General features: G+C 38.4%; 4 protein-coding genes and 1 pseudogene across 14 annotated transcripts; 3 read left to right on the forward strand and 2 right to left on the reverse strand.

Annotated features, from left to right (window-relative positions):
- The first annotated feature begins 8,288 nt into the window (after window positions 1-8,288).
- Window positions 8,289-10,044, forward strand: LOC148674848 (uncharacterized; annotated as a pseudogene).
- Window positions 10,045-16,563: 6,519 nt separating this feature from the next.
- LOC148674849 (thrombomodulin-like) lies at window positions 16,564-19,169 on the reverse strand. The gene has a single exon (XM_088625526.1). It carries the CDS (start codon window positions 18,895-18,897, stop codon window positions 17,506-17,508), a length of 1,392 nt encoding a protein of 463 aa, XP_088481652.1. The 5' UTR covers window positions 18,898-19,169; the 3' UTR covers window positions 16,564-17,505.
- Window positions 19,170-44,904: 25,735 nt separating this feature from the next.
- LOC148674850 (thrombomodulin-like) lies at window positions 44,905-51,187 on the reverse strand. Its single transcript, XM_088625527.1, has one exon. It carries the CDS (start codon window positions 51,046-51,048, stop codon window positions 49,420-49,422), a length of 1,629 nt encoding a protein of 542 aa, XP_088481653.1. The 5' UTR covers window positions 51,049-51,187; the 3' UTR covers window positions 44,905-49,419.
- A 14,260-nt stretch (window positions 51,188-65,447) lies between these two features.
- On the forward strand, window positions 65,448-90,466 carry susd4 (sushi domain containing 4). Of its 10 annotated transcripts, none has more exons than XM_088625528.1 (10): window positions 65,448-65,594; window positions 65,991-66,160; window positions 72,925-73,067; window positions 77,912-78,115; window positions 82,002-82,175; window positions 84,506-84,694; window positions 87,090-87,281; window positions 88,244-88,388; window positions 88,962-89,347; window positions 90,364-90,466. In XM_088625528.1, exons 2-10 carry the CDS (start codon window positions 66,018-66,020, stop codon window positions 90,396-90,398), a joined length of 1,611 nt encoding a protein of 536 aa, XP_088481654.1. In that variant the 5' UTR covers window positions 65,448-65,594; window positions 65,991-66,017; the 3' UTR covers window positions 90,399-90,466. The 10 variants fall into 10 exon arrangements, with proteins under 10 accessions (XP_088481654.1, XP_088481656.1, XP_088481658.1 ...); XM_088625530.1 differs by lacking the exon at window positions 72,925-73,067 and adding an exon at window positions 67,900-67,941 and having other exon boundaries at window positions 65,449-65,594; XM_088625531.1 differs by lacking the exons at window positions 65,448-65,594; window positions 72,925-73,067 and adding exons at window positions 65,608-65,745; window positions 67,900-67,941.
- Window positions 90,467-97,625: 7,159 nt separating this feature from the next.
- On the forward strand, window positions 97,626-119,783 carry LOC148674852 (toll-like receptor 5). Of its 2 annotated transcripts, XM_088625548.1 has the most exons (3): window positions 97,626-98,130; window positions 113,340-114,136; window positions 115,356-115,520. In XM_088625548.1, the coding sequence occupies exons 2-3, from the start codon at window positions 113,347-113,349 to the stop codon at window positions 115,370-115,372; spliced, it is 807 nt and encodes a 268-aa protein (XP_088481674.1). In that variant the 5' UTR covers window positions 97,626-98,130; window positions 113,340-113,346; the 3' UTR covers window positions 115,373-115,520. The 2 variants fall into 2 exon arrangements, with proteins under 2 accessions (XP_088481674.1, XP_088481673.1); XM_088625547.1 differs by having other exon boundaries at window positions 97,799-98,130; window positions 113,340-119,783.
- Window positions 119,784-121,896: the final 2,113 nt, after the last annotated feature.

Genomic DNA, 121,896 nt, shown 5'->3' on the forward strand with positions numbered 1-121,896 from the left:
ATGAGGATTATTGCTGTGCTGCCTCAATCTTAGCAAAACGCCCGCCCGTTTACCCCTCTTCCTACAACCCCGTCTTCTTCCCAGCACAGTTACAGGTGAGACACCACAGTCCACACAGTCGGTAGTAATTATTGTAATTAAAATGTAACTGTGCCAATATTCGATCTTATGTCCATAAGTGTTTGTCTGTCATATCTAACCACTGAGCAAACAGTATGTGCAGTTAGCAGTACGAAAAACAACAAAAAATAAAGAAATAAACAAGGACAAATGGGAGCTCGCAGGACGGCAGCCTTCCCTGTCCGCGCCATCTTACCACTTGTCTCCACCCAGACAATGCAGAATTCTGCCCCACCAAAATACCGGCTCTCCTACTGCTATAGAATTCAGTGTAATCAAGGTTTGTAAAGGGTGATGTCACCTTCTGTTACAGGCTCAATGTGAATCATCCATGTTACAAAAATGGTGACAGCTTCAGTTCTCCGACAAGAGATGGTGCCACTTCATTCTAAAACACTGTATGAAAATATATTACAGGCTTTGTAATTTGTGTAAAACTGTACAGGTTGTGGTGGGTGTGACAAATGTTAGTTTTTGGTGGTTTATAATTCTATTACACTCCCATTGATAAAATGGATTGTTGTCTACAAAGGTGAAAAAATGAACCCATAGCTAAAAAGCACTTGTGCCAATATAACTATATCTTGTATCATAGGATTGTCATCTTCAATTTACAATAGTGTTTAATCCATTCACAGTTTCTGTTATTGATAAAAATAATACAAATGTCTGTCCTCAGATAATCACAGATATTGTAAATATCTGTGAGCAGGAGGAGGAGTACAGAGGGGTGAGCAGGAGGAGGAGTACAGAGGACTGGTCAGCAGCTTTGTGGAGTGGTGTGGGGTAAACCACTTGGAACTGAATGTTACAAAGACAAAGGAACTGGTGGTAGATTTCAGGAGGAAAAAGGTCAAACCTACTCCTGTCTACATCCATGGGAGTGGCGTGGAGATGGTGGACTCGTACAAGTACCTGGGAGTGCACATCGACGATAGACTGGAATGGTCTAAGAACATCGAGGCCATCTATAAGAACGGACAGAGCCGACTTTACTTCTTGAGGAGGCTCAGGTCCTTCAATGTGTGTAGTAAGATGCTACACATGTTTTATCAGTCGGTGGTAGCGAGTGCCATTTTCTACGCAGTGGTGTGCTGGGGCTCTGGGATTAGAGCAGTAGATTCCAAAAGGCTGAACAAGCTCATCAGGAGAGCGAGCTCTGTCATTGGGTCTGACCTGGACCCCTTGGAGGTAGTGGCTGAGAGGAGAATGATGTCCAAACTGGAGGCCATCATGGACAACTTCTCCCATCCCCTCTATGACAGGCTTGCAGGAATGAAGAGCACGTTCAGCAATAGACTGATTCATCCACGGTGCGACAGGGAGCGCTACAGGAGGTCATTCTTGCCGTCTGCCATAAGACTGTACAACGCATCCACCTTGCGTCTTGGCAGAGGCAACAGCGACAGTGACCTGTTTCTGGACTAAACGCATATACACATATACTGCTACATCTGTTCTCTTTCTTTTTCTTTTTCCCGTTTACAACCACTTTTGTGCAATATATGCCAGGGACCTGTGCAATACATTTATATTTATATTTATATCTATGGTTACATCTATATTTATATTCATACGTGTGATACGATTTTCTGTGTACTGTTCTGTTCTAGTTTCCTCTTGTGTTTCCGGACTGTGAGTAACTCTTGTATTGTATTGTATGTATTGTACTATTAGTATATAATTCGTTACACTGTGGCTGTGTTGTGTGTGTTAAGCTGCTGTTGCACTGCAATTTCCCTCACGGGATCAATAAAGTATCTATCTAAATAATCTAACATATTTTCATGTGTGGATATCTGGAAAATGAGTAAAACCAAAAGACCTTCTTAAATAAGTTAGGGCTGTTTTCTTCTGTTGCAGCAGCACCAGCAACTTAATATTAACCTAAGAAAATGTACATGGGCAGCCTTGTATTTAAACACATCTGTAAATTTCTTCTAAAAAGATATCTTAAAAAACTTTTACAACAGACAAATATTGTGAATCTATTTACTTACTTTGACGCAGCAAGTTGTCTAAAAAGAGAGAATCCTCATATGTAAAAAGCCATCACTACAAAATAAATGTATATACTGTTAAATAGACTGTAGATGTTTCACTTACCAATGAAAAAATATTCAAGAAAAAACCCATGAGTATACTACTGAAATCATTGGAAGCCCTTTGACATTAGATAAGTAGACTTAAAATGACTTACCCTTACCCTAACCTTATTCTCAATACTGTTGAGAGGGTCTCTGTGAACTTTGTACATACTTTTTCTGCTGAAGTTGTAGATTTTATGAGGTGGACATACAGAACAGGTTTGAACTGGAATGGAAGAATGCTGGACACAAGGGCTACTATGTAATTTGTAATTCTATACTGCGTTATAAAGGAATGCATGCTACACAACTACAGTAAGTAACCAATTGCCGTAAAATAAGTTATCTTTGGCAAATAGGGAATTAGGAAGATGTGGTAATTCTGGTACGCTGTGAATCTGATAAGCACAGGGAAGCATGATATATAACAGAAAAATATTTAAGAACTGCACTAATTTAATCACATTGAGAAAAATACACCGAGCATCTCTATGTGTTTTATTCCAATGGGAATGAAATAAATATTTCTTTTAACTTTTGAGATGTCTGTCACTCTACAATGCATGTCTGCAGCACACAAGGTTGTTATGTAATATAGTACATATATAGAATTTTTGTTTTTATACAAGAGGCATGCATTTCCTGTTTGGCTACAACTGTTTGAGATCATTGTTTGGGATAATTTATTTTCATACAGAGCCACATCAGAGACAAGCTGAAATGTAAAATGTATTAATAAATCATATAATACAAGGTGATTATAAATAGAACTTACCTACTATTACTACTTACTATTATTATTTATAAAGTAAAAAACAATTTCCAGGCTACACTTTTAATTTACATAAGAACAATGCAAAATCGCAAAAGAAAAACACAGCTCTTTGGAAAATAAACATCACATAAAAGAGATAACCATTCCAATTCTGATACATTACAAGCCTTAACATGCAAGTAATTTACATTAAACAAGAGGTATGCATTTCCTGTTTGGCTACAGCCATGAGATAATTGCTTGGGATCATTTATTTTCAGACAGAGGCACATTAGAGACAGGATGGAATGTAAAATGTATTAATAAATCATATAATACAAGCTGATTGTTTATTAATAGAACTTACTATTATTATGAATAGAGTAAAAAACAAATTCCAGGCTACACTTTTAATTTACATAAGAACAATGCAAAATAGCAAAAAAGAAACACAGCTCTTTGGAACATAAACATCAAATAAAAGTGATAACCATTCTAATTCTGATACATTACAAGCCTTAACATGCAAGTCATATAAGCTATTTGAAATGTTATTTTAAATATTATTTGTACCTTAAAAACTAAGGAAAACTTTTTTGTGTTACCTTGCTTTCACAGTTAACAGTTTTTGCAAATAATTGAACATTTCAACACTTGTTTGTTATCTATGTTATGTCCTGAAAGTTGATCCAGTAGCACTTAAGTCCTTCCCCTGTAGTGGTTTTGATCTGAATAAACTCAAGAAAACTTTTGCAGACCTCTGTTTTCTTTACTTTGGTGGAAATATATCTGATAATACTTGACAGCTGCAGTTTGTGAGATATATGTGGATTACAGTTTATCAACACACTGTAATACCAGGCAGTTTTGCACAATTTTTGTAATTCTCTTTATAACATAACCAGCTTATAGAGTGATCAATTCATTCTGGCTATCTTTGCTGGGATAGTGGACCTTGCCATTGTGCGCAAGACTTAAATGTGTTGCAATAACTGGGTCATATTTGACTAAATGTTTGATCAGCTTTAGAAAATTGCCTTCATACAATGTATTCACACTTCCACAAACCTGTCAACAGGCCACATAGAAAATACAATCCAACATTCTGCAAACCACCACATTCCATTGATTTCGCATTTAGAATATGACGATCAATTGCACTGTTGTTGAGAAGCCTATTTGGAGTGTTTTCCCCTTGCCTAAATTTTGCACGTGGGCAGACGTGCACTCAATCTTGTGTATAACATTTGCCAGTTTATAAAATCTTGTGTAAAGGTATCTCTTTCAGTTCCAAAAGGCTTGCAACAGAAACAAAACCCTGTGTTCCTTCATGTGGAGTAAACAAGTCATGGTCTAGATATATGCTGGGAGCTCATCTTGCGTTCATAATTTGCAGATGTAAAACGACGACTGTCAGTTAATGGAAGTTCAAAAGTGAGCTGCTAAGGTGTCTGTTGCACAATGACAGCTCCTATGCTCTTTGTCATTGGATCTGGCTATAATAAAGGATCAAAATAATTTGCAATGCTTTCTAGTAAGCAAGGGGGATCTGATGAGTTGTCGTTCCATGGATCTTCTTCACCAGTATCTGGTGTACTAGTAGATGGTGATGGCTCAGGAGTCTTCTCTGTTACCTCCTCTGGTTGGGAAGTAACTTTAGCTATAGCTTCATCTTGGGGTGCAGCAGCCTTTGACTGCTCTGGCTATGGGCTAACTTCGCGCGCACTATCATCATCGTCACTAAGATGATTTGCAGGCACCACTATGAGCCATGGTGCATACAGCCATCTTGCATTTGTGGCCTCTTTTGCTGTATTTTCCTGTTTCCATTTATTTTCTTTACAGTCAGTGAAGCCGTACTTTCAGTTTGATTTCTGCATTTTAAGAGGTTAGTAGAAATCATGCAAGCAATGTAATGCAGCTTTGGTCCACAAAGTTTTCAGGAACAACCTTAGGCTATTGTTACAAATAGGTGGTTACGAAACTGTGAAATAATTATTCATAACCCCGACTTGTAAGTGATTTCTATAGCCCAGCGACTGGTATAATTAGAGGCACATGAATTCTTTATTCTATGGCACAGCTTTGTTGAGAGGAGTAATAATCCAGGCACACTTGGCTAAAACAAATATTTATTACAATAAACTACACAAGACACAAAACATACAACACACCAAGTTACATTATATTGTTACAAATGGGTCTGGGCAGATATTTTAAAACAATGACACAACACACAACAAAACATGTTACTTACTGTGATGGGCCTGGTCCCATACACTATAAGTTTGAAGTAATTATAATTCTTACCTTTTTGTGGGTGGTGTGTTCGTTGTTTGTTGGCTGCAGCCATTTCACCTTACTTTAGTTTAACAGTCAAAACCACGTTCAGAGGCAGGGCGGGATTTAAAGCCTGGGAACCAATTACCAGAAGGCCACTGGCTTGTGTCCCATTGTGCCCTTTTGTGGACAGGAGGGGAGCTGGTTGGTGTTTTTATTGAGGTGAATGTGACTGTTTGGTAGTGCTGTGGGTATTTAAAAGAGGATAATGTAATAAAAGGCAGAGAATAAGCTCTGTGAGTCAGTCTTCAGTTGGGGGCTGAAAGAGGAAGGTGGCTCATTTGAGAGTCAGTTGTCTGCTCTCTGTTGTTATTTTTTATTGTTGCTGTTACTATTATTTAAATAAACTGAGGCCTTTCTGGACTTTCTGATGGTGGACTGCTTCATTTTTGGAAAAAGCTTAGAAGTGGTCTCAACAGATTGTACTGTGGGAGGAAGTGCGCGGTCAAACTTACAGTATTAACAGACGAGGCACTTCAGAGGCCTAACATTCTGGTCACCCAGAAAACCCCAGACTGCTACCAAGCACTAAACTCTTAATTTGCAGCCACACAAGAGATGAGCTGCCTTCTAACTAAATAAAAAGTAACCTACAGTTAAATCTCTCTCTCTGCACCCTGGTTGCCACATAATAAATGGGAGCCTATATCTCCATCCATAAAATGCACCCTAATAAGGAAAGATGTTTCTAACTGAGGTACCAGGAAACCTAAGTTCCCTAAAAACACAGAAAAGCAAGCTCTCTCTAACAAGGTTCGAATACTTAGCTCTAGTCAGGTTTGACTTGGATGATCAAGATGCAGGAGCTCTCGCCTGGCACAAGCTTCAAGTCCCAACTCCTCTGGACTGCCCTCTCTTCTCTCTGCTTCTCCCTGCTTTTTCCTCCTGCTTCTCCTGCTCCTCTCTCCCTCTACTCTTAAGGTGAACTTATACTGTGTCTTTCTGCCTTGCTCTTTTGCAATCATTAATCTACAACCTGCCTAGGTATACCAAGATAAACTTTACTATTGTTTCTGCTCACAGGACCCCCAGTCCTCAGCAAACATCCTCTCTCCTTTGAAGTTTGAAGTGTTTACTCTTACCAGTGTCACAAACTATATTTAAAATCTAACACACCTCTCCATCACCTAAAGCTGTAACACTATCAAACTGCCCCTCACCCTTCACAGGCCCTGCACTCAGGTGGCCCACCCCCCATTATTTGTCTGATTTGGCAACACCTCAATGTCTGACCAAAAGGCGTAACAGGGGGTGATCAGATCAGCCCAGTCCATTCTGGAATACAGCTCCCCATCGTTGTGGACATTTTTACAACCCACTGTCTTGGGAAAGTTAGGAGATTTGCCAAGCATAACAATCATCCTGGTTTTCTCACCTTTCTCTCTCCTGCCCCCTGATAACCATTATAGGAGCAGTAAAGCATACTGTATACCTCCAGATTCAGAGACAGACTCTTCCTACAAGCTGGGAAATTACTCACTACTATACCTCTACCACTGACTCACACTGATGTTTTTTTGCACACTGCTTGAGATTAGTTTTATTTAAGTTGAGTGTAATTTAACTGTGTTGTTGTTGCTGCTGTTGCTCTATGTTCACTTTTCGTGTTTCTTTAATGTCATTGTATTGTAAGACTGTACAACTCATCCACTTTGTATTTGGACAGGGGCAACATTGACATTGACCTGTTTTTGGACTAAGCAGTAAGCTCTCTGCTTACATCTGGCTTTTCCTGTCTACAACTGTTTTTTTGTGCAATATATTTATATTTATAATGTGCAATACAACTTTTTGTGTACTGTTCTGGTTTGTTCTCTGTATATTCTGGACTGTGAGCAACTCTTCTTATTGCACTTCTCACTGACTGTACTGACTGTAATGTATGTATTGTATTGTTGTATTATTGTATCATTTCATTACACTGTGCTGTGTTGACTATGCTAAGCTGCTGTTGCACTGCAATTTCCCTCACTGGATCAATAAAGTATATATCTATCTATTGGAGCATACAATCATTATACATGCGAATACAGCCTCTTCATAAGAGCATGCAGTTGCTTGCTAATGTTCGTCTTTTAAGGCTAGACCCGCAACTCTGCTCATTAGATTATGATGTAGGTGACAAACTTAATTTTCCTGTTCACACAAACGCACAGAAGATACTGGTATTAAGTGCAAAATCAACCAACGCCCTCAAACCCGGGCAAACAGAGAAACAAAATTGCAGACATTGTTATCCTCGCACCAGTAATAGAGCGCATGAACTTAACAGATGGGGTTTCTGCAGGTCAAAGTCGCCCAGCATTGTTACGTGATCACCCGAAAAAGAAGGTGCTATATTTCAGGAACTAAAGCAGCTGGGAAGCTCCCTTCAATGGCACAAACGTAGCACTAACGAATGAGACCTGTTTCCCTATGATGTTGTTAGGGAGGTTGAGCGACATCACGACCCCGAAAAAACAAGACTTTATATCTCGGAAACGAAAGCAGCACAAACACTACTTTCAACGGCACAAACCGCCACAAATGCAGTACTAACGAATGAGGTGGGTTCCATAATAATTATTTAATTGCTTACACTTGTATAGCGCTTTTCTGGACACTCCACTCAAAGCGCTTTACAGGTAATGAGGACTCCCCTCCAACACCACCAATGTGCAGCATCCACCTGGATGATGCAACGGCAGCCATAGTGTGCCAGAACGCTCACCACACATTAGCTATTAGTGGGGAGGAGAGCAGAGTAATGAAGCCAATTCATAGACGGTGATTATTAGGAGGCCATGATTGGTAAGGGCCAATGGGACGTTTTGGCAAGGACGCTGGGGTTACACACCTATTTTTTTTTTCAAGAAACACCCTGAGATTTTTAATGACCACAGAGAGTAAGGACCTCGGTTTTACATCTCATTTTTTATTATCCTCGTCTCACCAAGACGCAAGTGTTTCGTGTTTAATTACATGGCCTTCTCAAATGGCCCATACACTGTAAGATATTTGATAATGTAAATTCTTTTTGCAACCTTTACTTAAAGCTGTAAGATGGTGCTTCTCTTACTACTTTTGCAGACTTTTCTTTGGAGGTTAAACAGAGTGGACCTTCAGACAGTGGAAATTGTGTGCACGGGAAGCACCTGCTACACATCACACCTACAAAACACAACGTTTCAAGGTGCCCAAAAGCACTGCAAGGACAACGGGGGCAATTTAGTGACATTGAAGACCAATGAAGAGGCATCGGAGATTCAGTCTGTACTTTTTTGGATTACAGAAGGACATCTGGATCATAACTTCAAAATGTGGATTGGACTAAAATTGGAAAAGGGACATTGTGTTCTTACCGATAAAGTGTTAATAGGCTTCACTTGGATATCCGGAGCGGTGGACTCGCAATATTCTAACTGGCAGCAAGAACCATAAGGCACTTGCACAGAAGAACGCAGAGTAGCTATTCATTACACTCTGCATCCCTCGCAGCCTTATAGATTGGAGTGGATAGATTGATCCTGCAGAGATGGAGCAGGGTATGTGTGCAAGTTTAATTTTAAGGGGATGTGTAAAGTCCTGCGCCTGGCAGGACCCGGCGAAGTGTTATACACAACACCATTCTTCGCCAATTAAATAAGTGAGGATAATGCATTTTTATCTCAGATACCTCATGGGACACTTGCAACTGTGTCATGTAAAGACAGCAGCCATGCTCTTGCCGTTTGTAAAGAAATGAATGGATTTTTTGGATGGACTTCTTATGGTCCATTTTGCGAGTCAGATAAACAGGGCTGTAAGTTCGAAAACGGGGGTTGTGACCATAAATGTACAGACCACGTTAACGGAGGTGTTCGCTGTGAGTGTAAGGAGGGATACAGTCTCGCCGAGGACAAAGTGACTTGCATCCAAATAGATCATTGCCAGCGATCTCCTTGTGAGTTTTGGTGTGAGCAGACGTTTGAAAGTTTCCATTGTATATGTCCAGAAGGATTCCAACTCACTGAGAACCAACGAAACTGCAGCGATATTGACGAATGCTCATCCAATCCCTGCGACCACCTGTGCATAAATTCACAAGGTAGCTTCATCTGCATTTGCAGAGACGGGTTCGAAATGGTGGACGGGAGATGCCAGGACATAAACGAGTGCAATACCTCTCAATGTTCACAGGGGTGCATTAACACGCAAGGATCTTTCAGTTGTTATTGTATTACGGGCTTTCACCTGTCTGAAGACAAACGCAGCTGCAACGATATTGACGAATGCGTTAACAGCCCTTGTGAGGAAAGATGTGTTAATACACAGGGAAGCTATGAGTGTTTTTGTAAGGAACATTACAAAATAGCACCCGATGGCAGCACCTGCATTCTGGACCCAGGTTTATCATCTGAACACATTTTTACCACAGAAAGTACTGAAAAAGCAAAGATAAGTATTACAACTGAAGTGCCGATTACATCCACCACAATGATCAAAGAGTACCCTCATTCTAAAGCCCCCAGGAAACCAGATGAGCAAGACACTGTACTGGCTTCTGTGATGGGGTCAGTTGCTGCAGTATTGTTTTTGATTGCTGTTCCATCGTCTATTGTGCTCTGTCACCGCAAGTGTGATAGAAAAGCAGACAGAAATGATAGCTCGGCTACAGACAAGTATCACTGGATGTCTTTGGGAAAAGATACACCAACGGAAAATCTGCAGCAACACAAAGATGATGCAGATGCAGACATTAAACACAACACAGAGGTTGTTTGACAAAGTTCCACTTGGGCCATTTTATGATTTAAATAAGTTTTTTAAAACTTGGAAAATATCTTATTATGCGATGCATTTTTTGAAAGCCAAATGAAATGATAAATGAATAAAATACGTTTGACTTGTAAATAAGTCTGTGAGTGAGATCCAGTTAAACATTGTATTTATAATTACTTTATTAGCTAATTTTAGCTGGAATGTCGCTGGCATGAAATTTGCGAAAAGAAATGAATGGTGTTACAATTAAGATAATCAGAATATTAATTTAAAACCTCACTGTAGAGTTAAATCATCTGAAAGCTCTTAAAACCTCTGTCCGTTTACTCAAGCCCTCTTTAGTTATGTCAATATACAGTAAAGTAAATTTTAGGGACTAGTGACACTGCGGTTATAACGCTGCTATGTTCCATTACTGCCTGGAGTACTTTCTGTGTGGAGTTTGCACGCTGTCGTCTTGTCTGTGAGATTTTTCTTTGGATAATCCTGTTGACTGCCGCAGGTCAGAGCTATCCTGGTCAGATGATGTGTCGAAGTGTCCTTGTGTGACGGATTAGCGTGCATTCCCATTTTGTGCAGAGTAAGGAGCCAAATCGATTCACCAGGAAATACGGTTTCTGAAATTTGATGGATGTTATTATTAAATCAGTTTTACTAATATAAAATTGCTCATTACAACATGAGATGCAGCTTCTAGCATAAAAACTTTGAGTAAAAATATTACTCCAAACAATACACCTTAACGTGCAAGATAATAGGGTCTTGATCAAAAGACTTGCTTCAAGTTACAAGCGTTTTATAAGTGGTTCGATATAATAAGTACAATAGTTAATGCTATATTTTTAAAGATGCCAGTTTCACCTGACAGGATTAGGCTGATAACTAGGAAATGTAAAACAAATTTAATTCCGGTGTATAATAGGCATGCATGTTTAAAAGCATGATTTCTTCAATCTTCAATGCAGGGTAAATCTTGTCATTTATATTGTAAAAGAGAATAAATCGAATTTAAAAGACTTCCTTCTTTTATTTATTCTCGGGTCCTAATAAGGTGTTTCAGAAGATCCATTCTGGTGCCTGTCTGGTTACTTTTGTCTTAATTTTTGTATTTGCATTACACAGAATACCACCATAAACAATCAGTTTACTGAGGTACAATATGTTTATGTTTTTAAAAATCCTTACTCAAGTGTAATGTTTTTCTTTTCTTTACATACTAGATTCCTAACTTTAAAACTACACAAACATATATTTATGTACTCTATATACTGTATATCTATCCACCTGTTTTCTAACTGCAGGTGATCCGGACCCTATCCTGAGAAGGCGGGATACACTCTGAATAGGACACAGGACACTGACAAAGACATGCACACACTCACACCAGTGTCAATTTTCCTAGAAACCAATTAATCTACCAGAATGTCTTTGGACAGTGGTAGGAACCCAGAACATGCAGAGGAACATTGGAAGAACTCCATACGGACAGCACTCCACTGCTCCATCTGCCATCCCCTGTATACTGTATATCCAGTATACATCAATAAATGTATTCATTCATTTTAAATAACTGCTTAGTCCAAGAATAAGGACAACAGGTATCCAGACCATATGAAAGATCAGTGCAAAGGGATTGACCCAAGAGCAAGGTGAGTGCTTCTGGGATCTCTTACAGCAGTTTCTGCATGGTTTTGTAACAGCTCTGCAGGATTTGGGTTGGAGCAGCCTCTTCCCATCAGACAGTGAGATCCAGGCAGGGAGTGAATTGAAAGCTTTAAAATTCTGTTGTTTCTCAAGTCTTTTAAACTCGTTTGCCAAATCTTTCATGTTTAAAGATCTTCTTTATATTGTTTCTATCACTATAAGGAGCTGTTCCTCCATTGACGTGGCACTCGGGTGCAGGATTGGCACTAGACTGTATGTATCCAGTAGTCGCTGATGGAGCAACTAATGTTGGAGTAATTTGTATGTATTATGGGGTGTATATTACACCCTGAGTGGACGTGAAAGCAGCACTCTGAAAACTGTACAACATTATTAACAACTACGAAACTGCTTAACCTGATGCTGTATCAATTGCTACTGGGGATTTTAATCCGGCAATCCTGAGAAAAATTCTTCCAAAATATTATCAGCATGATTCCTACCTAACTAGGGGTGCGAGTACTCTTGATCACTCCTATACAACTATCAAAGACTCAAGCCGCAGCTTCAAGTTCCTGGGTACCTTCCCGGGTACTAATGATTAAATGTCGTCCCAGGATGGAACTGGAGTTATAAAGAAACAGCACCTTTACTTCCCCAGACATTTTGAAAATAAAACTGACCATCTTCAAATATAAATACTACATTTTTAAAGCTAAAAATACTAAAATATTTCAATGTTTAGAATATTTCAAAACAATACATTATGGTAAACTGACTCAATGAAATTAAGGGTAAAACTAAATTAAGCAGTAGAACAAAATCATAGAAAGAGTTTTGAAAATAGACTTAGATAATAAGATGTACAGGCTTTGTGCTGCACAAGAGAAGACTTGACCATTAAGTTGATGTTGATCTTCACTAGAGCAGGAAGACCTAAGTAAGTAGATCTCAGAATAAGGGACAGATGATACTTATGCGCTGAGCTCTTCAATTATGTCACAAATACTGTAACTCATTCTTCTGGCAGTCATGAGGAGACAAATCCAATCTGATCCTGCCACATCACAGTCTCACCGTTCTTCTCCCATGAGGCTCATTAAGAGTGGTAACCTCACTTCTGTCTTGACACTGTGCCTGTGATTTATTGAGTTTTGCACAGAATTTTCAAATCTCGCTGGGCCCACTGCAGACTTTTCTGCTAGGAGATGGAAATCTTTCTCCTCTCATGATCTGTAGGGTCATTCCTTCCTTTTGTTTGTCTGTTTTATCCTCCACCTTTTCTTGATGAAGAATCTGGATTGCTGCTTTTTTTCTTCTGTTTTCAAAGGGACCCTGTCTTCAGTCTCTCTTTATCTGAATATGAATATCATCTCTCCCATCTTTCTCCCACTAGATCGCGGGGTGTGCCTCCTACCTCCTCCTGGATCTAAATAGTCCAGTCAAGTCTTGTCTCTGTTCTCCGTCTGGGTCTTTTGAGCATTGACATGTTCGGTTTTAAACTTTAACATGCTGTCAAGTTCACAATTGTCATCAAGTGTGATGCATTTCAAGTAAGGTAAAATCCTCAGCATCACAATACTTAATGTTTGCAGTGCTGCAAGAGCACCCACTTCAATACTTTATGACAATAAACCCCCTGGGTTTTGTTTATATAGTTCCAGTCTCTACATCACTATGTCTCTGGGGTCTAGGTGACAGGAGTCCCTAAGGCAAGGAGCCAGAGTAATGGGAAAATCACGTGTTTTCACATAGCAGATGGAAATGGACTAGATCAAAGCCAGAACTGGGTGAGTTCTGGGTTATAGTACAGTTTTTTACTGGACCAGTTCCAATAACAGGGAAAGGCCCTAAAATCACTGGCATCTAAGGCAATGAAGTGGTTCAGTAATGCCAGTTCTGGGGCAGAATCATTATGTAATCATTATATGATTATGTGCTGTGTGGTTTTGTTATGTGCTGTATAGTTTATTAACAATTAACAATTTAAAAAGTTACTCCAGTGATACTCATATTTATAATCAATAATGGACAGAAAGACACATTTAAAATAATTTCTTACTTTATTGAAAAGACATATATTTGTTTATGTTTGTTCTTACTATATTAGTTCCAGATTTATAACATATTGATTACACATTCTAGTACATAGCAGAATTCATTGATAAAATCAATATAAAATGGAATGGATCAATATACTGTACAGTACACTGGAAAAGAAAGTGTGATACCCAGAAAAACAAAAGCATTCACCTTCATATGTAAATCATAAAAAATCATAAAAATAATAGTTGGGGTGTTGAATTCAAATACAAATACACCATTAAGTATCTAAATGAACAGAGACAATTTGCTGCATGAATGTATATTAAACTAAAGTGAAATGTTTACAGAGTTACAATACATTCTTCTAAAATAATGGATATACAGTATCTAGGTTTGATACCAAGCAACTTCTGTCATTTGTGCTGATTACAAAATACAGAGGTTAAACAGACAACTTCTGGAATTAAGTTATTTGAAGCAGGTTGAACATTATATTCAATGCACAACACACCTGCGGTCAACAGAGAAGCTAAGCAACCGCAATAAACTAGAGAAAGCAATTATCAAGTGTAAAAGTTGGCTTTGACCAAATTATTCATTGTATTATTTTTTTTTTCAATAAATGGATCTCTGTCCCTTCACAGTTCAAAGGGACTTACTTCGGTGGTACACAATCCTGGTCCCAGGGAGTCCCAAGGCAATAGGATTTATGAATAACCACTGAATCATCAATGAAAGACTTGGAAAAAAATTATTATGAACAATTACAGTCTATTTCTAATTTAGAGATTAGGTGGAACAAAAATCAGAATACTACAATATACAGCATGTACAGACCAGAGTCTACAATCACTGTAATTGAATACATTAATTGTTTTATTGATTGGGCAATCCATTGCCCAGGACCAGAGTTGGAGACTTCTGTTAGGATTTCTTTTGCATGCAGGAAAAGAAAATCAGAAAAGCACCAAACCTAGTTACACCTATATTTCTACATAACACAACAAAACCAGTGGGTCTTTGGCACAACAGGCCAGTTTGGCAGTTAGTAGCTATGTTACCCAGTATATCATTCAGCTATTTCTTAAAAGAATGCCTTTGAGGATTTTGAATACTTCAGTCAGGTTCCCCCCCTCTTCTCTGTTCAAGAAGAAGAAGGTTCAGTTTTTCTAGGCTGTCAGTTTTGGACATTCCTTTATGCCTGGGAATTAATCTTGTTGCTCTTCAGTGGACCAATTATAGAGCAGCAATATGTTTTTTATATTTACTATACTATACCAAAAAAACTGTCAAACACGACCTGTTTGATTGGGGTAATACCCATTCTTCCACATATTATCCTTGTGTCATGACATGCCAGTGCCAATCCCAGTAGCATAGGGTGCAAGTCCTGTTGTTACAACTGCTATACTGCTATATTGATTCTGAAACTTGGAAAGGTGCTTTCTTGTGATTAAAAAAATATTTTCATTGTAGTGGGGTGAATTGTGTCACAATATTAATATCCACAAGTCACTACTGTAAAATCTTTTTGTTGTTGTTGTTGTTGTTTCCGTTTGCTGTTCCACTGTCTCACTCATGTTTTAGATTTTGATGTAAAGTGATAACATACTGATCGATACACTCTAAGGTTAAGCTATTTGGACTTGAGGTAATTTCGTTTTCCAAAGAGTTGCTAAAAGTAATGATGGATAGATGCGGCACACGATCGCCATCTAGTGGCTATTGTACGTAGACGCGCTGTGGAATACTGACCGTCTTTAATTTTCAGCACAAATGAAACGAGAGATAAGCGACGTTTGATTATAATAGAGATCTCCCGTTTTCGTATACAATTCACCATCCCCTAGAAATTTGTATTCTCCCTCCTACCCCGCCTCGGAATGCGCACAATCCGTTATCTCAGGAAAGTAAGATAACGCATATAAAATAATTTATATGGAACACAAGAACAAAAGATGTACACAGCATTTGTGTGCTGTCTTGAGTTAAATGACTTAAGCTTCCATTCATATGGTGGCTGTAACTTTAATATGAATTCCTATAAAACGCCTTAAATACTCTGAGAAACCAGTATAAACGCACAAAAACGACGGGGTCCTTTTGATCTATATTGTAATGAACAGAGACTCAAATATGCACGCAGGAGCATTCTGTATCATTAAGTATCTTGGAAAGGTTTTTTTTCTGTGGTCTGCGTACGCATTACGGTGGGGGATACAGATTTCCAGGGATACTGAATTGGATACGACTCCGAAATCAGTCCAGGGATCCAGGAGCTGTGAGCAGCTACGCCACCATGCCACCTTGTGAAGGTATGAAAAATACCTTTTAGTAATGCTCTTTTGTATGATTCTATCAGAACGCATACAGACTCCCATTATAATCAAACAAAGAATTTAGGCATTTAGTAAATAACATCACTGTGCTTTTAGCATCCCAGGACACCGCTCATTTGTCGACTAAACGTGATCTGTTCTTTCTGTATTTTAAAAATAATTATTCAGTTCAACTTTGAGTAATTAAACAAGTTAAGATATGATCTGTAATTATTGTTGTCGTTTATCTAATTTGATGCCAATTTATATAAACAGTAAATATCTCATATGGGTTTTGTCCTTTAAACATGAATTCTAGAAAAATATAAATTTCTTTCCTGAAGATACATTGTACTGTTGTATAATCTAGTACTGTACTTCAAACGGTGCACAGTGGTGTGGGCAACAGCAATAAAAATAATGAGCAGGTGTTTAAACGTTTTATTACACAATACTTTTAGTTGTGTTTCGAGTCTAATTTATTTGCAACACTTATTTGTGTTTATTTGGGTGCTCACCCTGCGGTCCATGTGAGTCCTAATGCCCCAGTATAGTGACGGGGATACTATACTGTAAACAGGCACCGTCCTTTGGATGAGATGTAAAACCGAGGTCCTGACTCTCTGTGGTCATTAAAAATCCCAGGGCGTTTCTCGAAAAGAGTAGGGGTGTAACCCCGGCATCCTGGCCAAACTTCCCCATTGGCCCTTACCAATCATGGCCTCCTAATAATCCCCATCTATGAATTGGCTACATTACTCTAATCTCCTCCCCACTGATAGCTGATGTGTGGTGAGCGTTCTGGTGCACTATGGCTGCTGTCGCATCATCCAGGTGGATGCTGCACATTGGTGGTGGTGGAGGGGAGTCCCCATTACCTGTAAAGCGCTTTGACTGGAGCGTCTAGAAAAGCGCTATATAAGTGTAAGCTATTATTATTATTATTATTTTTCATTATATCACAGAGCGGGTCGTGTCCTGGGCTACATGTTCTTAACTCTGATTTCCATGTTAATTGCTCTTATTTATTTGCACTTACTGTATGTAGTTTAATTTGCTGTGCTTTGTCTCGATGACACTTTTGTTAAAGCAAGAACACACCACAGCTGACAAGTGAAGTTCTAAAAACATTTTTTTTTACTCTTTGAAAATTAGGAAAATAGTTTTGTTGTTTCCAGTTTTGACAACCAGGTGGGCCCCTTAACACTCACAATTCCTGAATCCCTTCTTGGTTCGCAGTGTGGAAAAATGCTATGCCTTTTTTTTCCAAAACCGTACTGCAGCTATTTTTAAGCTGTTGGACTTCAACATGAATTAGCAATACAGTTAAAACATCACTAAGCACTCATGAACGGGGGGAAAAGGCATTTGAGAAACCAGTGGGCTGCAGTCCAAACCAATCTCATTTAGTAAAATAACAAAATCATCGTTTTTGTTAACATTGTGTTTTAAGGGTCTACCTGTTTGTTTTGACCTGCAGAAGACTGACCATTTTTTGCTCATTAGTGGTAGTTTCGAAAGAAGACACAGCACGCTTTCTGTGCACACAGTAATTTAAGAATAGGCCTATTAGAATTAAGACGATTGCTGCAGTCGCCGCACCCACAGCGGTTCCCAGAATAATATTGGGGGTGAAGGGTTTGCGATCGCATTCTCTAGTAGGGGAAAAGAATCCCCTCTCACAGTAGCACACATTTAACCCATCAATATGTGTACACTTACTACAGTCGAACTTTTTTTCACATGTATCATGAATAACACAATTTTCTTCTTCTAAAACAAATCCCTTGGGACATGTGGACGCGCTTGGGTCATTAATGTCATGTATTGGTGGGCATGAATTTGTACAAGCCCTGAGGCAGAGTTGTGGCTTTTCAGGGTCTGGAAGGAACCCCGAGGAACAGGAACATTTGTAGCCGTCATTTGTGTCGGAACAGATATGCTCACATGGCGCACTAGAGCAGGACCGTATAACACGTTTAGTAGTACTTTCAGGAATACTTCCAGTAATACTTAAATGAGTCTCTAGGTTGTTCTCAGGTCTAAGATTATACTCACAAACTGAATCTTTGCAGGTGACGTTTTTGCATCTTACTTTATTCTCCTCAAGTTTCATGTATGGTGGGCAGGTGCACTGTGGTTTCCCGTTGCACATCTCGCACTGATGTTCACAGCCACCGTTTTTAATCTCGCAATTCCACGGGCCCTGGATCCAGTCCACAGTGTCGTTGTCCACACAATAGATCTTCATTCCAGAGGGTTCCAGTGTCAGGATGCTTCTTGGAGGGACCAAGATGAGATCACTTCCCTGAAATCCTAAAGGAGTTCTGTACAAAAGAGTTTGGGAATCGACTTGCCCTTTAGTAATATTGCACATTTTACTAAACCTGTACTCGCACAGAAAGCCATCCGCCTGATCTTGACAAGGCCTTTCTTTCCACGTCAGGTCGCCTGAAACGGAGACACACTGCTGAGAGCAAACAGAGTCCGGTTCTTTCGATCTGGTAAAGTTAGTACTTTCATTTCCTGTTGCCCAACCGGGCAAAACTGCGTTTTGAGGGCACCGTTCATCGGAACTTCGCAGCCCAACCCAGAAATGTCCTTTTAAATTAGACAACAAGACCGAGATCGAATAGTTATATTCCTTAGATTGATGCGACAGCGATTGTTCGTAGTGAATCGTGATTGTATTCTGTGCAACATCAAAATTCGCCGAGCTTTGAGTTACGGTGTAACAGACGTTGTCTTTGCACAGGCAGTCTGTCGTGGACTGCGATGGTCTATGTGATATCAGGAGAAAAACAAAAGCTGCTGCAAAGCTCATTGCCATTCTCCGTTTAATCAGCATGAACAATACTAAGAGAAGTGTTTCAGGACGAAGTGGTGGTTCCTAGCTTTATATAAACTATCCAATCCTTGTAAACCATTCAGATTGCTTAAGGGAAGTGAATCGTGTCGTTTCCTATTTTTCTAAAGTCGCACGCCTACAGAAAATTACTTTGTAAACGGACAGTCTAATCTCAAAAGAGATACATGGAGCTGTAATGCAATCATTTTTAAAATAATTTTAAGACTTTGTAATATTTCCTGAAAAGACGTACATTTCTCTTTATTATTAAAGACAAGCATTATTAGGTTCTCATACAAAAGTGTTTTAAAAACGGAAATATTAGTAAATGTAAGATTCCCTATGTTTTTCACTTTCATTGACTGTAGTTTTTCATTATTATCCTCAAAACTGTTACTTTAGTTTATTTAGTAAAGCTCTCTGTAATATCGTTTACTGAATGACAAACAAACAAAAAAAAATGTTATGGACAGCAATTGACAGCAGTATACTCTTATCCAGAATGTCATAATGCTTACGAGCGGTCATGATGCCGTTTTCCATGAGTGTCCCTAGCTAACATCATGAAATGTATTCATACAAAAACTGTTATCACCTCATAGGTAAGCATTATCAAAGGAAGCAATTTTTAATACATTTTTTTCTTGGTTAAGTCCTGGACTTGTACTTCTCACATTTGGTGGTTTAACTGTGTTTGTCTTGCGCCCAATTCATTACCAATTGATTTATCTTTCTTTCCTGATCAATACTCCTCATTGACTCTATGAAAGATGCTGTAAAATCCCATGGATGGTAATACGTTATTCATTCACTCACTGACCTCCTATATTTAAATAATGTTAGGGGACAGATTTTATTATTTTAAAAGAATAACTCTTCTTGTCTAGTTTTATATTTTTTCGACAGTGTTTACTTAAAAAACAACGTTTGCAGATCACAATGCTAAGAAACTATATAGGTATCCTTATTAAGACAGGTTTAATCTCAATATAATAAATATTATGAACCGTTTCCAACTTTAAAAAGTTAATTCCCCAAATCAGTATCTCTGTAACCTGATAGGTAACCAGGTGGTCACGAAAACAGCAGTTCTCCTTTAGTACAATTACAGAGGAAATAAATAACTCAGTTTAATATACTGTAGCGCCCTTGTCCGATGGTGAGGAGAAAGCTCACCTAGGCACTCAAGGTACTGCGAAGCAGGCTGAGAGTTGTAACCGGGGGGAGTTTGGGGGTCAGCACGATGACCAACAGCTGACCCTGCTTATGTAAATAGATTTATGTTAGTTTAAGTATCCTGTGTAGCTTAGTAAATGTGTAGTCTTCTGTTACCACCCTAAACCTGCGTACGTGTTCCGTCGGTCCCCTTATGTGTGTGAAAAATCCTGTGGATGGTGTGGTTTTGAAAGGGAGAATAAAAGCAGTCGCCTGGGAAATAGAGGGCATAGGACAGTATCATAAAAAGCTGTGAAAAACTATATCATGTTAAAGTAAAGAATGGGATTTGCACCGGAGCAAGATAAATTGTTGCTATGTAACTTTTACCGTGTCAAAACGTAATGAAATGTGATCATATATACTGTTTTAAGTATATTACTGCATATTAATGTAAAGCTTTCTATTTTGTGATTCCTTGTATTTAATTGTGAGGAAAAAAATAAAGTTCTTAAATCGGTTTCCTATCTCGTTTCCACTTGTCCCTTTTCCTGCGTGAACCCGTAAGAGCTACAATACATTGAAGTTTCAAGGACTTTGCCCCAGCATTTAAAATCGGTGCCCCAAAATCATTTAATCTTGTTAGGTGTCCTTAATTGAAATACAATAGTTTTGTCCTGGGGTACAATTCCACGATAAAAGAAATTGCCCCTCAAGTTTTCCTCCCCTTGTCATTCATTTGTTTTGTGGCACTGATTTTGAATACCGTTAAAGTTAAGCCCTCAGAACTCTAATAGAGAATACAGCAAAGCAAAAATTGTGCTTTTTGGATAGCTTTTTTGGATACGTGACTATTCCTTTGTCCCGGCATTGTGCCCACGGGAAAAAAAACTATTGTATTAGAATAACACGTACCTGTAAATATCAGGAAAAAGTGAAATGATCTAGGGAAACTTGTTTTAAGTACTGGGGCAAAGGCCACTGGACTTTAATTCCTGTTTGGAACAATGTCATTTTCTTTCCGTGGAATTATGCAGCGGGACAAAAGCTATTCATTTTCTTAATGAACGTACTGTATTTCCTGCCAAGGTATAACGAAAACGGGGGAATACTTTTATAGGATTGGGGAAAGGTTCATAATATTTCTTTTGGGAGAGTACTGATATACTTTGTTTTGGAAACTCTATAGCATTCTAACATAAAAACAGAGTGTTATTTAAGAATAGATTAAAATCCGTTCAGCGTTCCGCCGTTCGGTCCTTCTGTGTTTTACTTTTTTTTTCTCTGCTGTTAGCGCAGATCTACGTTCGGATTTGAATGAACTGTCTGTAACACGTTATGCATTTACTTAAAGTGCATATCATTTCCTTCAACCCTGGTAAATGACTGAAATCAGGACGTGGTGGTTCCTATCTTCATATACTGTAAACTGTCCAATTCTCCTTGTCAACAAGATAGCCAAAGGGAAGTGAACTGTTGTTTCCTATTTTTCAGAAGTGAAAAGATTTATTGTAATTAATTACTTAGCTGGTGAATTACTGTGTCCGATATTTTAAAAACTGAGAGAGGAAAAGCTTTTTTTTTATAATCCATGCTTTAAACATATAGTTTTATTAAAAAGTTTGGGCACCCCTGACCAAATTACGTTTTTTTGATTTTCTAAGTAAAAAAAAAGTCAACACAACCTCTGCAGCGAACAATGACATGTTTCTGCAAATATTAATGCACAGGTACTGTTTATGTGCTAGATTTAACAGGGCACCCTTCCAGTTGATCCACTGGTGTTATTTATTTGTAAGGTCTCAGAACGTAATTGACTCATTAGGCCTTAATCTAAGTCAGGTGATGACAATTCCAGAGCTTCATAAATTCTGACTCTTCGAACCTCTCAGGGTGGTTTGCTTACACTTAACAACCATGGGCTTGGTTGTTGAGTGTAATCCTTCAGATGAGACATAAAACCGAGGTCCTGAATCTCTGTGGTCATTACAAATCCAAGGGTGATTCTCGAAAAGAGCAGGGATGTAACCCCGGCATCCTGGCCAAAGTTTCCATTGGCCTTTACCAGTCATGGCCTCCTAATAATCACCATCTATGAATTGGCTTCATTACTCTGCTCTCCTCCCCACTGATAGCTGATGTGTGGTGAGTGTTCTGGTGCACTGTGGATGCTGCACATTGGTGGTGGTGGTGGAGGGGAGTCCCCATTGCCTGTAAAGCACTTTGAGTGGAGTGTCCAGAAAAGCGCTATATAAGTGTAAGCAATTAATATTATTATTATGGGCTCCTCTAAGCAGCTGACTGAAGATCAGAAAATAAAGATAATTGACTCTTACAAAGCGGGGGAAGGCTATAAAAAGATATCTAAATGCTTCGTGCTTGCAATTTCCACTGTCCGAAATGTCATTAGGAAATAGAAGTTAAGGGGAACTGTTGAACTCAAGACAAGATCTGGAAAACCAAGAAAAATGTCTGATAGAACTGCTTGTAGACTGGTCAGGAATGCAAAGCAAAACCACCATATCACTGCAAAGGACCTGCAGGAAGGTTTCGCTGGCACTGGAGTAGTGGTGCACCAGTCCACTGTGCAGCATTGCTTGCACAAACATGAGCTGCATGGAAGATTCATCAGAAGGAAACCTTACCTGTGCTCTCATCACAAAAGTCAACGTCTGAAGTATGCAACACAACACTTAGATAAGCCAGAGGTGTTTTGGAACCAAGTGTTGTGGTCTGATGAAGCAAAAATTGCCAACTGTTAAGCATGTGGGTGGATCTATTATGCTTTGGGGTTGTGTGGCAGCCAGTGGCACAGCAAATATTGTGTGGGTAGAGGGAAGAATGGATTCTACTATCAACAAACCCTGGAAGCTAATGTCCCATAGTCAGTGAAAAAACTGAAGCTGAAAAGAGGTTAGATATTACAAGAAGACAATGATCCAAAATATACCTCAAAATCAACCATTGCCAGAAGACCTAAGAATATTTCTGAACAAGAAGCGTTCTGCAAGGAAGAGTGGGAAAAAATTCCTAAAGCAAGAATAGAAAGACTGTTAGCTGGCTACAAGAAACGTTTGGAGGCTGTGATTTCTGCCAAAGGGGGTGTTATTAAGTCCTGACTGACTGCACATGCTACATTTACTATTTTGTTTTTTTCAATCTCTTAAATTCAGCAAATAAATAGTAATTGTGCATTAAAATGTTCAGAAATATGTCAAGTTCAAGTTTGTTCGCTGCAGCGGTTGTGTTAACTTCTTTTCACTTAGAAAATCAACAAAACATGTATTTTGGCCAGGGGTGCCCAAACGTTTGCATGGAACTGTATGCCGTTTACTAATCACAGATGCCTCTTAATGAAAAGAAGTCAATAGACACTTAGTGAAGCCACCAGGGGGCGATGAACGATGGTTACAACCAACATTCTGTACTGTATAGTACAGGAGTAGAGAAGCTGCAAGAAACGTTATTAAGTTCAGCGATAAAGTACATATTGTGTATGTACTCAGTAATTCCGTGACAAAGTAATTACTGTAAGCGATCCACACATTATAAAAGTGGCCTAGCCAATAAAATGTACAAAGAACCTTACTATAAGTTGCCCAGAAACAGTGAGAGAAGAAAGTAAAGATTTTTTATCAGTCATAAGCACCAGAGTTTAAGAAACGTTTTAGGAATACATTGTATAAATGGGCTGAAATGGGTTTCTTATGTAACGCTATTACACAAGTTTAAAGGGAATGCAAAAACATGTTGATGCTGTAGTCTACCAGAAATACTGTAGGACATCCTAACAATTCAAGAAAGTGTTAGGTAGGCATCTTTAATCGCACACCTGAAGAAGGCTCCATGGCCAAAACATTGTGTTTTCTTTCTTCTCTTTTCAGCCTGGAAAAAAAATATTACTTGTTCCTTTGCAGCCTACGCATGCTGACACAGCTACCCACCTGAACATCTTTAATCAACTCTGTCTATTTAAAAAAATACTACCAGGTAAATGGATAAGACAAGACTGCAAAGTAGAGCATCAGAGGAAAGAGACAGAAGAGTTCCATTTATGTAATTGTCTACACTATATTATTTAATTTCATTTAATAATTACTAGTTATTCTCTATTCTCATGCGTGATGCTATAGTGTCTTGTTAAAGAGCATAGGTGACCTATTTGGACAAATTAAAGTAAACATGACAGTGAGACCAAGATTATTTTCATTCGCTTTAGCAATATTACTCCTTAAAGTGGAAATTGTTTTATATAAACCGCTGTGCAAATATCTTAACATCTTAGACATAATGAGGAATCGCAATATACTGTAGGTATGTTATGAGCATCACTGGTTTATTGAAAGTTTCCACCTGGTGTTTTCTATTATTCCAACAAAGTAAAACAAGTTGATTGATTTTAATGCAGCTTCATTGGGTAGAGAAAAAAAAACTAGTATGTCCTTTAGAGATATTTTATTCACAATATCTAGAATATTCTAAAACATGATCACAATAAGTATACATCTATGCTTTTTTCTAACCAGTTTAAGGAGTTAAATTGCTAAAGCAAATGAAAAAGATCTCTCACTGTCCTGGTTACTGTAATTTGTTCAAATAGCTCATCTATGTCCCTTAACAAGCCACTTCATCACCCAGCATCATATACAGTATGAAACAGAGATAGGGTCCGGCTTCCCCTGTGACCCTGTATTGAATAAAGTGTAAGTTTTCTAGCCTGACAAGCAACAGAAGCAAGTCAGGATACACACTGGAAGGGACATCATTCAAACACACAAAGACCGTACAAACTCCATGCAAATAGCATCTCAGGAATTGAACACAGGGCTCCAATGCTGCAAGTCAGCAATGCTAATGACTGCACCACCACAACTCCCTGATTAAATTGTCATAAATGTCTCAATTAAAATGAGGATAAACTACTTAAATGTAACACTAAGGCTTAAGATGTATTCTGATTATTAATAAGCAAAATAACAACAGAAAATATCTTCATGTTAATAAGTTTGTGATCCCATAGATTTAATGCAGTAAATGCTGGCACCTTTTTAATCAGCAAGTCAGTGACATTTGAGTGTTTCTTTGCATGAATGGTGCGCTTCAAGTCCTGTCATAACATTTCAATAGGGTTGATGTCCAGACTTGGTCGATCCAAATTGCAAAACGTATTCTTCAGTAATCTTGCTGTAGATCTGCTTGTTTGTTTAGGACCATTGTTTGACTGCATGACCTATCTTCGGCTCAGCTTCAGTTGATGAATGGTTGGCCTGACACTCTCCTTCAGAATTTGCCAATACAATGTTAAACTCATGGTTTTATCGATGATGATAAGCCATCCGGGTCTTGAGACAGCAAAGCAGACTCTGACCATAATGCACCCACCATCATGCTGGATAATGTTAATCTTTTGGAGAGCAGAGTTTGGTTTTTCACCACACAGAACATTTCTCGTTGTGTCCAGAAAGTTCAACCTTTGAATTGTCTGCCCAGAGAACATTGTTCCAATAGTTATGTAGGTTTTCTGCACAATATTTGAGAATGACACATCCTTTCTAAAGAAAATGTTGTTTTTTTGCTGAAATTCTGGATAGTTCCTGGGGAAGTCTCAGCAGGATGAAAAATCCTGGTTAGAATCATTTTAGTGTTGAAGATTTTCTGACAGTGGATGGACAGAGCCCAAAATAATTTTAGAAATTGTTTTATAGCCCTTTCTAGACTGATGACTGAGAGCATCAACTGTTCTTCCACTGAGGTCCTCTGAAATCTTTTTTTGATCATGACATAACACACTTCCTCCAAACTATATGAATGAATACCAAACTCACCAAGTTCCTGACCATTATGACAGGGCTGCCCAAACTCAGTTCTTGTTTATGTGTTACTGAAATATTCAGCCCACCTGGTTCAGTTAATTGTTAACATGTAAAATGTTAGATTTTAATGTACTATATGTGTCCTGAGACATTTATGACCCAGAAATTGTTTGATGGATCTTAATTTAATTTGATAAGGTTCTGTAGTGGTGAGAGGCCACTGGATTAGATATTCATCATTGCGGATTCAATAGAAAAGAGAACAGCAGTAAATCACTAACCATAGGAACTACTGTACATGTCCCAGAAACAGAATGGCACCCAACAGAGCTCAAATATTAAAGTATAACTGCAAAGCAATCCCAACACTTTCAAACTGAAACATAAATAATAATAAATACATTAAAAACATCACTAAAAAAACAACACAGTGAAAATAAGGGTCATAAAAATTGTGATAACGTTAAATTAAGTCAAATTATGACTACTGTTACACTAATTAAAAAAGGGAAATTGTCCCAGCTAGGGTGCACCCTGAATTTGCTTCCAGGGCTAGACTCCATCTCCCCCAACAACCCTGTGTTAGATAGATAGATAGTTTATTGATCCCGTGAGGGAAATTGCAGTTTGTTTTTTTTAATGAAGAGGTTAGAAAATGGGTAAAATGGAAAATGCATATGTCATCGGGTGAAGAGGAAGTAGGCATGAGGGTTATGTTTACTTAACTTAGGAATACAATGACCAGTGTTTTTCTTGGGCACAGTGTTTTTTTTTTTGACTAGACTGTATTTGAGTAGACGCCCACGAAAGACCACGCAGTCAGAGATGTTGTGAGGCTTGTGGAGCTGCTGAGTCAGTGGAGTATATTTTTTTACCTGTTTTTGAGGTAGAAGGCATCGTCATTTAGTACATCATCCTTTTTTTGTGGGAAAGCTGTCAGTATGCGGTTAAGTATAATTGATGTCAGTAATGTTGAAAAGGCAGATCAGTGGTATCCTGCCACTGAAGAATGGACTGTATAAATTAGTCCAATTATAATGCATACTGTAGTAAATGTAAATTATCATCTCGAGAATTTTTATCTGGTAACACGTTAATATTATTTTAAATGTAAAAAAAAGTAAGTGGGGGCAGCATGGTGGTATAGCATTGCTGCCTCGCAGTGTTGGGGCCCTGGGTTCCATATCCCAACCTGGGGTGCTATCAGTGTGGAGTTTGTATGTTCTCCCCTTTTTTCTCATGGGTTTCCTCCAGGTGCTCCAGTTTCCTCCCACATTCCAAAAACAAAACTGCTAGGTTAATTGCCTTCTGGAAAAATTGGCCATGGTGTGTGTGTCTATATTTGTGTGTTGTCCCATATAGGGTGTACCCAGCCTTGTGCCTGTTGCAGGATAGGCCCTCTGACCCTGAATTAGAAGAAGCAGCTAGAAAATAGATGGATGGAAATCTAAGTGGTCTGAAATGCTATTTAATACCACTTGGTGTCACACTAAGGCAACCTTTTTGTATTTTCTGTGGCTCTGAAATTTACTTTAGAGATTAAAGTACAATTGCCCATTTTCCAATAAATCCTCTTCTGTTTCAAGTATCGTGCCTTTATAGATAAAATTTGTATAACACCAGATAAACGCTATCACTCTGTGAGCTCTGTGAGGGTGCAAACAGAGAAATCAGAAAGATTGTGTCTGTTAGAGGTGAAATAGGAAACTATGGGTATGGAGAGGTCTTATATCCTCACAGCTCTGACGTGTTCCCTGAAACGGTCTGCCAGTCTCCTTCCTGTCTCACCAGTATAAATAGTTGGGCATTTTCTGCAACAGATGCAACTACAGACTCATCTCCTTCTAAATCCTCTCTATTCATTTGAATTTTTTTTTTACACTTACCGTCCTATTCTCCCCAATTTTGGACACTCATTCTCACCTGTTCCATGCCCAGTTGCTCACTGCATGTATCTGCTATTTTCCCTCTCTTCCTCACACCTGAAGAAGGCTCCACAGCCGAAACGTGATGTTTCATTTATTTTCCTTTCAGCATGGAATAATCTTGTACTTACACTTTACTCACTCTTTGTTCTGCCTCATGTCTTTCACCTCTTCTGTATGCTCTTCACAGGCTACCTGTCTGTGCTTGCATCTGACTTAAGATGCTTATGCTTAAATGCTGCTCACTCTACATCATCTGTCTGCAAGCTCTCTACTATCCTTACTTACATTACGTTACTTACTTATGTTTTACTTACTATTATACTATATGTCTAATTATTTTTGTTTATACCACCCTACTTTGTTTTATATTAGGCAGGCGGTTTGTCTTTGCCCTCATGGCACAATTGCTAGATGGGTGCGATAAGATATTGACAGTGACTTCACAGCTCAGTGTGTGGAAGATCTCCCTGCCTAGGGTCCTTAGCATAGAAAATTCTCCTCTTCAGACAGGGGGGAATCAAAGTTTAGGTGAGTCCTGGCTTTGTTCATCAGAATCAAACTGAACAAACGACTTCTTAAAATACTAACAATCATAGTCTATAGAGAAGGGTGCTACTTCCATCATCTCTCAACATCCTACTTCTGATTTGAGTATGCTGACACACCCTTCTACACAAACTCACATTCAGCCTTCCGGTGAAGCAAACAACAGCATAATTATCTGCCAAAGGATAAACTGTTGACACACAGGTGGGTTTTTACATATCCAAAGTTCTGAGGCCAGCTACAGTACAGTATGTGTTGGTTCTAGTGGTAACATCTCTTATTTTTCTTGGTAGGGCCAGCTGCCAGAGGAGTTATCTAAGTAGGTAAGCATCCTTCAACTGAGTGGAGAAGCCAAATGTTTGCCTTTCTGAATGAAAACTGCCAAGCGCATGTGACTAGCACTGTTTTTTAATGATAGACAGTGAAAACTATAGCTCCAGAGAGAGACAGAAGAGAAGAAAAGAAGATAGGAGTGGTCGAGTTCCAGTTCTACACAACATGAATTCCACTTGTATTCCTCATTGGCAGTCCAAAACCACTAAAAGGCACTAAGGGAGTTAACATTAGGGAAGAGCACTGTATTTTTCATATTTGTGTACATCTTTATTTTTTCCTTTGTGACAGGCAACGTTTTGCTCATTCTTGTTTTTATTTGGTGCTTTACTATGTATGGACAAGAAGTTTCTTGCTTTTAGTATCAGTTTAGAGTGTGGATGTGCTGCTGGGGAATTATTAATTTTACTGTATATAAAGACCTGTGTCTACTGAGTGTTCTAGGGTTTGTCTACTGTAATTCAACGGGAAAGATTGGATGCAATACAGGACTCATTCTAATTGTACTTCCATTTTCGAACTGCCTTTTCCAAAACGGGGTCGCCCGGCAACTTGTGCCTTCAACATGGATGGGACACCAGTTGATTGCACAGCACAGACGCAGACAAGCACACACTCACATCAGGGTCAATTTTCCTAGAAGCCAGTTAACCTACCACTGTGTTTTTAGACTGTGGGAGATGACTGGAGCACTGGGGGGAAACCCACACAAACATGGGGAGAACATACAAACTTCACACACATAGCACACCAGGGTTTAAACCCAGGGTCCCAGTGCTGCGAGGCAGCAATGCTAACCACTACTCCAGTCTTCGTGTTTGTTATTAAATTAAATGTTTTATTTATATACTTCACAATCACGACATTTGCTCATGGAAAATTAAAGAAGCTACATGACCTTGCTTGATGTTCCCTGACCTGTGTTTTCATTATTTGGCTTGAATCACTAGCATGTCCTCAAGCTGGTGTTAGGACTGAGTTATAGTCCAGCACAATATTGTGTATTGATTGTCTCTCAATATTTTATCATTTTTTATGTGTTCAAAAAACCACACATGAAGACATCGTCTTTAAATATAAAAATATATATTTTTAATTTTTTTAATATAAAAAATAATAACAATGGACTGTCACAAAATAAGGATATGCCTTTGATATAACTATCACACTGTTAATCAAGATAAGATAGCTGTTTAGTTTCATGACAGTCTTACTGACAGTGCCAGATTTTTGTCTTTAGGACAAAATTTAGAATTCTGCCATTCGGACCTGACCACTCTGGCCTGTAAAGAAGGGAATTGGAAATTCCTTTTTTAACTGCATTCCTTAGGGAGGTGTGGGGAATGTCCTGTTGCCCTCAGTCACATAACCACTTGTGAGAAAAGGATCTAAAGGTCAAGTGATAGTTTAAAAACCAGGAAGCAGAGGATTCCAAGTTCTGTCTGATCTGCTTTCTGGAGATGAAGAGCAAAGTATGTTGTGTGATTTCAACAGGGGGAGAAGGAAATGACTGACTGAGGAATAGTAGAATGTACTTGGGAGTGTTTTGAATAAGTCTCTGAGAGAGGCTGAGTTTTCATTTTACTAAGACTGTTTTGGGAGAAGTCTGAGAGCTAGAGACCTTGTTTAGGAAGCCAGTAAGCACCTTAGCTGCTCAATGTGTATAATGAGGAGCTTTACTGAAGTCTAGTTAGGAGCTCAAAGAAGAGCTAGGATTTTGTTTGTTTTATTGGACACTTTTCCAACACTATAAATAGTCAGCCCTGGTTCTTTGCCTTACAGCTGCATTTGTGTCCAATTCTGGAGATCCACCTACTTAAAAGATGACTTGCTCCTGCACTCTATCCTGCTAAAGCCATTAAAAGGGAAATGAAAGCTCAAAAGGGAAATTAAAGAGGCATGGTCAGAGCAAAGCAAGGGTCAGATGCAGGGAACACAGTGTAAAACAGTTCAAAGCAAAGGGCAAATCCAGAAGATACAGTATAGTAGTAATATCAGGCAGAGTCTGAAGCTGAGAAAACAGAGAAATAAAGAGCACCGGGGGTGATTTGAAAGACAAGGTACAAAAACAAGCAGAAGTCAGGATTATAATAAGGCTAGGGAAACATAAACTAAGATTAGAAAGTCTCAGAAACTAAACCTTAAGATACAGCCCTGAGCTCTGTCAGATCCAAGTTTTTATGTTCTGAACCACTTGATATGGGTGTCGTTGTAAATCGTCTCCAGGTGGCCTAAGTATCCTGTCAATCGGTATCTGCAGCACTTGGTGCTGAGAGACAGGTTGAGAGGTGAAATAAACCACTTCTGTGTCAATACTAGCGTGCCCAAGTGCTCATCATGGGGGGTGGGGGCATGACAGTGAGGACCAGAAGGTTCCAGGGGTACGTTCAGTGAAAATACTCATTGTGCAGAGAGGCTTAACATCCAGCTCCCACCAAGACATCATCCTCACTAACCTCCTCATCTGTGGATTGTACAGAGCAGCCCTGTAAAGGATCTTTGTCAGAGTATAGAGTTATGAAAGGTGATTCTCCATCTAGTGAAACAGAACCAGAATGTATTCTAGTGCAGTTCCCTGTCCCACATAGGCTCCCATTTTCTTGTAGCCTATATCCGATGAGTCCTGTCTGAAAATAGCTATTTCTCAACACTGGCAACAGAAATGGCAGATATGTGTCAACAAATAGTCATCAAGGAATAACACACCAAGGCAGATAGAAGAGTGCAGCCCCCTATATCATGAGAAGAGAAACCACTAAAATACAGAAGAGGGTGTAACTTTCAGCAGTTTAGAGGAAGGAAGCTGATGCTTGGAGAGTTGTCAAAAACAGTAGATTGGATCGGGACAGACACAGCCAACAGTTAGCACCCTAAAGTTAACAACTGTTCTCAGTGATCCAGAGATACCAATTCCTTTGGCAAATGACCCCACAGAACAGCATCACCAAATTGATTCCAGCTTCCTGCACAACATTGACAAGTTGGGGAGAAACAGCAACTTCACCAGCAGTTCTGGAGTGTAGACTGCCCTAAGATGGTGCTTCTTCCCTGTGCAAAGCCGTGAAATATTGAGCATTCTTGATCCTTACAGGTGAAGACTGCTTGCTTCTACCATCAGTATAGACCTAGTAAGCCTCTCTTACAACCACCTGTAAGAGATGACGGTGAAAATGAAAAGGTGCCAATCAGTAAAATGGCAGAAAACATTTGCGAAAGACAACAGCAGTATTTATTATTGCACTTGATGACAACATTGATATAAATAACTTGTCATTTTCTGCCACTGTTGGAAGATATTGTGATTCCTGTCAGATCAAATATTAAGCTTGCTGCCTAAGGTCTCTGGCCTCTGGATGGCATAATAAAGAGGATCAGAAATGTAGCAGAAGCGTTTGTGAACAACACTGAAGAAATTGGAAATGACATAAGATGAAAAAATTGACAACATATGATGCAATAATTGGGAAGTAAATGAGATTTGTAAAGTTTCCTGAAGATAAATTCAGCCACCTCTCATGTCACATTTATCATTAATCAAGAAAACTGTGTTCTAAAGTTTTGAATTCAGAGCTTAATATTGGATGAATACGTACTGTATGTCTACTGTATGAATTACCTTGTTGCTTGTCCACTTTGTGTTACAGAGTGACAAAAGTGAGTGCAGGGCAGTGGTTTGGGAGCCATATAGACTTTGAGTATGCATATAATGGTCAGTGTTTTTGTAGTTGGACTTTTTGTCTGTCTGTTTCGTTTCATTCTTTTAATCAAGGTCTTTAAGCTTTCCTGGGACAAACAGCAGGACAGGGTCAAACAACCAAAAAAATGAAATGACACGTTATTTGCCTAGATGCCCATTAATTACCCTATAGTCAGTGATGAGTGACGAGAGGGGTTTAGGAACACAGGGACAGAGACGAAGCACAAGGAACAAAAGAGGAGGGGACAATGCACCATTACACCTGGTCAACTGCATACAGTCAGTTCGTTAATTAGCCCTTCCTTTACCCAATCACGAGAACGCTTATGTCAACCCTGAGCCTTTGCCGGGAAGAGTACTTTATATATAAGCCTCAGCCAAGGGGCTTCATAACCAGAAGGATTTGGAACAGAGGATTTGCACCACAGGACACAGCAGAGGATCCAGAGATGAGGAGGGATTCAACAGAGAGCTGCAGAGAAAGGTTCAGGTATTGTCTTCCTCCCCTACTCTGTCTTTATTGCTGAGAGATAAGGAAGAAGTAGCACAATGGACCATGTTGTTTGGGGCTAGCTGGTCTGGAGAGAAGACTATCGGCAATTGAGGGACTGTGCAGAATTTCATCTCTTTCTTCAGTGTGATGAAAGAAGATGCTAGGATAGGTGACTGACTTGATTCAGAGAACACAGGATTCTCCTTTCTGGGAGTCTGGGTAAGTTGAAAATAATCTGCCTTTCACTCTTGTCTGAGGCTGTGGAGTATCAGCATTTAAAAAGAGTACTTAGCAGTATGTGGGCACTCTACTGTTTCTTAAATTCTCTTCTCTTCTAGAGGTATAAAGAGTCTCTGATTAACACCAATTCAAAAACAGGAATGCATCAGCTTCAGGGCATGTTTACTTCTAGATTATCTCGTCCCTCCATCCGCGGTGGTCCAGGGTATTACTGTTCCTCTCTCTTCTTCAGAACCTTCCTCCTTTAGCACCAGTTTAGGGAATGACCAAACTTTCTGATCTTATTCTTGTTCTGAGGCACATACAGTACATATTCTTCCTCCTGCAAACGAATGGGGTAGACTGTCGATCGTGTTCCCGAGTGGCTTCTTGACATACTCCTTGAAGAGTTATGAGTCTTCTCCAATTATTTTTACGTTCTCCAAACTTCCATGGTGTTTCTTCAGCCACCTGCTCCTTGGTCTCACTCCTGTGCACATCCATCACAAGCACTAACTGAATAATGCCGAGCCAGCTAACAATTTATCTTCATAATAACAAGTACTGTACTTTTATGGAAACCTTGTATATCACCTGCATTTTTCAAGGAATTGCTTTGTGCATTATATGGGTTAGTGAGATTTATTATTTTTCAGTAAACTGACATTGCTGAACACTCAGTCATCTAAAGCAAATATTTTTGGCAAAGGCAGCCAGTCTGTACTCATGAAAATATTTTGTTTTCTGCTCTTTGAAGTTACAGCCAAGCTGCTGATTTAAAACAGCAAGCTAGAAGATTTTGTCAACAGTGCCAGCTGTAATGTGGCATACAGGAAGGAAGCCTTTTACTCTGAAAGGAATGGCAAGAGTTTGAGGTGGGGCTTTGTTTACATGAAAACTTTTTTTACACAGAATTAGGTAAATATATAAATATGATTAAATTCATGTTCTTGTAACAGTAAAAAGAAAATGGAAGAAGGGCACACACATACACGTCATACTCTTCAGTGTGTTCTACTCTATCAGGTGGTGTATAATATATTATGTACAGTTTTTGTTTAACAAATATAAAGTCTTTTAAGTCTAGGTTTTAAGCAAAAATAGGACACTTCATTGAAAATGTTCAGTTTTGTCAGATACAAAAGCAGAGAAATCATTAACTATGGACTTGTTATGGCATTATAATGAGCATCAAAAGAAACACTCTGATTATGTGTGTTACTGGACACAGGTGATGAGGTTATTTGGGCTCTTGAAAAATTCGAGAAATAAACTTGATCAGGACGATGACTTGTCAGCACCTTTGCATTATCAGTGTCAGGGGCTGCTTTAAATCAGCTGTCACTCATCGTCTTGGCTGTTCACAGCCAGATATTTATAACCTGGTAAGATGTTACAGACAAACACAATCAATAACAGGTCATGATCTGGGACACCGGGAGTCATGACAGCTCACCAGGATCAATATAACATAATTCAAGTATGATGGTATGGGCGGGAATGAAATCAAGACATCTACTTGGCAGTGATTGATTTTAACCTGACTGCATGACCTACAGTAATCAAGGCGAGGGTAGCTTGCCTGCTGCCCTTTCTTGTGTGATCATTCTAATGTGACAACACTCCAGCAGGCCAATGCACATTCTCAAGCTGTTCACGTAACAAAGACTCTCTCATGACATGGGAATGTGACAGTTATGCTGTAGTTGACTACTTGCCAGATTTGAGCTCCACAGAACATTTACAGAATGAGCAGAGATGAGCAGGTACCGTATCTAGGACCTGGAAACTGGTGAACAGGCACTTTCTTGTTGAGGATCTGCAAGAGGCAATATGGTTCAAAGCATGCCTAGCAGGTTTTTTTAATACCCAGTATTTATACAGTGCCTTGCAAAAGTATTCAGACCCTTCCAATGATATGCTATTTTGTGAAATTACAAAATGATGTATATACATTTGAAACACTAAATCCTTTTAATAAACTAAAGACTTCTAAGGGTAAGGTAAGTTACAGTTAAGATGAACAAAAGCTAAAGAGAAACAAATGAAATATATATAAATATTCAAACCTGACTATTTAATAATTGGTGGAAGTACCTTTGGCAGTATTTACAGGAACAAGCCATTTTTGGATAAGTCTCTATCAACTTTGCATACCAGCTTTTGCTAATTCTTCATGGCAGATTTGTTCTCAAGTTGCTCTAGATCACTTGTGGCCAGCAGTTTGCAGTTTTCCCCACAGTTTCTCAAGATTTGAGTCAGGATTTTGATTGAGCCACTCAAGGACATCCACTTAAATATTTAAGCCACTCCAGCATTAGCAATATAAACAACTGTATCACAGTGCCACCCTTTATTATATTTAATGTGTTTGATTTCTTTCAAATTCTTTATTCTTAAATATTTTAACATAAAATATTTTCCATAGCCCAACGTTAGACTAATCTAACCGCTAGGCAAAATACAACCAACAGTGTGTCTTTTTATGAAGTTTACAATGAAAGTTTAGGGGGGGTGACACTCATCCCAGCTGTTCTGTTAATCACCCCTGGTGTAATTTCCTAAATAAAAAACTTAAAAACAACATCAATACCCTATGTAAGCATTTTGTCCTTCAAATGATTTTTTTACATCCTTCTCCACTCCATATCCACCTTTATTCACTTATCACTCTGCAGGGGGGTCCCAGCCTCCTTGTCCTGTGGCCAGAGGACTGGTCCTCAGCCAAGTGGGTTGAGCCAACCGTTACTTTTACTCAACACTTTTTCAATACACTTCATTCTTGGGTGTTAAACTTAATTATTGTGGCATACAGGTGTTGTAACAGAAGAAATAAGGTTCTTGATCCCGAGATGAAGTAAAACAGATGAGTTTATTGCATGCAAGGAACAATAAAGCCGAAGTCTTGTTTCCCGCAAGAAACAACAAAACCGAAGTATTGTTCCCCGTACTGTTACAAACTTTTGGGTTATATAGTGTTTTCTTCTCCGTTTCTGACGTCACTCGGTCTGATGGTAAAGAGGGGGGTTCATGGTATTTGGCCAGTTTACGATGTTCTGGGCAAATGGTCAGTTTAACATTACACCCAGGGGGGTTCCTAGCTTGCATCTGCAATCCTTATCAGTTAACCCCCTTTCCTGCCATAAACCCCAGCTTGCGACTTAGAAGTCTAAACCCCCTACAGAAAGGATTAAATTCAAACCCCCGTCTTCACATCTTTCTTCACAGGTAAATTTACACTATTAATATTATAATGGAGTGAATCTAGATGCAATGGGTAAAACCTGGCATGTGTCAGCATTTCCAGCTTTGGAAAGACAGGAAAAAGGGAGACAATAAGACAGCAAGGTAAAGTGGAAGACAAAAGGCTCCTTGAAAGAGAGCTCCTTGATCACCAGATCAAGGAAGATCACCAGATCACCCAGGAAGACCAGATTCGAGCTAGGTAATCGAACCTTGTTAAGACAGCTTGCTGTTCTGTGGTTTTTAGGAAACTCTGATTTCCTGAGTAAGGAATCCCTCAGTTAAAAATAGCCTCTCCTGTTTACTGGGTGGATTATTAGGATAGGGAGATAGGATCCAATTCGTTTTACAGCAACTGGGTTTATATATAGAGAATTTTCTGCAGTTTGTATTTGCTTTGTATTTGTATTTTATTTGCTTATTTCTCCTTTGACCATTGTAGGAGTTACAGTATGTAAGTCAAATACTTTTTCTTTTTCTGGGTGATTAGGATCTTAGGCATCTGGGAAGCCTAATTTAAAAATGAGTAAATAGTGCAGCTTGTGTTCTGTATGTTTATGTTGTGTGTAGTTTATTGTATGTAGCTGTAATTAATAAATATTTAACCCAGTGTTCCTGAATTATTACTCTTGTTAATAATGTTAATGTTAAAGCTGTGCCAGAGAATAAAGAACTCTAACTATACCAACCACATAGGTATATTCTGTGCAAAAATGTTTAGAAGCTGGGGGTTATTATTATTTATTTTAATAATTGATTTATCCTATTTGTTATTTCCTGATAATCTATAGAACAATATTAATGAATCATGGTATGAAATCCTTTTGCATGGTTTTCTTAAGTCATAAATCATTTCTGCCAAACTGAAGTTTACCAAAACTATCGCTCATCTACTGTATGTTTTAGATCTGGAAAATCCTCACATTTCTCATTTACATCAGTGTTGTAAAAGGTAAAGGAAGGTCTTCACTTTTAAAACATAAAAAGTCAAAAGAACATTAAAAGCATATTATATAGAATATAAGATGATGAAGCATAGTTGAAAAAAATAGATAAAAACTAAATTTTTGTTGTGAAAAAACATGACCACACAGCTTTTCAAATGAACATTGCGTTAATTAAAGGTGTGACAAAAGAAACTATGTAGTTGTAGGGCAACCATACAAAAAATGACACGCAGTGTAGCCGACAAATCCACCCCAATAGAGGAGCTCATTGGGGACCCATCTGTGTTTGTTTTTCCCCAATCACACTCACTTTCATTTTTTTTCACACTACACATCCCTCATAGAAAGCTAACACACTTTTTTTTTCACACAAATACACACAATTCATGGACTGGTATGTATTGACCCCTGCTCAGGTCTTTGCCATTGACAGAGGGCCAGCAGCCAGAAAGGCAACCTCCGTCACTCCTTCTGGTCTTCACCCAGGTATTCTGACAGCACAAGATCAGCCCTTCACCCTGCCTGCATCAGGGCTGGGGAATACAGCTGAGTCTCGTGCTGTCCAGATGCACATCTATGCACATGCACATGTAGGCATACACTACCTCCCAGTGATCAGCCCCTGCAGCTCAGCAACCACTGTCCAGTCAGTCACAAACATTAGCATTTTCCCCACACACGTTTCTGTATTTTAGACTCATTCACATTTTTAACTCGAGTATAACTATGCAGGAGAGCCCAAAAGTCTGAAAGTCTGACAACCCATCATTAGGACCTCTACGATCCCACAGATCTCATAAACCATTCTCACAAAGACACAGGTCACAGTGCCTCAGCTTCTGTGGCCAGCAAACATCTGCTGCCCATAAGCTTGCTTTCACCACTCCCTCTCTCGAAGCCCTGGCTCATGATGTGGACTCCATTCTCATCAGATTTCACACCCCTCCACAGCTTTTCCAGCTCAAAGTGCTCCGGCCTTGTCTGGCTGCTTTCTTTACACTTTAGTGATATCTGACTCTGTAGCACATGCAGCCCAGTGTTGCCACTTTCCAGGCAAACGCACTCAGGGAACATCCCTACAGCTGCCAGTGCCTCTCTTGCATGCCCAGCCTGCCTGCATCAATCACAATCAATCCTGCACGGCATGTTTGTGAGAGTTCTCCGCTGACATGCATTGCTTTTTAAGGATAAGTGGTTTTCCATCTCTTTAAATGGACTGAGAGAGCTCCGCAGTCTCTCTGCATCCCGTGAGAACCCATGCAGTCTCTCTAGAGAGAGAGAGATCAGTTAGGCTGTATAAATAGGACAGCCCATAAATGTAGTTTAGCAAGCTATTCTCTACAGCTGTGGCTTCCAAACAGACAGTGGGTCATGGCATCTCACTAAAGTCACTGTGCTGTTTTTATAAAATACCCCTCTGTTTAGAAATATCTGAAAAAACATTTTAGGTAACGTTTATAAGCTGCTCTAATAACCCATCAGGCCCAGGATTATCTAAATCATGTAGCACAAAGCAGGTTGAGAGTACATTCAGAATCCTAAGGAGACAAACCTGAATGTAACAGTAGGGTAAAAACTAAATAAAGTGATAAAGTAGAACAACCGCTTTTAAGAACTGAGTTAGAAAGAATACACCTACATTAGTGCAAAATACATTTTGCTTTGATTTTCAAAATTTGATTAAGATAAACTAATAAGGAATAATTAAAAGAAGTGTAAAAAGTTAGCCAGAACAACTAAACCATAGTTAACCAATGTTTTAGAGAGAAAAGAACACTTTAACACTAAATGGTTCAACCCGCATACCTCACAGATATGAACTCGAGACAAAAAACAAAAGAAAAACAAATCTATTGCTGAACAAGCAATCATAATACACTAGAAATATGATTTATAATGTAAGCAGATTAGGAATTAGCAGAATGATTTGTATACATTTGCTGCTGTTGCAGAGATGAAACATGAAAAGTAGGAGAGGTGTTTTACCTAATGGATAAATGATTTATTCCTTACTTAGAATCAGCTGCCTACAAGCATATTCAGCTCTGCATTCTATTGTATCTAATTTACTAATGAGTTTCTTTTTAATTTAATTAATTTTAATTAACTTTATTATGAACCCAGTAAGACATTTTCATAATTGCCCATGGCAAACGTTAATCACTCTTGTACCGAAAAGGAAGCACTATACAAATACCAATAACCTTTTGTGGTGGGAATACCCACCACTGAATTACAATATTCTGATAACAAAAATACTGTTTATTAAATTATTAAAGTAAACCCCAACTATTGGTAGGCAAAGATGTACTGTACATGCCTACAACATCTACAGTAGGTGGTGTTTAGTTCTGTTCCATTCACAGTTTTACTTGTAGCTCACTTACTCAATTCCATTTCTGAATCCAGTCCGGGATTAAAGTACTTGGGAAGTGCAGGAGTGACAGGCAGGATATGGCAGTGCTACTGCTATTGCAGTTAAGAAGCACATGCACTCCCAGATAATGCCACATCTTGAAGAGCAGGTCATTTTCATAATGTGCCCTAAATTCAATCCCTCTGTGTGCCCTGTCTTGTCATTCTCTCATTGTACTGTACATTGCAATATCTGTCATTTACATATCTGTCGTCAGTTACTTTTCTGTAAATTATTATGCATTATTCTTGAACACTAACTTATCTGCTAGTGTAACACATCAACAAAGATCTAACTGCAATATGTTTTAAAATAACACATATTGAATAAGATGTACAAAATTTTACATCTAGACTATCTGTGATAGTGACATTTTAATTGAGTACTTTTAGTTAAAATGGGCAGGGCCTTTGAACCACAAAGTAGTGATATGAGATTCTATAATGTAGAATATCCTGTTTATAACTTACTGTATGCTGACATTAAATATTCTTAAATTAGGTGATTTTAATAAATGTTTCTTCTTTCCTAGTTCTCCAATGTGAAAAGGTAAAATCTAATAGATGTTGTATCATTCTAAGACTGTCATGATAGTTTAATATTTAAAATTTTTGGACTTATATCTTGGTTTAACTGTGCATGGTTTATCCCTGGATTTTGATTGTGGGTTACTCTGGTTTCACCATGAATTACAGTATAGGACTATATTGCATGACAGGAATAATATGGATAATTTATGAAGACTTTGTTGCAAAAATGACCAGCTTTATCTTTGGCTCCTATTTATCAGTCTAAATCATACAAGTATTTGAAAATGTAAACCTGTTTTTTGAGTATGTCCCTGTTTTTGTCTCTATTTAATATAGTACATTACAAAATAGAGATATCAATCTATTTATAAATGTTAGTGGATATTACACTAATGTTAAGAAGAAAAATAGGGGAACAGTTAAATAAAAGTACCTGAGCAGTAGGTAAAATTTGAGGCAGCTGAGTTTTTTTTTTTATTCTGTAACACAGCTATCTTAATAGGGAAATTAAATCAAAGTTTGAACAAACGTATTTATTAACAATAAAATAAGAAAACTATAAAAACACAATATGTTACAGGACAACACATACAGTACAAACAAATCTATGTGTTTCAGAGATCTACAGTATGTTCCAAAGATCCAGAAACTCTGTAATCTAGCTCTGTAAAATATTAAACATTAATCTTAAAACAGTATGCAACATTTACAGAATGTCAAGACAAATAAGAAATCTGCATCCAAAGAAATAAATACAATTCAGAACTAAATCTCTCTTGGTACAACATGGATGTCCAAACTGAACTGGAATCTCCCGTAGTGTAGTGGTGAGTATCCCTGCCTGTCATGCAGGAGACCAGGGTTCGATTCCCTGACAGGGAGTTACATCAGTTGGGGTGGAGCAGTGGCTCTGTGGCTAAGGATCTGTGCCTATGGCAGGAAGGTTGCTGGTTCAAATACCCCAGCAGGCAGAGGAATCCTACTCCATTGGGCCCCTGAGCAAGGCCCTCAACCTCAATTACTCCAGGGGTGCTGCATAATGGCAGACCCTGTGCTCTGACCCCAGGCTCTCTCCCTATCTGTGTGTCTTGTGGAGAGCAAGCTGGGGTATGTGAAAAGATAACTCCTAATGCAAGAAATGGTAAAGGGTTAATAAAGTGATATTATTATTATTATTATTATTATTATAGAAATGCATCAGTGGGTGAGAACATTTTTAGTCTGAGGAAACATTTTGTATGTAAAACTGGTGGTGAAAAAATCACCATTCAGCAGGCAAATGATTCGCAACACAAGGTCAAAGCTACATCAGAGAGATTTCAAAATAAAAAGGGAAATGTACTTGGATTGACCCAGTCAAAGTCCTGACTTCAATACTATTGAGCATCTAAGGAAAGACTTAAAAACTGCTGTCTACAAGCGACCCCAAGCAAATCGAGAGAGCTGAAACTTATCTGCCAAGTCAAATGGGCAAAAGCTGCACCGGGCTAGTGTGCAAAGTTGTAGAGACTTAACCAAAAAGACTTGTGGCTGTAATTGCTGGCAAAGATGCTTTAACAAAATATTGAGTTCCTGGGTCAGAACACTTGTGCAATCAGCTTCATCATAATCATACTTCGTTTTTTTGTCTCTTTAGTTTTTGCTGACATTTACAGGAAGTTATCTTACTCATCAAGGTCTTGAGTTTGAGTATTTAGATTTTAGATAAAGAAATGACGTTGCATGCAGCACTTAATGATTTCACAAAACGGAACACCACAGGAAAGGTCTAAATACTTTTGTAAGCCACTGCAAATTAGTCAGTTTTGCACCTTGTGCATCCATTTCCCAAACTAACCATTATGATGTCACATTTGGGTGCTGCAGTGGCTCTGTGGCTAAGGATCTGCAGTTGTGGCTGGAAGGCTTGACCCTGCGCTCTGACCCCAAGCTTCTCTCCCTGTCTGGAGAGAAAGTTGGGGTATGTGAAAAGACAAACTCCTAACACAAGAAATTGTCTATGGCCAATATACTTATCTTATCTTACCTTACATTTGGTGGAAAATGTGGCAAAAAGCTGTACCGTCTTGGGAACAACATGCCTTGGCTAACAGAGACGGAACAAGTGAGGGAAACGTTTGTATTTTCATATTGACAAAAATCACCAAAGGTGAAAAAATGCTACTCCTGCCTTTCCCAGCAAAAGGGCAAGAGGAGCTACTAGAGCTCTGTACCAGAAAAAGAGAAGGTGCTGTTGCTCCTCCGAGGCCAAAGCCAAAATATGTGATGGTTTTGGTAACACTGCTGACATGGTTGAACCTTGAAGAATTTAAAATAAAAAATGTGGTATTTATCCTACTATTAACGAGATCCCTGAGAAGACAAAGACATTGCATCATCTCAAGGGATTAAAGTGCACTGTGGACTGACTTGAAACCGAATAGTGAACTCTTATGCGTTACACAACCATGCTGAACTAGAACACTGAAAGGAGATATGGTTCACATTAAGCACAAAGATGAATATGACTCACTCCTACTGGAATTTGAACATTTAAACTCTGGGTCTTGTGTGGTTGTGTTTAGTATTACCTAATAACAGTCTATAGCATGTTACTTGTATGTGTGTGTTTGATACTAACTGTCTTCTCCTGGGTTGTCAGAGTTTTGTAGTGTAGGGTGTCTGACATTTAGTTCCTTAATGTAATATGAATGCTATTATTAATATTACTAATGGTAGTACTAGCTCTGTCTTGGTAACTATCCACCCTCATCATGTAGATTTTCTACATATACATATTTTCTTTTCATATACTGTATATTCTGTGGTGTAATGTACTAAGAAACTCTTTCTTACCATGCCCACTGTATTTTATTTATATTTTATACTGGGTTCAGGTTTAGTTGTAATTATCAGTGGTGATCAATTAGGGCAATAGGAATGTGTCATAAGAAATTGAAAAGGCCCTTTCTCCTACTCTACTCTTCTTTTAAACTTATTTGAAAAAGTCTCTCTGATTTTGTTATTACCCCTCATGTGTAGGAGATTACTAGACCTGAAGATAATACTGCATTTTATGGGTTCCAAATAGACTTGTTCAATAAACTTAGGACTCTCTCCTCTTCCCACTTTGGGACATATTGTTAGTTATTGTAACAACCGCGGGTTTCAGTATGGAATGGAGCAGGCATGGGACTCAGGGAATGTGGTTAAACAACACATTTAATAACTCGAACTGGGGAAAGGTACACACACAGGGACAGGGGTTACAGTGCTGCACCTTCACTAACACACAGACACGAAGGGAAGAGGCTGTCTCCCAGCCTCCGCCCCACTATATACAGTCCCGTAGTCCTGCCCTCAGGCGCTGTTTGCAGCCCACCTTGCGTGTGCATGGCTAAAGCACCCTGCGTTTAGAGAGAGCAGAAGTGGGAAAATCATACAATATGTCTCTTATCCAGTAACTAGAGTTATCCACGCTCTACTGCTATTAATAAAAAGTGGGAGCTGACTGACTTCATGCTTCACTTTGCTTTTAACTGGAATAAAGAATTTAAAAGATCAAGGATCTACCAGTATATATTAGGGGAAAGAAATATTAATGTTTTTGCAGAGCTGTTACCAAATTAAACATTTACTGTATACTTGTTGCAAAGAGCACATTTCTCAAAAACAGTTAATGCCCAAGCTTTTGATTTGATATGACATCTAGGACTATTAAAATCTCCTGGGTGACCTACAGTGAGGGTGACTGATTTAATCAAATCAGTGTACGTAGGCAAAATGTACAGTACAATGTCCATGTTCATAACATTAGCTCTTTGCCAAAGGCTGCATTCTGAATACCACACTCTTTAATACTATACTGTATATATCAACCAGTAGGCAACAGTGCTACAAAACTCTGCTCTGGACAAAACACACCTTAATTGTAACCAGTAGAGCAAGGCTCTTCAGTAGGACCTGGCCACTGGAATAGTATTGTGAAAAACAAAAAGAGAAGAAGCTCTAGTTTAAAATAAACCACTGCACATGGAAACACACAGTAAGCTGTTGCTATCTGGGCCTATTGATGAGATTCCTGGGACCTGGGAGATTCAGCCTAGCTGCGAAACCACCAGCTGAAAGGCATGCAAGGCTAAGAAGAACAGGACTTATCACCTGAACTATCTTCAATAAAGATTCTGAAAAAGCAGGTGGACGAAGTGATTCTGCCCAGCCTCTTGTACAACCATGAAGTCTGGGATTAAGCTATTTAAGCTATTTAAGATAATATTAAGGATCAACTCTCCAAGTGATTGTAGTTTAAAATAAACTGAATAGATGAACAGATATTTATATTACAGGAAGTGCCCTAGATTGTGAAAGCTGTAGTTTATGAGAATACTGTTGCTATGAATTATGGTTACAAATATTGTTTAGGTTTTGTCAAATCACTTGGAAGGCAGAATTTTTTTTACCACTTCTAATTCACCAAAACTTCAAACATGCAAAAGGCAAAAGCAAAAACCATAAGGCAGTTCTCTCACAGGAGTTGGGATTCAGCAAGAGCTAATTAATGCTTACACCCTTGTTAGATTAGAAAGAGAGACATTAGAATTAATTTCATCATGTTGAGGGAAAGAAAGATAGGCAAGGAATTCAATATTGACTTACCTGTACATACTTACTTGCAGAGTTACAAATTACAAAATATAAAAATGGGTCATCACAAGTTTGCTAAAACGTTTAATTTGCATCAAACTGTCAAAGTATCACTGGCATAAACCTTGCCATTAGAATACCACATGCATGATATAATCTTAAAGACTAAGTTAATATTTCAATCTAATAAACATTGAAAGGGCAACAGTTGTTTAATCTAATTGTTAAGTACTGTATACAGTATGTATACATGCGCAGAAAAATAGCTTTGTTCCTTACAAGAAAAAAACAGGGATTGGTCACTAAAAAAATAAAAAAGAACAATCATATAATCTGCTCAATAACAATAGGGTAGGAAGGATGCTAGTTAACAACAATAATAACAGTCTATACAGGAAGGAAATTTATGGCAAGAGAGTGATTCCTTCAGAGAACGGGATTACAAAAAGGGTGATGTTGAAGCATAACTAGATGTTCAAACAGAAAACACACAATACTGACCACTCAGTAACATAGCAGGTATATTGCAACCAATATAAGGAGTTCATAAATATACAATAACGGGCTTTTTAACATACAATTTAACTTCAGGTGTACTAAGAATATCAAGCTGCACAACAGTTAGGGTGGTACTTTGCTGAGGATCATCTACAATCACACATTAAATTACAATAAAAAACATCCACTTTTTCTACACAAGAAAAACAACCGCAACAAAACAGCAATGGCCCACTGACAATCCGTTCCAGGTCATTACTATTAACATTTTATATCATATTTTCTTAACCTTGTTTCAGTTGGGCTAATACTCTGGGTGGTATTATGACTAGTGTATAATAAGACACACTGATAATAAGACATGGCTTTTGGATTCCTGCTCTATGACTTTAAGACTTCCATGTTGCCAATTCCTTTTCTAACTACCTACTATTTAGGCTTCCAAAACCACAGTTGATTAAAGGGATGGTACTGTATATGATAAAACCTCAATATTCACAAAATCACCTATTTGCAGGCTGCACAACAGGAGACAAAATGCAGGCTCCCACTTGCACATCTTCATCTCATGGATCTACTTCACCTGACCTGTGTTCACATCTGTAATAAAGGCACAGCTTGGTTTACAAAGAGTTAACGCTTATGTAGAAGTGCATCATGGCGTCAGCTGGTCACTTTCCGACAGGAAAGCATTAGATGTGAGCTGTGTGCAGGCCTGTTATGAGTCATGCATGTACTGTATATGAATGTTGTGCTGCAAAATAAAAGAAAAAATAAAATACCTCCCTGGTCCCCTAAGTTATCAGAGTCTAAATTCTTGTGTGTCCATCTCAGATCCTGACATGGAGTTCACAACAAACTATTTAAGTGATATACTGTAGCAAAGACCTGGCAGAAGGTTTTGAGGTGAGAAAAGACAAAATCAGAATTTTCTGGCCAAAAGGCAATGTATTATATCGGGCACAAAACCAACACAGCACATTACCCACTCAACACTCTTTCTTACTGTCAAGCATGGTGATGTCAGCATTATGTTTTGGGACTTTTCATGAAAACCTCGTCAAGATGGAGCAAAGTACATTTACATTTCAGTAGGACACTGACCCACAGCACAAGGCAAATGCTACACTGGATTGGCAAGATTTGCAAACTGCTGTCCATCAATCCTCAACTAATAATGCTCACATTATAAAAAATCCATACAAATCATTTGTAATTCAACAAAAATAGAACATTACTGGAAGGGATTGAATGCTTTGTAACCATTGTATTTGTGATATAGCAATGGCAAATATTGTGCTTTCCAACAACAAAATACCATCAAATCTAAAGCCAAAAAGAACCTAGTCTCAAGAATTCAAAAATTAATCAAGAACCATTAGTTTTCTTATTCCCATACCATTGAATATGTAGGTTGGGAAATGATTCATTTGATTTACAGTGATACACTTTGTGGAGAGAACTGTTTTTTATGTAGTTGGTGAAAATAAGCACAAAACATGAATGGGACTGTGGCATTGAGAAACAATGCAGATACCCTTTGCATTTGTAGTGCTAACATCTTGTAGGATACTACACCATGCAAACACCACTGCAATGGCTCCTACATTTTTTAGACTTTTTTAGGATTTTTAAATAATTTGTTTTTTAAGTATGTCCAGGGAAGTGGATAGAAGGTTTCTACATAATTCAGATACAGTTATCCAGTTCTCCAGTAACCAGTTCTCAATGAATCATTGAATGCCTCTATTCTGCAATTTGAGAACTCCTCTTTTAGGATCATTATCTAAATGATTTTGAAAATCTCCTTAACAACCGTATCATAGGTTCTATCCGAATGAATCGTTTACTCTTGCTGCTGGTTTGAAGGACTCTAAAATGTTGGTTAATCCATAAACATATGAAGAATTGTATGGCCATATACCTGTAGATGATTATTAATTTTGTTCTTATTGTTTTTATAACTTTAGTTGTCAAATGGTACAGTAATTCTTTAATTTGTTTGGTTTTGTCATCCTTTTACATTAGCACTGCCTGTTTTGTGTGACTTGTAAAAACGTTTTGCTAAATAATGTTTAAGTCTCTCCATGAGAGGAGATTGTGTGAGGCTGCAAATGAAACACTGTCATCACCACCTTGGCTAAATCATATAATACAGATTGTATGCACTCTAAAGAAAGACTACCGCCATCTTATACTTGACATATGTTTGTTTCAGACAGAGTTTTAATGGGAGATGAACTTCAGCTTACAAAAAACTGAAAAAAAGTTTTTGTGTAACACACAAGTATCAAATGAAATCTTTAAAAATTAAGACATTTCGAGAAAAAAAAAACTTTAAATGCGTTGTTAGAAAAATCAGTGAACTGTGAATTTGTCAGAACAGAATGTTCAATCCAAGAAGTTCAGGTGTTCTCACTGTTCTCAGTAAGAAGTTTTCTCATTCCTTTTGTCAGGGGAGATGGAACTTTGTACATAACACTGACTCACTCCAAAGATAGTGATGTCTTCAGTATATGATTTGTTTCTTCTGCCGTTTCCAGTACTGGGAAATTCCATGACATTAATTGATATGCTTAAAAAAAACTTTCCACAAAAGTGTAAGCTTGTTATCATTTCTAAGAAGGTTTCTCCAATGTACACAGCTCTGTATGCCAGAAGATCATTCATTAATTAAAGTTATTTCTTTGTCTTTCTCTGCAGAGATGCAAGTATCATGTATTTACACATAAAAAAGAGCAGACATTGTCTAACATCAACAGAAAATAACTTCAACTTCTTAACAGCCTTCGATTTTAATAATTTAAACACAGAAGTAAAGCAACTGAGACTACAGGATATGATGTTTAGCAATGGCTTTCTGTAAATGACATTCTATTTACAGTACATGTGTATAAATTGCTGTCTTTCATTTCAGGTTCTTATTTTTCAAATATTGTAATAATTAAGATTTATTTCACATTGCTTCTATGAAAATACTTCAGCTCGGCATAGCCATCTTCATAAAATGATGGTCTATCAAAGACTTATTGCCTAATTTTTTAGTATTATTTTTAAGACAATGGTTGCTTATTTACACTCATTTAGTATTTTAGGGCACAATGAAATAGAGAATACTTCCTATTAACAATCTGTTAAGGATCAGAATTACAATAAACTGGACTTGCCATAAACTTTGTCTGTGTCAATATCCCTTGAGTCATACAGCGCTGATTCACTTAAGCTACCTTTATTTTTCTTTTATTTGTGAAGCTCATCTTTTATTTGATGTCCTACATTTGTGTTTTGATTCTCTTTTGTTTGACACACTCTGAGCTTCTCTTTTGTGTATTAGGTTTTGAAACAAATTGAAACAGGCCAGTTGTTTTCCTTACGTAATTCATTGTTTTAATGAGATTTAAGTTTTTATTGTAATTTGAAAGAAAGCTTTTTCTTTCAAAAATAATTTGAAATGTTTTACTATTGAGTTTTTAAATAATTTAAGTTACGCAAACTTGTGATACCCTGAATCATGCAGTCGCCAATGTCACGAAGCATTCTTTCAGGACCCTGTGCAGACAACACAATCTGGGGAGGAGTGAGGAAAACACGGAGAAAATAGCATGCAAAGGGGCTGGAAGGAAAACAGGGGGCATCTCCATGGTGCGCTGGTGTTTGGGGGAGGTGCGGCCGAGACAAACAGTTCAAAGGAGTCCGAGGCAAATCCATGAGTGTAGCAGTGTAATCCAATAAGAGATAATCCATCCTGACAGACAGAGATAAAAGCCGGAGCGGGATCCAGTGGCGGGACAGGGGAATAAAATGGGGGTCATGGGACCAGACGCTCCCTAATGCCGTGGTGAAGCCTGTGCCGTCGAGTCGCTTCTGGACTCGCGGATAGACAGGCTTCTGGGCGTCCATCTTCCAAAGCTAAGCCCAGATTGGCAGGAACGCCTGGCTTTTGTAGGACAGGGGCAGGAACCGGAGGCAGGTGCAGGGAATCAAGAATAAAACTAGGAAGGGCTGGAGCATCCTTAAGAGGAGGGGTTTAAGAGCGTGACGGCCAAAATGAAGGCAATATTAGGGTAATTAAAATTACTTTTCAAATAAAGCCTGCATCAGTGCTCATTTCAGTACTTTCATGAGGATCTACACGCAGGTCTTTCTTCTTTGGGTTAAAAGCAGGCCCTGCTTTTACATGATTTTTATAGACCCAGTGGAGGAAAAATATCAAAACTAATATAATCACAACAGTACAAATGACAATTCCAAAAAGGACCCCAGGAGTTACTATATATGTGTCATCTGCAGTGTAGTTCGAAGTTGGAGTAACAAAACCACTTACAACTGGAGGAAAGATAGTTGTTGTGGATCCTACTTTTTCTTCTTCAGAAACACACAAAAAATTATTAAGAAGATAAAACCCTTTTTCACAGTAACAGCTGTAACTCCCGAATGTGTTGTTGCAAAAGTGAGAACAGTAGGTGCCAGATTCACATTCGTCAATATCAACACAGTACAAACCATCTTCCCTTTGGTCTAATACAAATCCATCTGGGCACTTACACATCCAGTAAATGTTTGGATCACATACAGCTGGACATTCATATGAGGAGCAATGCAGTTCACACTTAGAAGTATTTTCATTTCTTTGCACGTATCCCTGAAAACAGGAACACTTGTAACTACCCATTACATTTTCACAGTCCTGCTGGCATACATCATTCAAACATTCATCAATGTCTTCGCATTTACCCTTAACATCTTCATACCCATCTGGGCATCTGCACGCAAAACTGCCAGGCATGTTCACACACACCTTCTCATGGTCACAAATTCCTGGAAGTTCGCAGTCATCTATGTCTCTACATCGCTTCCCATCCTCTTCCAGCTTGAATCCATGGTCGCACAGGCATGTATAGCTGTCATTGTGATTCACACAGAGGTGTTCGCAGTCTGAATTGACACAAAGATTCATTTTATTACAGTTCAGTTTATTATCTTTGAGTTCCTCGCCAGGTGGGCAAATACACTCTGGTTTACCATTCTTCATTCTACACTGGTGCTCACAGCCACCGTTTTCAAACTCACAACTCCAAGGTCCCTGAATCCAGTTATTAGTCTCATCAGCCACACATAAGACTTTGAAATCAGAAGGTTTCAGTGTTGCAATGCTTCCAGGAGGAATGGAGGCGAGATCCTCTCCCATAATTCCTAAAGGGGTTTTGTATAAAATAAACTCATCATAGTCTTGTGGCAGAGGGTCACAGGTTTTATTGAAATTGTACTCACACAGAAATCCATCCACTTCATCCTGACAAGACCTTTCCTTCCACTTCAGATCGCTGGAAACTGAGACACACTGCCGAGAGCAGGCTGAGACACTGTCTTCCCAGTTGGTAAAGTCTGTGTTTTCATCTTCTGTTACCCACACGTATCCTCTCAGTTTAGCGGTGTTATCCGTGCATCGCCCTGCAGGACGCTGAAGCCCGATCCAGAAATCTGCTTTTGAATTCTCTATTAACACAGCGAGTACTTCGTTTGATACCGATGATCGGACGGTCATTAAATTTCCTTGCAACTCACATTTGTTCTTGGCTGTCTGAAAAGTGGCGGAATCCTGGTTTATGCTGTAGCAGGCGTTTCCTACACAGACACCACTTTTCGCCGATTTTCCCGTTATTTGTAAAATAAACTGAACCGTAGCAAGAATTCTCATTAAACTCTCCATAATCTACAGTACGCAATAAAAAGGAATACATCTGATAGTAAACTGCTTCCTTCACCAGAGTTTTGGTACAAAACTATACTGCCAGAGGTTGCTGTACAGCTCCTATTAAATGAGCATCTCTTCCCATTGGTTCGAAAAAGGAAGGAAGTTCCTTTTTGGTAGTGCAGCTGTTTCATTACATATTTGTCAATAAGAAAAACATATTCTGGATTCAAGAATTGTAGAGTGATGATCTGTTTTTTGTACCCATGCTAGCATGTAATTCAGTCAAAACGTTTTTTTTTATTCTTGCCTGTTAGCCGTGCTGTAAGCAAAAACTTTCATCCTTAAAGTTTATGAAAATTAGGCGATTTATTATAACTTATTGAAACTTGTGATTTAACACTATAGATGTGCAGAATACCTGCAATGACCTCAGTTCTAAACCGCTATACCTTTTAAACATTTAAACAAAAAACAGCATGATACTTTCAGTCGTTTATCAAGACGTATTAATAACCCTTATATAATGACACGCTTGGTATTTCCAATTGTATCCCATTTAATTAAATTTATATTTTTATAAATGAACAATTTTAAACTTTTATATAAACTATGTTTTTAATTATCTGAGTTTCATTATTTAATAAAAACAGCCATGCCTCTCAGTATGTACTGTACCTTTTGTTTATATATAATAACATTTCTCATTATGTTCGGCATTGCTGCTCACCCTTGCCAGGAACATTGAAGTGAAACTGAACAAACTGTCACTATCTTAAATTGCTTATAATAATTGATGAAGAGTTGTAATTGTACAGAAATCTACATTCAATGTAGAAGGTAATCTATTGGGTGATTTTAACAAAGATTATAATCACCACATTCTGCAGTAGAAAAAGGTAAATAGCATTACTGGAAGTCTTTTTTATTTAACATTGGAACACACATTGATATCTTCAGCTCTTTCACAATTTCTGTAATGTGGCATTTGAAGGGTTAAATATGTTGGTGTTTCACTAAGTAAAACTGTAATTGTTTCTTCAGCTTTCTTCATTATCTTCTACATGAAGTGGTGTTGCTACATGATGTTTTTAAACTTCTATTAACGGGGCCTCCACACGGGGGACATTGGCTAAGGTTAAAAAAGACAGTACATACAATATCAAACTGCCCATTAGAGAAACAATTCCATATTGGTTCTCCAAATATTCACTGAACATACATAAGTAGCACATAAAAATGCAAAGGAGCAGGTAAAGGTCATTGCAATGCTGAAAGATTAAGCAAAGAAACACAAGGTTTCAAATAGCTTCACACCTCTCCACACCAGCAGGTCCACGCCTGCACTTCTCCAAACCTGAAACTTTGTGTTTCTTTTATCTTTCAGCAAAATAAGGTTTAGCTTGAACCCATAAACAGAGTGAAAAACATGTTAGTTAATGTCAAGTCCTAGCAGCTGTGTCTGTTAATATAAAGTAAGCGCTGTCCTGTCTATTGATTCAGTTTTGCTTTCGTCTTGTGTCACTTCTTTCTTTAGTGCCACGCTGGTTTGGTAGTATTACATTTAAGCATTTTCTTCAAATGTACATTAGCTCTCATTCTTTCCTTGATTATAGAATTTTCAAATGTTAGTTAAATACTGTATCTAGAGTTTTAATCTATTTTACTACTTAACAAATGAACACTAGTACTATAATTTATCACACACAATTAAATGTTTCCAAATATTAGTGATAATAGTTGACTAGATCGGAAGTTCATTAATAAATGCTCAATATTAGAATTATTCTTACTGTTTCAATAATTCACATATTGACACACAACAAAGAATTAATGATTTTTCTTTAATTTAATTGTATTTATTATTTCTCAAAGAAAGGTATTAAAGTGTAGAAATGTTTTTTTTTTCATTTTCCATGCTTAGAAACAAGATGAAAGAAGGACATTTGCCACTAAAGGAGAGCAAATGCTAATCAAACACAACACAATTTTATTGGCTACTTTATAGTCTTGTTAATTACTGTTAATGAATTTTAAACATTTTTACACTTGCTCCAGGCAAGAATATTAAATTAATATTTAAATTAAGTAATGTGCTTGGGCTTCTTAATTTCTGTTGAATGAAAAGTGGTTTTAGCTGGAAGCGATGCAGTCAGCATTTTGGATTCAAAACAACAAGTAACAAAAGGTCTTCATTGACTTCTTCCAGAGAATTGCTAGCATCATCTCACCATATTTCAATTTTGCCAATGTCTTTTAAACATCTCCATCACACTGTCTGTAATGCTATACTGCTGTTGGGATCCCATTTCTTCTCTCTTGCTTCCTAAAACACGTTCTGTGTTGCTTTCTTTATAAACTACACTCCCTCCGCCGATTACATTTTCTCATTGACTATTAATACACAACTGTGATTTCACACGCGCTCCTGTGTGGTTCTCCAAACCCTGTGAGACTCTGGCTAATAAAATTATTCTCCTACACAATGTCCACCGGCCCCCCACCCGGATTCCCTCTTCAACACTACACCTCTACAACAACCTACGCTGAAACCCCAAATACCCTGCACCCAAGTGACAAAACCATATTGCCTCCGACTGTGGCTAAGCAGGGGCTCACTTTCTGGCAAGAATTGTAGGAGACTTGTAGGAAACACACACTGGAGGCCAAACTGAAATTCCTAACTTTTTCAAAGTACCATGGACCTCCTCTGTGTTCTCCTCTTTTCTCTCATGGAAGGATGCTAAATGATGCTTAAAAATACAAATTTAGCTTTTTACAGACAATTACATTACTGTTACTAAGTAAAATACAGCTGCACAACCTTCTGTTTTATGCATGCCAGTAAAATCAGAAAGCCAACTGGTATCCATCTCGAGGTCAGGATACTCCTCAACCACGCATTCCTGAGATAATGGGCTCATGTTTGCGTTTTAACTGAGTTACAAAATGCCAAAAACAGTACTGCTCACATGAACTTCATTCATGTGTTAAGATTATAAAGCAATAACAGAACAGTATCCTAATTACATTTCTATTTGAGCAAGAAATAGTGACACTTGCTTCAGTAAGCTTAAGAATTTAATTTTGTTAAAACTGGAAAAGACAGACTTGTACCTCTTTGATAAGAGCATTGAGTACTTATGGCTTGCCCGTACCAACAGGTTGCAATACTGGAAAGAATTCAAGAGCCTCTTTTCTGATTCACGCAGTACACAACAAAAGTGCTTGTAGTTTTCAGGAAGCCAAGGAAAAGTAAATTTAAAACAGTTCTATGAATCATGTTTTTTTCCTTGCCAAGTAGCTGGTATTTTTTTCCAATGAAATCTATTATGTCACATAGCAACACATTCAGTCTTCACTTTAAAACAAGAGTTACAGTACATGACTAAATATGTCATCACCACGTCTGTTAGACAATGCTCAGGATAACGGCGTGTGGTTGGGACTCACTCTGAGACATCCCTACATCCAAACCACATTTAGACAGCTCTAACAATAAGCAACAAACTTATTATGAAGTAACAACTAACAGACATCTTATCTGGAGTGCACAACATGTCCTGCTGCCTTCCCCCAGCCCCTGGGTGTGATCAGCTGAACCCACCTGTGGTTCAGTGTGATAACTGCTACAAGAACCCCCTGTGTCTTTTTACACAGTGAAATAGTTTTTTTTTACATGGTTGAACCTTCAGCAAACCTAAGGCAGACATCCCAGTTCTTCACAATATCGTACATGATAGGAGACATTACTACTATTCCAGCTTCATATCTGTGAAGGCCCTCAAATACAGGCAATTAGTTTAGGTGTGTTTATATAATAAATAATAAAATAAATACTACATCAGACATGGTATGGAGACAAAATTCATAATGTCCGTGATTTACAGAGTATATGGACGAGAAGTCAGCACTCACTACAATCAGTTTAACACTGAGACTTTCAATGATTATTTGTACTCTATAGTGTACGACATGTTTGAAAAATACATCCTCTGATGCACCTGGACACATCATCAGAGATGTGTGATCTGGCATCACTGGGCGTTTCAGGTCTTTCCATGTTAGACACCTCACCCCGGTAACCCATCCAGGCATGATCAAGCCCAGGCTTGTGTCCAGGTGGCTTTGTTACCCACGGATCAAACCTCTTGATCCACAGCCAAGAGGCTCATTCTGCAGCCTCTGTGGTGGTTTTGATGGTTTTGCTCGTCCCTGTTATGCCCAAAGACTGTGGGCTCTACAGAGGGACTGGCCTGCAAATTCTCTGCATCCCACCTTGATATGTTTACATCACACTCTGCAAACATTCAAACAGCACTGTTAACAAGGTCTTTGTGCTGTAAATGGTTTGTGATTTTGTGATTTTCATTGTCACATTCACCTGCCCCCTGTTCTGTCCTTTATTCCAACCCCGTGCTCCGGAAGCTCAGAGCTCTACATTGGAAGACGGACGCCCGGAGACTCGCTTAGCATCAAGTCGATCGGCATCCTGACCTAGCTGAGTTTGGGGCTCAGAGCGCCTGGCCTCGTCATTGATTTTAACCTCCTGTTACTGTTCCGGATCCTGGTCCAGATTTTAACCCTGTCATGTCTTGGATGGATTACCCGGTTTTTGGATTTTGGACTGTGCCCGGATTTCCCATTTTGGACTTCCCTGGACTTGTTTGCCTGCGCTCCCCCCTTGCACCTGATCATTGTCAGTACCACCCCTTGTTCGCCATCCCTTCCTTTCCTAACTGTGTTTTCCCTGTAGCCCCTTTCCAGTCACTTCCAGATTATACCGTCTGCACAGGGTCCGAAACTACGCACTACACGGGAGTCAGGACCGGCTCCCATTACACTTACTTTTATTGGCCTCCTCCATCCCCTCTTCCCATGGCCACTATGATGGTGTAAGGGGACTTAAGCTGCTTCCCTAAATCAGCCTTCGGCTGCCAATCTATCGCAGTTGCCAGGAGACCCTCTGATACTTTAGGCTGTGGCTCCTAACCAGCTCTGACGAATGCAATGGCCAGATTTGCTGGGTACTGACGTTTACTGCTGTTGATATCCCTGCAAATAGTGTCCGCTAAGAACATCAGCACCTGGGGCCTGTGCCATTGATAGCCGCCTTCTCCGTGAGCTTTTGGGCAACAGCTGAGGATGTACATCCCTTATCCTTGACACTAAGGACATGCTGCTGAATCACCTTTGCCCTACAGAATAGGTTAGATGGACTAGGTAGGACATTGTAAACTACCTGGATCATTAATTTAATATGATGTGGCTCTGCTTGACCACAAAATCTTGCAGCCCATTGCATACTCGGATCACAAATCTTGCAGTCCATTGCAAGATACCATCTTGTCCATGATCCTTGCTGATGCATCTCTGCCCTCCTGCTGGTGCACACCTGTTCAACTCCTGCCTACAATTCCTCTTGGACCATATTTTATATTTTGTCTGCCTTGGGCCTTGATGTAACATGTTCTTGGAAAACAGCCCAGACCTGCTCATCCAGAGGCCAAAGCCCCTATCAGCTCGTTGTGTCTCAAGCATGCTTTAGCCTGCTCAAGTGTGTCCTGTGCTATTCACTTCCTCCAGTCCTCACTTCAATGCCTGCCAGGAGACTTTAAGGACACTGGATTCTCTGTACCACAGCACTCTCATGTCCGGGACAACATGAGCTCTTAATTCAGGCTGCTGATGTGGAGCCTCAGCTTGTTCTTGTACCCATACAGAGTGATACTGTAGGCTTTGTGGCTAGCCCAGCTACCTGCAGAGGTACTGGATGATCTTCCTCGCCACTGTCCACTGTACATTATTGGTAAGCCTTGAATTTGCCAGGCAATCCTGACTTATATACTGCAGCCAACCAACCCTTTAGCTTCTGTGCGGTTGCCTGGATGGCTTCTGTGGCTGCCTAGGCTCTTGACAGGCTTCTCCGTAATGGAAGCGATTGATGTATCACCCATGGAGAAGCAGAACTTGTCAATGACCTTGCCCCTCCTCAACACTAGTGACCTTAATTTTGCAAGCCTAAAAATCATCCGAGCCCAACTATTCAACCTCCAGACCTGTGTGCTCCCTGGCACAGTTGAAGTTGTGACAGTCAAGTCATCAATAAAACTCTAATTGGGAGCTGTGGCACCTCAGACTTGCTCAAAGGGCCTCTGCCCTTAAACAGCATGTCCACAGCTAAGGTGAAAAGAATCTCTTAAATGGTACAGCCCGTAATGAATCCCCTCCCTATCTGGAGCCAATCTGTTATTGCCCCAGAGGTAACTTTCAGGCCGGAAACCGTTATAATAGTCCAAGATAAGATTCCTGGTCTTCACTGGGATGTGATGCCACACTAGTGCCTTTTCCGCCAGCTTGTGGGATAATGACCCACATGCATTGGTGAGGTCTAAACACAACACAACCAGGTCTCCCATGCCATCTCGTGCTTCCTTGATCAACTGTGTGAGCATACCTGTGTGCTCCAAGCAACCTGGAAAGGTTCCCAGCCTTCTGTACTGATGTATCAATGTAATCGTTCTTGAGCAACACTGTCAAAGGCGAGGCTACAATGCTAAGAAATATCTTCCCCTCAACACTGAGCAGTGAAATGATCCTGAACTGTTTGAGGCTCATCGATTTCTTTCTAAGAATACAGATACCCTTGGCCATCCTCCGTTGTTGTGCCACTTTGCCTGTTCACCACACAGTGTTGTCCATTTAAGTTAACTCTAAACGTTTTTTTTTTGGTGTTTCACATGCTATAGCTGTGAAGTTGTACAAAAAAAATCAGAAATGTTTCATTTCAGTTGAAATGGGTATTACAGTATGCAAAGTTGATGGATTTTACAGTTAAAAAAAAAAATTGGCCATAGTCTTTCCGTTAAGGTGAGTGGTGAGCTTCCTCTGTATGATACACAGAAATAAAGACTTTTAACTTTATGCTCAGGATGTTAAGCACTCATTCAGCTGTTACTCGAGAAAGAAATGAACAGCTTTTTATGAAGCTTTTTGTTTGAAAAATCATCAGCCAATATTTTTTACACAATCAAAACCACCTCTGCTATTTAAAGTGTCCCCCTAAATTAATTTCTCTTTGTAATATTTAAATGTAAAATGAGATATACATTTTGTACAAAATGTTACTAAGTATCTTAAATTTGCACCTTCTGAGCAGAATTGCTTTACCTGTTTCCTAAATTCATTAACCGAAAAAGACCAGGATATTTTGCTTTAAATTCGCTTCAAGTCTAATTCAAATTTACTTCTGTGAGTAAAATATTTAAGTCGTAGTGAAGTGGTCCCATAACATAACAGAACATAACATACCACATCTTGTGTGTTTATTATGCTACAATTGAACCTAATGAACTACAGTGGTGAGCAAGCAGAATTCGTCTGCATTTACTGTGTACACCTGTAGCATGTTGATGAATAGTTAAAGGACTATGCATACTGAAGACATACTGAAGACTATGCATATGTGCAGTCTATGCATAGATCAGAGTGGCTGATCAACCTGCATTGGAGTAGCAGGGAGTTGGAAGCAGACTTGGACATGCAGAGTGACTGTTTGGGGGTTGAACTGACACTATATGAGCTACAGTATGAACCAAAGCAGCTCACAGAGAACAGAGAATTCTCATTTCTTGTCACCTACTACACCATAGTCTTTATGTAAAAAGTACTGAGTGAACACATCTCCGAGAAAGTAATGTGAAGTGGGACACAACACTGTCCCTGTAAGCGTATGGAATTTCATTCACTTTATCAATCCTGAAAACTGTAGCAGAAATAAAGACATTGTTACTGTAAATTATACACTAGAAACAGGGTGGAAGCTGTCTAGACCCACTGACACAAACCTTACACTGTGCAAAGACGTTTTCAATCTGTTGACATACAGTACACATAACTTAAAACAAACAGGTCACACCTTTATTTGAAATCTTTCACGACCATTTTCCAATTAGAACGCCCGTATAATTAAACTGATGTCAACTACAGTTTCCACTTGTGTTTACAGTCATAATGGAGGCTGATTCATCAACCACACCACCACATGGAATCATGACTGCATTTCACTTTCTTTTCTATAGGCATAAAACTTTCAAACATTTAATTTGTGTGATTTAGAACTGTACCTTTCATGCCATCTGCACGGCTTTACGCATCTGACTGGATGCCTGTTCCATAGTCTTTTCAAGACATCTACAGGAGGTTTCTAACACTCAGCCAAAAACCCAGGGGGGCAAGGCAACCCTTCCTGTGCACACTTGTTCTATATCAAACCCTCCATTCAATTACCCCATGTGAGAACGTGTTTTTAACCATTTACTTCATAATTGCATAATTGTCATCCAGTATTAAAAAATTTAGAGGCTGATTGGTGACCTCTAGTGGCAGGTCATTGGCAACTGCAGTCCAGTCACTTCCTAGGCTGACCTGCCAAGGCTGTGGAACTGTGGAACTTTTTATACCACAACATTCCCTTATCTAATTTTGGGTCAAATAAATATACACTACATATATTAATCATGTATTCCTACATTTGTTAGTGTATGTACAGTGACACCCACTGAAAGTATATTTTTCATGTATGTAGTGTAGTGTGCTCTCTGAAGGCACCAGTTCTGTAGGGTTTGGGCATTTACTGGGACAATTATTAATTGTAGCAGTAAATCACAAAATTGATTCTTTTGATGGCTTTAGAATCCAACCATGCGACATAACTCAAACAACGCACACACACAGGTACTAATACACGAGGATACATTTATTAATACATAGAATATGCATATAAACCTAACAGATCTTATCGAGAGGGTTATCAGAATACAAAAGGTATATATTCAGTCAGTTACAAAGAGTTACATATATCAAGAGGACATACATTCAGTATATCATTCATTTAGACCGTTTCGTAAATTAACTTGGTTATAACTTCTACATTAGATACTCAAAACAAGTACATAACTCTTAGGAATTAAATTGATATCAACTGGTTGGGATAACAATTGAATTCTCGAGCAGTAATGCAGTGAAGTTGAATACTCATCCAATCTCTGGGGATTCAGATCTCCTGCAGGCACAAAGAAACAGTTGCAAGCTGTTGCTGTCCAATCCGCGCTCTCTGGCTCGGTGCCAGGCTGTGCTGTGCGGCCTGCGACGGTGCGCTGCTGATGCTCACTGACCGATCACTGATAGCTAGCTCACTGATTCTGCTAGTTACTGTTGTCTTTAACTAGCAAAGTTTGTGCACAGGAGAAAAGATGACTGTGGGTCCCAGCAAGTCAGGAAGAGGACCGGTTCGTTCCTGATGAAGAGCTAGTTCTGAATAGTGATTCAGCTGTCCACAGTTCCGACCTGTTCACGAGGCCTGCTGCTGGTGTTAACCTCGGGTGGATCCTCTGGTTACTCTCTGGCAACCTCCGCTCTAGACTCTCAGAACAAAGGAAAGTTCTGGCACTTGGACACACTGGCCATTCCGTGGTTGTCCGGGCTGAGTCTCAGGATGGTCAGGAGGCGCGCTGCGAGAATGTCCTGCCCTTGGGAGCCTTCTGGTCCTGGGCCATCCTGCCTTGGAATTCTCCGTTGAATTCCCTTTAGAAAAGTCCACAGAATTCTCCTGAATCCCACTGAATCTCTCAGGCTCTCTGTGTTGCCTGTTTTTACCTGGAGGAACTTCAGCTCGTTGATTGGCTGAAAGTTCCATGGGCATCAGAGTCCCACGTGGGTTACTCGGCCCTACCAGTCCCTGATTGGTTGATCAAGGTGAGATATGAGTCACTTACTCCTGACACTTAGGAATGCAGCCCAGATGTCCATCTGGCAATCCCTAGACAGATAGGCGCCAATGGATGGCCATTGATCATGATAGCCAGGCTTAGCTAAGTGGATCCCCCTTTGGGAGCTGTCCTAGGAAACCTTATCAAAGGAAACCTTAAATCAGCCTGCATGAATAGTTTCTCTGTGGCTGCACCACAGAGATGAACAGAGAGATGAGGCCTAATTTGGGAAAGCTCAGAAACACTTAATTCTGCCTTATTAATAAGCCTCGCCGCTACATGTATAAGCATTAAACAAGTTGTAGACTGTGAAAAAGAAGATTATAGAATACATTCTATATTACTATATGGTAATATATACTACATATTAGAAGTAATAGGTTTATTCCATGCTGAAAAGAGAAGAATGAAAACGTTTCAGCCGTGGAGCCTTCTTCAGATGTGAGAAAGACAGGGCAGTAAGCAAAGGTAATGTAGCGGGAGAACAAAAGCTGAGAGAGAGGAGGAGCGAGGGGTGGGAGCCGGGGACAGAAAGAGAGGCCAATCTGGAGGTACAAGATGCCATCTGGGTGATCCGGAATTGTCCTGAGGGGCCTTGAATGAGTGTGCTGTTAGATATGTACTTGCAGGTGATACAGCAAGCTCTGTTGCAAGGGAAAGTGCCTGGTGTGGATGGTTGCTGAAGGCAGTCAAGGGAGCTGTGAACAAGAAAGTTACGCAAACTAGGTGGTTGGCAATATGAGATGACTGGGCGGTCAGAAAAGAGGGCCCAAATGGAGGGATCATCCTGTAGGATGGAAAAGTTGTGAAAAATGGAAAATGACTACATTTCACCAACTTCTACCTGTCCCTCAAATACACAGTTGAGATATCTTTCACTACTCTTCCGTTTCCAGACATTAACTTCTCCATTAACTACCCATGACTCTCTACTTCAGTCTATTACAAACCCACGGATTCACATGGCTATCTTCTGTATAAGTTCAGCTGGGTAGCTGCGTCAGCATGTGAAGGCTGCAAAGGAACAAGTAATAGGTTTATTCCATGCTGAAAAAAAGAAAACACAACGTTTCGGCCGTTGTACAATGATTATGCAGAGATTACATCGATTTCCAGAACCAAGCCCTCAAAATGTATTCCTTTTTCATCAACAGAGGATACCCTAGCAGTGTTATTGACAGGGCCCTTGCCTGAGCCAAAAACACCCCTCTGACCATTGACTCAATCACGAACTCCCACTGTAACAATCGCATTCCTTTGGTGCTTCCCTTGCACCCCAACACACTTCCTATCCCCAGGACTATTAACGACAACTTTTCCATCCTACAGGATGATCCCTCCGCTGGGGTCCTCTTTTCTGACCACCCCATCATCTCATATTGCAACCACCTAATCTGCGTTACGTTCTTGTTCACAGCTCCCTTGATTGCCCTCAGCAACCATCCACACCAGGCACTTTCCCTTGCAACAGAGCTCGCTGTATCACCTGCAAGTACACATCCAACACCACACTCATTCAAGGCCCCTCAGGACAAATCCAGATCACCCAGATGGCATCTTGTACCTCCAGCAACCCTATTTACTGTATCTCTTGCAGTAAATGCCCAGCCATCTACATTGGAGAAACAGGAAGGAGACCCGGAGACCGCTTCAGAGAACATGTTGGGGCTGTGAAGATTAAAGATCTCTCCAAGCCCATTGTTTCTCATTTCACCTCTGACGGCCATGATCACACTAATCTCTCTGTCTGTGTTCTCAAAGACAGTTTTCCGAACTCGTACATCAGAAAGACTACAGAAAGTAAAATTATCCTGCAGCTAGGATCACACCTTCCCCCTTCTCGTAATGACAGACTACTTTTCTTCTAAATTCTCTCTTTTCATTGTAGGTTTCATTTCACACCTCACTTCACCTATCCTGATTTCGCACCTCCAGATTGGCCTCTCTTTCTGTCCCCGGCTCCCACCCCTTGCTCCTCCTCTCTCTCAGCTTTTGTTCTCCCGCTACTTTACCTTTGCTTACTGCCCTGTCTTACTCACACCTGAAGAAGGTTCCACGGCTGAAACGTTGTGTTTTCTTTCTTCTCTTTTCAGAAGTGAAATAAACCTATTATTAATTCCTGTGTAGCCTATGCATGCTGACCATAACTATACTATATATTATATACTTATTATTATATATAGTAATATACTATATAATATATATACTAATTCTTAAGGAAAGCAAAGTCAAAAAAGTGTGTGTGTTCATTTTAAAGGGCAGTAATAAATTGAGTTTTTCAAGGGGCATAGTTATAACTGTTTCAGGTTTTATGCAAACCTAAGAGCTTAATTTATAATCCCTCCATTTTCTAACCACTTCTTCCAGTTCAAGGTTGCAGGGGAGCTGAAGCAGCAATCCAGCTATCCCAGCAAGCAATAGGCACAAGGTACAGTACACTCTGGATGGGATGCCAGTCCATCATAGGGCACACACAGACACACACACACACTTCAGGGCCTGAACACGCGGAGGAATCCCACACAAACGCAGGGAAAACAGACAAACTCCACACAGATAGCACCCCTGCTCCAGAACTGAGCCCAGGGCCTTAGTGCTGTGAGGCAGCAATTCTTGCCGCTTTGACACAGTGCTACCCTTAATTTATCATGCACTACATAAACTCATAAAAATATATTATATATTATTCATTATTAATATAAACCATCATTATCTAGTGGCTGCAAGCAGGAAAAGTGTATCGTGTATCCTAGAACAATTTATGAACAGATTTAGGCTTACTGAGGCAGGGTGGTTATTAACCTGTTTGCAGTCGTCTCATTGCCGCATGGAAAACAGACAGACCCTGGAGTTACATATCCTATTGAATCACGTACCATGAACTCTGCCTTATGCCTTCCTTTTCCTACCACAACTCCAAAAGATCTGTCACAAGGGTTCCTCACCCCTCAAGGTTAACTGGCTGTGGGATCTTTCCTGATAACACGATGGTATCAGCCAGGTAGAAAGATCAATTGGTGCCCTCCCATCTGCTACAGTGGTCAGCCTGGACCCTGAGGACTGCCTGAAGATTCTGGGTCAGCCTAAAGCAATATTGAATGTGCACGTTCTGCAGGGCACAGTCATCTAACAGGGACAGGCTGATGGATTATTAAAGCTCTACAGCACTTGGTGTGGTGCAAAGGGATCTGACTCCTTTCTATATCCACCTCGGTGGTGTTTGGCTACCTCCAGATCCTCCTGAAGCAAGGCAAGGTAGGCTACTCTCTGGAGGTCCCCTTGATAATGTGATCTCTTCCTGCCACAACAGAGAGGGAGCCAATTGAATCACGTCATCTAACCACCTTGCTTTCGCGTTGCACCAAGAGACCCGCGATCCTAACACAGGTATGTGTTACCGTCATGGTACCTGCAGGTAGTTCTGCAAGCACTGCTGGAAGCTACCTTTGAACCACTCCTGTCTGCAGACATTAAATGTTCAAGCCTTCCTTGAAGCCCTCAGGTCAGCAAGCAGTGGGGAAGAACCGGGTGTTTATGTGGCCAGGAGGCAGGCACAGGTCTGCATAAACATAAAGTCAGAGAGCAAAGGGTGCAGATTAAAACCTCAACCATTAACAACAGGAGTAAAAACAACAATAACTGAAAATTACAGTCCAACCGCAAGAGAGAAGGCCTTAAAGCCATCTATAGTACAAAAAGACCTTCAAATTGACGCAGAAATTCTTATTGACGCAGGTGGACGTGGATCTATCGGTTATTCAATCAGTATGTATCCAGTAAAGATAGTGTACAGTATGTCTTGATCTCAGTCTTGAAGATCTTGAGTATAATAAGCAGTTATATCGCAGTACTGTAGTAGTACTGTAGTAATTTAAACCTAACACCGACCGTCAGACAACTGAAATAGTATTACTTGTCATCTGCTGTTTGTGCTACAATCCAGTCAGTACTCACTACTGCCACAACATTAATTTTGCACAATGCACAGAACAGAAATTATGCCTGCAAATCAAGAGCTAAATAAAAACAATGTACGATACGTAGAAGGCCTGGAGACATTAAACACACAAAGGTTGTTTGCATTGAGCATTCATTTTTTCTTCTTCTCCTTCGTCATCACCACTAACACCACCACCACCACCACCATCATCATCATCACCATAATCCTAAATCGAATTCTTAACTGCAGTATTACAATTTTTTTATTAGTAATAATAGTATAGCGACTATAATGCTAATATATTTTATTATTATATGCATAATCACTATCATTACTTGCTTAACAGAAACGACTTTCAATATATAATAATAATAATTACAATAACCAGAAATACATGCAGGTAGTTCTTTAGCGCAATGTCCTTACACGGTATTGTGAGCAGTCTGTTCGGTAGTCATGAGACATTTTAATTGACTGCCTGACCTTGAGATTTTGTTCTGGTATTACAGATAAAATTAACTGCCGTATATCTACAGTACCTGTCACATTATTGCCGACGGTTTTCAGAGAACATTCAGTTTTTCTGTATCATTCAAAACAGTGAAACACACTTTCCTATCTTAACTGGTAGTTAAAAGGCGCGACACAAGAGCTATGGAATTACTTTCTTATAACAGCGAGATGCGCGTCCCCTGTCCCTGCACTCGTCTCCATCTCGACTGCCGAGCGCGTTCGCGTTATCTGCCGGTAATTTTCATTGGAAATCTGCCGAGCCTGGAACATTACCCCTCCGCATCAGCGGGGTAGGAGGAGAAGGAGGAAGCGATTTTTTTATTCATGTTTAACATTTGCAGGTAAGTAAAGAGAGGCGACGTGTAAAAGCAATGCAAAAAAGCCCTATTATCAGCTTGTGAAATGCGTTAACATTGAAAGAAGCGAGCTCGGTTTAAGTAAAAGTATATTTCAGGACAGGTGTCGGTCTGCTTGTTATCACGGAATGCTACGGTACGTTGTTAAAGAATGCAACAAAAAATCTACAGGCCTTGGGAAGAAAACTATAATATACAGATCCTCTTGTATTTGTTAACCTGCCTAAGCATTGCCTTTTTGCTTACGGTATTTAAACGTGGTATTGACATTTTTTATATGTTATCGCAGCTTAAATACAGTACACGACACACAAACGAGACGTGTAGATGAGATGATTAGACTAATGATTTCTACTACGGCACATTTTCTGTTGTTTTCAGAGCACCGCTATCTGATGATTTGTTCTGATGAAAGATGTATCATCATGTAATGAGATCAAGGTGTGGAGATCCATTAATATACCACTACTATACGTCCCCTCGAAAACTCCTGACGCTGATCTTCTGCTTTCATCTTCAGTTGCACACCTGCTCTTCAGACTTCACAGTAGGTACGCTCTCCGATTGCTTGGCCTACTAATGATCTAATTACTTGTATTTAAATTCATATCAATTTCATTTATGATCAGATTCTCATATTATACTTTTGCCTATATATATGAAGTGATTTAAATGCTAGTACGTTCTTTTTAATCAATTTGCTTATTGTTATTTTAGCGTTTAACGGGGCTGACCTCTATTTAATTATTAATCATAATTTACCCTCATAAAAACATATGAAATAATTTGTATTAGTACTAGTTATATAATCACATATAGAGGTTGAATTTGATTATGGTATTGTGTCATCAAAGTTGATTATGTTTCAGTGAGCTAGGTCAATGAAGATCTAGGTTTCTTTTGCATTCATAACCTGAAAGTATGAAAATGTGTACAACGAGGCATTAACTAGAACAGTCTGAGTGAAGTACTGTAGTGTACAACACCAGCATCCCATCTAGGATTTGTAGTCAGGACCGTTCAATAAGAATACAGAGCCCTGAGTGCTTAAATGATAATATAAATTAAAATAATCTGAAATATAAGGGATATTTGTTTCTGTTCCAATTAGTTGACTACTATTCATCCTCTAAGAGTTGAGTTTTTTAAGATTTTGTTTTGTTCAGTTCATATCCTGATTTGCCTTTCCCCCAGATTTTAATGAGCACCAGTGCTGCTTTAAAATTTTAATAGGAGTTCCTGTGCTTCCTGCACTAGACTACACATACAGTATGCATTAGGTTTGAACATGTGAACCTACAGTATGGCATAATAAGCCTCAACGTGAACTATTAGGAAAGAATATGTAAGAAAATGGTGAAGGAATTATCTTCTTAAAGGATCATTGTTCATTAATAAAATTATGGATTATTTAGATCAATAACATTGATAGTTTTTTTAAAAAACATTGGTTTTCAAATTGTATCAACTCTGGCACTGTTTAAGATTAGAATTACTGTATTAATGGGTAATCATTCAATTCTGTCTGTGTACAGTATGTACTGTACTCTGTACATACAGCAGTAGGCAAAGCAGTAATAAATTGGGTTGAATTGTCTTCTATGTCTTAGTGGAGAGTAAGACTAAGACTAACAGTTAGGCAAAGCAGTGGTCTAATATCACGTTTCGCTCGTCCATCCATTTTTCAACCTAATTCTTCATCTCATACAAGGTCACAGGGGAGCTGAAGCGTATCCCAGCAAGCAACAGGCGCGGGAATGGGTACACCCTGGCTGAAACGCCAGTCTATCGCCGGGAACACAGACACACAAACCCACATATGGGCCAGGCCAGTTTTCCCAGGAACTGGTTAAACTATCAGTATGTTTTTGGACTGTGAGAGGAAACAAGAATGTCCAGAGGAAACCCACATGAATACAGGGAGAACACACAGACTCCACACAGATATCACCCCAGGAATTGATCCTATGGCTCCAGAAATTGGTTCCATGATGTAAATTTAGTGTTTATATGTTGTCTGTGGAGCAGTGGCTACTTTCAATAATTAACGTAATTTATAATAGTCAGCCATTCTTTGTTTACTCTCTGTATTATTACTCCTTACCTTGCATATTGCCACAATCTCTATCTGATCAAAACACAACATTAACAAAAAGGAAATTACTTTTTGGCAGCATGGTGGTATGGCAGTTAATCCTGCAGCTTTATACCTCTTGGGTTCAATTCTAGACTGGTAAACCTTCCATGTGGAGCTTGCATGTTCTCATATGTCCTTATGGGTTTTCTCTAGGTGCTCCAGTTTCCTCAAACCTTCCAACGACAAGCTGGCTAGGTTAGTTGATGTCTTAAAATTGTGTATTTGTATGACCTGCAATAGACAGGCAGCCTGTCAATGGTCTTTACGGGATAGGCTCATGGTCACTGTGACCTTTACCAGGAATAAATGGTTTACAGCATGAATAAGTAGAATTATATTTTAATGTCATTCTTTTTTGTTTCCACTTTAATTTAGACCCAGGATTGTCAAACAAGTTTTTACTATAGCTATTGCCTATATTTTCAAGTTTAAATAATGATTGAAGACTAAGTTTCAGATCCATTTTGTCTTACAAAGAACTGCAATATTAAAATGTTATACTATATATATTATAACTGGATAATTAGATCCAGACTATAAACTTCTGATAGTGCCAAAAACTGATTAACAGATCAAATGACACAGTAGGGGTGTTGCAGTCATAATAGTTTTTTTTTTCTATGCAGGCTAGAGTCAAGGTTACTTTTGAGTAATCAACTAATACTGTAATGACTCAGGAAAAGAAGGCTTAACATTTACTACAGTAAAGTAATTTTATATAAAATGTACAGCTGTTAGAAAACACAGTTTTTCAGGAGTTATGCCCTTGAAAGGATGTGGTCAGAGTCTGGCTTTTATGAAAGGCATTTCTAGACCTTCAAAGTTCAGAAACTCCCACAGTAGTATACACAGTAGGTATTTCCCAAACAAAAACTGTTATTTGCCTGCCAATTATGAAAAGTGTTAAAAGATATTTTGACTTTCATAAAAAAACAGCATTTAGAATATTTTCAGATCATCCTTATTCTCACACAAATCTAGTTTTTGCTACTCATTGCTACTCTTCGTAAGTATGTTTTAATAATCGGTAAATATCTTTAGGGAGGTTGTACTATAGTTTAAGGCAGTAGTTGCAACATGTAGAGTCATTTGGCTTTTATCATTTTAAATCCATATATGTCAAGACCAAAATAACTTGAAATGAGCACCAGCCTTTTCAAAATGTCCCTTTGAATTTATATTCTTTTTAAATGTTGAATTATTTTAGATTATCAACCTATTTTCCTGCATAAATGGTGCCTCTTAAATAAAGTTTTGTTTCAAAAAGCATAGGAGAAAATAGTTTCCCTTTATTTTTCACACAGTTATGGACTAATCTTCTTTTATTCATATTGACAATGGCAATTATCAACAATTAAGTGCAACCTTTTGTGATTAATGCATCGTTTTAACTTAAAGTCTAAAAACATCCATTATATACAGTATGTAGTATTGTATGTGTGTTATATGGACTAAGACACACATACTATATGTATTATGTGTGTCTGGGAAGAAAGTGTGTTGTGATTTCATAAGCAAAAGCAAGAATTTTAACCATGATCAGCAGGAGGCTGGTGAAAATAGGGATCACCGCCCCTTTATTTCCCAAGTCTTTCTTTAAAACTCTTTCTTTTGCTTATGAAAGCAAAACTCTTTGTGTCCAGTCTTGGGTTGTCATCACATATTAGAGATGAGGCTTCATTGCACACAAGACAGGTTGTTTTTAACATATGATATGTCTTTATTTGCTATCTTTAGATAAAGAAATATACATTAATTGGATTTTGAAGAGTGAGAGATTGAAAACCATCAAGAGGAGACAACCATAGGAGGCACATGTTTGCTGTTGATGAGATTGAGTATTACGCAGTGATTTATTGAATGAACTCCAAATTGGCATAGCATCCTGTTTTGAGCTAGAATTGCTTCTTCTTTAAAGGGCACAAAGTACACAGTTTTATGTGTGCTCTGACGTTATGGACATTTTGACTGGCTAGCAGACACAGATCCAAAAGCAGTTATTATAATACTGTTTAGACCCACTTGGACTTGAGTTTCACCGATGCACAGGGAGCTTGTGCAGAGCACCTGACAGACACAAAGTGTGGATAGACAAACAAATGTTATCCCTGGAAGAGACAATAAATCCCTCTTTTTTGCTGCTGATAGTTTGTGTGTGAGCTGTGTGTACATGTGTCGCCATGGAAATATACACAGTGCACAGTGCCTGTGGGTTCCTTACTTCTAAAATGGCTGAAAACATTGCTGACAAATTAAGCCTAGCATCAGAGCATTTTGAAAGGCAGTCTTTGTGGTTCATCACATATAGTAAAGTAATACAGTAGGTAAAAAAAAATTGAGGGATTTTCTTTGTAACCACATTATCTGATGTATCGCAGTAATTTATTTTTAACTTTATCATTTATTTAATTAAACATGTCAGTTGGGAAGTAATTGTATATATACATCAAGGCATTCATGGCAGCAATCTGAGTAAATTACCTTGCTCAAGGTCACAGCCACAGCATTCTATCAAATAATTTGTATACACAAATCAGGTCAGGAGTCGACAGCCTTCACACTGCTGCCAGTAAACGTAGGGTCTTGTGACATGGAGTGGCTAAGCTCACCAGTTCATTTTTTACAAAGTCCGTTGATGGGTGAAGGAGTGCCTAGGTGGGATTTTGGAATTGGTACAACTTTAATTTAATAATCCAACATTTTTCCTGGTCTCCCTGAAAAAAAAGATGACATCAATAAAACCAAATGAAAAGCAAGGGAAGTGAGCATTAGCTTTTACAGAGGCTACCTTTGTAGTGATGCTGCATGAATAAATCATCCTGCCACTCGAAAGCTAGGAGGAGAAATCACTGAAATGCAGATTGCTATTTTCAAGTGTGGAGCACTGTCACGTAGTACTGCCATTGACAGCTGCAATATCAAAGTTTCACCTTCTCCTTCTATTCCGAACTTCAGTCTGAATGGCACTGTGCCAGTTAAAAAATGCAGCCTACTATAGAAAGTTGCTTTTTCAAAATACAAGGGATCAACTTACAGTAAATGATGACAATGATAGTTAATGAAATTGCAAATTGCTATGAATCATTGCTTACAAAACAAGCAGTAATAACATAAAATACATAATGTTCTGTTAACAGTTCCTTTATTCATAATTCATAATTGAGATTCTGTAAGCTTTTCCTTCACAAATAGGATTTACAGCTACAAATATGACAGCTAATTCTCCCGTCTTAGTTACTGTTGTCTGTGTGCTGGGTATGACTAAGTAGTATTGCTTCACATTCCTGATTATGTAACTACAGATACAGTAGTTTACTAATCATGGATTTAGTATTAAATGAAAAGTTCTACATAAATTGCGTTGTGTATTTCCCCATAACTAATTTAGTTATTTTACTTTCCTTTCGGCAAATTATATTTTAAAAAAACAGAAGAAATGTCTTCATATTTTCTAAGTCTATATAAGAAATATTACAATAAAAGGCACTTAAAACAATAACTACTTATTACTTATTACAATAAAAGTTACTTGAAAAGTTATTTGCTTTAAATTTTGATTGTTAAGGACCTTATTTGTTCTTAAGAGTATCCAAGGATTAAATAATTTGTAAGTAGCTGTGACAACATCAAAACACTGGTGAATATGTTAAACATTGTTGTCTTCCTGCATCATCAGCATCATTATCATAACACTAAAAAGAAGAAAATGAAGAAGATTTAACACTTTTCTCTTTTCAGCTATCTCTGTTGCATTTTTAATTCAAGAGTAAAAGAACTGTAAACATTCGCATCCCCTTGTCCCCTTAAAGGTTTGATGCTGCCCTGCTAACTTCACTTTCTCACAAATCCTCTACGCACTGCTTAATTTGTAAATCACAAAGTGCTGAAGCTCATTGTGAGCAGAGAGCAAATGTATGGGTGCATAGCACTCCTGTACAGCAGCAACTTTTAACCTCTACACTTTCAATGCATTTTCAGGCTGCCACTGTCAATAACATTTTAACAAGACAACTAAAATCACACCTGAGGAAGGCTCCACAGCCGAAACATTATGTTTTCTTTCTTCTCTTTTCAGCATGGAATAAACCTTGTTCCTATAATAATATTATGTAATTAGGCCAGTGGTATGGTGGCCGTAGGTTAGCATTGCTGCCTCACAGCACTGGGGCCTTGGGTTCAGTTCCAGACCTGTGGTGCTGTCAACATGAAGTTTGTACATTCTCCCTGTGTTTGTGTGAGTTTCCTTCGGGTGCACTGATTTCCTCCCACAGTCCAAAGACATACTGGTAGGTTAATTGCTTCCTGGGAAAATCGGGCCTGGTGTTTGTGTCTGTCTTCCCTGAGATAGACGGGTGTCTCGTCAAGGGTGTCCATTGCCTTGCGCCCTTTACTTGCCAGGCTAGGCTCCAGCTCCCCCACTCCCCTGAATTGGATGAAGTGGTTAGAAGATCGATGGAGGTAGCTGTCCCATGACCTTTCCCCTTTACCCCAAACCAGACTCATGTCTTCCTCTTCCTCCTCCAATAAAACAGAAGGGAATCTCGATTTTGTCTCATTGTGCTCGTGTCTGTGCAGCGGAGGCTCTCAGTATCTCTCTGCAGTGACTAGCACATCCTCTCTGTACTGTAAATAACAGGGCAATAAACCTCCCTGAGCCTGATTTATCTTCCCCAGCCTGTTTTTCCACCCCACTATTACTAGGAAACACCAGAGCTAGCAACAATATGGTTTTAGAATCTGACTGTATAATCTCCCATATATTGTAGATGTGACAAGGCTCAGTGCTGTGAGCCTGTCACAGAAGTAACATCGCCCTGTTTAAAAACTGTAGAATCCCGAGGCAGAAGACCCGGTCCTTCAGTGCAACTAAGTTTGCTGCTTTCAGTGCTGTGTGACTCTGAACCCATTAGTGATTGAACCATGCCAGGAACAGAACACAGCTGCATCTGTTACAGATATAGCCCATGGGTAACCATGCTAACAAAAATATATTGCTTTATTTTAAGGCTAAAACCCTTATCTTTTACCTTACTTTCATAAAACCATGATTAAAATACATGTCTGGTTTTAAAAAGATTCTAGTGGGTATGTAACAAAAGGTAGTTTTTTTTTGTTATAGCCTCTCCTAACATTAGCCAGATATTAGGAGATATGTATAACATTTTAATACATTCACAGATCAATTTTCTCCTCATTTCTGAGGAAATGTGTTGTTGAATATTGGAGTATGCAACATTGGAATGCGAAATCCATCCCATATCAATCCCATTCAGTTTCCTGGCAATCTACACTGGCAGCTTGTGCGGCGCATCTGCAGATAAGTAAAGCTGCATCCTGTTCTGTTTTCTTTACACTTCTGGTCTGTTTTTGATGTATTCATACATGGTCAGCACCATGTGTTTTGGGGGGGGAATGTGATCGATGAGTCAACTATACAAAAATCTTTAAAAAAGATATTGAAATTGTAAATGAACGTTAAGTTTATTGTATGCCTTAGAGGTCCCAGAGTGCAGACAGTCTCAAATCAAGAGGTGTGGGAGCTGAGCTCCATCACAAATTAAGTGCATCCTTTGGCCTTCTTCTATAAATTCTCAGATCCAGACAGGAAGTATATTCATTTATTGTGGAACAGAAAGGTTGCTGGAACAATAAGAACAATTCTCAAAGGCCTAGTGCTGCAATAAGGTGGATGTCTTAAAAGTTGTTTGTTCTGACAGCTGGAAATTTCACTTCCTTTGAAAGGCACTGTCCATTAGCAAGGGGAAAATTAATGGAGGCAGGTTAGGGAGAGATGGGATGTAGTAACAGAAAACACTGTTTATGACTTCTGTAAGCCTGGAAAGCCATAATATCTGTGGGTACAGACTTTTCACTGAGTATTGGTAGGAAGAGATTTGGCAGAGACTTCTAATTGAGTGTGCATTGTGCATACTGTATATGGAGGCCAACTATTTTCAAAAGGCAGGGAACATCTGGGCCTTCCCAAAGCTTATACAGTGCCTTGCAAAAGTATTCAGAGTCTTCCAATGATGTCTCATTTTGTTGGATTAAGAAAGAATGAAATTAATGACATTTAGAAAGAAAATAACCTTGATTGTTCTGTGCAGTTTCTACTGACATTTCATTTCTTTTACCCATGAAAGTGTTTAGTTAGAGATTCAAGTTTTGATTTAAAATACTCACTGATTTCCTATTCAACAAAATAGGACATCATTGGAGGGGGGTCAAATAATATTTGCAAGGCTCTGTACATGAAAGTGCAGACGTCCTTTGTATCCAGAAAGGAGATACTGTAGGTTCAATCTTATGTGCTTCACTTATGTTTAGATACATCAGTGATCTCTGGCTTTATTCACAAAGGGGATTTAAGTGAGGAGTTTGAACACAAGCCCTCAGACTTCAGCCTTACTTGAGACTTTAGACCAGGGCTGAGCAATCCTGGTCCTGGCAAGCCCAGTTATCTGCAGGTTTTCCAGCTTTCTTTAAAACTGCAGTGAGAAGTGCTGGGAGTGGCTATTAGATTGGTCCCATTATGCCAATAATGAGCTGATTGAGCTTGTTAAAAGTTAAGTTGGAATGAAAAGCTGCACTGGCTATTCAGGACCAGGATTGCCTACCCATGCTTTAGTTCTTAAGTGAGATCTTTCACTACCCTGCTGGAGTCTGCATTTATATTAACCTTTGCCTTTAGATAACTGTCTTAATGCTTAATAAGTTAAGGTGTTTAAGCTTAATGCTTAACCATTTTGGAAAGATTATGTTTTGCAAACAGGATAATATGATGTTTCTAAAGCAGGCTCTGTCTCTTTAAGAAATGAGTCACTGAAGGTAGTAGATGTATTTAATAAATATTCAGCATGAATACCTAGATATTTACATATCAATCTGGAATCTGTTTTACATCTGTTTCTTTCTAACCCTTTCTTCTTTTTTTGCTGTATTTTGTGCCTGTTAATTCACCCAAGTTTTAACAAGTGTGTCAAATTTTTGTTACATTTTGTTAAATAAAAAAAGTAAACAATAGTCATACAATGAACCACGCAGTAGAGTAAGGGATTTTTTTCAAGAGCAAATTTCAAGGGCAAGCTGCTGTGTGTGTCTGAGAGGAGACAGGCAGCCTGATAGTGAGCAGTTCTGAATTTTGTTTCTCTCCCTTTTAATTGGATCCAGAGGACTGTAGAAGCTTCTGTAAATCAGCCTTGCAGCCTGTGCTGCAAGCTGGCACATATTGTGTGGATTGTGACTGTGGAACACATTCTGTAAATCAAATGAGATTAATGAGAAAAATTATATCAGTATTATGAAGATCATGCACGATAATTCCACTTTAAAATACTGTATATATGTTCTTGGCTTTTATTTGCATTCAGTCACATCTTTTGGACCAAGAGGTCCTGCAAGGAAGGCCAGGTATGTTCTGGTTTTTGTGGTCAACAAAATAATTCACCTATTTATTTACTTAGATAGGCATATATGCGATTTGCAGTTCAGGAACATTAGCTTAATTAAAAGTACAGTTACTCAGAAAACACCTTTGAGTTTGGTTAGAACAATTACAATTATATAGTGAACTAAATTATCAGACCAGCTACAGTATGTAACTGAGTTTCAAAGGGGAACTGCAATGCTATTTACAAATTTCGGGATTCGAAAGAGGTAGCATCGATGAGTGAATTTCAAACCACAATAAAAGTAAAATGTACGCTGTAACTTGTAAGTAGGCTTGTGAATATAAGTCTTGTAATCCAATAGAAATATTGCTCTTGATTTTGATTTCAGTTTTGCCAACAAATGCTACTTGCTTGTTATCTCTGTAACCAGATCACATTGGAACATTTCTGCAGATGTAAGGGAGTATTACCTGTATTTATACTCCCTTACATCCCATTACATTATTCATTATGGAGACTAGTGAGCAGGAAGGGTCACAGCACGTTGCAATTCCTGGGAACTGGAAATGCAAGTTTGCAACAGCATGGCAACTTACAGTATTTTCACAAACTTCATGAGTTTTGTGCTTGATTTGTAAAATTCTTCTATCAATTCAATGAATTTCGTTACGAGATTTAATAACAACTCTGAGAAATTGGGACTGCAGTTCCCATTTAAGGTGGAACTGACACCATATGAGACTAGATCCATGTCAGTAGCAACTATGCTTCATCCATACTATTTGGCGTATTCATCAATCTGTCAACTACAGGTGTCAAGTCACAGGATGAAGTAATTATTACATCTAGAACATTGTTTTAGATTCTTCCTACCTTTGTACCCCATAAAGAAGCTGCTTTTCCTTTTTAGTACAGTGCAAACTGAAACTTTAATTACAGTCAGGCTTGCAATGACACAGATATGAAAGATTTATGCTTTCCTCTGCTATAATCTGTTTCCAGCTTGCTACGTTTTGTCACGGTATGGTTTTCTTGCTCAGTTAACTTTTTGTGTTCATCATAAAACTGCAGTTCAACCCTGCAAAATTTAGAAATTGCAAGTTTTAGAAATGTCACCTAAGCTTATAATGCATAAAATGTGTGCTGAATCCATCAGAACTATCTGAATTATTCTGACTGATAGTCATGGTTTTCAGCAGATTATTATCACAATGTAATCTTATATACAGAAAAAACTCAATAATTAAATGCTGATATCAGAGCTCATAAGTGATTTCTTACGTACTGATACATTCATTTATATTGCTGATATCTTTAAACCCAGGCTGAGATTCAAAGCTTTTCTAAACTCGTGAAGGGGAAACATATCTTTTAACATATAATATTACGTTAATATTTCAATTTTGTTATTATTGAGCTTATTAAAAGCTCATCAGGAGCATCAGAATACCTTTAGTTCTTGCATTCTGTATTTAACAGACTGGGTTAGTAAAGTTTGGATTTCGGAGTAGGGTTACATTTCTACTGTAGAAGGTACAGTACACTTCTACTGCTTAACTAGAAACCACATATTGTAACCCTTATGGCAGGTCAGTCTCATAAAAAATATTATATCACATATTGCTGAACAGTAAATTTGAACTGGACTATAAACCAATAGAGTGTAGTCACAATGGAGTGTTAAAGGTTATGTTTAGAAGTATATGAATACATCCCAGCAATGGATCTAGTTTCAAAAAGAAAAAGGTACACTGAAAGTTACACATTAATATGCATTGTATCTCCACCTAGCGGTTACTATTGAGATGGCTGTATTTGTTTATTGAATTTCTTTTAACCTCTAATTTGTGTATTGAGTAAATAGAATGTAATGTGAAATGGTTTACCAGTTTTTTTAACAATAATATATAGATGTTTGGCCAGAGGTTAAATAGAAATGTAATGTAAAAGTAATAGGTTTATTCCATGCTGAAAAGAGAAGAAAGAACACACAACGTTTCAGCCGTGGAGCCTTCTTCAGGTGTGAGAAAGACAGGGCAGTAAGCAAAGTTAATGTAGAGGGAGAACAAAAGCTGGGAGAGAAGAGGAGCGAGAGGCGGGAGCAGGGGACAGAAAGAGAGGCCAATCAGACAGTGGCCAATCTGGTAGTGTGAAATCAGGGTAGGTGAAGAGAGGTGTGAAATGAAACCTACAATGAATAGAGAGAATTGAACCTTTGCTTACTGCCCTGTCTTTCTCACACCTGAAGAAGGCCCCATGGCCGAAACGTTGTGTTTTCTTTTCAGCATCGAATAAACCTATTACTTGTTCCTTTGCAGCCTACGCATGCTGACACAGCTACCCACCTGAACTACTAGAAATAAGAATGTCAGCATAGTACCTGTAAAGTGCTGTATTTTATCTTGCCATGAGTTCTTCCCATTCATTCGTGAAATATTGTGCAGGCAGAGCAACCAAAGTCAAGAAAAAAAAGCCGGTGACTCTAATCTATCCCTTCTTAAAATTCTAAATACTATAAATGCTAATAATATTTTCACCTAGATTTACTACTGTTTGAAATTTAAAAAGCCACAAAGAGAGAGACATCTGAATGCTTCTTTTCTTTATATATCTATGTGGATTTATACTGTATGTGGTTGTTTTGTGTATTGACAGTATGACTGTAATGAGCTGCCTTGTACTGTACATTTCCCTGTCTGACTGGAGTGTTGCCAAGAAAGTTCAGTTTTACACCTCACCTCTTCATTAATAATATACCTATGTTTAATCTGCAGAAAAGCAATTCTGCTCTGACCCCGGCTTCCCTGAACATGGTAACAGAACGCCGAGTTCCGGAGTCTTCTTTGAAAATGCAGTAGCCCATTTCTGCTGCCTGGCAGGGTACAGGCTCAAGGGCCCTTCGAAGACAGTCTGTGTTCGGCTTCACAATGAGTCCATGGGCTGGAAACCAAGTCAAAAACCATTGTGCCTACCAGAAGGTGAGAGAGGGAACATTTCACATGCATTAATACACAGATGGGGATACATTTGTATGCATGGCAGGCAAAAAAAAAACCCCAACAAAGTCTGTGCAACAAAGCAGATAAGCTTTTTGAAAAATATTGTGAGGCAGGAGGAGTAAGTACAAATAAAGCAGATAGTATCGTTATAAAGAAAAGAGGTTAAAATATGAATTAAGTTTAGAAATTTAAAATCCAAAAGCGGGTGGCACTGTGGCAAAGGATCTGTGCCTGTGGCTGGAAGGTTGCTGGTTCAAATCCCACAGCCAGCAGAGGAATCCTACTCCGGAGGGCCCCTGAGCAACGCCCTTAACCCCAACTGTTCCAGGGGCACCGTATAAATGGTTGACCCTGTGCTCTGACCCCAAGCTTCTCTCTCCCCGTCTGTGTGCCTGTGTGTCTCATGGAAAGCAAGCTGGGGAATGTGAAAAGACAAATTCCTAATGCAAGAAATTGTATATGCCTATTAAAGTGATCTTATCTCTCTCTTATCACAGTGCTTAGCATTGCGCTAGGGCCCTGGGTTCAATTCCAGACCTGGGGTGCTATCTATGTTTGTATCTAATTTTCTGTGTTCTTCCCATGTTGACATGGGTTTCCTCCTACAGTCCGAAAACATACTGGTAGGTTAATTGGCTTCTGGGAAAACTGGTCCTGGTGGGATTGTATGTGTTTTTAATTTCTGTCTGCCCTGTGATAGACTGGCATCCCATCCAAAGTGTACCCTGCCTTGCACCCGCTGCTTGCATACAATGCTATAATAGGCTCCGGCACCCCCACAATCCTGAATTGGACGAAGCCGTTAGAAAATGGATGGATGGAAATCAAGAAGCTTCAATTAATTGAATTAGGCTGAAAGATAGTACAAGGGGGAGCTCTACAAAGAGTGTTTCATTGCACCACTAATGTTTTATTTAGCAATAGTGCACAATTCCCTCATTCCTGCACAGTTCAGGGACATCTAGGCACAAGAAAAAAAGTAAGCAGATTCTCCTGTATTTGTTAAGCTAATGATACAAGTAACACATGGTAAATCAGTAATGTGCATTTTGTTACTTTGCATTGGATTGTCAATACAGAGCACATTGATATACAGGGTCACTTGAATGGAAACAAAGAGTACTGTAAGTACAGAAAAAATAACCAATGGTTACATGGAATATTGCATTACTTTTCTGACCACTTTTCAAGAAGGTAGTGGGACAAAACAAAACACTCATTCTCCCAATGTGATCTCCTCGAGAAGCCAATGAATAATAAGCAGTATAATAAATATTTTTCATATTACACTGATTCTACAATGATATTTTCAATGAAGGAGAACATAGGTAAATACTGTATTTGCATTTCTGTTTTCAATGTGCTATCCTGGCCATATGTAAGCTTTTCTGAAGCCCCATGGCAGAATCTGACACCTGCCGTTAGATCTCAGCCTCAATTTCTGAATTTCTTTGTAGAGCCTGATCCCTAGTTCTGACAGGTCTAAAGCCCTAGTACTTGACTCCATCTTGAGGTCTCAAAAGGCCAGATTCTGGCATTTATTTATTTTCCCAATGTATCAGGGATTTCATGTCCCAACATAGAATCACATCTTGAGAAACTGATTGATCTCGATCTCGAGCCTTGAAGTGAACACCTACTACCAGCTCAAGAATTGTGTCAACACAGGACTGCATCCTCTAGGTTTGGATAAGGCTGACAATCTCCAAGGCCACAATATGACCCTCTGCTCTTAACATGGACTATTGTGCCAACACTCATTTGAAGCCTCCATAGACTGGCAACCAAATCCTCAAGATCAACTCAACAGCTGTGGTCTTTACCGTGGGATGATGCTTTCAAGGATTCAGCAAGGAATCTAGCCTAAGTGCTGAAGGCATCCTTGAGGCTTTTCAACCCCTTGGTCTCCAAAGGATTTGATTTTGTTTTCAGTTCCTATGTTTTGACCTTTTGATTATCAGCATGGAAAAGCATCCCTGGGACCTAAAGGCCCAAGAGTGGATCTTTCCAAATTCTTCAGCCTCAACACATCTGCACTCTGTGGCTCCCAAACCTTATGACACTCTCGAGCTCCTGAGAACTGCAGACTGCAGAAGATTTTCAAGGCCAAGGAGTCCTCCTAGCAATAGGCAACCATCATCCTTCGTCAGCTAGCACTCCTGCGTCTATGCTCCTATGATGTCAAGTGCTCCTTAGCATTTGAGTATTAGATGAGTAGCTTTGCCAGCTAGAATAATTAGCAACTAAAATCAAGCAATCTATAAAGGCTAAATGACCACCTCTTGTTTACACATTTTCTTGTATTATTATTTTCTATGGCTATTGTTAGCAGTTCTCTGTTTATTCCTGAGGTTGCTAGGGAATGGGAGGGCAATGACCTCCCTTTGAGTCTACCTTTCTACCACAGCAGCCTGCTGGAACAAAGACCCTTCTCCTTACAAACAGGGAAATAGCGTCACTGAGTTGTAGGGTCTCCCAGATGTTTTGGTAGCACTGTTGGTTGCTCATTTCTAGTGTTTTTGGTCAATAGACATGTGCTGTCTCTCTCTGAGGATGACCTGCGTCCTGGCCAGAACATCAGCCTGACAAGAGGGATACTGTAGCTGCGGACAATGTTTTTAACTTAGAAAATTCTGAAAGCAGAAAAAATGACACTAAGAAAATACTAGCAAATTACGGCCAGCAGCCAGATCACTCTGCAACTCACCACTGGCAACTCACTGAAGCTAAGCAGGTGTGAGCCTGGTCAGTACCTGGATGGGAGACCTCCTGGGAAAAACTAAGGTTGCGCTGGAAGAGGTGTTAGTGAGGCCAGCAGGGGGCGCTCACCCTGCAGTCCATGTGGGTCCTAATGCCCCAGTATAGTGATGGGGACAATATACTGTAAACAGGCGCCGTCCTTCAGATGAGACATAAAACCGAGGTCCTGACTCTCTGTGGTCATTAAAAATCCCAGGGCATTTCTCAAAAAGAGTAGGGGTGTAACCCCGGCATCCTGGCCAAACTTCCCCATTGGCCCTTACCAATCATGGCCTCCTAATCAAATTACTTGAACCATCCCATTGAAATGTTATTGAGATGCTAAGGTATGCCTTAGATCAGGTACTAGTTTTACCTACTTATTTATCGACCTTTTAACAAGGGATATTAAAATTAGCTTTTTAATGTGTAATATCCTTTCAGTATCACAAAGGGTTTTAAATGATTTTAATTGCAAGCACTATTACTTGACAAAGAAAACCTTGGCACAAGTAGATATTATTTCCAAATTAAAAAGTAAAAAATAGAACAAGTTTCTGAAATTATTTTGTCAAGCATTGTTCTCGTTTTTCCTCTTCAGTGTAAAATTACTCTGCTTGTTAATTGACAGTTTGTACATTAACACAGGTCCCCTCTATAACCTAGTTGTTTTTCTGTGTATAATGCAGATTTGGAATGTTTGTAATTGTAATGTTGATTTAAATTACAAAGGTTTGATATCACTGCATTTTTCATAAGGGAAACAGTTTTGAATGATCAACATTTGCTTTCACATACAACATAATAGATTTTATCATTTGACAATTGTCATGATACAAAGGTGTTTGTGTGGCAGTTATCCATCAGCATTATTCCCACTATTAATGGCAGGATGTGTACCACTGCTATGTAGATCATTTCCATAACGACTTGGGTCTGCAAAAGCTTCATCTGTTTACCTATCATTTATCATTTTAAGGCTTTGACAATTCACTGACAAAGTAGTATGAACCACAAGTAGTCATAACCCGTTGACTTGGTTAGTTTTTTAATCAATCAATATTACAAGAATTATTCCTAATTGATACACAGTTCCTACTGATACATTTTCTGTGTGATGTTGCAGATTGTCTAGTTCCATATATTGAAGATGCAGATATTCATAACAAAACCTACAGACCGGGGGACAAACTGATAATCAGATGTCATGAAGGATTCCAGATACGGTATCCAGATATGGATAACATGGTCTCAGTGTGCCAGGATGATGGAACATGGGACAGCCTGCCCATTTGTCAAGGTGCCAATATCATTTTCTAATGTTTTTGTATTATATTTTATATATTTTATACTTTGGTACCAGCACATGTTCATTTTTTTTATATTGGTCGTACAGTGTCTTTCAAAATTATTCAGACCCTTAAACAAAAGTTTTTCTCCCATGATGTTACAGTACCTCCATGGATGATGCCTGCTGTTAAAGCTACTATGTGCTTTTTATTCAGACAGTGACTGAGTCCAGCTATAGCACACAAGTAATCTGATTTTTTAACAGTATGTTTTATGTTACATGGATTTGTTTGTATGTACTGAAAATGGAGAGTTTGGACACATTTATAGCGTACTTACTGTATCTGTACCAGCACATGTGTTCAGTTTACAGTTTACAGTATGCTGGTGACTACAGTGCCTTTTAAAATTATTCAGACTATACAAATATAAGCAATGGTAGTGCTTAGTAAAAGCTCGTAACGGTAAAAATGGTAGATGTTTCACAGAAATCCTCTTTCCAGCAAATTTACCTCTTAAATTGCATGTGATAGTGAGTTTTCACATTTGTTGGCTTTAAAGTTTGCAGTTATGACACTTTGAAGTGGCAATTGAATATTTGTTCTATGCACAACCTATTCCACACAATAAATACAAAAGAGGGAATAGATAAATAATATTAAAGAAAAATAGAAAAGTCATGATTAAGTATTCAAACACTTTGTTATGCAAAAATTACCTTAATGAGCTACACAGTTTATACACAAATGTATACACAAAGTGGCCTTATAATGGTTCTTGTGATTTCAGAACAAACACTTTAGAAACAAATCATGAAAACCTGTTCTACTAAAAAAATGGAAAGACTTGAAACCTGCTGTACAAAGAAATCTTCAAGCAACTTGAGAGAGCTTGAATAAATCTACCAAAATGACAGGGGAAAAAATTGCACCAAAATGATGTTTTGGTAGAGTTGGTAGAGACTTTCCCCAAAAGATTTGTGACTGTAATTGCTGTCAAAGGTGCTTCCATCACACGTTATATTGAGTTTACAGGTCAGAAAAATTATCAGTTTATTTAATTTTTTTTTCTCTTTTGTTTTTGTTGAATTGTTTTTAACTAGTTTAAAGTCAAAGGTAGTTTTTAGTTTGAGCATTGATGTTTTGAATACAATATTAACTTTAAAAAATTTACATGGATCATTTTGTATTTGCACAAAAGGGGCTGAATACTTTTGCAAGACAGAGTGGTTAAACTGCAGATAAAAAAAAACTCCCTTGGGGCTGTCACATATTCATCAAGTCATTCTCAGGAAAGTGGCACTGACATTTTATCGAATACACAAGAAATTCATGATTTTGGATAATGTTTGTCATCAACCAGGTTGATTAGACGCAGTTCTGCTGTGAAAGTCTCAGGCTCGTTGTCACCACTGGAAGCTGTATATCTGCATTGCATGCTTTGTACTAGGCTGCAGATGCTGTCTCCTCTCTCTCATGAAAATCATATGCTCTCTGATCACTTCCTGCGTAGAAACCAGCTCTGGACTTGATGAGTCACTGTGTGTGGCTTGAATAGAATTAGTTGCCTACATATCACAATAGAACATAATTATAGTAGGTGGTATAAATCAGTAAAGGAACAATCAGTATAACTGTTGTATAAAATAGCTCACTGAAAGAATGCTCCATGGAACCATTGCCTTGAAACTGTGTACCGTCAAGCACAGGCTTCAGATGCTAGAACAAATAACAGTCAATAAGTGCTACGTCTTGATTGTAATCATGGTTAACTTAACTGTTACAAACCCAAGCTGGCAAATTGCAACCTGTGCTTTTCTGTCCTAGTCAACTGGCACTTTAACATGTCATGTTGATAAGACATTTGACAAAGAAACCATATAACAAATGATTTATTGGCACCCTTCTTACAGAGCTTTAGGGAATCCTTACAGAAACATCTTTCAATGGAATCATTATTTTTAAAATAGAAACAACAACATAGAATCGTTCAAAATTACTGTACATCAAAGAAAAAGCAGATGGTACCAACTGTCCCTTAAAGCTTGCAAAAAAATAGACTCTATTCATTTGAAAGGGTTTTACAATGAAGCAAAGCGTTTTGTTCTCCTGTAATGGAGCACAAATAGTGGAATGATGCGTTGTCAGACAATTGTCTTCAAAATCCTGTGCTTGTTGGGGATAAAGAGAAAAAATAGATTTGGCAAAGATAACCGATTATTGCTGTCAGTTATTAACTGTGTATTTACAAACATCGAAGTGCAGTTCTCACTTTCATTAAGATCGATATGCTTGTGGATGGGATGCTTCTTGTGCTGATGGTGTGCCCCATGTGTTGCAGGCTGTTTGCGACCCGTGGTTCCTCCTCACAGCTACATGAACATTTCGGAAATGGAATTTTCTGTGCCGGTGGGAACAGTGGTGCGTTACCAGTGCTTTCCAGGCTATAAACTGGATGGTTCAGAGGTCCTGGAATGTATGTACAACCTCATCTGGTCAGACATCCCACCAAGGTGCCTTGATGTTGAAGGTAACATCAAGCCTATGTTTATGAACAAGGGAATAACATAATGCTGTTGATTTTCATTGTCTTGATTTAGGTAGCAAGGACTATATACAGATGCTTCGGTGTCTGTTTAAATATGGTTAGACTGTTAACATGTTACATATGCTTGGGACATATGTTTCTTTAAAAAAAATATTTTGACCTTTGATTTCCAATGGAAGGATATTCATTAAGATTAACAATGGACCAAATTTCCCCGTAAAGACTGGAAGCAATATTATTTCAAAGTGAAAAAGCATATGTTGAGGGTAGATAAATGCAAGCTGACAATGAGTTGCCTTAAGATGTTCCTTGGATTTCTTGCATTCTGCAGTACCCCATGAGAATACCCCCTTGGTATTTTAAAGGAGTAAGTAAGAGGGGCAATGAACTGAAGAACTTTGAACCACAGAACAAAAAATGTTCATTTTTAAATTACGTCTTAATTGCTCAACTTGCTTCAACAAAAAAACAAAACAACAGTTATCCTGTCAGTATTTTGCAGGCATGAATTTTAAGTACAATCTGTAAACCTTAGGATTTTTTTTCCATAAGACTGTTAACATTATAGGTAGTCCGCTAGAATGGTTTCTGATTATAAGTCAACTGCATTTGTAATTTCCTCTATAACTGCTTATACCTACTATATCTACACCACACTTTCTGAGCACAAGCATGCATCCTTATTCAACTGGAACCAGCCCTCCTGCATGCTTGTTACATAAACCTGCTGTGTGAAGAGCCTCTTATTGCACAAGAGATGGCATCTGGTAGCTTGAGTGAAAAAGACTGTGGAGTGAAGCTGAGCGGCTCTAGCTGTGCAAATTGCAAATAGTGTTCCTTATAAATTGCAAAACGCTGGCTCTTAAATTACAAAGTATAAACCAATAAAGAAATATCAAGCAGTATCAAATCAATGATAAAGACAATTCTTTTGAATTATTTAAAGATTTATGTACAGTTCTTCAGAGGGCTCAACAGAACTTTTCCAAAAGGAAATGTGATTGAAAAATGAAGATGAAGGATAAAAAGATTTAGTTATAAAGGAATGTAAGAGTTGGACTTCTTTTGTAATAGTTTCAGCTTTTACAGAGAAATATGAGTAGAATAGTATACTGTACACAAATAAAAGATCTGAATTCTTTTATCTCCTCGTGAATAATAGGAGTTCCTCTTAGAAGAGATTTCAGCAATTCTTTTGTTTCCTCTTTGTGGTAAACTAAATTTAAAGAAGAAAAGTCAGTTGCATCACTTTCTTTCTTTTTTAGATGTTGTTAATTGGGGCTATACATTTTTTTGCTCAGCATTTGCGGTTCAATAATCTAGAAGAAGGATTAATGTCTGAAAGACACTGAATGTTACATTTACTGTATCACTGGATTCAGTTTTAATTTCTCCTTTTCTCAGAACATGACTTTCACTTTTTAACACTGTTGCTTTAAAACAAGCAAAATAAAAACAAGACCTTAATTTCCACATTTCAGCATTTCATGATACAGCACCCTCTACACCAAATGTCACAATTGCCTGTGCAATACAATTTGTTTTTAACAGTAAAGTAACTTATTACGGATATTACTAAGTACATAACAATAACAACAATAATAATAAAAAATGTGCTACATAATGCTGACTGCTGAATGTTGCTTGGAGGCTCAATTTTGTATTTAAGTGATATGGGGCCAAGTCATATTAAACCCCCCAGCCCCAAACATTGTGGTATTCTGCTATTTTCTGGAGCACTTTCTATCTCTGATATTAAATCCAGATTCCTGCTTGACCAGCTGCATTAGACTCTGCAGATCTTAATTTGCTGAGCATTTCCCTTTTAGATTTTAGGTTCTTCAGAATCATATGTCACTGGAAAAGCAAAAGGTTCCCTAAAGGATTTAAAACTGTAGCAGCATTTATAATATTTAATAACAGAAATAATAATGGGTCACAGTGGTGCATTAGTAAGCATTGCTGTCTCACAGCACTGGGGTCCTGGGTTCAATTCCAGACCTGGGGTGCTAACTGTGTGGAGTTTGTACAGTACGTTCTCCTTGTTTTCACGTGGGTTTCCTCCAGGTTCTCCAATTTAAAAAAAGTCCAAAGTCTTCAATCCAAAAACATACAGGTAAGTTAACTGGCTTGTGTGAAAACTGGCCCTGGTGTGAGTATGTATTTGTTTGTGTGCCCTGTGATAGACTGGCGTCCCATCCAAGGTGTATCCTGCCTTGTACCCGCTGCTTGCCAGAATAAGCTCCAGCTTATATAATCATAATAATACATAATGCTACTGCATAATACTGAATTTAGTTGCTTGGGAGACTGTTTATGCAGTAAGAGAAATGTACTGTATGCTTACCTAAGTGATAAAATGCATCTTGATTTTCAGTTTGCCCCTTGCCTCCCATGGTGGAACATGGAGACTATATCTGCCATCCTAACCCCTGTGACAGGTATATTCACGGAACAGTGGTGGAGTTCTACTGCGACCCTGGCTACTCTTTAGCTAATGACTACAGGTATATCACCTGTCAGTATGGGCAGTGGTTTCCCCACATTCAAGTGTATTGTGTTAAATCAGGTAGGTATAACAAAGCACCAAATATTCTGCTTAATTAAAAAAAAACTTATTTTAAATAAATACTTTTTAGGGTTTTATATATTGACATTATTTTCTAACTTGACAATGATTCCAGTGATTCCAGGGAGAGAAGGAAGAAGAAGTTCCAAATGTCATCGATATTAATGATAATAAAGTAAATATTGTATTACAAAATAAATACAATGATTGTGCCAAACCCAGTATAATTAATAAAATAAGACTTTAATTATTATTTTTTCTGAGTGGCAGAAATAATAATTATGAATATTTTAATGATTATTTTTTCTGAATGTACATTGTAAAAATAAAATATTGAAAACAGTTTTAATCAGTATTAATTCCTAATTAATATAATTAAGGTTAATCAGATGATGGTTTTACTTACCTACTTAGTAAGATGATATTGTTTGATACCGGACAAACAGACAAACCAACCAAACCAGGGTGTAACTTGTCTTTTGTATGAGAAATTTAAAGTTTTAAATAAACAGTAAGAAATAGATTTTTACCATTATAGTGAGGTATTTGTTTTGTGGAAGGGACATAAATCTAATGTTTAAAACAGCAATACGTTTTTTTTAATTCTAATAAAAGGATACTTGTTTTTTAATTTTGAGCAGAATATTCATTTTTATAAAATATGTATACTGTATTTGATTTGTAATTCAACAAAATGGTGAGGGGAAATACTTTCTTATGGTGTTGGTTATTTGCAGTGATGAAGTTTCACATCTAACTGTGATGTGGCAGGATATTAATTCAGGCATTGAAATGAAGAAGAGTCACCTAAATAGTCAATTTCACTTTTACTCAGTTACCTTACATTACCCTTTTCTCTTCAAACAAAAATTGATAGACTGTCAGTGCAACACAGTATCTCTTAAAATGTATAATGGTTTAAACTTACAAATTCAATACAGTGCATGTTTTTACTTCTGCAGAGCCATCCTGGCCAAACTCTCAGGAATCTCTGCTGACAACATGGAAGGTGTTTGCATTCACGGCTACCAGTGTGTTGCTGGCATTGCTCCTTGTCATTCTGGGCAAAGTGTTCCAGTTCAGGTGCAAGACTCACTGTCAGCTGAGGTTTGTACATTTCTTTATACACATGCTTAGAAAGTTGAATCCAAGTAAGGGAATACTCTAGAACCCTAGACATTAAATATCATTAGTTAATTTCTGAGTGGCAGTTGTCCAATCCGATTACAGTTGAAATTATCTGGATTTCTGCATGAATGGCTCCTAAAACGTGATCTGATCTTCATCGAAGTCATAATAATAAATAAAAACAGTCTTATTCAACAAATAACACAGAAAATTTTACATTGTTATATCTTTATTGAACAAATGGTTTGAATGGTCAAGGTCATTGATTTTGTGAGAACTCTAATAAAATTTGTGAGAACATTAATAAAATTAATGTTTTCATCTCCAGGTTCTTCACTTCTAGGCTTCACAAGTGATAACATTCAATCCATTTTCTTATCCATTTGCTTTCTCTTTTTCTTCTAAAATTATAACTGAGAGACATTGTAGAGCTACATGGTTCTGAAGCTGTGAGCTCAAAATAATTACTATTGTCCTTAATAATAATGAAAAGTTTGCACCTTTCGTGAGTTTTTGTTCTTAATCAACAGCATGTGTTATGCTTTCCCACAGAGACGGACAACAAGGTGCAAGTTCTCCCAATTTTGTAGTGGTAGATGGCATTCCTGTACTGCTGCCTTCCTACGATGAGGCTGTGAGCAGCAGTAATGTTCTGCCAACAAGCTTCCCGCCCCCTGCTGGACAAGGGGAATCATTGCACATCGAAGAACAGGGACCTCCTGCTTATCCCGGTCATGTTGAAAGCATCAGTGCAGTGCATCCCGAGACCAGCGAGTATGAAACCTGCGAAAGCCTAACAGATTCCTTCGAACACCTCCAAAGTATATGTCCGTCGTCTACGTGTCCAGGGGGACTGAACAACACATCGGAGAGAGCAAACGTTATGACATCCACTGCAGACACGGCTTCCACAAGTCCCAGCATTGACATAGCAGATGGTATGTTTATTTCTCTATGACATGCATGCACAAATTATTACATGCAAAAATAATTTCACTACTGTGTAATTCAACATTGCTTCCCTGAAAGAGAAGGCAACTTGCTTCAAATAACTCTAAAACGTCAAACTAATAAGTGGTCCCATTTTATTTAATACTCCAACTGGATCTTACAGTTTAAAATTACAGTATTAGCAGTGAAAACATTTCCTCATTAAAAAGTGGTTTAAAAAGTGAACACACGCCCTACCCTAGAGTATCAGACACAGTGGGTGAGTCTTTGCAGAGAGTGGCTTAGGAGTGTCATGCTATTATAGAGCTTTGTGGGTGAGGCAGGCATGGTTTGGAGACATTCTGCATGGAGTGCAATATGCAACTACAAACATTTGGGAGGCCTCGGAGTATCTACGAGTCTCTCTTCATCCTCTTCACATGTACAGTACATTGTGCAGTATGAAAGTATAGAAGAAACACAATTGTCTTGAATAAAGATGAAGTGGAGGATATACAGTACCAAATCTCTTGCCATTATTGCTCCCTAGTTCTCCATCATAGTGCCTTTTCCACAGTCTTCGTATACATTCAGCTAAATGTCAAGTAGTCATTTTTTAATTGAAAGGAAACATTAGGTATGGTACACATATTGTGTCATTGTGAATAAAAGAGAATACTCATTTGGGTGACTGGATCTTACACTTCATGTTAAGTGGCCTATTCAGGCGTCTTTCTCATAGAATCTCAGCAGTGGTTTGATTGTCAGAGGGCAGTTTTCATCCCTTCAGTGGTTGTCCTTTTTCAGGAAATTATCATTTGCAAGTATTATTGCCTTACAAAAACCACTACAATAAACAAAATCTCTCCAGCCCATGCATATTATGACAACCATTCATGATGTTTATCACAATTCTTTCAAAGTAAGGTGATTGAAATATAGTAACATGTTATATATTTAATTTAATAAATATAACAGTAGGGAATCATTTTTTATAATGCATCATTTTATTATTCTCTTTCAGAAATACCACTTGTGGAAGAAGAAGAAGGCTATTAATCCTCCTTTATTCAGAGTTCAGATTTCAGAACAAACCCTTTATTTGAAATACACATCTAAGAACACACTTCTTTACTGGTTATGAATCATTTTCAGCTTCTTATCTGATCACTAACCTTATAGCAAAGACTTTAATGATCCAGCACTTTAAATAGCCTTACCCAGAAAATGCTTAGTGACAAACAGATAATGCTGTCCAGTGTGGTTAAGCATAAAAAAACACATTACCAGTTAGAAACAGAAATGGATCATATATTCATCCATCTATCCATTTTCTAACGAATTAATCTAATTCAGGGTCACAGGTGAGCCATAGTCTATCCTGGCAAGCAATGGGTGGGATATACCCTGGGCATTCCATTGCTGGGCGAGTTCACCTACAAGTCTACCTTTGGAATGTGGGAGGAAACTACAGCACCCAAAGAAAACCACTGGAAACACACAGGGGAAACCATAAAAACTCCACATAGATAGCACCAGGTCCAAAACTGAACCCAGACAGCCAGGGCTGTGAGGCAGCAATGATACCCGCTGTGAGATAATTTCATGTGCAACATGAATCTCTAATTGAGGATGTGGTATCTATACAGTATGTGCAGAAGATCCCTAACTTTTCTTTCCTTTATTTGCTTAAATATTTAAATGAGGTGTCATCCATGGAAATATGTAAATCAGCCATAGGAAATCTTTTAATGCTCACTGTTGGATTATTATAAACCAATGAAGCAAATATGTGTTAAATCTGTGACTGTTCAGCCAGACTACTTCCATAATCTTTGTGTTTTGTAGTGAGCAAACTATTGTTTCTCTTTTTAGAAACTAAAAGTCCTCTTCATGGGTTGCATGTTTGTTTTTTTTCATCAAGGGTGTGAAAATGTACAGTCAGTGATCGCTTGGCTATTTCCAAAGATGCTAAAAAGGGTAGAATGAATCGAAAGGTCAGAACATGAAACTTGTGTGTTTTGTGGATGGATTGTGTATTCACATCACTTTTTTATTCAGTGTTTTTCCTTTATGCTACATCAAGGTGGAATTAAGCAAGGCTGAACTAGAAATATTTAGCAGAAAAGTGTTGCATCCACTTACAGATGTTTAAATTGAGTGTTATGAGATCACTTATAATCAGTAATGTGAGTGTAAAAACTACAGCATGAAAGGTTCTGATCTGTTCTACAAATGACTGATTTATACTGACATTTATGTCTACAATTTTGTAGGATGGAAAAAATACACATTGCAAAAAGCTGTAATTTAAAACACCTTCTCACTCTTAACCGAACAAAATGTTTGCACTGCTGGTCAGGTATACAGAATTGACTGTTAGAACATTCCCCAGAAATGAAGATAAGTAAATTAAACGAACATTGCGAAATCTGTTTCTAAATACATTATATTTCTATAGTTATCATTAAATATAAATATAAAATTACCATATGTTTCTGGGTCGCATTTTTATTAAACTGATACAGATGGCATGGGAATGTTTTTAAATACTGTATATAAAATAATTAAACTGTTTTAGTATTCCTGAACATCCTTGTTTAGCCAAGATCTAATTTTTGAAGTTATCTTTGTCAGCCTGAAGGCCTATTTTGTTTTGGTTTTTATGGTTTGCTCTCAGTTACAGAGCTGGTCTCATTATCTCATAACTGTAATACAGTACTTCAATCTGAGTTTGAGGTCAGATTGACACTTTGAGGTGTTTTAGATGTGACTGTACCTTTTATAAGGTGAGAAATTAACTGTGAAAGGTCTTAAGAAATATTTACATCTGTCTAGTCATTAGTCCTAATCATCAGACAACGATTAGTCTAATTGTTTAATTAAGTACTAAACAAAAACCAAAGGATACTACAGTACAGTATATCCTCCTGGATGTTTGACACCAAAGCTTAGGGTATGTGTAGGATCTTTTCCATTAGAACTACATTTACAAGTCTGCTTGAAGCTATTGGACTCTTCGGAAGCTCTCGGGACAAGAAGGAGACAAGAACATGTTAAACCTCTTGGTATAAATGTATTTGTACTTACTGTATATTGTCTGAAAGTTTTCAAAAACTATTTCTGCAGGGAGAATAAAGATCAAGGTAAAACAACAACAAAGGCATAAGCAGTCACATACAGTAAATGTATGTAAAGTATAGTGCAAGGATATTTTTCTGATGCCAGTTAAAGAACCAATCGCATCATGGATTAACAAAGTACTGTACATACGTCCTTCATACAATTCCTTATGGGGAAACACTGATTGGAAAGTATCAAATAAAACATGATAGTGAAACAACAATTCATTAAATGCAATTATTCACCCAGAACAATTGTAAAAGCACAATAGAAAACATTATAAAATCCTTTAAAAAAATCTATTGTAAAACATTGTGGTTGAATGTATTAAAATGTTTTAGTCTGCCTCTACAAATAATAATCCGCTAGTTATGATGATGATGATTATTTTATTATCATATTATTGCTGCTCTCTACATTATGTTGGTTTGAAATTTACAGTTTGCAGTATACCATGTCAAGAAACCGTTTGGTAACCCCCTAAGTTGGTTCTCATTCTTATGTTAGTCCTACAATTTAATTACTTTGTCATAAATAATAAATGATTATAACCTAATTAAACATATAACACAAAGACATATATATATATTATTCAACAAAATAAGTCTAAATTAAGTATCCTTGTGTGAATAATTATATAAACCCGTAGATTCAGTAACTTATTGCAGCTACTGGAGCAGCAATGACTTTTAATTAGTTATTATTTGTTGTTGTTTATCAGTCTCTCACATCAACATCTCATAGGAATTTTGTTCATCTTCCTAATGACATGTGTCAAGTCATTAGGGCTACGTACAAGTGTGGGGCTACTTGCATGAGCAGTTCTTGATCAATCCAAAATGAAAACTTTCTTCTTGAACTACCAATCTGTTTAGGTAAGTTTTATTGCTCCACTTTGAAGCTTCAGCTTCAGCAAATGAATGGATAGCCTGACATTATCCCCCAGAATTGCTCGTAGATCTTCAAATTCATCATTTCAACAATGACTCAAGCCAACCGGGTCCCAAGGCAGAAAAGAAGCCCCATGCCATGACACTCCTCCACCATGTTTGAGGGTGGGATCAGGTTGTTCTGTAGGAAAGCAGAATTTGTTTTTTCAACTCAAAATGTTTCTCGGTGGGGTCAGAAATTTAAACTTATACATGTACGTCCAAAGAACATTCTTCCAGTAGTTTTGTAGGTCACCCAGGTCTCTGACAAACGTGAGATGGGTAGCAAAGTTCTTTTTAGAGAGCAGTATCTTTGTGGCCTCGTGGATGATCTTATGGTGATCTTGGAAGAATGAAAGGTAATGGGTATAGTCACTCCCTTCTTGATTATTTTCCCTTGTATTTGTCAGAAATGGTTGTGTAACCTTCTTCAGACTGATGAGCATCCACTACTGTTTTTTGTAAGTTCTTTTAAGTCTTTTAAGATCTAACATGAATTATGGAGACCTATTCTTACCATTATACCACTACCATTACATGACCCTTATATAGAACAAGACTACTCAGACTCAGACCTTGCTTAATTGGTACCCAATTATGTAACCACCTGATTCTAATTACTCCCTTAATTGTGTGTACACTTGGGGTTCACTTATTATTTCACATACACAGATTATTCATTTTCTTCTATTTCTCATCTGTTGCATCTCAGAAAACATTGAACTGGTAAATATGAAAACTTTTGGTTATTTAAGAAAAGACCCATTGCAGATCAACAGGGGTAAAATAGGAAATTATATTTCCTATAGGTAAATTCGCAAACTTTTTCTGAGAACTGTAAAGAGTCTACAACACAGAGCATTTACAGTAACACAAAAGGAGGGGCAGGTCTTCACATCATACAGAAAGACTAATAGACAAGACAACAATGTCAGACAGACTCACCAGGGAAATAAAAACCAGGTAAGGTACAGTAACTATTAACAAAGGCAAAGAACAGCATAACCGCACCTTTTAGGAGGGATTATGATTTAGAGGTCTTTAGTCATAATCCCACAGTTGGTTCATACCATCTCTTCATGCAAACACATACACCAAATCTCTGAATCGATTATTGCAGGATTCATATTGCAACAATACATCATAGGGAAAAACTGATCTGGCATAAGTTAATCGACATCTAGCCCACATTTCTTATTATGGTGAATCCAACACTTGATGAATTCTGCTTCACAATGGTAGGAAGAATTGACATCAAAGGATTAAAAAAAAGTTCTTACTGTATGAATTCTTAGCCACCACAAGCCAGTTATCACTGTGGTAACTTCCAACACCTCCTGCTTAAAACCCCAAAAGGCAAAAGCATTTAGAAAGGTAATTTAATTACATCAGGATTCAATTCACAATTGCAGTTACTGTGCCCAAGACCTAAGTCCCTTTAACAACCACTCCAGGAATCGTCAACCTACGGCATGGATGCCATTAATGACACACAAAGGGATTTTTAATTGCAAATGCTGTAAATGTCTAATAAGCCAATAAGTTAAAAAAAAACAATAAAGCTATGACTATTCTGTAATTCTCTGCAACAAGCTACTCAATGAAAGCACTTTGGCACAGAACAAAAAGATTCACCTGTTTTTTTTACTGCATTATTTTAGTAGGGTTAGTCTTTTGTTTACAACATTTAAGTCATTTAGTTAGCATTTTCAGGAAAGGGGAACTTACATAAAGAAATATATTCTGTGACTACGGTGTCCCTGCTATGGTTGGAAAACAGAAGGGATTCGGAAAGATCTTTGCAGATCACATAGGCCACCCCCACAGTAAATGTTCATTGTATTATTCATTAGAAAATGTGGAATAATGAGGTTAGTAATGCAACGACCAGAGTGTGAAAATAGTGAATTTTCTCATTGCTTGATCTGCTTGATGCTCTACCAGTTTCAAACTCTGCTACGAGCCAGAGACTGTAGAACTCAACAAGGGAAAGCAAGGGCAAAGCTCACATTAGATGACAAGACAGGCATATTTATTAATTTTATATACTGTATTATTATATTTTAATATTCGGGTGCCACACCTGAAGAAGCCAAAACATTTTGTGTTTCCTTTCTCATTTTTTCAGCATGGAATAAACCTTTACTGGTTGCAATATGTTAGTAGGGCTGTTACTGACATCAATGATGTGCATCAATGATGTTTGAAGCAATGTAACTCTTGGCACAACACTTCTGAAAGGTTGCCAACCTCTGAACTAGACTGTCCTGCTTCCGAGAATCCCAGGAAATTAAACCAGCAGATATTACGGCATTATACTGTACTTCTTTTTCAAAGAAACTGCCTTTGCGAAGGGCATTATAATGGGCATGAGAATGACAGAAACATTAAAAAGAATTACAAGTTTGATTTGCTCCAGAAACCCAGTAAAATACAGTATGCATGGGGTGATTAGGTTGTCTCATTCCCAGGAGACACCTTAGGCAGGCATTGCAGTATACAGATGTACTGTACGTAACAAAAAAGAGCTGAGTGTCTTGTATTAAAATTTCATATTGAGTGGAGATCATCCAAAACATCTGCAAGAAGGTAAATGCCTTTTTTTCTCCAAAGTGAAGGAGAGAAATGGAAATTCTGTTTGTTGTATTTTATTAAAGAAATGGTGTATTTTTTATTAAAGAGTGTATGATGATGGAAAAGAGAAATGTTTAATAATAAAATAAAAAATATATTTTATTTAAAAATTGTGATTGTTTTTATTAAAGAGTGTATGATGATGGAAAATAGAGAAGTGGAGAAGTGGGAATGGCATGTCAACTGGGCTTTTGTGAATCTCTCTACTAGATGGTACGTTGTAATTAAGTGTATAACACAATCTACTGTATAGTGTCTAAGGCAAGCACCAGCTCAAATTGAATTCTGAAATCCACATGGAGAGTGGATGCCATGATACAGGATTGTCAGGGCTAAACCCTAAAAACAGTGATCACAAAAAGATGAAGAAATAAAATTGGCATTCAGCTTGAGCTAGTGAAGACAAGGCACCATTTAAAGACAAATTTCTATATTAGATTAATAGAAGCAGATACATGTTGCCTCCCTTCCTTCCCTTTTTTTCACCAGCTTTCTTATGATTAATTCATTCATTTGTTTTATAATATCAGTGGATAATGCCAAAATATGAAAAATGTCTAAGTCTAAAGAGGCTTATATCTCCATTTCCTGATGGTTTTGTCAAGGGACATAGTGGAGCATTTTCTATTTCTGTGCTTATTATTGCTGTTGTTGCCCAGTTTTTGCTTTGAGAATCTTTCCTGTTTTTGTGCTGCAGGAAATCTGAATGCTTTTTCCATGTCAGCAGATATTTGTGCATTGTCTCAAGGTTTTGAGGGAAAAGGACAGCAATTCCATGTGTCAGTGAGAATTCCGAGAAACAAGGCCAAATATTGTTGTCGAATAATGTTTCACTTTATTTATGCTTATCCTTTATTAATGTTGCAATTTCATCTTTGTGGGGTACTCCCATGATTCGTGACATCTTAATAATCTCATAAGGATGTTATCATTAAACCAGCACAGCTTTTAGCACTGCTTTTTTCAGTTCTTAAGGTACTATACACAAGGAGTTTACACACATTCCCAGTGTTTGTGTAAATTTCCTCCAGGCAGTTGGTTTCCTCTCACAATCCAAATATATACTGGTAGGCTGACTTGCTTCTGTAAAACTGGCCCCGGTGTAAGCATGTGCGTCTTTATAGTATGTGTGCTCATCCAGTGTATATCCAATTTTGCACTCAGTGCTTTCAAGGATAGGTCCTGGGTCTCCATTGAATTGGATAAACTTGCATAGTTTAACTTTGATATGACAAATCATAAATCCTACAAAATCTTCAAAAAACGAATCCTAATGTCAGTTACAGTATGTATCCCTCCTGCAAAAGTTTGTGGTTTATGTACAACAGACAAAATCTTAGGTGACTAAAACTAAATAATGAAATCCCTTTATTGCAGTCAATATTCCCCAATACAAACCACAGCCCCTTGCGACATCACACCACCTTGCGACGCCTGATTTATACAAAGATTAATGAAACTCGCGACAATTCATTTTAAATTGTGTTTTAGCTCGTTGTAAGATTACATGAAAAATAATGTTCCCAGTAAAAAGCCTCCTAGTTTCATTATTTTTAATGAAACACATTGGTGTTTCCACTGCAATGAATTGTCGAATTTTGGTTCTACAACTAAATCCAAGCAAAATGAAGACAACCATTCAGAACTGACAGCTTACTCATCGCTTTTGTCACTGCTGTACGAACAACGGAATACAGGGAATGAATCCTCACTTTTTTACAGCTTTAGCATCTTTGTTATTAGTAATTTCGTGGCGTGTGTTGGTTACTACAACCGTCTGTTCTTCTACGCCGGGTGTTGGTTGATTTTTCAAACAAGTACTGTATGCATGCGTTAGTTGTATTGTTAACCTGGAGTTTATACAATTTTGCAAGAGTGCGCATTTCTAATGGGTAATTTTTTCCACAATTTGCCCATTCAGAGTTTCATACTAACACGAACTTTTGAGAAAAAAAAATGTTAAGAAAACGTTTACGTAGAGGAAGAGTCATACACTGGAAAAGGGAGGTGCTACAGTGTTGCGAGATAGTGATCTGAAGAAACGGGGGAGTGCGGTAGTCTGTGACTGCTTTGCAAAAATAAATTAAATAACCTACAGGATACAGGTAAGCGCCTACATTTATTAACAACTGTTATTGTTTTGTGATCAAGGATGTTATTTGTGAAAAAAGTAACCTTAAGAGCATTGCTCATGTAATGCTACATTGAAGCTTGTCTTGCATACATGTACAGTACATTGCCTTAAATCTTAAAATCTTATAATTAAACTGATATTAGTTTAGACATAATTGATCAAAACTGCCTTTCGTCAGAGAATAGTCGTTTTATTTTTAAAGACGAATTTTATTTAATATCAGTACAGCTTTAGTTATTACACATTTAACTCAGTTTTTTACTACGTATTTAAACTGGGAAAACGGTCAAACAAACGGAAACAGAAGCGTCTGAATAAGACATTACTCCACCTTCACTTACTCCCAAAAGCCATGGTTACTGTTTTTTTTTTCATCCCATCAACAGACATTACTCACAGTTACTCACTACAGTGCTCCCAAAGAAACACATGCCCACGTGTGCCTGTCATTACATTCTGTTTCGCAATAAAAATCTCACAGAATATCTCCACCCTCCCACGCAAACAATCGTCACAATATCACAATTTCAGAAAATGGTGTCAGACCAACGTACTGTAACATTGACGGAACAGAAAATGATTTAGAGAAAAGTTTCTTATCTTCCTAGCTATTAGCCGTAGTGGAGAAATCCTTTCAAATGTACTCTAGACGCAGTTTTTGTCTGTGTTTAATGGGTTGGTAGGAAAACAGTGTGCTTTTTTTCCTAATATACAGCGTGTCCAAAATTTTTACTTCACAGCCTTACACAACTGGCTGCATCAGTTTTTGGACCCCATAAAACTCTTCAAATATGGGATAGAACCCATATCAATCAGTATTGACAAGCAGCACCCACACTGGTGACACATGGAAACCATTTTGCAAGAGCAACCCTACCATAAAGCTGATCAAATTGAACATTTACTTAACAAACTCAATAAATGTTAAATTAAGCTATGCATTGTTGTGCCATCCCAAAGTACCTTGGGTTCTTTAATACCAAAGAAACTTAAGTTTAGTATCACATCTAAAAGATGGGACATACTGTGCTGTAGGAGGGGCCTTGTCACTATACTCTAAAAGCTATAACATTTGGTGAAAATTCATAAGACGTTACACAGTTGTAGAGGCCAGTGGCATGTTGCTGCCATATGGGATTTGGTTGATTTTGTACAGGTCATACAGTAAACCTGGACATGTTTTCTCTCAATGTTGTTCAAGAACCATTTGTGGTTTAAAGAAACATAGCCACCGCAAGCTAATGTCCTGGTGTGGTTAATATGCATACATTTGCAGATTTTGGAGTGCATATCTTCAGTATAATAATAGTGATACAGATTTGTATGAGATCACCAACTGTAAGAAATGTAGGACTGTAGAAAACAAAGAATGGGCATACCAAGACTTCTGAAAGTTGCTGATATTTTGTCCTGTATTCCAAGTTGTAATTAAGTTTTTAATTATAGTTCCATAATGCAGACTGCAGTGTCTAAGGGTAACACTAGTGTAAATCAAATATTGTTGAAGTGGGACATGTATATATCTCACTTATCCAGCATCACAGTATCACCACTTAAGCACAGTGTGAGAGGTGTTGATGGGGTCTGTTAATTTAGCCTCAAACAAAAGTTCCACTAAGATGCCATAAAGCTGACTTGCTTTAGCAGCCCCGGTGGTTTAACGCTACATAATAAAAGACAAGAACAACACCCACAAACAGGATAAACCAGACCAATGTCTGCTGCATATCAAATGACAGAACCTAAAGCAAGACAGTAGGACAGGAAGTAATTACATATAAAAAAAACAGGACATGCACTCAGATTGTGAAACAAACTTTCTCCTGACTGTATATAAGAGCTGGGAAACCCTTGCAGGATTATCTGTTCTGCGGGGCAGACCCAACGCACAATTGTCAATATGCAGAGAGAATGCCTGCTTCAATTGGATGCCGTGATTCAGGGGTGTAAAAATTAAACCACACAGTGCTCACAAAACAAATAAAATTTAACTTTGTTGGAGCTAACACTGTGAATCTTACTGTATACTGTATGCAGTGCAGGGAAGTCTTAACTGCCTTTCCAAATGACTTTAGACTTTCAGTATGTTGCATTCCAGTACCCTAGAGGGGCAGAAAGAGATTATAATTAAAAAAAAAAACAAGAAAACACATCCATTTCATATTACAAAGGCATGGCCTTGAACAGAACTGGAAAAAAGATGAGGTCATCATCTACATATTTAAAAGACTCAAAAGCTTTTTGGAGAGGGTGACGTGTAACGAGGACTGAGCCAATAGCCCCTGTAAGAGGACCCGGGGAAGGGTCATCTCTAACAGGTATTTCCGAAATGAAACACTGAAAATGCTAGAGATTGACCTTAGCAAGATGGCGAACAATGAGACACAGCTGAGACGCATCAGGAACCGGAATATAAGTGGCCCAGAGGCAGTGAACGGGGCGGAAGCCGGTAAGGTGAATGCGTTTCGGAGGAAAAGAGTGGAAAGAGGTGGATGTTAAGGATCGGGCTAACGAACGACTGCAAGGAGAAAAGGTTTATGATTTTGGATTACGGACACTGGTTTAGGATACATCGCGGATTGTCTTTATAAGAACTTTTGGAACTCGGATCGAATCAGGACTAAGGGAACGGATTACGGACTGTATTCGGAAGGCAGGTGTTGGAAGAAACGCCACGGATCGGAGGACAGTAAAGTGTGGTGTAAGTACGACCTTCGTTTACATAAACTATCCCCCGGAGACACCGCAATTGGTGGAGGATGCGGGCAGCTCCCGCTCGGGTTTGAGAATCGAAGAGAGCAAGTTTTTTTTTGTGTGTGTGTGCGGGTTCCGCTTTGCGCGTGTGAAGAAACGCTATGGAAGAATTACTACAGCAGTTGTCCCAGGCCACCCTCGCCCAATTCCAGGCATTACAAGGACAACGAGAAGCTAACGAAGCGCAACTGGAGGCGAACCAAATCCAAAAAGCAACCAACGAACGAATTATAGAGGAGCAAAAATTAATACGCGCAGAGTTGTACAGGTTAAGGGAAGAAATCCGGCAGGCCCCGGTAGCGGGGAGAGGCACCGCTCAGGAAGAACAAATTACGCTAGAAAAGATGACTGAGCTTGATGATGTGGAAGCTTATTTAACCACCTTTGAAAGAACGGCCGCTCGAAATGCATGGCCCAAAGAACAATGGGCTGGGAGAGTAGCCCCTTATTTAATTGGAGAAGCCCAAAAGGCATATTATGATTTAAAAGAAGAAGATGCCGAGAATTATGAGACTCTGAAAAACGAAATATTGGCAAGACTAGGGGTAACCATGGCAATACGAGCAGTCCGGTTCCACAATTGGAGCTACCAGATGAACAAGCCTACGAGGTCTCAGATGTTTGACCTGGTACATCTGGCAAAGAAATGGCTCCAGCCAGAAGAATTAAACCCAGGACAGGTGGTAGAAAGGGTGGTGTTGGATCATTTCGTGAGGAGTCTGCCTGTGCACCTGAAAAGAAAAGTAAGTGAAGGGGATCCCCAGACCCTAGATCAAGCCGTGGACTGGGTGGACAGACACCATGCCACAGAGGCCCTGATTAGGGAGAGAAAAGGGGACTTTCGGAGGGAGGAGAGAAGAAGCCCCAAGAGTCTGGAAACCGAAATAAAGTACCGGCCAATAAAGTATAGTGATTATCGGGAACCTATACAGTTAAAAAAAAACCCTTAGGGGGAAGTCTGACTCAAGGCCCCGGCCATGGGACGAAACCCGGCGATGTTTTAATTGTCAGGAAGAAGGGCATTTAGCCAGCTATTGCACTGGCCTGCCCGAACCCATGCAGGTAGACCCCAGAAATGAAGCCCTATGCAACTACCTTACAGCGGGGGTCCCGACCCGCGAGGATCCCCATCTTACGAAAATCGAGATAGAGGGAGAACCCATCGAGACCTTATTGGACTCTGGCAGTGCGGTGACCCTGGTGACCCCTACAATACTTCCGGGAGGACTAGAGATTCCAAGAACAAAGGGAATACCTATTACTTGCATTCACGGGGACACCAAAGACTATCCGACGGTCGAATTGAGCATCTCTACAGAACAGGGGACCTACCGCTCAACGGTAGGAGTAGTTGAGCAGTTGCCATACCCTGTCATACTGGGACGAGACTGTCCCCATTTCCTCCAGATTTGGAACACGATCCAATCAGCTAGGCCAAGACCCATCCCCTGGCCGGAAGACAGTGGTGACGCCCCTGCCGACGACCCTGATGAGACGGACCCACAAGAAAGCGGAACTGAACTTGGAGCTGAGTTTGGAAATATGGAACTACCGAACTGGGAACCCCCAGAACGTCGGGGTAAGTTTGGGACAGCCCAACTAGAAGATGGGAACTTGAGACATGCGTGGGGACATGTGATGGGGAGTGGTGTACTGATCCTAACACAGTGAGTTACCCATATTTTATGACAAAGAATAATCTCCTTTATCAAGTGCAGCAGAAGGGACAGGAAGAAGTGGAACAACTCCTTATTCCCCGACCTTACCAGATGAAACTCCTCAACTTGGCCCATAGCCACCTCCTGGGTGGGCACCTGGGGGTAAAGAAGACATCCGAGAGACTCCTCTCTAGGTTCTTTTGGCCATGGATCTATAAGGCCATCGAGAAGTACTGTCGGGAATGCCCCGAGTGTCAGAAAAGTGCGCCACAACCTTATTATAGGAACCCTTTGATTCCCCTCCCAATTATTGAAACCCCCTTCGAACGGATTGGGATGGATTTGGTGGGGCCCCTGATCAGAACCACCAAGGGTCACCAATACATTCTAGTAATAGTAGATTATGCTACCAGGTACCCCGAAGCCATTCCGTTGAGAGCTGCCACCGCCAAAAACATAGCTAGAGAGCTAGTACAACTGTTTGCTCGAGTCGGAATTCCTAAAGAGATCCTAACTGATCAAGGAACACCTTTTATGTCGAAAGTCATGCGAGACTTATGTAAGCTGCTGGGTATACAGCAGATCCGAACCTCTGTTTATCACCCTCAAACTGATGGTCTAGTAGAACGTTTTAATAAGACCCTGAAAAGCATGCTTAGGAAGACGATGCAAAAGGATGGAAAAAATTGGGATCAGCTGCTCCAGTATCTCATGTTTGCGGTTCGAGAAGTACCGCAGGCTTTGACTGGATTCTCCCCCTTTGAATTATTATACTCTCGGAAACCACGGGGCCTATTGGACGTGGTCAAAGAATCGTGGGAACATCAACCTTCCCCTTTACAAACTATCATTGAGCATGTGGAACAGATGAGAGAAAGAATAAAGGTTATTGTTCCCTTAGTAAAAGAAAACCTGGAGAAAGCCCAGGCTCAACAACAACAAATTTATAATAGGGGAGCAGTTGCGAGGGAATTTCAGATTGGGGACAGAGTACTGGTGCTAGTTCCAACCCCAGAGTGTAAATTCTTGGCATCCTGGCAGGGGCCTTATGAAGTGGTGGAAAAGGTGGGGCCAGTCAACTATAAGGTCAAGCAACATGACAGAAGACGGCAGCATCCAATCTACCACGTCAGTTTGCTGAAAAAATGGCATGGCACCGAAGTTCTGCTCACCTACTTTTCCCCAGACCCACTGGAAGAAGAAACGGGTGCGGTAGCCGTGGGAGACCTGGCTCCGGCACAAAAACAGGAACTACAAGAATTCCTGTCCCAAAACAAAGATGTTTTTTCCCGGACACCTGGTCGAACCCACCTTATACAACATAAGATCGTCACGGAACCGGGGAAAAACGTAAGGCTACCCCCGTATCGAGTACCAGAAGCTAAAAAGAAACTGATTAAAGAAGAGGTGGGTAAAATGCTGGAGATGGGAATAATCGAGGAATCCCATAGTGAGTGGGCTACTTGGATGACGTTGTAATCCATAGCATGACCTGGGAACAACATCTATATCACCTGGAAGCAGTGACTGGAGCGTTGCGAGCAGCAGGATTAACGGCCAACCCAAATAAATGTTGTCTGGGGGCTAGGGAAGCCAATTACCTGGGTTATACGATCGGGAGAGGATTGATCATGCCCCAAGATCAGAAGGTACAATTAATCAAGAACTGGCCCAAACCAGCTACCAAGAAGCAAATTCGAACGTTTGTGGGACTAGCAAGTTACTATCGGTGTTTCATCCCAGGGTTTGCAGCCATGGCCGCCCCTCTACACGATCTGACGAAGATGAGCTGTCCGGAGAAAATAAAATGGACCGACGTGGAAGAGAGGGCTTTCCAAGACTTCTCTCACTTCTCAACCCGTCTTACAGGTACCAGACTTCAGTAAGCCTTTCATGGTACAAACTGATGCTTCAGACATTGGGATTGGAGCCATACTGTCACAGGAGATTGAAGGACTAGAGCATCCTATTCTCTATATCAGCCGTAAGTTGAATCCGGCCGAAAAACACTATTCCACGATAGAGAAAGAATGTCTAGCAATCAAATGGGCCCTAGACTATTTGAAATATTATTTATTGGGAAGACGATTTATATTATACACAGATCATGCGCCGTTAACATGGATGTTGCAAAATATGGATAAAAACGATCGAATTACGCGATGGGGTCTTAGTCTGCAAAGATTTCAATTTCAGACGGTCTATAGACCGGGAAGGAAACAAGGAAATGTAGACGCCCTCTCCCGAATGCACTGTTTGTTTTTTTCTAGATCGCCCGAGGTCGGGGCTGATCTCAGGGGGAGGGAATGTAAGAGGACCCGGGGAAGGGTCATCTCTAACAGGTATTTCCGAAATGAAACACTGAAAATGCTAGAGATTGACCTTAGCAAGATGGCGAACAACGAGACACAGCTGAGACGCATCAGGAACCGGAATATAAGTGGCCCAGAGGCAGTGAACGGGGCGGAAGCCGGTAAGGTGAATGCGTTTCGGAGGAAAAGAGTGGAAAGAGGTGGATGTTAAGGATCGGGCTAACGAACGACTGCAAGGAGAAAAGGTTTATGATTTTGGATTACGGACACTGGTTTAGGATACATCGCGGATTGTCTTTATTACGAACTTTTGGAACTCGGAACGAATCAGGACTAAGGGAACGGATTACGGACTGTATTCGGAAGGCAGGTGTTGGAAGAAACGCCACGGATCGGAGGACAGTAAAGTGTGGTTTAAGTACGACCTTCGTTTACATAAACTATCCCCCGGAGACACCATACCCCTTAAACAGGTCAATACAAAAAGGGCAAGTGAGCATCACTAATAAGTTCTGGTGGGTAAGAAGCTTACACCCGAAGAAGGCTCCACAACAGAAATGTTGTGTTTTCTTTCTTCTCTTTTTAGCATGGAATAAACCTATTACTTATTCCTAATGAGTTGTTGCCTGGTCAAACCAATGACCAACTTTAACATTTTTAACCAAATTTATTTAAATCTGATCCCAAATCAGGTAATACCTATAGATCTTCCCAATCGTACAGTTCTAAGATTTGATCTGTGTGTGTTAAAGGGTTCATTTTAAAACTGGTTAAGCTCTTTGCGTGCTGAAGTCATTTATAAATCCAGTAATACAGTAAAATTCTCTCATTTATTGATTTACTGTATATGTTTTGAGTGTGTTTGCTGTATTTGGTGATTTAATATTCTTATTATAGGGTTTTGAAACTTTTTTTTCCCATTCATTGTTATTTCTCTCTACCTTTATAGATAGGGGAAGTTCCTTTTTGTATGTCTGTAACTGTTGCTACATTATCTCTCTTGCTCTGTCCCCCTGCTCCCTGATTAGCAAACACATTTGTTAACCATCACAGGACCATAAACCCTGCTGAGCCTGCAGTTCTGCTTCCTTGTCTCTCCTTCCTCACTAGCATACACAGCTAGGGCAAAGAGGAGAGGATCGCTGCAATATCATGAATGGTCGTTCACTATGTGTGTTCACTCAATGGAAATGAAAGCTTTGCTTCCGATTACATAACATCTGGGTTATTCATGTGCCTCTCTCTTCTAAGCATGATGATTGTGGTAACATAGAAGGATGTTCTCAGTTATAAAAACTCAATAATATTAAAACTTGGTAAAATCTTAAAATATTTCATAACTTCACTAATCTGTGCTTTGACATCCTTCATCCCTACATAGTGAAATGTTTTCTCACCTTTTAGCGAAACAAAGGCAGAGAGACAAAATGTGTAACTACAATATGGAGGACTTAACAAGCACTATCAGGTGCAAGGTTCCCCATTAAGAAAGCCTTCCTTATTTTGAGGTTGGTCATATAAGCCTTTAACCCACGTGATTGCACCTTAGTATGCAGCACAGCATCAGAACAAACTGAAAGCATACATTCCTTTGAAAGAAAGGATAACATTTCAACCAGGATGAGATCTAATTGGTGCTAAAAAGTCAGATAAAATTCACAAAGGATGCTGTTAACGCCAGCAGGTTCCATCATGTTTTGATCCTCATACTTTAGCTCATTACGCTTGCCTCAGAAAACCAAAACAGTTGTCAAGTGAAGAGGCTTTGTACACTTTTCCTGATGAAACTGAGTTCTATGATTTAGAGTAAATATGGCCTTCATCTGCCTGTCTTCTGATAGGAATGCCCTTTGTGCCAATCTAATGGCAGGAATATCGGCAAAATATTAATTGCTAGTTTCTGAGGTAGTAATTGGCTGAGAGAACTGTCATTAAAATAATAATAATTCTACCATATATTAGGTACTGTATAATAGTTTATGAAAGCATGAAAATCAGCAGCCATAACTAACTCGACATGATCCTTAAGGAATTTGGCCAAAAGATAAATGTACTAGAGGCATAAACTTAAAACCATTTTTGTAAACTGATATATTACTTTTTTACATATTCTCAACCTCTTCCTTTGCAGCACTCACTTTGTGCAGTAGTGTGTGGTTAATCTCCTTCGTAGTTGGCTAGAGACGTGACTGGTACTTAAAACCATGAAGCCCAGCCCAGAGGTTATATTAACATCTCATTTGGTGAGGAAAAAATATTAATAAAAGCATATCATTCTTCCAAATGAAAAAGTGTTTCACATCAGGGGAAATATTATGAAAAATAGTTAAGTGAGAGTTCAGTTCCCAGTGCAGATTACCTGTATTGATACCATCCTATATGACTAAAAGCTGGGTGTTAAGAAATGTGGTGAAAAAAAAACGTGTTATAGTGACCTGTTAGGCTGATTTTGTCTATGTGCAGTGTTACAAGAACAGGATGCTGCAAGCAACCTTAGTATCCTTGACAAAATGACTCTCTGATCAATTTGACTGTACAAGCCGTTCAGATCACATGAACTTCTTTGTTTCTTGTGGGAACTGTATGGTACAACAGGAGAGAAGGTACTCCTGCTTCCCTCAGTGATTTCCTCATTCCAGCAAAGGCACATCTCTGGGACATTGCTGGGTTGAGACTCAAAACAAAACAACACAGCAAACCCTTACATGAGTGAATATAGACAGATTGTCATTACAGTTTTCTTTCTAAAGCAATTATCTATCGGTTTATGGGAGAATTCTTGAAGATAAACACAGGGCATGTCAGGGCCTCCAGAAGAATGATATATACAGTATATATTTATTCTTTACATCCTCTCCATACCCTTCCATTATGCCAGATTTTGATACCACACATTGTTTAAGAATCTAGCTGGATTGTTGCATTATTTTCTATGTGGTAAACCCACCATACCAGTGGTTCTCAATCCTGCTTTTCATTCCAACGGGGTCTTAATAACAGGTGCTTCATTTATGAAAGTGATTGAAGTGCTTGCTTGCAATTATTTCTGCCCTCATGTCTTTTAAACATGTAGTTCCTGGTTTCAGAAATGACCTACTGTAGATAAATGACATGGTTTAAAAAACCTCCAGCATACAGGACATTGTGCAGTCTTCCTTAAATCCCTGCTTAAGACTGTGTTCTTAATAAGCAACCACTTTATGATGAACAGAAATAAGCATTGACTTGGTTGTATTTCAGCCAACACACCTGAATGAGTGGAATTTGGAAACTGATACAGAGTTAATACCAATTGCGAACTCCTTAAGGCAGCATCTTAGTTGACAGTATAATTCTAAAACATTACATTAATGTTCTCATACTGCATCTAAATTTTCTTTGGGGGGCAGCACAGTGGCACAACTGTTAGCATTGCTGCCTTGCAGCACTGGGGTCCTGGGTTCAATTCTGGATGTGGGGTGTTGTCTGTTTGGAACTTTTATATTCTCCCTGTGTTTGTGCGGGTTTTCTTCTGTTTTCTCTGATTTCCTTTTACAATCCAAAGAAATACTGGTAGGTTTGTCAGCTTCCAGTGTAGGTACTGTATGTACAGTACAAACCTATTTGTGTTTGTGCTAGTCTCTTTTAAGAATGATAAACCCGCCCACAGTACTCTAGAGGTTATCTGATTTTGACTTTAGTAGTTGAGGAGAGGGATTGCAACTGCTCTGTCCTCTACCAACAAAATATTAATAGAATGGAGATCCTGCAGGCAGCCAAACGTCAGAACTGGGGCAGAATCTGGCATTCGGAGAACGAGATTTCTACTTTAATCCCAACTACAGGACTGAAGCCAATGATTTAATCTGAACCTTGTTCAAGTGAAATTGATGCAGTGAAAATAAAATGAACCCATTTGGGAGCACTTGTTTCCCACCGCCAGACTTGTTTAACTTATTTGGACACATAGTACTTATCAGTGTTCTGTGGCTCAGAGGGGTAGGCTTGGTTTGTTTATTTGTCAAATTCCTTTAGTATGCTACCTGTTGACTTAATTGGGTGTGGCACATTGGAAATAAAGAGTTTCAGTCCTGTTTGTATTGGATTATTCCACTCTAACAAGTGCAGAAAATGTTCGACCCTGGTGTGGAAATCCCTTCCAGCTTTACCTTGCCAAGTTGAAGATCATCCATGACAGCCAGTCATCTGTCTGATCAGCATGGAATATGTTAGAGGAATGATTAGCTTCAGAGATACAGAAAGAAAATGTATTTTAGTGGACCTTCTGTTTTATTGTTAGATACTGGATCAGGTGTCAGCAACCTATGGCATGCACACCTGAAGGAGGCTCCACAGCCGAAACATTGTGCTTCTTCTCTTTTAAGCATGGAACAGACCTTTACTTGCTCCTAGTTAAGAAACTAGTCAGGTTTGCACATGATTTCAAATTTAAATCACCAAGCACTGTAGAAAAGAAATATAAAAAGGACTTAGATAAAATTCAAGATTGGCAAAACACTTGATATTACTTAATATAGATACAGTAAGTGCAGGGTTTTGCATGCAGGTAGTAAAATATAAATGAATAATGCAACCCTGAGCAGGAGGTTACTTATGAAAAGGGCTGTGTACTGTATTTATATTGACATATTATTTCTATTTTCTAGATAACGTAACAAAATGCTAGGATATAGGATGTGAAGAAAGCTCCACTCCTGAAACATTTTTTTTTCTTCTCTTTTGAGCATGGTATCAACCTTCACATGTTCCTTTGCAGCCAACACATGCTGATGTGGCTACCTACTTGAAATAATTTCTTAACCATACCAGGATCCAGATTTATATTATTGATGTAAATTGAGAAGAGCAGGGTTCCTAGTACAGATCATGGTGGTACTCTAATAATTGAAGAAACCAGGTTTTAGTACTCACTTCTTATCTGTATCATCTTCTTTCTATTTAATAACCAAATCTCATGCCAAACACATACATTTCCCCTTAATGTCTACCACCTGCAATTTGTGAATTAATCATTTATGAAGAACTTTATTAAAAGACAGCTGAAGATCTATATACACCATATAATATGTACTGTGTTTATCCATTACTGTTTGTTTCTTGTTCTGGTCAGGCAATACTTACCTTTTCTAAATCCATGTTGACTATTTCCTAGGATCATATTTCCATAGTTTAGTACTAATAATTGTTTCTTTAACTTTACATGTAAAAGATGTCCTATGTATTGATATATTTATATATACACTGTAATTAGTTGATTAAGTTGATGCAGTCCCTGGGCACTGTCCCCATATTAAACAGCTGTTGAAAGAGGTGTATCAATGACTTCTGAATAATATCTCCAGATTCCTTGTATACAGATGGTAAGATCCCATACTCAAAATACGTCTGTGTTTGCAAATACTTCAGTATTTACTGTAATACAGGACTTTAGCCATGAGCCATGTTGTTGTCACTGGTGAGCATGTGAGTAAAATACCTGTTTAATACATCAGCCATTTCCCTTTCATTGTCTAGAGGTTTTGCATTTCTGTCTTAGGTATATTTTACTTTATCCTTGCCAGTTGTTTTGCTGTTGTAGAACTGAAATTACTTTTTATTATTTACTTTAGCCTCCATTGGAATATTCTTTTCCATTTCCCTCTTGGCCCTTCTAATATTCCTTTTACCTGGACATGAAATTCATTTTACACTTTTTCTTTTACTGAATCCTTTTTTTAAAATAATTTTATTAAAGGTTTTCCTTCCCTGTTTTCCCTAATTAATATGTTGAACCAATTGGGTTACTAGCTTTGTATACATTAATTGTTTGGGATAAATAAATTCTGTTAGGAATTACTTAAATATGTGAGAGAGGGTGACTTTACTTTTATTTTTAATCCAGGACTACCTTGCACTGATTACTTCCCATGTGCTTGTAAATGATTATAATGTTTTGCAAATAACTTTGTATGTATGTGGGTCTTGATGACAGAGAATGGTGTAAAAGATATTCATTTTTGCATATAGAAACAAATGATACACTATATATATTTTTGCTTTCAAAGCAGATTAAAATTAAATGGCATTGTGTATGATGGTGTGGGGTTCAGAATTAATAACAGCCTGGTAGTGGACCCTGTTAGTGTTAGTGGGTTAACTAGTTAGTTCAATTTAGTACAATTCCTATTGACAATGAAAAACATCTCTCAGTGTCTGCAGCAGTTGCTTTAACTTTGAAATGAGGAGGCGTTCACAAAACCATATTGTTAAAAGCATTAAAAGCGCCATTTAAAGCACAGGAATTTTGAGAAATTAAGTATTTTTGTGTACACCAAAAGCAAAGTCATAACTGTTAACAATGGATTTCTTTCTAAAAATACAATACTGCTACATGTGGCAGACAGAACTGCTACAGTCAGAATATCCATGAGATGACCACCTTTTACAGGCATTTGACGTGTTTGTTTAACTGTAGATTGACTGAGAAACAGGTAAATGATTCAGCTTGATAACTGTTTATCTGCAGAACAAATTGTTATATCTGTGTGGCCTAAAAGTCCTTATGCCGAAACACATCTTAAATGTATTCTGTTGCATTTAATTATGTTAATATGTAATACGTAAACAACATGGCTTTCTTGTACATAATGACTTTAATACATGTCAAGTATATTGTTAGTATACAATCTAAGTAAATTCTCATGTTTACACTATTTACAACACCTATGTCCATACATATTTCTCAGGAATTTTTTGCACTTTATAAAAGATATAATAAAAATCATGACAGTGTTGCCAGATACTTTTTTTATCATCAAAAACCTTTCCTTCTTCTCAGCCTGTGAGCTTGTTGTTTGCGGATATCATTTAGTTTTGTATCATTTGTGTTTCAGTTGAAGGTCCTTATAAATTATTATTTTTTATCTTTCCCGCTATTGGGTCCCCATTTTGTCAGGGCCAGATGAAGTGAGGAGTGAGTGGAAATGATCATGACAGAGGCAGTCATTTAGGTGGTGGATTTGCCTTGCAGTTCTGTTCACTTTAATTATTGTTTATCAAATGTCTGGTGAGCATGTACTGTATTTTCATCGGAAACATAAAAAAATATATTTTCAACAGGTTACAAAGACGTCATGCTGTTCAAATAATGTGGTCAGTACTGACACACAGCATACAAGAGAAGCTAATTACTATCAGTATGGGGAAACATTTTGTTTTTTTGCTTAATATTCTTTAGAATTATTGCTTTCTCATAATCGTATAGTTAATTATTACAAGATCAGGAGCCATATGGTGTGTTATAATAGCTTGTGAGTTATTTACTCCCAATCTGTTCTAATTATACTTGTGTTGAGGTCTCACTGGTTTGAACAAACATAATACAATACATACAATACAATCAGTACAGTGAGGGGTGCACGAAAAGAGTTACTCACAGTCCGGACACACAAAGAACAAACTAGACCAGAACAGTACGCAGAAAAATCGTATTGCACATACAGTATGAATATAAATATAGATGTAAATATAGATATAAATATAAATATAAATGTATTGCACGGGTCCCTGGCATATATAGCACAAAAAACGGTTGTAAACAGGAAAAGAAAAAGAACAGATGTAGCAGTTTACTGTTCAGTCCAGAAACAGATTTACAATGTTTTAAGTGAAACTCCATGATTACAGTAAGATTGGAAAGCATTATGTATTGGTTTTAATTGTTCAGTTTATAGATTCTGTGTTTTCTAGTTGTTTAAGGTTTTAAATCTGCTTTAGTTATCAAACCTCTTGTATATTCTAGATATTTTACTTTCTGACCATTTTGGCATAGAAGACTGCAAAGTTGTACGTGAGGAAATAAATATAGTGATTGCACCGGTGTACATGTGTATACCGAATGCTTAATGTTTCAGACTCATCACTTTGTTTTCTGCTTTTAAGCTTTTTAAGAGCAGGGTACAATGTAGTACAGTATATACTGTAGTTTTCATTTTTTATAAAAAGTAAAATCCTAAACAGAAACACCATATTATTTGAGAACAGAAAAGAGAAAAGCATATACTGTACAAAAAAAAAAGAGAAAACAGCAGGTGACATGAACCAAATAGAGTATGTATGAGGTTTATAATAATAGATAATGTATTATGACACAGTACTTGTTTGTTCAGTTGAATATTTTTTCATTGCTACCCTTTACTAATTCCAGTAGGTCCAGGAATCTTTCAGACAATGCTGCTCTCTGGAAAACTTCAAAAGCATTAAAAAAAAAATTCAAAAGCATATATTCATGCTGTCTACAATAAATTCTAAATGTATTACAAAAAGCTAAATTTGCAGTACTTTAAGAAAGAAATTTTGCAAATACATTTGCAAATGATTATTTGTGAACGTGAGTAAAGATTTAGGATTGATTTCTCTGAAACCATTTATCTGTACATATGTGTTTCACCAGAGCTGTCTTGTTTTTGTTTTTGTAGGAACACAATGTGGAGCCAAAATATTTTTATCATATTCTTGATAATAAGAAGAATCTCATCGTGTCAAATCATCAATCAAATTGCTTTTTGTCAGTCACAGTCTCTAAACTGGGTTCCATATTTGCCCTCTAATGTTGTTGCAGTTGACCTGAGTTTGAACTATATAATGGAAGTGAATGACACTTCTTTCCTACACCTTGAGCTCCTGCAGAATTTGGATCTCGGAATGCAAAAAACACAGTTTCTGAGGATAAAGAAAAATGCTTTTAGGAATTTATCAAACCTAGTTTTTCTACACTTAGGAAGTAACAGAAATCTTGTTTTGGACCCAGATGCATTTGTTGGATTGTTTAATTTAAAACGGCTTAATCTAATATATAATGGGCTTTCTGCATCAATTTTAGAGGATGAGTACCTGCGACCTTTGGTGTCACTTGAAGTCATATACCTCAACAGTAATGTTATTGAGAGAGTCCAACCTAATCTCTTCTTTCGCAATTTGACAAATTTAAAGGAGGTCGTATTGAAGCTGAATAAAATCAAAACTATATGTGAAAACGATTTGCTGGGGTTTCGCGGTAAATTTTTCAGCTTATTTGACCTCTCCTCCAACCACCTTGAACACATGAACGCAATTGATTTTGACTGGAAAACATGTGGGAACCCTTTTAAAAATGTGTCTCTTGAAGTCCTTGACTTATCTTTGAATTCGCTCAACACTGACAGAACACGGCTCTTATTCAGAGCATTAGGAGGGACAATAATTCATCATGTTATCTTAAGTCAGAATATAATGGGTAGGTCTTTTGGATATAACAAAAATAAAGATCCTAATAATGAAACTTTTGAAGGTATTAAAAACAGTTCTGTGAGATCTCTAAAGTTGTCCAGAAATTTTATTTTTTCACTAGAACCATTCGTATTTGCTCCTTTTAAGGAGCTCAAAGAGATAACATTAGCTGTCAATAAAATCAACCAGATTAAGAAAGATGCATTTTCTGGACTTCAAAACTTAAAATCGCTGAATCTCTCAAATAATCTAATAGGTGAGGTATTTTCATATACGTTTGAAGGTCTTCACAGTATCACTGAAATTGACTTGTCAAACAACCACATTGGTGTCATTCAACACAATTCTTTCACTGGACTTTTCAGTTTACAGACTTTGAACCTTCGGGGAAATGCAATTAAAAAACTGCATGAGTTTGCACCGATTCCTAAATTGGAAAATGTTCTGCTGGGTGACAATAAAATTCAGTCTTCATATGGTCTTTCTACATTCGCCCAGAACTCTATATTTGTTGACTTATCAGAAAATCGACTAAGAGATCTAGGCGTGTTCAATGATTTGATGAATTTTCCAAATGTTCAGTTTATTTTACTTCGACATAATAAGCTTTCAGGCTGTGCTAGTAATTCTGTCGTTCCGAAGGAAAACAATTTACTATACCTGGACCTGGAGGACAACATGTTGCAATTAATTTGGGAAAAAAACATTTGCTTAGATATGTTTGACAATCTAAACAAACTTAACAGACTCAGATTAAACCAAAATTTTCTACAGTTTCTCCCAGAAGCTATTTTTAAGGGGTTAACCACCTTGAATTCACTGGATCTTTCCCTCAACTTGCTTACCCATCTCCCTAATAATGTTTTCCCTGAAAGTCTGAAGGTTCTTAATTTATCTGGAAATATTCTTGGCTCACCTAACCCAGACCTCTTCAGTTCACTTAGTCTCATTGATCTTGGAAGGAACCCATACGTTTGTGATTGTAATTTAAAAGAGTATCTTCTGTGGATAAATCAGACAAATGTCACATTCTTCAGCCATGTAGAGGATATGGTTTGTTACTTCCCAAATGAGCTCTTGGGCGTTCGTCTACTTGATCTAAATACTGAATCTTGCGTTGAGGAAGACCAAAGGCTAATTCTGAAATTAAGGCTTTCAGCTTTCATCAGCAGTGTAACAATTATCATATTAATAATGATGTCCACTATTACTTTTATTCATTTCAGAGGACTCTGCTTTGTAATTTACAAGAAGATAATCGCTAGCGTGCAAGGATCTCCTAGTGTTGCGTTTAGAGACAGTTACAAATATGATGCTTATTTGTGCTTTAGCAGCAGTGACTTCAAGTGGGTGAAGACCGCTCTTCTTAAAAGACTGGATGCTCGGTTTTCAGAAAAGAATCTCTTCCGTTTTTGTCTTGAAGCTCGAGACTTTATTCCTGGAGAGGATCACATCACTAATATACGGAATGCCATCTGGTGCAGCAAGAAAACAGTCTGCATTGTGACAAAAGAATTCCTGAAGGATGGGTGGTGCATTGAGGCCTTTAATATGGCCCAAACTAGGCTGTTCACTGAACTGCAGGATGTACTCATCATGGTTGTTGTTGGAAGGCTTCCTCAGTTCAAGTTAATGAAATGTGACCCAATCAGAACCTTCATCAAAAGCAGGCATTGTTTGCACTGGCCAGAAGATTTTCAAGACATCGATTGGTTTTATGAGAAGCTTGCACAGAACATTTTGAAAGAAGAGAAGAGTAAAAAGCAGACTGATGTTCTACTTCAGAATATCGGAGTGCAAAGCTAGAAGTCAGTCATAACTGAAATGTTAAAGATCACATTTTGACAGTACAGTATTTGTGTTGGAGTATTAACTGCTGTTTTACAGGAATAGTGATATATTATGGAGCGTGACAACTGTATGTTAAGATTAGACTCATTTAAGATGATTTTATAATTATTTTTTTACACCATGAACATTGTACCATTACTTTCAATGTATTGTTTGGCAGCAAAAATGGTCTTTTACAGTTTTCTCTTTTACTGCCTAGAAATGGAGGCTTGTTTTGTATTTCATCTCTAATCTTACAGGGTGTGGGATGGACTGGAAGATAAATACAGTTCTCCTCCTGGGGGAAGTTCTTCAGACCATTCTTGGATTTAAGTTTTTCTGTTTTTAATTTGTTTCTTCTAAATGTTTTGATGATTACATTGTTTTATTTATGAAGAGTGCATTTTTTGTAGAATTTAGATTCTGTAAAGATACTAAACCACAGAAAGTATTTTCTATTAATATGGTCAATGACTTTTTACATTACCCTTTTAAGTGCTTAATATCTAATGATAATGTTTCTTTATTAGCTATACAATTTCTTATTGTATACAATTTCTACCTATATATACCTATACAATTTCTTGCATTAGCAATTTGTTTTTTCGCATACCCCAGCTTTTCTCCATGAGACATAGACAGAGAGAGAAGCTTGGGGTCAGAGCGCAGGGTCAGCCATTGTATGGCACCCCTGGAGCAGTTGGGGTTAAGGGCCTTGCTCAGGGGCCCAACAGAGTAGGATTCCTCTGCCGGCCGCGGGATTTGAACTGGCAACCTTCCAGTCACAGATCCTTAGCCACAGAGCCACTGCTCTGCCCCAATCTACACACCATATCTGTGGTGTATGGGTCTTAATTATAGCAATTAATGAACAGCAAAGAACTCCTTAAGAATGAGTACAGATGGACTAAAACAATTGCAAAAAGGTTAGTGTATCTTTCTTTTAACGATTGCAGATGGTATCATAAAAAACCTTCTCATTTTTAATTAATTTTTAATAATTTTCTAAGTTCCAATATGATGAAGACATAATTCCTTGGAGTTTGTTCAGCCAGAGTCCTGGGAGCTAATCAGTTCCATTAGTTTGGCAAATCCAGTGGAAACCTCTCTTTTCCTGCTTAATAAACTGTATAACAGTTGCTCACCACAGTGATTGTCAATGAAGCCCCTATATCCCAGCTTAATAGAAAGGTTCCAAGCTTTCCAGACCTCCTGACCACACTCTTCTAGTAGTGACTGATAGTCTTAATTCTCTCATGAGTGTCCTCCCATGGCATCTCCACCAACATTATTTGTTTGGGTCAGCTGAAGTACAGTGCAAAGTATGGCTTAAAGTAGTCATTATAGTTACAATGGGGAGCCTCCTTCTGCGACCCACATTCCATATTGTCTTGAGCCTACAGTTCTGTCCTGCCTTCACATAATGAATGTAGGCCCTATTTTCCTTTACTGTTTCTTTATTGTTTCGTTCTCCTGGTTGCCCTTTTTTACATTAAATTATGGGCATAATGCCACAGAATATGTCCATTCACAGTGCCATCTTTCAGGTTGTGTTCATAGTTGACTAGACTTCCACATGCTCTACAGCTGCATTCCAGAAAAAATAGCCTTTTTGTAAATGAGTAGGGATTTGCTGTACATCACTAAAAAAGTGATTTTCCGACTATCCCTTTCTCAGTTTTGATTTGACAAGAGAACCCTTTCTTTTGCCCATTCCAGCACATCGTCCATAATTTTTAATAGTTTTATATGATGTGGTCAGCTGGTTTTCTTCCTCTGCTTGACATACTTCCCTCTCTATTTTGGTCTCTGCATTTTCAGATGCTTCCCCTGCTGCAGCTTTCAGTTTGTGATCAGAACTGTCTCCGGGGCTCCCGAGTGGCTCAATTAGTAAAGTCACTTGACTCTGTGATCAGAGGTTTCAGCCTGAGGCAGGTGACTTGACGACTGTGACCACAGCCCGCCAAGTGGAGCCATACAATTTGTTGAGCACTACATTAGGTAGAGTAGGATTAGTAGGATATAGTAGGATTGGCCTCCTGGGTGCTTGCAGGCATATGGTACTATCAGTGAATCCAATTGGCAATAAACATCTGCAATGGAGCAGTGCTTCCTGTGACGTTTTAAAAAATGGAGGGTTTGAAGGTGGACTAGTTGGCCTACATTACAAAAATTACAAAGTGGAAGTGGGGTCACATGAATGCACAGCTCTTGGGTCCGGGGTCCAGCCTGAGGCACCTCCTTTATGGAAGTAATGCCTCCCCGGGAATGCCTTACGTGGGTTGTCATCTGGTGTTTCAGTTTTCTCTCACAGTCCAAAGACACGTGGTTCAGTTTAACTGGCATCTTTTAATTGTCCCTGTGAATGTGTGTGTTCCCTAGAGCAGATCAGTGTTCAGGGATGTTATCTGCCTTGTGCTCTGTCTTCAGGGTTAATGTTAATAATAAGAATAATAATATAAATAATTAATTACACTTAGATACTGTAGCACTTTTCTGGACACTCCTCTCAAAGTACTTTACAGGTAATGGGGACTCCCCTCCACCACCACCAATGTGCAGCACCCGCCTGGATGATGCAACGGCAGCCACAGCGCGCACGTATGCTCAACACACAAGAGCTATCAGTGTGGAAGAGAACAGAGTGATGAAGCCAATTCAGAGAGATGGGGATAATTAGGATTATTATAAGGCAATGATTGGTAAAGACCAAACACCCCTACTCTTTTCAAGAAACACCCTGGGATTTTTAATTACTACAGAGAGACAGGAACTCTGTTTTACATCTCATCTGAAAGACTGCACCTTTTTACAGTATAGTGTCCCCATTACTATACTGGGACATTAGGACCCACACAGGCCACAGGGTGAGCACACCCTACTAGCCCCACTAACACCTCTTCCAGCAGCAACCTTACCTTCCAGGTACTGACCAGGCTCACACATGCCTAGCTTCAGTGGGTTGTTAGTTGTGGGTTGCAGAGTGATATGGCTGCTGGCAAGGTTAGGCTCCGGCTCACAATTCTCTTGTATAATCAGCGATTCTTGTGAACAGAAAGTGGAAATAAAGTTCCATAATATATTGCTGTTAAATTGAATTAATATGAAATACGCTTAGTCATCACTGTTCCAGGTCAATTACCTAAGTTTAGGGGGTGCAAATATTTATTTTTGCAATTGAACAGATACTGTATTTGAATATGGGTGAACAAAAGCTTAAGACTGTTTTAAGATTATCAACGCTGAGTATAAATAAAAATAATATTAATATAATAATAAAAAAATAATATGTATGCTAATTAAATTATGCCAATGCAGTATACACTACTATAATGCTATATACACATTGCACCACTAGAGGGAGATCTTATGTAATAAACTGGAAATGTAGAAAAGATGTGTTCTCTTAAGACTTTAAACGAGTGGCTTTTCTTCAGGCTTTTAATTAATTTATGGTATGTATCTTGATATTAAATCTAATGTACATTTTTAACAAATGCATATTAAGCTATATTATATATTATAGCTTTGCTAGGTTTAGCAATGCTAGTTTATTTCCAAACACATTTGAAAATGTTTTTATTACTCAAGAGCTGGATGATTGAAGCAGAGCATCATTTAACCAGTGGCTTGGTTTAGCTGTTTAGACATCATGGAATGTATCACACTGTACCTTTTAGGGTTACATTTAAAAAGTATGGAGTTCTTAGTTTTATTCTGGAACTTATATTTCATAAACCAAGTCTTAAGTGTGCTTTCCAATGAGATTTTTTTTCTAAACAGGATGTCATAAAGCTGAATAAAACTTCCTGTTTGGAGCAGCAGCTACTTCATATGGAATCATTTTGTCTAGTTTACTTAGACTTTCAAAGGCTTATGCCCAACTGAAGAGAAAAACAAAAGCAAATTACTTTTAAAAAGAGCATCTGTAACAATAGAAATTATATTAATTCGCAAACTGTAACAATGTTGTTGTTTTTTTTTTCAAATAAATGGTGGGGAGTGTAATGTGAGCCTTTTCTCTTTCATTCTGTAGCTTGATGAATTTGAGCTTAAATAGTTTAACTTTATGCTTAACCTAATTGTCCTCTAATTTTGGAATTTCTGCTTTTAAATTAATCTTTTCCTCTGCTTCCTACTGAAAGATCCCCAATCAATGTTCCTCCTTATGTCATCACCTTTCCTAAAACAAGTTTTCAGTTTGATGCCTAATTAGACTACATAGCCCAAGAGGTCTCTCCAGGAGTCTATTTTGTTGAGTTCTGTGACTTATCCTCCCTAGCCCGAAGGAAGAACTGAATTAGCCTGTCAGTCAACCCTGCTCTCTACACATAACTTTCTTAAAGCTGTTATGTTGTCCTAATAGTCCAATCTAGGACGTGTTTAAAAATATCACACATATGCAGACTAGAGAATCATTTTCCAGGCCAACAGCCTTTTTAGCAGATTCAAATTTGGAACACAAATCAATGTAAGAGACAGCCAAATTTCTCACATTCTACAGCTTTTCAGCCACAGTGATGTGAAATACCTGCTCTGCATTACCTTCCTTGTATGTACTGTAACTGAGGTATTATTCACACTGTTTTAAATTCCTCACTGGTGATGTCTGATAAATAAAATGGGGCACATGAGTAAAATCACAACTTCATTATATTTATTAAATCTGTATTATATACAATATGTAACATGTATATAGAATATGTGGGATGATATTGCACAAGTGCTTTCTATGCAAACCAGTCTGTAACGATAAAATAATAACCTTTGTAAGGATCCTGTATCTCGCTGAGAAAACAAACATTCCTAGAATCCCACAAAAATAGGCATTGTCACAATTAACATATATGGAGTGAAAGTAGTCACTGAAATTTACCTGCCCTAAATATTGGGGTTAAAAGATTCAATTGTTTCTTCTGGATTACATGGCCACCACTACTTTCAAGCTTTCTTTAGCGAGTTTATAACTGCCGTTAAAGACTGGTTCAAAGACACAGTGAAGTGTTATAAGGACATTGGACTTTGGTGTGAAATTCAACAGAGCATTTCTTTACTCGTTATCTCATGATTTAACAAGAGTACAAAATGTGTTGCCTAGTTTCTAGTCTTAAAAATGCAATTCAACTTCTCATGGTAAAATACAGGCTACCTTGAACTTGACCACTGTGTATACAAAATACATATAGGCCAATCTTTTGTGAGGCTAATAATTCCATAAAACTAGGTGTTAACTTCAGAATAAAAGAGATTCTCTTGTCTCTGTTCTCTGTTCTCTGTGGGGATCTCTCATTGTATTTTACATTTGCAAATCACTTTACCATCTACTGTTTTGGTTTTCTTTTTCAATAATAAAAACCAAACTGCCTGTTTATGCTACACCAGTATTCATATATTCCAGTAAACCATATAAAACATGGAGACAGAATATTCTTATTGCTTGCATTAATGGGTTTAATTCATGTCAAAGCCACTAAGTTTAAAACGCTATGCTATGCTAGCTATGAGGATTGTGTCAGCAATGACTGTGTTATAGCAGAATCATATGAGAGACATGAAGAGGGAAGGAAAGAGAGTGTCCAAGCAGACAAAATGTGTCCCAAACTCATGGCTGTATGAGCCAAAGTGTCCATGGAGACAGTTGTATTTTTCCAGAAGTGACCACATGTTAAGAAAACACCACAAAGAACAGCTCTTTTCCCAATGTCTTGACAGATCAAGGTTGCAAGAACAGACAAAATGCAGAGTCTCATGTCACAGAAACCTTCATCACTTGAGAAAAAGCACCTGTTTTTGCTTGCAGTGTGCATTCAGTCCCACATGAGGTCTAGCAACCCAACCGGATGTCTGCAGTTTTTTACATTAAAGACTCTGCAGATACTTAATGTAAGTGCATTGTATTAATCTCTAATTGTACTCATAACATATGCAGAAAAGAAT

This window comes from Lepisosteus platostomus, chromosome 3 (genome assembly GCF_059453375.1).
Source record: "Lepisosteus platostomus isolate fLepPlt1 chromosome 3, fLepPlt1.hap1, whole genome shotgun sequence".
NCBI classification, from domain to species: Eukaryota; Metazoa; Chordata; class Actinopteri; order Semionotiformes; family Lepisosteidae; genus Lepisosteus; species Lepisosteus platostomus.

Coding starts and splice junctions, on each gene's coding strand:
- LOC148674850 (XM_088625527.1), bottom strand. CDS start 51,048: ATGGAGAGTTTAATGAGAATTCTTGCTACGGTTCAGTTTATTTTACAA.
- susd4 (XM_088625528.1), top strand. CDS start 66,018: ATGAAAGATGTATCATCATGTAATGAGATCAAGGTGTGGAGATCCATT. Junction 84,695..87,089: donor AAGGTGCCTTGATGTTGAAG/GTAACATCAAGC, acceptor CTTGATTTTCAG/TTTGCCCCTTGCCTCCCATG. Junction 87,282..88,243: donor AGTGTATTGTGTTAAATCAG/GTAGGTATAACA, acceptor TTACTTCTGCAG/AGCCATCCTGGCCAAACTCT.
- LOC148674852 (XM_088625547.1), top strand. CDS start 113,347: ATGTGGAGCCAAAATATTTTTATCATATTCTTGATAATAAGAAGAATC.
- LOC148674849 (XM_088625526.1), bottom strand. CDS start 18,897: ATGCTGATTAAACGGAGAATGGCAATGAGCTTTGCAGCAGCTTTTGTT.